Below are 121896 nucleotides of genomic sequence, written 5' to 3'. Positions count from 1 at the left end.
GTAGTAATGCTTTATAATTGGGGTTTTGGTACGAGTGATTGCATAGGTGAAGTAGGGCAGAGGTGACCCTATACAATACTGCAAATTGCATTTCCCAAAACACGAGTCAGCCTCCCTGGATAATAAAGTGCCTTTTATGATTTTTTGGTGTTTTCCTTCTGAATCTGTGGCAAAGGTGCATCACCATTTTCAAATCTTTCTTTACAATGTCAAGACCTCAAAGCTTTTCCTTTGGAAAAAATCAAAGCAGAGATTCTCAGGAAATCCCTGGATTTCAGTCTCTGAGGTTAAAAGAAGACCACAATATATAGTAAGTCTCATAATAAAATTACAGGATGCTGTAATACATCTGGGCTACTTTTCCATCTTGCAGCCTCTCCAGTGCTGAGGCAGAATGTCAAAGGCGGGTACTGAAACACACACACTGCTACCAGCCTGTTCATATGTGTATGCCAGACAAATAATTCCATGCTCCAGGGCTGTCAGTCATGATGAGCAAAATATGTGTGTGTGTGTGTGTGTGCATACTTATAAATATAAAATTTGAATCTGAATTCATGTGAATGTGAAAGGAGAATCAAACCTTTTGAGTACTTGTCTACACAAGGAATGGTCAAAACAGAAGAGGAAATAAGTAGAGTCAGCACATAACCTAATTTACCCCCTGAATCACCTGGGTAAAGCCCCAGCTAGAGAGAAAGAGACATTTGGTTCCTGCTTGTAAACCTGCACTGGAGAGCAGCCTTTTTATCATCATTGCCTTGTTCCCAGCGTGTTCTTGTGATCAGAGCGGAGATGCCTGGATGCCCCTTGGTTTCTTTTCGCCACTTGTGGCTGCAAAATGGCACTGGCCAGCATCCGTGTCTTCACACACCACAACTTTCCTTCTCTCCATAATTCCTGTAAATACCAACAGCATTGTCTAGGAGCTGATGTGTCAGCTAGCATAACACCTGGCATATCTCCTTGTTAGGCTTCCATTCCCCCTTCATACGGAGCATTTTTTCCTGGTATCTGAGCTTTGAGACTTAAAAACTCCGCTGTCTGGGGTTTGTGCACTCTTTCTTTTCTAAGGAAGAGTCCTTTAAAACAGTGAGCATTCTGGATCCCTTTTTTTATCTGGGTGAATACCAAATCCTTGGTTAATGTAACACCTCAAAATCCTTCTTAAAATGGACATCATGATCTTGATTCAGTCAGTCTTGAGTTTATTGTTTCTGAATCCCTCTATAAGTCCTTCTCTGTTTACAAGTGGCCCAGTGATTATAAAACTTTTGTTAGAGACTGCTCATCCACTCCTCCAGCATACATTCTAGTTAGGATTGATGACAAGTGTCTGAGAGAAATATTGCTGGTTGGTGAGCACGAGTTATGAAAAATTCCACCAAACATGTTTACATGAAGGAAAAGCCCGAAACAACGAGTGCCAGAAAGGTGCTGTGTACCAAGTGACAGCATCGAGTGTCTTGCTGGAGTTTCGTGTGCAAAAGTTATTCTGTGTTGAGTTATGCCAAACCTCGAGACAGCTTTTCTTGCAAAATAGGAAAGTCCATGCAGAGGGCAGGTATTAAATAGTTGTTAAACTCTAATTGTGTCTCATACCTACTGCACAAGACTTTCCGCATGGAGACAAGCTTGAAGAAAAGGTCACAGGAGGGTGGATGAGGCATTTGGCCCCTGGCACTTCTGTCACACAGCATATGAGGCCACACCTCCATTTACAGTCTTGTGAGCCCACATAATTTAATTAACCTCCTCTCTTGCCATAGAGCAGCATGGCTGACTGAAAGACTAGGTGTCTGCGCAAAGTAATTGTGGGAGAGCCATAATAGCAGCCAGCTCCCTCATGCTTGGGCAGTGGGAATATGCGGAATCCATCCATCAAATTATGAGCACTCTCACAGCAAGGAAGAGACAAAATAATCCCTGCTGGGTCAGCAGACAGTTTGGTTATGAAAGCAGTACATCTGTCAGCAAATATTCCTAGGCGTAAAAGTGATTTAGCAGGCAGACTACCCCATTCTTTTATCATACCGTGAATAAAAGACCAGACACTCATTTGTACGCTGTGATTTAAGGGAGTAGGGTTATCGGTCAATAAACCTTTGTAGGGGGCAGGAACAGCTGTTGTGTAATCATCTCCTCAAACAGACAGGCCAAAATCTAGAGTTCCTTCCAAACCTACTTACATTTTTTTGCTTGACTAAATCGTTATTTGTAAATATATTAAAATCTCCTTCGTTCCTCAGATGCGTGGGAAAGTCAGACAAGGTGCTGACAGAGGGATCATAATTGCTGCAGTCTAGCCAAGACAAGATCGGCACCTGGGTTTTGACAATATTGTCTGTTGGTGCCTCATGAATAGTGGCTTTCCTTCTGGATTTGACAGCCCACGAAAAAAGAATACTGCATCTCCACCTTTACCTCTGCCCACTATGAAAGTCTACCCAATTTTTTTCCACACTCTAATTAAATCCTTGAAGGTCTTCATTCAGCAGTGAGTAATCTACTACCCATTTGGATCTCAGTTCGGTTCTTAAAGGTCTAAAATGCTTTTATTGAATCCAGGCCAATGCCTTGTTAATTATGGCTATGTCTGAGAAGATCATCTTGGCTGTTACTGTATCAGCAAGACAAAATGAAGAAATACAATACGTGATGAAAGACACACACCCTTTATAATTTTCCATCTCAATGAAGTGTTTCTCAGGCCTCACCCTAAATTCTTACCATAGGTGGTTACACAATGTCATTTGAATGAAGTGATCCACTTACTGATTTTCTCCCTTGAGCTTATTTCAGAGAAGAGAGAAGCCAGGTTGCATACTCCCTGGATTTAGAAAGTATTAGCCTTTTACTTGCAAAGAACTTTGAAACTTCCTTAAGAGTGCTTGTAGTAATCACCAAAACACCGGTGAGTCATCAAATTTCAGTTCGAAGTCTATATAATCACATTTTAAATTATATTAGGATTTGTTCCAACATAGCACAATTAGATCCCATCTTCTGCTCGTATCAGGCAAGGGTTTATTCTCTTAGGCTGAAACTGCTGATGGGGCTTTTTTACATGTGTCGTTACTTTTGATCACTATGAAATAGCCACCTGATGATCAGTCCAGGTTTCCATTAAGCACTTTCCGTGACAGAAGACATTAGACAAAATGACTTTTAAACTGTGGGGTTTTTTGCTGGAGCAGTACCCTGACCTCTTTAGCTGGCCTCCCAGCACCTCCTTACTTTAGCTCACAGATAATGGTTGTGTGTACTGTGGTTGAGTATGTGCACGTAGGCAGAATATTTATTGGCGAGCAATCCCCAAGAAAAGCTACTTACCTGCACATGATTTGGAGGGTCTTGCTGTGTGTTGCCTACACACACACACTCAGAAGGTCCTATAACATTTGGATCTTGCAAACGGAAGACGCTTTTTGCACCTCTGTTGTACCTTGTGTGGAACATGAGGGTACTCAGGATACAGGACATCCAAGCTAGACAGTGCAGCTCAGAAAACCCTTTAGCAGCATAAACTTACAGAAAAAGAGACTCTACGGATACAACATACAAGGCAACCAGAATTCTTCAAGATAATTCAGCAATGCTTCTTTTACTATTTTTCTCTCTCTCATTTTCTCTTTCATTTTTTCTTCCCCCCTTTTTAAGTCAACGTTCCACCGTGAACAGACCACCTGGGCTCCATCCCATTGGTGTTACCTTTCTCGTCAATCCCCCTTGCCACCTCTCCTCCTCAGAGCTTTTTATGGATTCCTCCTCCGCCAGTAGCAGGTTTAAGACCTGCCAAGTTGCATAACCCCAAGCGTGCCTCTGTTTTTTCCCCGTCTCTTGCTCCACCCCATGCTAATTCCGCACATTCCACCCAGCCTTCCCCTCCGACCGCTCCCTTCCTCTCTCGTTTTGTTCTCGCCTTAGTATCTTCTTTCATGCCATCGCCATCCACGCAGAGCAAAGGCGGCCTCCCACCCGATGTTAGCTATGCATCCTCCCTCTCCCCTCTCAAAAACAAAGCGGGAGCACAGCAGAGCCCATCTGTTCCCTGAATCATCCCGGCTGTGACGGGCACTTTCCATCTGCCCTAGTTCACTGCTGTACCGATTGCGGTTTGGAAGTTTAAAGTGCACCCATCTGAGCCAAACCCCGCTGAAAACACAACAGGACTCTCGCTGTTGGATTCAGGACAGTGACCTTCAGATGAAAACAGTTTACCTACAAGTAAGCAAAATTTCTGGGGTTTGTATGACATTGAAATGCAGCCTAGGATACAAAGGCTTAATTTTTGCCCCCAAATGTACATGTTGCCAGCAAGGTCACTGATGTTGAATTCGGCTTGCAAGCTGCTTCTCCTGTATATACAAACATATCAGCTCTCACTCATATTGACTGCATAATATATTCAAATCATTTGTTATTGAGACCCCAACCATACTATTGTGGAAGGACTAACGGCACTGATATCCAGAATCAAAGCCACAGGAAAATGGCTGAAAATACTTTCTTCTCAATATACATTCACATATAAAATTATTCAACAGTAGTGTCCTGTCCAGTATTCGTGAATTAAACCAATATTTGTCCTAATACTTTTTTGTCACCTAACATGATTTGTGTTGTAAATATATACTTACTAGTATATTTACTCAGAGACAAAATATCTACTTAAGGAACAAATGCTGCAGCAAATGCATGTCTTGTATGTGCAAAGGAGCTTACTTTGCCCATTTATTTTTCTCCTACTTGAAAAGCTTGCTAAGTTAGGTTACAGTAGGGACAAAACAATAAACTTGAGTTGTAGTGCCAGCTTATTTAGCATTCCATCATTATTTCTTGACTTAAGTCCCCAAAATGGCCTTAACGCAACCTTTAGTGCAACTGCCAGATGAGTATATGAGCAGGTAAGACATTGCTGGACTCCAGCCGCCCGGCGCGGCCAGTTGCCCATGCCCCCAGCGGTGTCTGTGGCAAGAGTTCCAGCATGTGTGTGTAATAATAGAAAAGATTAATGTTGTGGTTTTACACACCCCCTCAAATAAGGCCTTCCAGTTCCGCCTCTCCTGAAGAATTCCTGCTTGCTGTCTCATTTCCCCCGGGCGCACGTGCATTTGCTGGAGAGGAGCCGCCAAGTTGCTTGTGAGCATGGAGCTCAGGGTGGTCAGGCAGGCTGAAGGCAGTGCACGAAGAGCCCCTGGAAGCTTCACATTCCAGGCATTTTGGGGTTTACTTCGAAAATTATGATGGCACGCAATGTCGGTGCTTGTTTCTCTGGTTTAACACCCAAGTCAAGTCTGTCCTGGGAGCTCAGTGGAAAACTGCCTTTGCCGTTGTGCCGGCTGACCAGAAAATGGCACTGTCCCACCTCCTGGGTGAGGGGAGGAAGAGCCCAAAATGGCAGCTGAGTGCAGGTCTAGAATATCATCTTCGTGCCAGGAAAGATTTCTTTGCCACAGGTGCTGCTTTCTGCTACAACTGGCTCAGCAAACACAGATCTTTGTAGTGCCCCCAACCCCAATTTATAGACCACTCCAGGTATTTAAAAAAAATATTTAAGTATATTAAATTGCATTCACGAGAAAGACAAGAAATACTTCCTATGTGCAGAGAAGGCCGACAAAGAAACAGTAAGAATGCTGGCTTTTGCATTTAATTAGTTTTATATTTCCATTTTAGATTAGACCTAATCCTCCGTTTTAGAAATCTCCCTAGCATAACGGTGCTTGTAGCAGCAAACAGAAAATGGCCCACGCTGGAAAAAGTATAGCATAAGCTCAAGAGTAATTATAATAAGCCATTATTTTTTGTGTTTCTAAAACCTCCACTGTATTTAAATGTCATTTAGCAATACACGGATTTTTTTTTTTTACAATAGTTCCTCTTTCTGACTATGAAGACCATTTCAGTTTTCTGATGGCAATTTAAAGGCCACAGATGGGAAAAATTTTACACTTTTGTATGATATAGATTTTTGGCACCTAACTTTACCATTACTAACATTTTTAGAGGAAATAAGAAAGCCCGGGTATGCTTATTTCCTGGAGGTGTACACACTTTTATTGCAAATATCACACAAGTACATTTCTGGGGTGAACATCCTTCAACATTTTGCAAGTTATTCCAAGGGATCATTGTATTTCAATAAAATCATATGAACACAAGCATCTTCCAGTATGGCTAATTAGAGTTAGGGGGAAAAAAGATGAGACTATTCCTTCATGCTCAAATTTAAATAAATCAAATGCAAGTAAGATAATGACATTCAGGGAGAAGAACTGCTTGAAACTTTATCATCTTTTTAATCTCTTAGCAGTGTTATGCTACAGGCCTGATAACATCATAACATCATGATGTGGGTGGCCCCGTATTCCCTTAAACACAGATTTGCCTCTGAGTGTAAATACGGGCGTTTAATAACCTTTGCACTATGTGGAGATACACAGATAGGACTACAATACAGATGTGAAGCAAGAGGAGGAGGATATCTGAGAAATATGGATAGGTATTAGGGAGAAATAAAGTCCTTTGAATACCCCTATAATCTAAAATCTAATTTTCAGAATAGGCAATTTCAGCACAGCCATACCTGTATGGAACAATGCAACTCATTTTCTGCATCTTAAAGGCTTAAATCTTTTGCTGTCGCCAATAGTTATCTTGGGTAATTTAGCATATGCTCCAGATCACAGAGGCACTCTTTGACATAAATTCAATCTGAAATAGATGGCCAGTGTTTGATCTCTAGTATGCATAAAAGAGTAGAGATATGCAAGTAATTTGCATGATGCAATGCTATACATAATATTTTGCCCTCCTAACGGATTGCTTAATTGGGTCTTCTGAGCACTATGCTTAAATCTCATCATTTTACTGATGTTTCACAATTTACCTTGTAGTAAATTCATGCCCTTCAGATGAGCAATCTAAAATCCAGTGACAGCTGCTCAGCCAAGGACAGCTGAACCAGTGTATTTTTAATTCTCACAAGAATGAGGTCTCACCTAAGTCAAATGGAACATGAACACAGAACATTAAACATAAAAACTGAGATAAAATCAACAATTAAGAAACATGAGAATCAATTTGCCTATCTTAAACTTGTTTTCCTAATATGTTTGCATTAGGATCTAGTTCCTGGTTATGCTACCATATGTTCTTGTTTTTCACAGGATCCCAGGATTCACTGAAACAAATAGCCTGGCTCCTGTGACAGAGGATTTAAGGACAACAACTTGAAGGGAGCGTTTTACAAGTATTTAGAGACAAAGCTGCTGATCAGGTGCTTGGTGCTGCCCCTGAACGCAGAGATGCCCACACCTGGGTGCATGTGGTGTCAGTGCTTAAGATCACGTAGCTGACCATTAAAAGGGAAGCGATGCTTAAGACTTTCAGCATAAAATGGTCAGTGTGCATATTCAGCCCACAAAGATGCAACATGAAGAAGAAAGCAAGGTTGCCTCCACAGGTCCAGGCAAGCGCTTTTCTTCTTGTGCCTCCTCCATGCATTCTCTGCAAGACGTACGGCACCGTTGCTCTCCTCTCAGCCACATTTGAGCGACGTGGCATGAATCCAGGAGGTGGCAGATGCAGCGCATTTCTCGTGACTTGCTGGGACAACACAGAGGCTGTTGTTGGAAGGTGGTTAAGGCCGAGAGGGACCCGGTGATGAAGTAGGCATGAAAAGGCCCTGGCTGGGGATGGAGGTAAGCAGTGCAAAGAGCGGGAGCTTGCGGCTGCTGGTGGCCACCAGCTGGTGGCTTGGCTCAGCTCCAGCTGAGCCCATCCCTTAACACTGTGCTGTGATTGCCCCCCACTCTGGGGCTTTAGCTGAAAAACAAGATAGTGCTGTTTGAGTTGTGTTTGAGTTACGGAAGCAATAGTATTGTCGATGAGAGTATGTGCATCAACCCATATATTCGTATTACTAGACATTGATGTGGAGCTCAGGTTTAACATGGAGTTTAAAGTTTTGCAAAACATCACATTGAAATGGCTAGAACCATAACAAATGGAAAACTTTTGAGCACCCTTTACATTTTTTTATAATAGTGTGATGCAAAATCAATCAAAAAAACCCCAGAGAAAACCCAACACTCTTGCCATTTTTTCCATTAGATTGCCTTCCTTTGCACACTTTTTTAGAACCTACTTAAGAAACACCGCAAGGTTCCTCCTTTAGCCACTCCGTTGCTCCTCACATTAACTGTAAGCCTACCAGCTCTACATGGAAAGAATTAATCTAGAAAATGTTCTGTATCTTCTAGCTATAGCAAAAAAAAAGAAAAAAAAATTGTGTAATAAAGTGAACCCACTACAGTTTAAGAGGACAGCAGGTCTGCTGCAGTACAAGGCTTTATTCACTTCCGAGGGAGTGAGAGAAATTCTCTAATTTTGGAAAGGCATAGGACGAATCAGTCTGATTTCAGCCCGGTGAATCTCTGCCTTCTGCCCTTCCTCCTGTTCCCATGCAAGCTGCTATCAGGAAGCTGCGCTGCCACAGAAGTCTCCTCTGTAGGATATGTATGGTGCACAGCTCTCTTCTTTACAGTCCTTTCTAACTGAAGACAAGGGTTGGAAACAGTAGGGAGAAGTTATTGACATCATTAAGTTTAACCTCTTTTCAGGTATCTGCTAATATTTCAGGTAATTGTAATAACTGCAGGTGCTACTACGAATGCCATGGAAACCCCAGACGTCAAAGAGACGTAGACCACCTGCCATTGACCTGCAGACATTAACCTGCACTGACTTAAGACAGCAAATTCCTGAGCGAGGCGTTACGTTTCCAGCCTGTTTTACTCTGCTGCTGTCCTTCATTCTATATGGCAGGGAAGCATCTGACTGTTACGAGATTAATTAGTAATTAAAAGTTAGTTCAAAACCATCACAAGTTCGGAGAAGAAAGCAACCTAATCATGTTAGAAAATAGTTAGAAATACAAATTGCAGTCTCCTGGGATTTTCTTTTGAGCAGGAAATTTAACTATCTTATTTTGAACATAGCCAATTGACCCCACTAACTAGATGTAATAAACAAATGGAGACATTTAAGCTGGCATTTGAGCAGTGTCAAAGCCTTCTAAGCTTGTTCTGAGTAGATTAGTAGATAAGTGCTAGCCTTCCTATTCTGGGATATGTTCCAAGGCAAGCATGAGGACTGATGATTTCATTTAACTCTAAAGTGGACAACACTGTATATTTAAATAATGCAAATAATTTGCATAATTCTTATGACAAGCTACCAGTTGACACTGACGGTGTTGGGATAAAAAAAACCTCTCTGCATAGCACTGTACCTAAGGGCAAAAACTACATTTCCTCTACCGTTCAATCAGTGTGTGAAACTATAATTATTACCATGGGGTACGTAGTTTTCTCAAAAACGCATAGTGGATCTCATCTGATCTAATCCCAGAAAAACAGACTTCATAAATCCTTTTTGAAGGAAGGGATGTTTCACAGACACTGTAATATATTTGTAGACTTAAATAAGACAGTGGCAAATAAATTCAGAGCCAGCTCCCTGTATCCCAGCAGTATTGATAAATCTGCAAGTATTGCCAACTATTGCAACTCATCCGGTTTTGCTGTATCTGTCAATGATAAGTCCACAGAACTGCTTTCAAAATAGTTCTGAAATATTTGCCCAAATGCATCTTTATTCAGCAAAATACATGCATAAGTCTCTAGTATGTTCAATGATTCTGACTCAAGTCCAATTCCAGTGCTCAATGTTACAGAGAAGAATCCCTCTAATATGACTACCTTGTAGGACATCAATCTAGGCAAATCTTCAAAACTGAGCTTATAAAACAGAAGAACACTAGTTCATGGCTATCACGACTGTAAACCTCTAAATTAATGATTGTTTTGTCACTCCATTCTGTGTGACTGTGAAAAGAAATAAAAGCAAGCTTTATCTTCAGCACTAAAACAGCAATCCTAAGCCTATTACACAGGCAATGCTGGAAAAGTTTGCAGGTTTTATCCTCACCCATATGAAAGCCAGATCCACAAAAAGGCTTAACTGCTTTAAGTGGAGGTTAGTCAAAAAAGTCCAAAACGGTGATTAATTAATCCATGAGTACCTCATTATATCCCTAAAGCTTCAGGAGGCACCCAAGCTTTTCCCAATAAGGTTTCACACTGGAACTATTACAAGCTTTGCAGGCTTTGCACGTCATTATTTACCTTCCTCCTCCTTAGAAATGAGGGTTGCCCGTGACTTACCTAGGGTTATGCGCATCCAGCAGCATACTGGCAAGACAGAGTTTGCATATGTAACGTACAGCAGCCAGAGCCATTTGCATTTGAAAGAAAGAAGGAGAATTTCTGTAGCAAATCACTTCTTCCAGCTACGCTTTAACAGCAAAGAGTAAGGCAGTTGTATGTAGCCAAAGACACAGCGTACATGATGGTTTTCGTGCTGTGAATCCAATTTAGGTTCTTTGCTGAGGAAAGAACCTCAGCCTGGGAGAGAGTCTGGATTTCCAATGCTCTCTTTGGTTCTTCCTTCTGGCTGGTTTAGAGATACCTCCTGCTCTGTGAGCTGACTGTCAATCCCATTCCTACCTGCCTGACTGCGGGCCCTGTACAGAGGAGACAAGTGAGTGGCAGAAATCTGAAATTAGTGCTGGGAGCTGGACATTTTAGAATTACATACTGATATGCTGAACTTTTCTTAAGTCTTTGTGGACCCAAGCATAAGGTCGTTTTATGTCCCCTTGGCAGTGTTAAGAGATGTTATTTACAAAGATTCAGGATCTTCACGTTTACAGGTGCTATTTAATACTTGCATTTGAACGTAAACATTAAAAGGCATTTGAATGTAAACCTTAAAAGGCATTTTAGTTTTTTGTGGTATATAAAAAGTTACGGAATATAACAAATTTATGACTATTTTATGGAATATAACAAACTTATTTTCACTATTGGTTGCCTGTTTAAAAATTGTTACCTAGCTGACAAGTCACATTTTCCAGTTCCAGAGTGACATTTGCTCTCCGCATTGTACTGCGGTAAGCTAAATGTGACTTCGAGGCCCTGAGTTCTGTCAAGTGCACAAACACAACGGCGCACAAACCTCGCCGGTTTCTTCCTGACATTCGCATCTGTGAGGCAGAGCAGGGCATCGTCACCTTTTAAATGCTTGGCACGACTTATTTCAGTAAACTCGGATTTCTACATGGACTTGAAAACGTCACTGATATCTGGTGCCCGAATAATTTCAGCTTTATTATGCCACATCGGTATGAAATCGGGAATTTGGCTCACCTTGTATTAGGTGTCTACCATGTTGGTGTCTAATGTACCATTAGAGCTAGCGGTGATCAGTTCAACACAGCTGGTGGAGCCCAGGGAGCAATTAATTACACCCTGAAGTCGACGGCTTCATATGATCATCTGAAAAGCTCTCCAGGCTCCACTGAACGTGTTGACTACGTCCCCGTTAGCTGTAATGAGGGCTTACCCACGGCTCCTATGTAGGCGCTTACCTTGTGGACGCCCAAAGTCAGGGCGAGCCTCAGGCCTCGCGGTTTTCCGAAGCGCGAGGAGTCAGGCTTCCCCCCAAGCCAGCTACAGCTTTCAAATTTAAATCACCTTTATAGAGGCAGAGGTAATTATGTATAATATCTGTAGGCTAACTTAGGTTTCACCCCTGCCCGGCTACGCCCGAGCTTTGAAGCGCCCTTCCCTCTGCCTCAGGGCCTGGCGAACGCCCTCTGACAGCAACAAGCCACCTTGCGGCGGGTTAAATTACGAGAACGGATTCCGCCTATCCGGGCTCCTAGAGGCTTCGCCGTGTAGGGCTGGGGGTCAGATGGTGGCGAGCCCGATCTCTGGCAGCGACCCCGGCGGGCGAGCGGGGCGGGGGGGGTGGGCGAGGGGGGGCGGCGGGGCCCAGGCCCCGCCGCCCCCCCCCCGCCCACCCCCCCCCCCGCTCGCCCGCCGGGCCCAGCAGGGGGCGCCCGCCTCTCGCCTGACGGCGGCGTTTGGCCCATCGCGGCCGCCTTAGCCCCGCCGTCCCCGGCCCGCCGCGGTTCCTCAGGGTCTACCCGGCCTCTGGGGGTTCCGCCAGCGGCGCCCGCCGCCCTTAGGCCGGGCCGGCGCCATGTTTACCAGCACCGGTTCCAACGGGCTCTGTGAGTACCGGCTCCGCCACAGCCCGGGGAGGAAGGAGCCCGCGGGGAGGGCGGCGGAGAGGGGTGTGTCGGCGTCTCCCCCCGCCGCCGCCGGTGGCCCGGCCCCCTCCGACGGGGGCCGGGGCCGCGCTGCCGGGGCCGGGGGGGGCCGGCGTGACCTCTGAGAGCGCCGCTGAGGCGGCGGGGGTGGGGGGGGGGGGAAGGCGGGGACGGGGCCGCTGCCGCCGCCCGGCCTGGGCGCGCCGCCGCCTCCCCGGGGGGAGCCGCTGGCCTCGCTCCCCCTTCCCCGCGGATCCAGCCCGGCCTCGGCTGGACTTTTAAACTCGGGCTTTATCGCGTCTCCCTCTGCGTGATTGCGGGCGAGGAGCCGTGCCCGGCGGTACCGGAGCGGGAGGAGCCGTGGCGGCGGTGCCGGGTTTCACGGGCTTTCCTGCCTTGGTCCGGCCGGCGGCGAGGGGTTGTGGCAGGGCGGAGCGGTCCACTCCCGGCACGGCTGTCCCGGGGCCGTCTCCCCATCTATGTGTGTATATATGTTTCTAACTAGATAGCTATCTATCAGCGAACTGAAAGAACTCCTTTTTTTTTAACGTGAAAAGAAGGTTACTGTTTAAACCCCTTCACTGGTAAGACAGGTTTGAGGACAAATACGTTTCCAGCTCTGTTTATTTTCACGTACAGCATTTGTCAACCATTTCACATCCCAGTGCTACCTGGACAGACTTCACAGGCGTTGAGGGTTGCTTCTGAGCTTGTTTACCGGACAAAGAATCTGCTGCGTTTAGAAACGGCGGCGAAGAACTGGCTGCGGTGTGGACTGTGGGCACTACGGTCCTCAGAGCAGGCTGGGACAAAGTCAAAACTTTGCTAACTCGTGCTTCACAATCCAAATCTGAGTGTGAAAGCACCCTCCAACTGGGGAGGAATAATTCTGGCATTTAAGAAAGGGTATTAGTTGTAGCTGTATTCTGTTTGAGGCATCTAAAGGAAGGGGGAGTATTTTTGCAGATGGATCTGGTAACGCTGTACTTGATTCGCAGCTCCTGACTTTTTTCCCCCCCGGTAATAGATACTGTAGAAGAACAACCTTTTGGTGGCACGTGTCTGCGTATAATTCTATGAGAAAGAAGCTGGGGTGAAAAGTATCCTTGCTTGGCTGAATGGGTGGAAAGTCATGATCAGTATTTAAAAGTTTCTCCAAGATAGGTCCATCAGAAGGATGAGTGGAGAATCATAGTCATAAGAAACATATTTGTGCTAGGAGAAAAACCTAGACAAGATGCCATTCTGCAAAAAGTAAATTTTTTACCTTTTTTTTAAAATTTTTTTCTTCTGGAAGACTGGTACAATGTATGCATTTACTGAACTCACCTGTTGACCTAAAGTGATTTTTCACAGTAAGACTTGGCTGGTACAGGTGCACTGACAAACTCTAGTAGAGGCATGGATTTAGGTGGCAGTGACATATGCTCACCTGGGGCACAACTGTGACAGTTCAAGATGTCCCTGTGCCCTCAGACTTTTTGTTTCTGCCTTTGTAGCAGAAGTGTCTGCTGCAGTAGTGGCGCGTACGTAGGATTCAGTCGCTGATGTGCAGAACCTGATGGTTTAGGCAGTTAATGAATCAGTGCCTGATGTCGCATCAGGGAAGCGCACATGTGTGTCCATGTTCTGTTCTGCCACTGGGTCTTGGGACAAGTAATCTGTGGCGGAAGGGCAGTGACAAACAATTGTTGGGGCACATTTCGTGGATAAATGGACCTGTATCAGAGACCCTAGATAAAATAAGCAGACACCTGGTTCAACAGCGATAAGACGATCGTTCCAGGTCAGACTGAAGGCTCCTGTAGCCTGGTGGGCCATCTCTGACAGACTTCCTAACATCTGTAACGTTTGGTTAAAGCCATATCACAATACCATTTGGCAAAACTTGGTAATACTAAGCTGGTTTTAGCCATGTGTATCTTAGGTCATTTTAAAAAGTGACCTAGTTGTTGATTATATTTCTAGTAGATTAAGGACTTTAGTGTCTTCAGACATAGATGCGGTGGTAAAAATATCAGAGGTTACTGTATTTTTTTTGCCTTGTTTTCACGATTGCCTTGTTTTCCCTCCTGTCTGCAGAATTCCCTTCTTTAACAATAGGAAAACAAACCAACAACAAATGACCCAAGAGGTCTACTACATTTTGGTAATGTGATTCTTACTGGGCTGCTTAAGCAAAGTGTTTTAACAAGGGTGCCAGAGACACCCTTGTGCCTATTTTTCTGGAAGCAAGTCTGGGCTTGGTCTTCTCACCTTTCTCAAAACTTCTTTTTGATTTTGAAACCTCTTATCAGAACCTAAATAATTATTTAACTCATTTGAAGTATTTTGGTCCTTGTAAATTCTTCTAGTTAGTTAATTCTTGACATTGCATTTAATACTTTTCTGAAAGAGACGGGAGAGTAACCAGTGGCTCATAGGGGCAGCAGTTGCAGCTGGTTATAAATTTTTTGCTCCATCTGATACTAGTCTAGTGAAGATTGATAGAATCTTGGACGAGGATATTATTGTCCACGTTCTTTGAATTCTTTGTTTATTATTTCTTCTGCTAATTTTAGAATAAACCAAAATAAATAGTGGTGGACTATATCGTGTAATTCCAGCAGATTGTGGGAACAATATAAAGATGAATTTAATAGTCTGTGTTGTCATTAGAGGTCTGAATGAGAGCAATAACTCAAGAATCATAATGTTTTACTTGATGCCGTACATAGATCAAGTTCGTAATCAATGTCCTAGGAAGCCTATCTCCTTTTGTCTGACACTCCATTAGTCTTCCCCTTCTTGCATCCTGTCTTCTCGGTGTTTCTAGGCTGCCTCTCTCATCTCTTGAAGTTTTGATCAAAACAAAACTCTGCTTTTAAACTATAGGGAGATTGACATGATTAGGGCATTTTAAAGTTGCTTGCTAAAGATGAGGTTTTAAACTGGTCTTTGACCTCGTCATGCAGAATAATTTAATTAGAATATTAAGTTTTGGGTGGTTTTCGTCATACATTATTCCTCTTGCTGTAAAAATCTATGGAACTTCTACTGACCCTGTAGTCAACTCTGTCTTTCATTATGTCTCAGACATGGTAACTGTGTGTGCTTAAGAGAAGGTAGCTTCTAATTCAACTAAAAAGCCTGTGTGCTTGTTAAAATTAAGTTATTGTTTAATATTACAAATATTTAATATGATAACACATGGCAGAAGAGATGGCTGAATTTTGGTAGACTGATGCCACTTAGCAGTATACTAATGTACTGTTTCTAGGAAATGTGGGAGGAAGACACTGTAGCTGCCTTTTAGCACAATTTATAACATTTATTTGGGAAAATCTCTGCATGCATGAACAAAATCTTGAGTACTAGTGAGTCAATGAAAAACTTGAGTATTTTAATTTCATCAATAAAAGGATTTCAGCTATGTATCTGTTTGTACAGATTACTGAGTAGCTGCATTTCCAAATTTCTAGACCAACAATACTGTCGGGTTTGTTTAATCTGAATGCATTCTGGTTTTGTATTATAAGGCGGCCCTGACATACTACTACTGACTTAACAGAGTAAGTTTAGTTCAGCTAAGCTTTTCTGAAGTCCACTTATGTACTGTAGGTGTCCTGATTGTTACTGGTCTTCATACAGGGCAAGGTTGTTGTTGCATTGCTTGCAGTCAGTTGATAAAATGGTCCTAAAATACATCATCTAGATCTGGCCATAGATGGAGCCTTTGGCTCTGTTTCTTACATGGATCTTCACTTGGTTGATGGCCAAATTTTATTTCTGCTAATATTCCACTACTATGCTGAACAAAAAATAATATTTTTCAAAAGTAGTAGCAAGTACAAACTATTTTTGTATTACTTGCCTGGAGTTAACTTTATGGATCATCTCTGTACTATGGGTGCCACCAGATGCTACACTATAATATGTGGCTACACAGAAAAGTTCCAAGTCCTGAGTCTGTAGTTCAGTGAGGTGAATGATATTGTCTTCATTCAAGGGGTGTTCAAAATTTCTAAGCTCTTTACCACAGATTCAGCTTCAGGTATTCCACATAAGTTTGACCACCTCTGTTGAAGTTAGGCTTTCTCGTAAATAGTGCTTAAATAGCTGGGCCTGTGTAGTGAAGTCCTTGACCTTGTCTGTGTGCCTTTTAAGGTGTTGTCTCATGACTTTGAGCACTGCAGTTGAGTTCTTATGTAAAGTGTTTCTCTAGTATTTCGTACCCTAGTTTAAGGGGTTCCTGGTATAAATCCTCCCTCCCACTTCTCCTGTTCAATACTCTTTAAAATCATATGCACAGGCAGGGAGGTTCTTGAAAAGTGACATTATGAGACAGATATATAAAAGCAAACCCCTCCAACAAACAGACGGTCCAAAGCCAGGTGCACATGAGCCAGTTCAGACAAGTAGGTCCTTTGCTCGCAGTGATATGCTGAATTCCTAACAGGCAGTATCGGGTGTAGCAGACGATGACTGTGTTGGGAGCTGGTAACGCACCTACTCAGTGCATGACACACACAATTTTGGATGAGGACATGTAAAATCAACATACCTGGTACAGGTTACAACTATGAGATATGGAGGTCAGGAAATAAGGAAGAACACCATTTAAAAGGACAGACAGTTTACCCTTGTTAAGGGAAAGTGATTCTGTTATCTGGAATATTGGAGGAGCTGGTATGCCCTGGGGAAAAAAAAAAAAATTACTCTAGATAGTAGGAAGCACAGCATGGGCTTACTCAAATGACGTAGCAAAATGCTGACCCACTTGAGTTGACTTGTAAAACAACATTGCAGTGTGTTCAGGAAACACACTGCACCACCTGGCTTTCAGGAGAAGCTTGAGAGGTGGGCTGTGGTGCTTCACCCAGACTGGTTTCTCATGTTGCAGTCTGCCAGCAACTCCAGTCCCATGACGGATGCTGCTGAACACTTCAGTGGCTCTGCAAAGGCTAGCAGCTCTGCAAAGGCTAGCATGAGTGCATGAAGACTGACACTGGGCTGGCTGTTTGATTTACTGTACTGCTGCTTAGCTTCATTTGCTGGTTGTTCTCCAGCACACTGCGTCCCAAGAGCAAAGTATGATAGGCAGGAGGCTTTTCATTATAAGACATCAAGGCCTTTCCAACAACTTGAACCTCTAAGACCAACACCAAACTTGTCTGCAGACATTGTAATATCCCCTCCCAATATTCCTCATGCTATGTGCAATACTGCACAAGTATAGTAGGAAAACCTGTTAGAGCTAGTCTTTATTAAGGTAAAATCTGAGTCCATGTTTTAAAGCCTACCCAGTTACCCATAATATTTGACTGCTTTGTTTACTACACACAAGCTACTTCATGTAGTGTTAGGGAGTAGAGTCCTTCTTTGAACTTGCGTGCAAGCATTTCTGCTAATGCAACTTAGGCTTTTACCTCTCTGTGAACCTTGTAGTGCAGTGCTAGCAATTGTTAAATGTTCCCACGGCAAGAAGGGAACGCTTACATGACCTGCAAGATTGAACTGTGTTGTGTGCGGCGTCAGAAAAATCATAAGGGTACGTAAGTTGATGCTTTCTGGTATGACTGAAGGAACAATGAAGTCTGTATTGAATATATGAGACTTCTGTGCATAACACTATTGTGCAGTACAGTACTATATGGGAAAAAAAATTAGCTTGTACATCAGCATGCCACAGCGCAGCCTGGTTCAAAATAATAGCTTGAGTCCTGGGAGCAGCATAGCCATATCAGTTCAATTAGCCATGCATTGAACACCACAAAAATGTGGCTATGCTGCTGCTGCTGCTGCTGCTGCAGAGCTAGCTCATTTCAAGCCAGCGGGGGGATCTCCGCGTGGTGTTGTGGTGTAGCCCTACCTGTTATTTCTGACAGTGTATACTAACAGTAGTATGGTAATAAGTTCTGTGGTTGGGAGGAAGAAGAGGCTGCTCAATAAGGTGAGCGTTTTTGTTAACTTCAACCTGTTTAATTTTCTATTTCTTTTCATATGTTCCTTTTAGAAACAAAGGTTTCCCTCTTTCCGCCCCCCCCCCCCCCCCCCCCCCATTTGTAGCTCCTAATTCTTTTATAGTTTGTGACCTAGGCTAAAACCAGCAGTTTTCTAAACAGTAAATGTGTAGGTAACTGTTTTGATTACAGTCTTACCAGTGCCTTTTAAAAATAGGTTTAAAACATGATCACAGTTGGTTTCTTTATTGACTTTCTTAATGTATATACTAACGTTATTCACCTCTCAGCTGCCACATTAAGTTTATAAGCATTTGATGAAAAACTGTTCCTGCAGTGATACTCTTGTTACTGTGTTCACTTACAGGCATCACGATGATTAACCACCAGAGTACGCTGTGAAGTAACAGCCTGAATGCAGAATCCCCTTCCTGTGTCTCTGCTCTGTGCATAGACCAGGGGCAAGAGCTGCTTTCCTGACCCAGAATACTTCATTCAGTCATGTAATACTTTCAGGTAGCAGTAGCTTCACTGCTTTTGAAGGGTCCTCTGGTATTGCATGTTTTTTTCTCAAAGGATGACATATTAGAAAAATACTTACACTGGATTTAGCCAACTCTAAAAAATAATCATGTAGTTAAATTCCATCCTACCAGCCAGCATGCAGTGTCCTGGTGTCTTCCAGATTCCTCAAGCAGTATTACACGTGTCTGTATCTCTTGTCATTCTCCCTCCATGGCACACTCTCATTTGCTCTTGGCTACTGTTCAGGACTCAGTGTGTGGTTATAATAAAGACAAGGTTTTACTCCTCAGATCTAGTAACATTGCTTCAGTCTTCCAAAAGCACACATTGGTGTCTAGGAAGCACTTAAAAATTGCTTTTCAGATTTGAATATCTGACAGTGAGTTTCATCAACCATTACAATAAAGGATAAGCGCGGTGTCCAAGCATTCAGGAGGAGGTATTCATGCTGCTGTTTGACGCGTATCAAACTTGCATCTGAAGCGAAAATAGTAGGCAAGAGTCCTTGAAAACTGACCATTTTGAAACGTCGCTATAGGCTGGTGAACCTGCTGCAGGTTCTTGGACAGGTTTTGGAATACAATAGGTGAATATCTGCATGGTGGCTTAATGCAGGAAAAACAACCACCCAAAATACAGATTCCATCAGTGCATTTGGGAGGTACTGTGCATTCAGATCTGCATCAGTTACGGTTAGAGGACTCGCAGATCTTGTGTATCAGCATTAAAAAATGGTTTGTGCGTATTTCGTGCCTTTATAGTAGCCCCCAGCAGTTAATTGTCTGTGTGAAAGCAGTGTGTCTGCCTCATAGCAGCTGGGTTTGGGAAGTTTGCAGGCGATAGTGGAAAAAAAAGCTGTTACACAGCATGTTTTGTCTGCAGCTGTGGTGTAAACTCGGTAGGGATCCCCACAAAAATGTCCTCAGCTAATTTGAGCTTCTGCAGCCACTGCTCATCAGCTGGAGTCAGCAATGAGGTCCTCCCCAAAATCAGTCCTTGAGTCTCGGGCCCAGAATAGCAGTCCAGGGGGGTGAAGTTGTTCCCCAAAAAGCCCTTCTGAAACAGTAGCTTGGTCTGGCTGCCTGTTTTGACATGCTCATCTGCTACCTCCCTTCACCTGTGAGTGGAGAACAGGCAGGGAACAGGAAATCATTTAAAAAACTGTAGCTGTTGCTGCTACCACAACTTTCGTGTTCTTCTCATTAGTGTGATGGTGGCTTTTTCTTCAGCTGCAACTACCTGAGCAGTTGTGCTATAAACCTCCCCCTCTGTTTGTGACAGACGGACACATCTATTCCTTAACTCTCTGTACTTTGAAAGTGTTACTGGCAGCCAGAAAAGCAGTAGGTTGTGGAAGAGGAGGATTTGTTGGCTTTGTAATGAGTGCAGGGGTGGAATGTGGAGACTTAGAGGTGGTTTTCTCATTCATGTCGCATTTTAGGATCAGCTTCACATTGCACAGTGGTAGCACAAAGGTTGGGACACTTGCCTGTGAGATTTTGAGGGCAATTTGGGGGAGAACTTCTCCATTGCAGCAGGAGGAAGAAAAGATCTGTAGTGAAAGCTAGTTCTTTGCTCTTTATCATAGCATGAGCATGTTCTGCTGGTTATTACAAAATTTCTCTGTTCACTTCGCTGGAAGCTAAGTATGCATGTTGCAGCACCAATGCTATTACTGCCTGTTGTTTGAAAGAAGTGCCACTTACGGAGTACTTTGGGGTTGGAAATTTATTCTGAGGTCTTTGAAGATAGTATTTGATGTATTTTAAATCTTCAGGGTCAAGATGAGAGTTTATCCTTTCGTTCTACTTTCTTTATGTGGTATGGAGGCACTGTGTCTTTCTCTTCCCTGTGCACATTTACAATGGTGCTGACAGTAGGCACTGGTACCCCAGTAGGTTTGTAGTTACATGTTTCCATCCTGTACGCGGTTGTAAATCCATCGGACTAGAACTTTGCTTTCTAAAGTTTACCTTTACGTTCTAAGTAAGGAATTTGACTTGGATGTTGGAATGCCCAGTTGTGCAGTATCTGGTATTGCTAGTCATTTTTGGTCTTACTGGTTGAGACATTCCGCAGCAGTGGGAGGGTTGCTCCTTCACTGGTGACCTCATAGCAGTCCTTGATAAGGATCTATATGCTGTTGAGGGGTAAAGCAAACTGAAGCACTTGGAAAAAACATTTCAGGAGATGAGTTATTTATCTGGAAGAGTTTATGTTTCTGAAGTTTGCTGGACAAGAATAAACTTATCAACCATGATGACATTTTGAGAGAAGTTTCCGTTACTCATGTGATGTTCCCTGTGGGTGACTGTCACATTAACGGGTTAGTTACTTCTGTGGTTTTTCACTTGGTGAGGTGCTTAAAAATAAGTACTTTTCCTCTATAACAAGGTTTAAAGTGTCTAAGCTGAAAGCTAAAAGGAGGCTCATAATAAAAATGTGTGTTCACACTTTTGGAGAAAACAGATAAGGTTCTGTTGGTTGGTTATTTTTGAATGCATTCGGATTAGGAATGAACTTGATAGGACAAAGTATTTGAAGTGTGTATTACCTGTAATGTAAAAATGATCTAATGATATGAAAATCACAGTAAAATATAAATATAAATCTTAAACCTGTATAGAAATATATAGTCACAGTGGGAAATGTAGAGATTTGCTTGTCATGTTTTTTTGTGGTAATGTGATCCTTACATGAAAAGTATTAGAGGATTAATGAGTTCTTGTAAAACTTTATTTAAACTCATAAAATAACGTAAATGTGTTTGATAGTAAAATAACAAGTCTTATCAAACTTTTGTTCAGAAATGTCTACTGTTGTGACTATACTACTATTGTTCCGATTTAGGCTGTACTTTCAAATATCTGTTGTATCCTGGTTATAAAACTGACCTTTTCACATTAAGAAATGTTAATTTAACTAAGTTGTTAACTAAGGGAGCATTGCCTGAGGTTTCAAGTGAATATGTGTGTGCATTGTGTGCACAGTAACTTTCAGGCAGCTCCAGCTTCTTTTTTCCCTCAGTGTTCTACAGTGCTCTGATGGCTTCAAACTTTTTTGAAGCATCCAACTAGATCAGAGGAATGAATAATTTAAAAAATGGATGTCTAAAGATTATAGACTTTATTTTTGGAGAGCAAAAAAATCCAAAGAAAGATATTAAATTCAAAGGTGGATCGTTCTCTTGCATTTAAAAAAAAAATTCAACCAGGCTTTCTGCCCGTCTGATGTGTCTCACACAAAAAAATCTAATCATAAAAGTAGAGCTTATGGTTAGCAGAGTAACGTCAACCTGTGTCAGTCCAAGTCGCTGCCTAGTTTCTGTAAAAGGAATAGTTCTTAAAGGCATTAATAGCTTAAATGGAGTAAGGAAAGAGAGTCTGTAAATAATGAACTCAAAGGCATGGTTATGGACTGAAAGAAGAGTTTTCAGTACAAGTTTACATTATGGTACACATAGGAAGAGATGCTTTCTTCACATGGTGAACATCAGAAGACTGCAGACTAAAAGGTGGTGTGAGCTGAGAACAGCTAGCAGTGTGCATCAAAGTTGTTCTTGATGTCATCAGTTAGTACTTGGATGAGGATCATGCTTAAATTCTGTAGGAAGAACCGTATTTTCAATGGCATTGGGATTGTGCCATGATTAAAATCTTGGCTTTAGTGCCTATTACCATCTTCTTCTAGCAGTTCACTCTCCTAGTGTGCAGCAGATGCTGATGGAATCGTTCATGGTATTCAGTTTATCTGGATATGTACTAAATGTTTCCTGCATTATGCTTTTTTAATGCAGTTTTGTTCTTCCTGTGCTCCTGCTCTTTACTTCCCATTAGTACTTTTAAAGTAGTCTTATTGTTCCTTTTGTTACCTAAGAACAATGACAACAGAGGATTTTGTGATACCCTGCAAAAAAGCAGTTGTCTGAAAATCAGTAGATTCTGTGCTATAACTGGGATGTTTGGTAAGGAAGTAGATGTTAAATTAAAGTTGCATGTGTGAAAAGGGGAAAAATCATAGAAGAAATAATATTTCAGAGTTTCTGCATTAGCTTGAATTGTTGGGCAAGGGTTTGTGTTTTGTTGCATCAACTACACTAACAGCTTAGGATGAACTGCTGGGTATACTCCTGCTGGATGTTCCACTTGATGGTTTTTAGTAAATGTATATTGCAGATATTCTCTGCTTGCTTTCCTCTGAGCATCCTTTCTGAAAGTCATGCTACTAGGGGGAAAGAAGTTCTGATTTCACAAAAGTCCTGATTTTATTAATTTCTTTATTAATAATTGTAATGACTGAGTGGAAGGAAGATGAATAACTAATAATGTAAATTAACTTATATACATTTCTTTCAATGGAGGATCCAAGTGTGGTGAAGAGAAAGTCAATTTATTCTTGACATTTATTCAGGTGGTTCCTGCTTCATAGCCTTTAGAATAAAAGCTAATTTTAATCCCTAATGCAAAGGAAACAAAGGTATTTGACTAGATTTTCATGTCTATTTTGCTGACCAAAGAAGTGAATGTTTTATTTACTGAAACATGGTTGAGCCTTAGGAGGGCTGTGTAGGAGGGCATTACTGCCATAGGTGCAGAGTGCTTTGGTTTAATTATAGCCAAACAATTTCATGACAGAATGTTGAAAACAAAATATTTGATTAATATTTAACTGTCTGTAATATCTCCAAAGGCTTCCTTTGGTTGATGTGTTTTTCCTATCTAGTTGCAAGTTGTTGAGAAATTGGGAAGTTGTTGAGATAAAAAGTCAAGGTAGTGCCACTGATATTATGTTTCCCAATCACCTGTTTAAATATGTCACTTTTTAAATGTGAGAGATTTTTGTCTAAAATAGCCTTTTGTTTGTTTGGTTTTTGTCTTTAAGATAAAGCACCTTTGTCAAAGAGTCTGTTGTTAGTCCCAAGTGCCATCTCAATTCTGTTGACTCTGCTCTTCCAACATTATCAGAAGTTCTTTGCATATAACCTCCAAGCTATTAAAGAGGATTTTCAGGTAAGAGCCAGTTATTTTGTGTGGAAAGAGAATGCAAACTATGCTCTTCTGTGTGATTTTTCCCAGTCTGTTTCTCCTCTGATACTTTCCCATTGTTCACTGTTGTAGACCAGCTCGCTCTTACCTTTTTTTATGTCATCCCAGTAGGCCACTTTATGGTAAAAGTGAGAAAAACTGATCTGAAACTATCAACACAGCTTTTCACTTCTTTCTTTCGTCTGGGAAATTATTTGGTTTGTATCATTTTTCCTTCATCCAGTGGCATTTGGAAGCTTGCTGTGAAGGAAGTGTGATTTAACCCATGTAATAATCTAAGTATTTTGATATGAACGTCAATATCTCATTGTGCTTAGTTTTTGAGGCTGAAGAGAGCTATTGTGATCAGCTACTCTGATTATATATGATACATTTTAACAACAGAGGCCGTAACTTTCACTCTGTAACTTCTGCTGTAGTTGTCAGAAACTAAAATTTGCCTGTTGAATAGAACTGCTGCTTCTAATTTGAAGATTCCAAGTGATGGGGGAGTTTGTCATGCTCCTCAGTAATCTGTTAAATTGGTTAATTATCTTACTAGACATTTGTTGCTTATTCCGAGTTCAAACTGAGATACTTTTAGGTATTGTATCTTGTAAGGTTTTGTTCTCAGCTTAGTTAAGAATCCTCTAGTATCAGCTGTAATTGTCGAATAATGCACTTAGAAGTGATTAATGAGTTTTGTGGGGATTTGGGTTTTTTCTTTTTCATTTTTGGAAATGGCGAACTACTGCTCAACAGAGGAGGGTCAGCAAATACCTGTATTGTCTTACCCCACATGTTACACAGTTAGATCAAAAAAAAAGTGTGTAGTCAACTTAATGTCTTCAAGGATGCCAACTGTAGTCTATAAACCTTAAAAAATTATTAGACCTTGCTAGTGATACTCTGTGCTGTTGCACTCTCCATTCTTTCTTGTCAAGAACAAGAGCTTTATTGTAATGGTGTAGATTACAACTCTGCAAGAGCACTGCTCATATTTTCCAAGTGTCTTGCTAATGCTGTGCAGCAAAAATACATAAATTAATGTCTGCCTTTTAAAAATGTTAGTCAAGTGTTTGGGGAGGGGGAGGAGAAAGTCTGAGAAACTACTCAAGTTTTAAATGGAAATTTTGTGGCTTTGGGGTTTGTTTGCTTGTTTCTTTGTTTTGCAGTTTGTCTTTAGAGGAGTCCTCCCTTTCCATTTGTTTGATCTGCTGAAAAACAGTAGTAGCTGTGTTTTATTCAAAGAAACCATCTTTACGGTATCTTAAGCATAAACATTTGCACGTATCTATAGAAGCTGTGATACTTTTATTGTGGTGCCTTAGGGAATTTGTGGGTTTGGGCTTTTTTTCTTTCCTGAAATTTTCATTTATTGTCATACCCTTTGGAGTAAGCTATATGTTGTATAATTGTGTACCTCTGAGATCAGGGAGAGCAGATCATTTAAATCCTGTCTGATGCTAATATTCAAATGAGAACACTTAAAATTTGTTTAGAATTAATTCATCTGGGGGGATGAGTTTAATGGAATGGAATTTTTTCTAGGGGCTGAACAGACATTTTTGGATATTAGCACTTGTTAAAGCTGGTAGAGAGCATAGGAAATAAAATGTGCAGTTGCAGAAGAGTGCTTTTGATTTGGAAGGCAAAATATGTACTGTCCAAAACTAAAAGATCTTTGTCTCCATAAAGGGGACCCTCAAGAGCAGTGAAGAAACTGTGTGTAAAATTAAGATCTTGATTACATTAGACCTATATATTTTTTAGGCTGGCTAAAGTCAAGCACAATTAGACTTGGAAGCCTTCCATAGTCTATGCGAGGGCTGTTCAGTTTATGTGTATCACGAAATGTTCAGCTGCAGGGTTGCAGCCCTGCCAGTTTGGACTTCAGGAGATGTGGTACTCAAGCTACTGGCTAGATTTTAACATTGGGCATGTTGACATGGGACAGCTAAAATGGTGAGGTCCTGCTTCTGTCTTCTTGTTCAGTCCTTTGGTATCCTGGGGAAGTTAGAGGCAGAAGCATCAGTTGAGACCTAAAGACCTTGAGAAACATAAGGCTCAGGGAGTGTGTTGACACTTTGACTTCCATGGAGGGGAGAATGCCTAGCAGGCTGTGGCTTAGGAAAGGGAGCTGGGAGAGCTAAAGCTGAGCTGGAAACTAGTGAGGGGGATGAAGGGCAGCAAGAAAGGTTTCGGTAGGTACATCTGCAGCAAAAGAAAGGCTTAAGAAGAGTGTGGGCCCAGTCTTCATTGTGACAGAGGACCTAGGTGACAAGGAGTATACAAAAGGTTGAGGTATTCAGGCAGATATATTTATTAATTTGTACTAGCACATTTTGCCTTCAGGCCTGCAAGGTCCCTAAGCCTCCTAGCAGAGTCTGTGAGAGTGAAGCAGTATCCACCGTTGAGAAAAATAGAGTTAGGGATCACTTAACCCAGCTGTACACACACAAGTTAATAGGACCAGATGGGTTGCCTCTGAGGGTGCCAAAGGAGCTGGAAGTGTAATTGTGAGTCCATTCTCTAGCATCTTTGAAAGGTCATGGCAATTGGTGGAGGTACCCAATGACTGGAGAAAGGCAAACATCACACGCATCTTCAGGAAGGAGGATCCAGGTAACATCAGGCCACTCAGCCTTACCTTGGTCGCTAGGAAGGTCATGGAACAAGTCTTTTTAGAAGCCATTTCTCAACACATGCATGACACAGGTGACTGGGAGCAGCCCAACCAAGGTGAAGTGGACAGATCCTGTGGGTCACAATTGATTGCACAGCTGGTGTCAGCAACAGGGTTTTGGGTTTTGTGCCCATGGGACCTTCTCTGAGGATTGAGGACTACTTGGAAGAGATGGGATCCACCTGACCAAGTGGGACAAAAGCATCTTTGCTAGCAGGTAGGCCAGTCTGGTGAGGAGAACTTTAAGACAGGAACAACACAGGAGGGAGACGACAACCCACAGTCAAGTGACGAGTCAGTGGACTGGATTAACCAGCAAAAGGTACAGGGTGATGTGAAGAGAAGGGCTCTTGTAATCAACAAAACAGGACTGTAAAGGACCTACTTCAAGTGCATGCAGATAAATAAGGAAGTGCTTACGGGACAGCATTATGTGGAACGCTCTCATATGTTTTCTGGGAAAGCAGTGTGACTAGGTGCCTCTCTGAAGTGTCTGTACACTAGTGCGTGCTACATGGGGAACAAATAAGAAGAATTAAAGGTCATATGCCATTAGAGGGCTACGATCTCATTGGGGTCACGGAGATGTGGTGGGTTAGCTCATGTGATAGGAGTGCTGCAACAGGCAGATACAAGCTCTTTGGGAAGGACAGGCAAGGAGGGGAATTGCTCCTTATGTGAAAGAGTAGCAGGCCTGCACAGAGCTTTGTCTTAGGACATGAGGAAGTTGAGAGTTTATGGGTAAGGATTGGAAGGCAGATCAGCACAGCCAGCTTTGGTGGTGGTGTTTGCTACAGGCCACCTGATCATGAAGAGGTAGATGAGGCCTTCTTCAGACACTTGGAAGAAGCCTCACGATTTCAGGCCCTGGGACTCATGGAAGGCTTTAACCATCCTCATATGTGCTGGGAAGGCAACACAGCAGGGCACAAACAGTCCAGGAGGTTTCTGGAGTGCATTGATAGTAACTTCCTAACACAGATGATTGAGGAGCTGATGAGGGGAGATGTTGTGTCTGGACCTCATACTTACAAACAAGGAAGAAGAACTGGTTGGGCACGTGAAGATCAGGGGCAGCCTTGGTTGCAGTGACCATGAGATGATGAAGTTCAGGGTCCTGAGAGGAGGGGACCAGGCAAATTGCAGGATTACAACCCTGGACTTTAGGAGAGCAGAGTGGTGCATCCAGTGTGCAGGAAGTTAAGCAAAGGTGTCAAGAGGCCTGCATGGATGAACGAGGAGCTCCTGTCTAAACCCAAACATAAAAATGAAGCACACAAGAGGTGGAAGCAGATCAGGTGACCTGGGAGGAATATGGAGACACTGTCTGAGCATGCAGGTATGGATTAGGAAAGACAAGCCCACCTAGAGTTCAATCTGACAAAGGATGTGAAGGGGAACAAGAAGGGCTTCTACAGGAATATCAGCAAAAGGAAGACTAAGGAAAATGTGGGCCTGCTGCTGCATGGGAATGGGGACCTGGAGACAGAATGGAAAAGGCGGAGGTGTCCAGTGCTTACACTGCCTCAATTCTTTACCATTAAGACTTGTTTTCAGCAGTCCCAGGCCCCTGAGATCAGTGCGAAAGTCTGGAGCAACAAAGGCTTAAACTCAGTGAAGGACGGTCAGGGTAGGGAACATTTAAACTAACTGGACATACACAAGTTCATGGGACCTGATGGTATACACCCACAAGTTTTGAAGGAGTTGGCTCATGTCATTGTGAGGCCACTCTGGATTATCTCTGAAAGCTCGTTGCCATCAAGGAAGGTTCCTGAGGACTGGAATCATAGAATCATAGAATTGTCTAGGTTGGAAAAGACCTTTAAGATCATCCAGTCCAACCATTAACCTACACTACCAAGCCCACCTAAACCAATCAAGGGTAGACTAGACTAAACCATATCCCGAAGTGCCACATCTACCTGTTTTTTGAACACTTCCAGGGATGGGGACTCCACCACCTCTCTGGGCAGCCTCTTCCAATGCTTGACCACCCTTTCTGTAAAGAAATTTTTCCTAATTTCCAACCTAAACCTCCCCTGGCGCAGCTTGAGCCCATTTCCTCTCGTCCTATCGCTAGCTACTTGGGAGAAGAGACCAACACCCACCTCACTACTACCTCCTTTCAGGTAGTGGTAGAGAGCGATAAGGTCTCCCCTCAGCCTCCTCTTCTCCAGGCTAAACAACCCCAGTTCCCTCAGCCGCTCCTCGTAAGACTTGTTCTCCAGACCTTCACCAGCCTTGTTGCCCGTCTCTGAACACGCTCCAGCACCTCAATGTCTTTCTTGTATTGAGGGGCCCAAAACTGGACACAGTATTCCAGGTGCGGCCTCACCAGCGCCGAGTACAGGGAAACAATCACCTCCCTGCTCCTGCTGGCCACACCATTCCTGATACAGGCCAGGATGCTGTTGGCCTTCTTGGCCACCTGGGCACACTGCTGGCTCATGTTCAGCCGGCTGTCTACCAACACCCCCAGATCCTTTTTGGCCAGGCAGCTTTCCAGCCACTCTTCCCCAAGCCTGTAGCGTTGCATGGGGTTGTTGTGACCCAAGTGCAGGACCCGGCACTTGGCCTTGTTGAACCTCATACAGTTGGACACTGCCCATCGGTCCAGCCTGTCCAGATCCCTCTGCAGGGCCATCCTACCCTCCAGCAGATCGACACTCCCACCCAGTTTGGTGTCGTCTGCAAACTTACTGAGGGCACACTCGATCCCCTCATCCAGATCATTGATAAAGATATTGAACAAGGCTGGCCCTAAAACAGAGCCCTGGGGAACACCGCTCGTGACCGGCCGCCAACTGGACTTAACACCATTTACCACTACTCTCTGGGCTCGGCCACCCAACCAGTTCTTTACCCATCGAAGAGTATGCCCGTCCAAGCCGTGAGCTGCCAGCTTCCCGAGGAGGATATTATGCGAGACGGTGTCAAAAGCTTTGCTAAAGTCCAGGTAAATGACATCCACAGCCTTTCCATCATCTACCAGGCGGGTCACCAGGTCATAGAAGGAGATCAGGTTGGTCAAGCAGGACCTGCCTTTTGTGAACCCATGCTGGCTGGGCCTGATCCCCTGGTTGACCTGCACTTGCCTGTTGAGTTCACTCAAGATGAACCTCTCCATAATCTTTCCCGGCACCGAGGTCAGGCTGACAGGCCTGTAGTTCCCCGGGTCCTCCTTCCGGCCCTTCTTGTAGATGGGCGTCACGTTGGCAAGCCTCCAGTCATCAGGGACCTCCCCTGTTAACCAGGACTGCTGATAGATGATGGAGAGTGGCTTGGTGAGCTCCTCTGCCAGCTCCCTCAGTACTTTTGGGTGGATCCCACCTGGCCCCATAGACTTGTGAGCATCCAGGTGGCATAGCAGGTCATTAACTGCTTCCTCCTGGACTATGAGGGCTCCATTCTGGTCCCCATCCCTATCCTCTAGCTCAGGGGCCTGAGTACCCTGGGGATGACCGGTCTGGCTGTTAAACACAGAGGCAAAGAAGGTGTTAAGTACCTCAGCCTTTTCCTTGTCCTCGGTGACAATGTTCCCCCCCACATCCAGCAAAGGATGGAGATCCTCCTTGGCTCTCCTTTTATTGCTGATGTACTTATAAAAGCATTTTTTCTTGTCTTTTACAGCATTGGCCAGATTGAGTTCTAGCTGGGCTTTTGCTTTTCTAATTTCCTCCCTGCAGGACCTAACAAGATCCCTGTACACCTCCTGAGTTGCCCACCCCTTCTTCCAAAGGCGGTAGACTCTCCTTTTTTCCCTGAGTCCCCGCAAAAGCTCCCTATTCAGCCAGGCCGGTCGATTTCCCCGCCGGTTGGTCTTACGACACACGGGGACAGCCCGCTCCTGCGCCCTTAAGACTTCCTTCTTGAAGAAGGCCCAGCCTTCCTGGACCCCTTTGCCCTTCAGGACCGCCTTCCAAGGGACTTTCCCAACCAGGGTCCTGAAGAGGCCAAAGTCTGCCCTCCGGAAGTCCATGGTAATAGTTTTGCTGCCCCTCCACTTAGCATCACCCAAAATTGAGAACTCATCATATCGTGGTCGCTAAGCCCGAGACGGCCTCTGACCTCGACATTTCCCACAAGCCCTTCTCTGTTGGTAAACAGCAGGTCAAGCGGGGCACCTCCCCTGGTAGGCTTGCTTACCAGCTGCATTAGAAAGTTATCCCCCACATACTCTAGGAACTTCCAAGACTGTTGCCTCTCTGCTCTCTGTGTGGTATTTCCAGCAGATGTCCGGCAAGTTGAAGTCCCCCACAAGAACAAGGGCTAGCGATTGTGGGACTTCTGCCAGCCGTTTATAGAATACCTCATCTACCTCTACATCCTGGTTGGGTGGTCTATAGCAGACTCCCAACAGGACATCCGCCTTTCTGGCCTTCCCCCTCATCCTTACCCATAAGCATTCCACCTTGTCATCACCACTGTCAAGCTCTATGCAGTTGAAACACTCCCTAACATACAGAGCCACCCCACCGCCTTTCCTTCTGTGCCTATCCCTTCTGAAGAGCTTATAGCCCTCCAGTGCAGCACTCCAGTCATGAGAGTCGTCCCACCACGTTTCCGTGATGGCGACTATGTCATAGCCATCCTGCTGCACAAGGGCCTCCAGCTCCTCCTGTTTGTTGCCCATGCTACGTGCATTGGTGTAGATGCACTTAAGCTGGGCTATCGATTTCAAGAAAGCAGAAGAAAGCAAAAAGAAGAAAAAAGAAAGCAAAAAGAAGAAAGCAGATGTCATTCCTATCTTCAGGAAAGGAAAGAAATGAGATTGGGGAACTACAGGCCAGTCAACATCACCTGGATCTCTGGGAAGGTGATGAAACAAGTTCTAGAAATCATCTTCAGGCACACAAAGAACAATAAAGTGACTGGGGGTAGTCAGCACAGATTTATGAAATGGAAATTTTGTTTGACTAACCTGATAGCCTTCTGTGATGAGGTAGATGACTGTCTTGGTGGGTGGGGGGAGAGAAATGGATGTTGTTTATTTTGACCTTAGTATAGCTTTTTACGCTGTCTCCCATAACATCCTCAAACTGATGAAGTACAGATTAGATAAGTGAGCAGTGATGTGGATTGAAATCTGGTTGAACTGACAGGCTCACAGGGTTGTGATCAGTGGCACAAAGTCAAGCTGGAGGCTTGTCGTTAGTGGTGTACACTAGGGATGAATATGGGGCCAATATTGTTTAGTGTCTTCATTCATAACGTGGACAGCAGGAGGGTGTGCTCTCAACAAGCCTGAGGATGATGTAAAATTTGGATGAGTAGTTGATACACCAGTTAGTTCTGCTGCTATTCAGAGGGGAGAAAAGTGTCAACAGGAACCTCATGAAGTTCAGCAAGGGCAAATACAAAGTCTTTCCCTTGGAGAGGAGTAACCCTATGCACCTGTACAAGCTTGGGGCTGACCAGCTGGAAATCAGCTTTACAGAAAAGGACCTGGGGGTCCTAGTGGTGACCAAGTTGAGCATGAGCCAGCAATGCAGCATTGTAGCTAAAAAGGCCAACAGCATTCAGGGCTTCATTAAGAAGAGCCTCAGAAGGAGGCCTGGTAGGGCAATCCTTCCTCTCTACTCAGGCCCGGTGAGACCACATCTGGAGTGCTGTCCCTTGTGCTGGGCTCCTGAGTACAAGATAGACCTTGACATACTGCAGAGAGTCCAGTGGAGGGCCACCAGTATGGTCAGGGGCTGGAGCATTTGGCATACGAGGAGAGGCTGAGAGAGCTGGGATTGTTCAGCCTGGACAAGAGAAGACTCAGGGTGGGTCTTAGCAGTGTGTGTAAGTACCTGATGGAAGGGAGCAAAGAAGAGGGAGCCAGGCCCAGTGAAAGAACAAGGCATTGGGCACGAATTGAAATACGAATTGCAATTGAATAAATTCCATTTAAAGAAAAAGCTTTTTTACTGTAAGACTGATCAAACAGAGGAACAGGTTCCCCAGAGAAGTTGTGTAGTCTCCATGCTTCAAGATTTTGAAAACCAGGCTGGACATGGTCATTTAACATCCTGCTCTAGTTGACTTTGTTTTGAGTGAAGATGTCGGACTAGATGATCTCCAGAGGTCCCTTCCTACCTCAACCATTCTGTGATTCAATGAAAGCATGCCTGACTAACTGGTTGCTTTCTTCCATGAGGCAAGTGGTACTGTGGGCAAGGGGGAGTCAGTGGATTTTGCATACCTTGACTTTAGCAGGGCCTTGAACCCAGTCTGCCATTGTATCCTTGAAGCCGGATTGGTGAAGTATGTACTGAATAACTGGACAAGAAGATGGGCAGAAAATTGGCTGGAGTCTTAACAGAGTTACGGTCATTGGTGCAAAGTCCACCTGGCAGGTATTAATTAGGAGAGGGCCCCTGAGGGATCAGTACTGGGACCAGTGCTATTTAATGTCTTCTTTAGTGACCTGGATGGTGGGATGGAGTGCACTCTAAGCATGTTTGTGGATGATCTGAAATTGTTGGGAATGGTCAATATGTTGGAAGGCGCTGCTATTCAGAGAGGCCTTGGCAAGCCCAAGAAACAGGCTGATGGGAACTTTGGGAAGTTGAAAGTCCTCCTTATGGGATAGAATAACCCCAGGCTGCAACAGTGCAGACCTGAAGGGGGCAAGTGTTTGGGAAGCATCTCTGCAGTGAAGGACCTGTGGATCTTGGTGGACAACAGAAGTTAACAGTGCGCTCTTGCAGCCAAGAAAGCCAGCCATCTCCTGGACTGTATTAGTGAGAGTGTGGCCAGTAGGTCGAGGCAAGTGACCCTACTCTTCTAGTTGACACTGTAGTGTCCTCTCGTGCTCTAGATGTGGTCTCACAAGTGCCCAGTTCTGGGATCCTTATTACAAGAAAGATATGAACACACTGGAACAGGTCCACCAAGGCAGTCAGAGGGTTGGAGCATGTGACATACAGAGGGTCTGCCCAGCCTCAAGAAGAGAAGGCAAAGAGGAGACACCTTATTGCTGTCTACAAGTACCTGATCAGAAGCTGGAGCCGGGCTCTGCTTGGAGGTGCACTGAGGTAGTGCAAGAAGTAGTGGACACAAGGTGGAACATGGGAAGTTCTGCCTAGATGTAAGGATTTGATTTAGTTTTTTAAACCATGGGGGTGGCCAAACACCAGCACAGGTTGCCCAGAGAAGTTGCCCATCCTTGGAGGTGTTCAAGACTTGACTTCAGATGGCCCCGAGCAAGCTGATCTGATTAGACCTGCTTAGAGCAGTGCACTGGACTAGTTGGTATCTGGAGGTCACTTCAATTTTTTTTTTTCCCCTGTAATTCTACAATTTACTAGGGTTGTGATTTCCATTTTTATTTGAAAATGTGAACTAGGGACATAAAAATGTATTTGACTTCATTTCAATTGTAGATTTATTTTAACAGGTAGACCTCTTCCTTGAAACCCTCCGTAACATTCTAGTCTCTTTATTTCCCTCCTTGAATGTACTTCATTTCTGTTACCTGACTTCGGTATTATATTCACTCTGAGCACAAATTCTGTAAAGAATTTCCTTGAAGGAAGAGAGGCTTAACATGATGATCTTTAACCTTCTAGCTTTGGAGACTTGTATGCGGGAGAACAATATGTCTTGATTTGAAAGACACATTCTGCAGCAGTCTGCTCATTTACAACTTCAGAATTTTTGAAAGAAGATATGGCAGCAGAAAATTTTCAGTAAGTTCCAGTTACATTTTTTTTTTTAACAGAAACAGTTTTCTACACTGTTTAGAATCTTGTATTTTTGGATTAGTATTGCAGTTTTATTACTAACATTTTGTATAGAAATATATGTTAAAGGGTTTTAAAGAGAATTTTGTTTCCATAAATCTAAATTTATATTGATAATATCTTGCAGTCAGTGGATTATTCTAATTAAAGTTTGCAGCTGTATAAGTTGAAAGTTATCAGACCCATAGAATTTAATTTTGGTAACAAATCTAACTCTTCCTTCTTCAGTATCTAGACATGTAGATCTGGAATTATGTTGTGCTAAAGATTTTATTTGTCTTAATTGAACTAGTATAATGGTTTTCTTGTTTTTTCTTTTATTTAGACATACATTTAAACCTGATTTTTAAACTTTTTCTTTCCAGTCCTTTTTACTGGGTGCTTGGATGCTCTCAGCTTTGTTTGATCTTCTCCTTGTAGAAATCGCTCAGTATATATTTGGCATCACCATCAACAGCTTGCCTTCTGGTTTGTAAGTAGCTCCTAATGGGTTGGTTATTTTAGATACAGTTTCAAGGGATTATTTTGTGCAGATTTTAATTTTAAAAAAACTTTCTTCATGTAACCCTTCAAATTAGATTTAATTCTCTTTTGAACTACAGTGTAGTTCTTGGCACAACTATTATATCTTCAAACATTCATTTCCTAGTTGTGATCTGTGGTTAATAAACTTATAATTTATCCATATAATGATTACTTTCCATTCTGTTAGTTCCATTTCCACTGTCAGCATGATTGAAACACAGCTTGCAGTGCACAAGTTATTGCTGTATTTGGCTTTGTTCAATTCGGTAAATCTGAAAACTGAAATCAGGTTGGTGCTGATTTCGTTCTTAAATCACAAAGACAGCACAACTGTAATTCATACCTTTGTGTTCACTTTTAAATGCGTATGCAGTTATATGCATTTCATACTGGTATTTTGTATGCTTGTGTTTCAAAAATTGAGTGCTAGAGCATGTTATTCCATTTAGTGCTTGCATCTGCAGTTCTTAAAGCCTTAAGGTATTTAGTGGTTCAGTTTTGCATAACCTATATTTGAGATTTCTGCACTTAGTAAGTAATGTACATATTAACTGGAACTGTAGAGCTTGCAGAGCCTTTGTGGTTAAGCTTATGACAGGTGAGATCAGCCTCATACAGACTTGAGTTTCCATGTGTCGCACATTCTGAGGTAATAATAAATGTTCTTGGAGTGAGATTTTTAATACTAAACACCATATTAGGCTTTTTATATTTCTACTTTTTTAGTGTGTCTCTTGAAAGTAGCTAAAGGCTGATTTAATCGGTAAGAAAAAGCATGTGTTTGATGTTATAAAGATACTTTTTTGTAGCGTGTGAGGATTCAAAAGGAGTTGAAAGCTTGAGTAGTGCTGCAGTTGCTCATCATGTTTGCTACCTTGAAGGTTGTTGTTGGGGCATAGGCTGCTAGTGTGCTTGGACAAATCCAGTATTTTCATCTGTGTATAAAGGTGCTTTGTGCAAGAGTAAGGTGTAATAAATGTGCACATCTTACACACAGGGAACTTTTGAACAGTTTGACTATTATACCTTTTGATGGTATCTTTATCTATGACTGCAGAATGTTGTCAGTTACAAAGAAATCTGCATCAAAGAAGTTTTTAGTTGAATGAAATATAAATGTTATCCTACATATACTTTCTCTTTAAGTCATGCTGACATTGATCTTGAGAGAATGAAGCTGATTTTAGAAGTGTGGGATATACAGTAGTTTCAGGAGCATTTGGTTGTGCAGATACAAAAAATCAATATATACGTTACGTCATAATTTTTCAGTGTTGTCTGCTTTATTATACTAATAGTCACTTTTTCATGTCTGACAATATTCACAATCTTTTGAGATGACAAAAGCATTGGAAAGTTTAACACCGATACTAGGTTTTAGTTAATTTCAGATTTACAAAAGCTGTTGAGCAAATATGAAGAGGTGCGACTATTATTCTGCTTCTCTCATATTTACAGTGCAACAAATATGTCTGTTACTTCTGGCTATAGAACATTCTTCAGTGCGGTCAAAATGCTAGAACTTGGAAAAAGAATCACTTGTTTACATTATAAGTCCCCTGACATTTTCTTCTCTTTTTATATCATTTCACTGTTCATATTACTGAGTGATCTCACACTTCCAGTTCGAAAACTTTTCCTGCGCACGCTTCGAAGGTAATTACGATAAAGGATTACACTGATGACTCTCGCCTGAAATTGTTTAGAAACAATATAGTACAGTATAACGTCCAAGCATGTACTGAGATTCATGAGAAAGGTGGTAAAGGCTGCCCAGGGGTTGTAAGTTGTACCTTTATCTTGCAACATCAGGAAGGCAAAGCAAATGTGGAAGGGTACAAAGCAGATGAGTACTTGAGCAATCAGAGTAACTATAATTCTTATGGATCTCTCCTTGGCCTTAGGCTTCAGTTTGGAAGTCTTGCCGTGGATAAAATTGTAAATAATGACTAAGTAACACCCCATCATGATAAACAAGGGAATCAAAAAGAAAAAAATCAAGCGAGAAAAGTTCAATGTATTTATTTCCTTTAAATGGATGATATCAAGCATTTTCATGCAGGTGGTGAAATTTGAGGCTTTGTCTGGATCAGATTGTAAAAACAGCAGTGGGGACGTTGTTGCGAGGGTCATTACCCAGATTCCAGTGCAAGCCAGCACAGCTTTTTTTGTATTTTTTAGTTCTTTGACATGTTTGGGCTGGACAATAGCCATAAATCTGTCTACGCTTATAAAAGTGAGCAACCAGAGAGCAATGGCTGGATAAAATATAGTGAAAGCACTGATAATCCGGCAGAATGTATCTCCGAAAGGCCACATTTCTTTTCCGTGGTAGATTATCCGAAAAGGCAAGGAAAATATAAAAATTATGTCAAGTAATGCCACATTCATCATATATACGGTTATAGTTGTTCTCTTCTTGGTAGTGCAGCTGAAGACCCATAATGCAGTGGCATTCACCAACAATCCCACTGTGAATACAAAACAGTAGAAGACCAGTGATGCAATCCTGTATTCTTCAGGGTGGTGATTTCCAGGCATCATATTTTAATTGAATTTAGGAATAGTTGTTGCACTCCATAAATACCCTAAAAGATAGATAAAGTATGAAAAGTTATTTTGAAAAATAAAAACTTTATTTAAAAACAATCAAGGTGATTGTTGTAGGATGGTGTTTAGTGATGAGATTGTGTTGTTCAGCTGTAAAAATGTGCTAGCTTTGTTGCTTTTTCCTGACTACAAATACATTATTGTGCTCTGAAGGAAGTACTTGTACTGTCAGATTTGTGACAAATAGTATTTATAAGCTAGTTTTAATTCAATATTTTTAATTACTAAAGAGTTTCTTATATAAGGAATCAAAGTCAAGATTGACCACCTATTTGGAGTGTGCTTCAGTAGCTGATAATTAGATTGAAACAGCTGTAATTGAGGCAAGAGAGCTATTTTCTGAAGGAAATATTTCTTCAAGTTGTCCCTGTTGAAAAATTAATGACTAAAACTAGTTATGAAAAGAAGTAAGTGAACGTGGCATGTATTGGCATTTGGATATGCAAAGTCATGTATTGACTTTGTATTTTATCTGTGTAGGAACTACTTAGCTCCCAAAAGAATAGGTGCATGCTGTTGCTCATAAAAGACATTAAAAAGCTATCTTAATAGCTATGTAGCTTTTAAGACACTATTTAATCTCAGGGTGTCAGAACCAACCACCTGATATATGAATGAGGTGAATAGGTTGATAGACTTCCTATTTAAAGAAAGTAAAAAGATGGGAAGCAGCACAGTCTCCGACTGGGGCCTGTGTGAATGGTATTTTGGGGGGGAAAAGTTGCTGGCTGGTAGCTAGCTGTTTCAGAGCACGGTTATGTTCCAGAGCTTCTCCCAGCTTCTTGGTCATAGGAGTTGGACATCTGAAATGTCATTACGCAGACTCAGGTGATGAGAGCTGATAGAGGTTATCCCCTGGTTTACTTGGGAGCTATCTGAGGGTGGTAGACCTTACCTGTTTGCATGGGCGCTTTGGTTAACCCACACTCCCACACTCCTGGCTCTTGCTGTGGTCACAGTTTCATGACTTTGCATGAGAGGGTTCCTCTTGTTTGGCCTTTTACCCAACGCTGTGGCAGCTTTGTGAAGAGGAAGAGGAGGAAAGAGTTAGTTGTTTGTCTGATCTTCCCACTTATGACAGGAAGCCAAATAACTACTTCAGTATCAGGCACCAAAACTATTCTCAAGACATAGTTCCTGTGTGTTTTATCTCCAGAAGTGGAAGACGCATTAAAAAAAAGTTTATTGTTACTGCTCATACTGTTTTATGCTTTCACTGTAATGTTACCAGGTACTATTTTCAGTGGTATAGGAATACACAGTGGATTGAACCAGTGTTTATTAATCTAGAACCCTGGTTCAACACTGGCAAATATCAGCTGCTTTTGAGAAGAGTATCCATGGAGTAACTAACTTAAGTATGACCGATTAAATCTTTCTTCAGGTTAGTTTCTACCTTGAAATATGAAGTTTGGACTTCTGATTTTCTTACAGTTCTCCAGTTTATAGATATAAAAAAAAATGCATACAAATGTCTAGCCCTAAACTTTTCTCTCAAAGATTTTTTTTTTTTCTGTACAAAACAAAAAGCTGTGTTTTCTGCTCAGATGAGGTCATTAGAACATGTAACAGAATTTGTTTTGTATGGGAAAAGATATGCATATAACACTTATAACACTGACAAAGAAGAGGTTTGGAGGGCATCTGTATGAACGTCTCTAAAATACCTCATTGTGAGAAGAACAGTAAAAAGAAAAAAAAAAGAGTGATAGCAGACCTTAGTGAAAGGTAGGTGACATGCTTAAAAGAAAACTTTTGTACCATATGCTTGTAGCACAGTTGAAATATTATCTGGCATACTGTCCCACTTTCATTACCATTGCATAAAATTGTCCAAATATTGCTTAACATATCCCCTGCCCCTCGCACATTTTAAGTGGTTTTTTTCTTTCTTGCTAGTGGTTGTGTATGACATAGTGCATGACTACCTATCTCAAGATCCTGACTGATTTAGCAGGTGAATTGAGTTTGTAATGTATAGGATAGAACAATTCACTTTTTGTAGATGAACGTTAAGAAACGGCATGGATTTTGGTTTTGGTTTTGCTCTTCTCTCCTTTGGACTTGCAGTGACTGTAATTGTTTCTGGTCAGGTCCTGTTTCTCAAATAACCAGCAGGCTGGTGTTGATGGGAAGAGGAGAAGCTGAATCTGGTGTGAGCTTCTATCAGGAAAACCTGTGGTTCTACACCTTGTTTGCTGGTTATTTCAAGTTTGTGTTAGTTTTGAGATATATCAAAGAATGGACCTACTGTAACAAAAAGGGTTTGGTTTTTTTTTTGTTTAGTTGTTGAAGACACTGTTTCCAACCTTTGTGGGTTTAAATGCATGTCAGTGTTATAATTAGGTATTTCTCCTACATTTAATTTTTAAGAATCTAAAATTTAACATTTATGGAGGTAAGAAATAACAAGGTTGTTTAAAAGTGTGTAGTTACCTATCTGCATTTATACACAAATGCAGATGTTCTGCTTTTTCATCAGTATATTTCTGCATGGAGTTCAGGCTGATATCTCCCAGGTCAGCCCAAGTAGATCTTTGGGTGCCTCTGGGTGGATGGTTTTGCCCTAGCTGCCATTTTTCATAATGGGAACACTTACTTACTGGTATTGATTAAAGCGCTTGCTGAAGAGCCCCTGGAGTCACTGGTTTCCAGATGTCTGTCTGTATTAATTCTGAATGATTACTCTGATGTTGGTCAGTATGTTTTATCAGTCTGTTTTAATTTTTTTAATGCTAGCTAAGGTCCTGAATGTCTAGTGTGAATTCTGAAGCCCATCTAAGTGCTGTGTAGAACAAACTTGCAGAACAAAACCAGAATTAAATCTTTTCCTCCAGATTTTTACTATGAGTTAGGCAACAGTGACTCCATTTAAAGGATTGTGTGTGTCTATCTCTCTACCCAATTCCTTTTTTTTCTTTGCCTGTCCCTTACATTTGCTCACACTTCCCTGAGGAGGACATGGCTTTCATTGAAGCACAGAGAGACCAAGCAACAAGATCTTCTCCTGGTTTTAGTTTAATGAAAACAAACATTTTTCCTTTAGTGATATCATACTTACCAATACTTTTAGTTATTGCATATTTTTAAATTTATTGTCAAAATCCTGAACAACGGTATTTACGGTACTATACTTTTACAAATGCAGTCGTTTTGCTTTGAATGCTATTTATAGAATGCTGCTGGTACTTTGAAAGTGCATTCAGAAATTAAATTACTTTTCATTAGTTCTAGAATAAATGCCCATGTTCAGCTTCTGAAGAAAGAAGTCTATCGTAGCAACGTCCATAAACATCCAAGTTACTTTGTTGGCATAGCATAATGGATTGTTACTCACCTTTTGTGCACTACAAGGTTTCTTCCGAGATGCTCTTTTCATAGCCCCAAATCTGTAGAAGCTTTAGACTTCCTCTTCTCTGCTCAGCTTCACTTAGCTAAAATAGCTCCTCTTCACAGGCAGGAAACGACAACGCAATCTAGCTCGTTCTGACGTTTTATTGGTCATACTTAAAAGTATCTTGCTAATATTTCACATTCGTGCGGTGTCTGTGAACTGATATTTCTAGTACCTTTGAACAGGCAAGCTTTTATACTATTTCCAGTGTGGTCAAACTGGGCTGTTGTACTATGTATCTTTTTCAAATACATTTTTAAATCCTTGTGGTATAATGAGAGCATATTTTTGGTTGAAGTTTACATGCAAAGGTATCTGCAAGAATATGCAACTTGGTTATGCAAAAGTTTCTAATAAGCACAATGTATTTTCTGTAGAGTGTAGTCTGCTTTTTGTGGAAATCCCCATTTTATCTATATTGCCTTGGATAGTAGTCAGTCTGAAAGTGGCAGAAACTTGCAACATTTGAAATGAGAAGTTTGATTCACTTGAATACACAACTTCCTTTATGCCTGTACTTACCATATTTTACTAACACAACAGCAATGTTTCTGTATTTTATTTGCTGTCTAAAATAATAACATGCCTATTTAAGAACTTTGCAGAAAGATGCTGTATGAAGAGAGGTTTTAGCCTTTATTAAAATGGACTAAAATCTCTGAACCATGTTGCTGCAACAGACATCTTTGGTGGGATGAGAGTATTCACCAAGGCTAATAGGTGAAGAAGACTCATTTCCTATGGTTTTTTCTTTGTCAACTTGAAAAAAGATCCAACCTTTGAAAGAGCCATTCAGAGAAGGAGTTCATTCCAAATTCTCTGTAGAGCATTCGCTAGCTCCAGGTTTCTGACTGTCAGTCTTTGGGACATAGTGAAGGACACTACAGAGAGTTTGTTACCTCGTGGCCTCTGCTTTTTCTCCCCAAATGAAGCAAAAAGAGATGTGTGTTGAGGAAGGGAACAGTAATATTTCAATCTCCTCCTGGCATGCAGTCAAGAATTTGCCAGGATGTGCATGTGGTGCCAGAAGCAAAAGTCCTGCAGTTCAGATGTAGCCAGAATCAGGTTTGTTTCTGGAGACACCTTTCTTCACTGACTGTAAAAGTAATGTAGGTGGGTGATTCTGACTTAGTGCTAAAGATAACAATGAAAAATACCCTCTCTGCTGCAGTCATGTAATTTATCTTAGCTGAATGGGTTTGTGGTAGTACATAGGTATTTGCATAGGTCAGTGTGATGGGTGAAGTAATCACAGGGAGGGGTCTGGGTATGGTTTTCAGTGTGTAGATTAATAGTATCTTTAAATATTTCATCTTTCCTGTTTATGTGAACTAATACCAAACTTAATTTTTGTGATCATTCCAAAGACCTCTTAAATGCAATGAGTTGCAAATCCTACCCAGACCATCCTACAGAAATATAAATCTATTTAAAAGTGCTTAATATTTTAGGATTAAGGAGTATCTTAAAAGGACTAACCAGTGTTGAAAACTCTTCAGTGGCTTTATCATTAGCAAAACAACTCTGTAGCATGCTCCAGCCGGATGAGTCACTTGTACTGTTTTAAAGTTTAGCGACAGCTGATTGAAATTCAGTGACATATGTATTTTTAAAAGGTTTAAAAAAAGAGCATGTGTGGCTCCTGGAAGAGAATAACTAGGCTTTTGAACTCTCCCAGGCAAGAGTACTTCATTTTTAGCAAAATAATGTACAGAAGTCCGTAGGTCCCTTCCAACCTGAATTGCGCTATGGATGTAGCGAAACAAGCAAGTGGATAGACAGTGCCCCGCATAGCTAAAGAGGGAGTACAACAGTAATTCTGAATTTGGATGGAAACTAGGTGGATGCTGAGGCTGAGATTGGAAAAGCTGTATGCAATGAACTGCCTCTTGGCTTGCTGTCTTCTTGGGGGAGGGTTGGAAGGGTGACATTTCATAGCTGTGTCTCATCGTGTCTGAAGAGGGTGGCTGACATCGTGACCCTGCAGGGGACGTCATGCCTTGTGGGGGCAGCTGGAATCAAGTCAACTTAGCAGTTTACGCAAGTGGATAACAGCAGCCCAGCTGAGTTTGTGGGCACGTTAGCCATCCAGCTGGTTTGCCGTAGCATATACATGTCGGTCTGTGTTCTGCTTTTGCTCAGGCTTTTCACAGCCTGCCTGGTGAAGAGGCAGCCAAGCCACTCGGCTGCTGACAGGCTGGAAGGCCTTCCCCCTGAGCATGGAGGGGCAGCTCTGTCTGGCAGCGGTGTGCTGAAAAAGAGATGTTTGAACTACGAGCGAGCACGTGCTCATTCTCATCTAGGTGCTCAGGCTGGCTGCAGCTGCAGGGTGATAAACATTCGGACGTGAACACCCCAGTGAAAAGTTGCACCAGCTGTGGTTTGTGAGAGGCAGTGGGCTGCTCTGCTGTGCCACGTTCCCCTGGCGCTTTGGTTTCTGTTGTAGGAAGCACCTGGCTCTATTTTTGGTTTCTTCTCCTTCTGTACTGTTTTATCAGCTAGAGAGGAGTGCCTTGCATTGGTTTCCCTCAGATGGGTGAGTACTTCCACCACTCCAGCTTTTACTGAAATAAATGCTTAGTTCCCTCCAGGGTCTTTTTTTGTTGTTCTGAAATTCGGGGAGTAAAGAAGATCGTTTTTGTTGCATTATGTTGGATTAAAGGTGGTTTTGAGTAGTTAAAAGCTAAGCCAAAGTACTTCATGTCTGAAGGTAAGGCAGAGTGCACATGTGGTCTATGATGGTGCCTGCACTAACTGGCAGTAAGCCTTTGAAGAAATGAGCTTGATCACTTGCAACAATGTGTAAGTGCAGCAGTGAAGGGGTTGTCTTCATGCTGTTGCTTTTGTAAGAGTAATGTACTTCTGGGTCTTTCTCTTTCAGTGGCTTAGTCATGGTACAGAAAAGTATGTTTTGCCTGTCCACTTACTGTGTAATGTAAGCTTTGTCCAGCTGATACAGAGAAGTTCTGCATGCAGAGGGGCAGAAGGATCACCCTCCACTTCAGTTTGATAGGGGTAGGCTTGAGCTTGTGTTCTCCTTCTCCTTCCGAACTTGCCATCATTTGGACCTACTGAAAAGAAAGCACTGGAGCTTCTTGCACAGCCAGTGCACCAGTGGTGCAGGAAGCAACTCTCCCATATGTCAGTTTGTTAACTTACCAGCTTGCTGTTGTGGGTGAGTTCACAAGCAGTTTGGGTTACTGTTCTTAGCCTTGGTGAAATTGTGTTTCATTTTTTATTCCCATATTGTGTTGTACCATAGCGAAGGTTTAAGAATAGACTACTGGTTAAAAGTTGTCATGGCACTGAATGCATAAACTTAATGCAATTGTTTCCATTTTTGCCATATGCATGTTACTCTGAGGCTGTATCACAGCATAGGTGTCTCTTCTCTGCCACTCCTCAATCAGTAAGTGAGTATAAATGCTCTGTGCAGCAGAGCTGAAGGAATGGGAAACAGCAGCTTAAGAGGACTGCAGCCTGGTTAGCTGTACCTGACACGTCCTAATTACTGGCACATTTTGCCTTCTCTTCTGTGTTTTGCTAGAATTCCATGTATGGTTTGTGGAAGGAGTTCCTGATTTTTTTCCTTTTAAAAAAAAAATCAGTAATGACATTGACATTCCATGTTTTTCCTGGTTTGTCCCCCCTGCCTCCTTCTCTTGTACAGCCAGGACACACACCCTGTGTCACTAAATACCCTAAAAATACACAGTGCCTCTGGCATAGTTCATCTGTTCAGCAGCATCAGCCTTTGAAAGAAGCAATACTTAAAAAATTAATTGAAATGAAAGATGCATCTCTAAGGTGTCTGAGAGTGGGGTAGTGAACTAGAGACAGTGGTTTGTTACACAGCAGCAATCTCAGAGTGTATGTAGTCTAATATTAACTCATGGCAAATACCAACACAGTTCCATGCTTGTTGATGAACCCACATGGCCTTTGGCAGGTTTCTTAAAATGCTGTGTCTGTGTTCTGCTTTCCACCTGTGTTCTGTTGTGTTGGGAAGCAGCTTTTTTTCCCAAAAAGTACAGATTACTCATGCTAATATTTCCTAGTTGTTTAAAACCTGCATGAATACTTGGCTTTTTTAATTTCTTTTTTAAATCTGTATGCATTGTCAGGAGCTATGCAATGAGTTAGTTGCTCCAGTTTGGAAATGTCTAGGAGAGCTTTTTCAAATACTTTTTCCATACTAAGTATGTGATATGTGATATTTTTACTATTAAACTGCTCTTAAAAGTTCCAGGTGTGTAGGAGTACTGTTCTGAAACTTGATATGCCTCCCAGGGATAGAGTTAATGTTTCAAGAGAAGTGTCTTTACTGGGAGCTGCTTATACTCAGATTCTTTTGATGAAGTCTAGTGCAGAAGTAGGGAAAATTATTTTGACTCCTCAGAGCTCAGGAGCTTGGACAACCTCTGCTCAGTTACTAGCCTGAGTATATGTAATTGGCAATTAAATAATTAAAAATTGCTACGTATGCTTTAGCTCACCAGTGAAGCGTTTAATCAAAAGTACCTGAAGAGAGAGTGAGCAGTGCAAGTATTTGAATTAGAATAAACAGTGTCCTTTAAATTCAAGGGCACCTTGCTGTGTGTTGCATTCCTGTGCGTGGTGCCCAGGCCTGGCAGGTAGCTTCTTTGATGAAGTGACATTCTAACGTTCTGCCCATGCCACCTGTCTCTGGCACAGGTTAACAAACACAATAATGTGTCAAGGTTGTGAAGCTTGATGTGCTGTGGGTAGAGTTGAACTGACATGAGAGGGAGCATTCAAGATGGTAAAGGGGCTGGCATAATTCAGACTGGGACAAAACAGCTCAATTCCTGCCACATAGCAGTAAATCTGGTTAGTTAGGATCTCTGCAGGGCAGGATTGCTTGGTGTGTAGGCTCAGCATTGTCCTTGGAGGGGAGGAGAAGTCGAGTGTGGGACAAGGCCAGCTGATGCTTTGAGCTGGCAAAGGAAGACAGCAGAGCTGGCTGCGAGCAGATGATTTCAGAGAAGTCACTGTGCACCTGACATACAGATGTGGCATTCTGTCATATCCCTGTGTGCTCTCTCTGATATGTGAAAAATTCCAAAGGAGGCTTACTACCCACCTGCTCCATGAAGGTTGATTATCAGTGTGTCATTCTTTTCTGCTCGTTGAAATGGACTTATCCTTTAGGCTTGGAAAGGCAAGAAATAAAGGACCTTAACACCTTTTTCATCATATCCTGAGTAGGTACAGTGCTGGGTCCTGTCACAGAACTCTATACTTTCTGACAAGCTATTTAACTACATATATATATATATATATATATTTTACACACATGGACAAAGGGAAGGGGCTGAAACTCCTGAACTTTATCTTGACAAGAAGCCTAGCAGAATAAGGCAGGACATAGATCCAAATTTCAATAATTTAAGCAGCAAGTTTCCTTATGTAGACACTGTCCTGGTAAAGATGGCTTTAAGAGACAATGAGCCAGTGAAGCTGAACTGGGACTTGTGTAGCTAGCATTCTCTGACACTTTCATCCTTTGCCTCCAAATCATACTGGCTGTCAGTGCATTTTTATTTTTGTCATAGAACATCTGGGACATTGCTTTAGTTTGCTTGTAACTGAGCTCTGTGCTGTGTGGTGATGTGCGCCACCGAATTCATAGCACTTTCCCAAACTGCAGAAAGGGAGGGAGTGCACAGCTTGTTTTGAATAAGGTGCAGTGGAGGAAGGAAGGCCCATAAAGGTAGAGGGATGTGGGACATCTCTGTATTCCTTCTTCTTTCCAATTTGACAGCATATGGAGGTAACCATAAGAAATATACCAGCAGCCCATGGCTCACAGTGCTCATTACTGTGTAGATGATGTAGTTTATTTCCAAGATGGTGGGGTCTAAAGTGTAACAGGTACTGGGTGGGTGCTTGGTGTAGTATCTTTTAGTATTGATGCTGGATCCGGCTTCTCTTTACTGCCAGACAGTTCCTGGCCTGATGCTTATACTGCCTGGTGCTAAGATCTCCGACATTTGAAAATGGGGCTTAGCCTCCAATAAGAAGCAGTTTTGTGAAATGGATTTTGACCTCTGCTGTGGTGAAGATTAATTATTGCATCAATGCTGCCATCTACGGATCTGTAGCTAGCATAGCAACAGATCTTCGGAACAGCAGAAAACAAATATAACAAGGTCATTCCTTTATACATCTGCACTACTTAGCCAGTTGTGCAGGAAAACTGATTATGAAGAGTGAAAACCACTTTGACTCCCCCATGGAAGGGAAGTACTACATGGCGTGGATGCTTTGATCGTTCTTGCAGTTGCAGAACTGCAAATTCTGTTGTTACTCAAAGAGTTACATTTCACACAGGTCTCCCCCTTGTGTTTCTTTTTGAATGATAAGATACAGTTCTGAGAAGTAGTTGTAAGCAAAGACTTCCTTACTGGGTATAGTCCGAATGTACCCTGAAAAAGTGAAAAATTGGAAGACACCTAGTGGGGAAGGAGGAGAAAGACTGGAGGCAACGTTTGCCATTCTTCTTCTGGCTTTATTATATAACACAAGGATAAAAACTAAAATTAAAAATTAAGCAAGCCTGTGTTTTTAAAGCTACCCACGTCCCAATTTTGTTGTGTTTTATTTGTCTGATATGTGTCTGTCAAAATAAGACACAATAGCAACAACTTTCTTACCACAGGACTTCATTTTTCGGAAGGAGTGTGTGTTAAGTTTTATGATTAAATTATGTCATGAAAATAAACGCCTTCTTTCCTATTTGGGAATAGGGGGCCTCCTTTTTAGCTTAATAGTTGACCCTTGAAGGTTATTTTCAGTCTACGTGGGGATGATCAACTCTGAGAAAATCAGCTTTTCTTTCTGTCTTTACTGGCACCTTATGGTTTTTTCTCATCTTCTCTTCCTCTTTCGGGAAGTAGGAACACCTTGTTTGTTCCTCATGTTCAACCATAGTAAAGGAAGACAGGGATGTGGAAGTCCCTTTGGAATTTAAAAGGAAATCCTGCATCTAATTGTAGATGTCTGTGCCAAACAATTCTGTACAAATGATAATTTCGGCTATTGTTTGCAAATTGGCTTACTGTCGGTGGTGCCCCATGTTACTTGATCTGAAGGAAAACAATCCCGAAGGAGTCATTACATCCCAGAAATATCAGTTGTCTCCTATCTGTAGAAGTTCTGCTATGATCATGGATTGCTACAACATTTTTGTTTTAAGCATGTGGTATCCTTTCATATAAGGGATAAAATATCCCCCTCCATCACAGAATGAACTCCCACCATTCCAACGATTGTCTATGTATGTGTCTTCCCTCTCCTCATATCTGTAGGGCAGCTAATTATTTGATTAAGGTGGAGGAAAAAGGAAGAAAAATGGATGAATCTTCAAAGTAGTTAGAGATGTTATTGGTATGAGGAGATACTGTGTCTGTCATGTCTTTTTGCAAAATAAAGAGTGTATGATCGCTCTCTTAGGACAAAGAGGGGGAGGGGAGCTGAGTAGCTTCACAAAGGAGGTCTTGCAGTGACTGATGCTATAAAGAAACTCCTCTTGATTTACCCAAGTAATAGACAGAAGTTGATTCAATAAGTTCAGTGGTTTTCTGAGAAGGCACAGTTGTATGATTGAGACTTTAAAAAACAAATAACGCATGAGACGGAAGAGAGTGTGTATAGTTAGTAAAAAGAACTAATGTGGTTGCTTCACTAAAGAATTAGGATATTAGAATGTCTCTTTTTCAGAGTTGAAGGACTTTGCAGACTTTCTGTATAAAAAACAGGATTTTTTTGGTATGACTTTCTTTTAAAATTTCCTGTTTGCTTTTATTTCATGCTTACCGAATACTCTCCTATTGTTTAGTCATCACTTTGCTTCGGACACCTTGGTCTGTAGTTGTGAAAAAGGGTTATATGGTGGTCTTAATGAGGAAGTATTTTTTGCAAAGAAATCACTTCTCTGCTACAGCTTTTCTATTTTGTTTCTGTTTTGTCATGAACAAGCTAAACAATTTCCTGCCAGCAATTTGAGCCTTAGAATACTTACAGAGCAGTCTTTGGAAAAAGAAAAGATGAGCTACAGCCACAAGTCAAAAGAAGGTGTGAATGGTGTCTTGACAAAAAAAAAAAAAAACCAGAACGGTGGGAAGCATTTTAATTTTCAAGTATTGTGAAGTAAGCCAAACTGTGCTTCTTTGCTTTTTGTCATTGCTTTCCAGCCTGGGGATAGCTTTTGGATTGGTAAAGCACGTCCACTAAACCCTGGTAAGAAACAGTCAATCAAGAAGTACTCATTCTCTTGCGGTTCTTAAATGGACTGATCTTCCCTGTGGTGTGTGACAGAATACCTTTCTGTGTTTTAAAAGTTGTGTTCAGTTTTTTACGTTTTTACTTATGTGTCTTGTAGAAAGAAGAAAGAAAATAAAGAATATTAAGAAAATAAAGTCAGTTCCATAAAGGAATTCTCAGCAGTAATCTGTGTGTTTTTCTGTGGAGAGCTTTTCTGTCACTTGTCACCATGAGTTTTATCAAGGGCTTGATGAGAGATGTGGTTTTGTTTGTTTGTTTTGCCTTTGTTTAATGATCCTTTTCCATAATGGGATGTTAATTTGGTGCTGTCTTTCCTCACATTACGGCTCTAGTCTGTGGTTATCAGCTCTTTTCACCTTTTGATGAAAATAGTGTTTTGGTAGCTGTGTGCTGTGCCCAAAGTGTGAAAGAAGATTCAAGCCCGTGTGGCTGAAGCAGTATAACATCCTGTGCTTTCCCTCTTTTCTTTCTAAGATTCTCTTCAGAATTCATCCCGGATCCCTACATCAGAAAATCAGCCTGCTGGTGTTTCATCTAAACCCTCATATTTCTAGAACTGGGGCATCTCTGTGCCTCCTGGACATCAAACACACTTTGTTTTTTTTATACTTATAAATATTCCATTTATATTCAGGAGGGTTTCTTGCTTCTTCAGTGCAATAACTGCCTCTGTACAGACTGTCCTAGTGAACAGCAGACTGTGAGATGACAGGGGAGCTAGGGGTAAACACCAGGCATGAGTCCCGATGTCCATGGTGGAAGCACTAAGGAATGTCTCCACTCCAGAAATAAAAATTGGAGTTTTATTAACACCTCAGTGAAAGTGGTGCTTTGGCTACAGGCCTGAGAGGGCGTTTGCAGTAGCTGTTGCGCAGTCTGATCTCTCTTACCAGAGGGTGCTACGTTCCTTCTTCAAGTAACTTCTTTCGGCTGTGGTTAAGAGGTGTGAGTGTTTGCAATAATCCCAGTGAATGTTCATACAAATATTCATTCAAAGGAAAAGGACTACTTGCTTATAACTGGAGACTGGGATGTGTTATCTGTATGCATACCTCCATCTTCTCGTCTACTTCTGGACCCCTTCTTTGTGTTGGAAGTGTCAGATGGGCAAACGGGAAAGACAGGGTGTGCTTCACTCCTTCCACACTATGTTCAAGCAACAAGGGGAGTAGACAGTCAGGAGTCCGCCTTACTGGTATTCTTAAGTGAAAAGTCTTTGCTCTTAAGTGCTTAAGTTATGGACTTCCAGACTATGAATGATTTATCCCATCCCAAAAAAATCTTAGGTCAAATATGTGCACCAATAAACTCCGTTAAAGTAATTTCTGCTTAATATAGAAGTGATTGTGAAAAGAGATCAAAGAGAAAGGGGACAGGATCAGAAAATGAGACCTAGTGTATTTAGACTCTTGAGGGAACTATGAAGATCTTAATAGGTGAGGCAGAAAAGACAGAATAATGGTAGACAAAAAATACTCTTAACAAATGCAAAGTGACACTTGATCAGTGTAAGGGAGCATGAGGCGCCCATACTCTGAACTGAGGGCTCTGGCTTGTGTTTAACTGATGGAAAGAGCTGTGCTAGTTCAAAACACAAATGTGGCTTCCCCAGCTGTATTCTCCACCCCCTACCAGAGCCTTGTAAAGGAGGCAGCAAGAACAAATGTGTGGCTTTGCTTCACCTGCTGAAGGTGCAGTTTTACAGCAGGGATGAGCTGGTTGAAGCGTAGGCTGCCGCTTATGAAGCAAGCGCTTGGCCGCAGCCTGTACTTTCGTATCTACCGCTTGCAGTGCAAGTCATCTGCCTTCCTACAGGCAGTGGTTATAGGGAGATAAAACGATGTTTAAGAATAAAACATGTATACATAGATTTTTTTTTTTTTTTTTTTTTTCGCAGGGATCATTTCCCGCTGGCTTAAGTTTCTAAACCTGCTCACTTGTGGGTGGATAAATGCCAGCACCAGAGCAAGGAAAGCAATGGGAACGTGTAGCTGGAAGGCGGAACAGGGATTTTCTCCTTCCATTACTCTGTACCACAAGATTCACAGTTGGTTGCTTCAGCCCAGGTCTGGGTGCTTGAGGTTAAAGGCATGCATTGCTTAGAGTCAGTAACCTCTGCCAGAGCGGGGGGGCGGGCAGATGGGGCAAAAGACCAAAACTTCTGAACTGGGGTTCTCCACAGTTTATCACACCACACCCTGATTTTAATAACTGTAAGAAGAGACCAAAAAGTCATTATCAGCCAAGAGCTCTGCCCTGTACAAAGGTGTGCCATCTGAGATATCAGACTATAATAACAAATGGATAATCGCCTGTTTCTTAACTGGTGTCGGGATTTGCTGAGCATTTTGAGGGTGTTTTTTGAAAGGGGGCAATGCTCCGTTTTCACAATAGTTAGGATACTTACCTCTGCATTGCAGTTGGGATGTGAAGTCTATTTGCTATCGCACCTCTCAGATAGGCACACATGCCTGCACACAAAATACAGAGTTGGGTTACATTACTTAACAGGAAGAAAGCAGTGGGAAGTAATTAGATAAGAAGTGTTACCAGTGGTTGAAAGTACCTGGAAGCCCTTTGAAAGGGCTTCCCTGAGATGAGCTGCCCCTTTCAAATTCAGAAAGTACTAAGTGGCATTTGTAATTGCAGGCTGTCACCACTTTCACACTTACCTTTTTTAATTGCTTTTATTAAGTGGAAAGTACCAAGCGTGTCATTATTAGAGATCTGTGAACTAAGTGTAATTATTCAGATTGGAAATGTGTTTTTATTTAAGGGGACAGAAGCTGGTCTGCCCTGCAGCAGGATTAATCTCTGCAGTCAGTATTCTGTAAGCAGCTTATGGAGGTAAACATTACATGTGTCTTTGCCAACTTGGCTAAATATTGCCGGCTGTCTTAACCCTTTTTAAAGATAAATAAGCTGTAATTGGATTTCTGTGCTGGATAATTTTAAACAAGGGCTACTAGAAGAAGCAGTAATTGTTATGAAGATACTGCACAATAGGCATATTATTATCAGACATTGCATCTCTCTGAGTGATTTAGTATTTGTCTACCAGAATCAGAGTAGCAGATTAGAGAGAAACGTGCTTTGATGTGCCAATTCCCATTATTCTTATTATGTGTGAGGAAACAGAAATGGTAATGAAGTTTGGGTTGAGTTGGCGGGGAGGCAGGGAATGATGCTACTGAGAGTTACTTTGTACCAACATTGTGAACTTTCAAACATTACATTGAAAGAAGAGGAAAGATAAATTGATTACTATCTTTTATATTTCTACAAAACTTTTTAAAATAAAACCAGACACTATTTTTGTCTGCAATAATATACTTTTAAAAAAATAAGATAATTTAAAATTTCAATCAGAAATTTTTTCTCCATAGAGCTACTTTCTCTAGGAGGGGGATACGTTACTAAGAGTGGAAAACTTGTTCATTTCAATAGAATTTTAACCACTCTGTTGGTAATCTTTGCTTCATGCCTGTTGCAAAATACTAAAAAGTTAAAACTGAAGCCAAATGGGAAGAGCAAATTGTGATGTTTATTGTTTATTTATTGTTCATTTTCTCTCGCAGATTTTAGGATAGCTCACTGTTATGTTCTCCATGACTAGTAATTTGCTTGCATTTTTTTTCTTTATTATTCTCCACAAAGCCTTATCATTAGTTTGTCCACTTCATTCTGCTCATAACAAAAAATCACTAATTTAAGTTTTTTGACTTAGTCACTTTGATCTTTTTGATTTGAAAGAATACTTTTTCTTTTTGGAGAAAAAGGATTACGACTCATCTTTTATCCTACTGGTGCTGGTGGTTGGAAAAGTGATAAATAAAATGCTAAGTGTTTTGCACCAAGGAGAGGACAGTTCTTTCTGGATCCCAATAAGAAAGGCACGAACACTTGCAAGGCAGATAACTATTCATTAATAGCCCAGAAAAGCTGATAGCAAGTTATGAAATCTTACGCCTCTTCTGATGCTGGGAACCCTGAGATGTTACAGCGTTGTTGTCCCTGACCAGAGGTCCAGCCATACGGTGCAGATCCCATCTGTGGTGAGGTTCACCAGCTCTGAGGTCACTAGTGCACTAGTGTTCCTCCAAGGTCTTGCTCACAGTACAGATTCGTCAGTCACTGACAGAATCAAGCCAGGAGTGAGGACTTAGCTTTTAAGACTCCCTTGGACAATATACTCTCTTACTCTTATCTCATTAATAAAGCTGCAGTCCCAGAACTGTTGCATGTAATAATTTACATGAATGAGACCATACACTGTACACATGCTTAAGACTAAATGTGCATTGACCACACAGTGAGTAATTATGTATTGACTGTGTACACATTGATTAATTATACTATTTATTAGATACACCTTGATTAACTAGCGGGCCCACGGTATCCATGATACAGAGGCATACACCTCGATTAGTGGTTATGTGGATCACTAACTTTTCACAGAATAGTCATCCACTGCTGGCTACTACAGTAGATAAACAAATCATTGTTGGTAAGGTTACTTCTGCATTTGCGAACATTTTGATTCAGAGCACTGCTGATTTTTCTGTCCTGGTTTTGGCTGGGATAGAGTTAAATTTCTTCCTAGTAGCTGGCATAGTGCTGCGTTTTGGATTTAGGATGAGAAGAATGTTGATAACACACTGATGTTTTAGTTGTTGCTAAGTACTGCTTATGCTAGTCAAGGACTTTTCAGCTTCCCATGCTCTGCCAGGTGCACAAGAAGCTGGGAGGGGGCACAGCCAGGACAGCTGACCCAAACTGACCAAAGGGCTATTCCATACCATACGACATCATGCTCAGTATAGAAACTGGGGGGGGGTTGGCTGGGGGGTAGTGGCTGCTGCTCAGGAACTGGCTGGGCATTGTTTGGTGGGTGGTGAGGAATTGCATTGTGCATCACTTATTCTGTATATTTTTTTAATTATTATTTTCCCTTCCTTTTCTGTAATATTAAACTGTCTTTATCTCAACCCACAAATTTCACTTCCCCCCCCCCCCCCCCCCCCCCCCCGATTCTCTCCCCCGTCCCACGGGGCTGGGGGGAGAGCAAACAGCTTTGTGTTGTTTAGCTGCCTACCAGGTTAAACCACAACATTTTCTGATTTCTTATGGATCGTAGAGGTATTGCTGTTCTAAGCAAAGGTCACTTAACTAAAGTTTCCTTTATAGTTCTGAGGTTCTCTGCAGTTCTTGGTGCATCTTCTTGGTACGCCCTGACATTCTTCCCCTCCCACTTGGCTACTGCTGTCATCGTCCTGTGTGTGGAAGAGTCCTGTTGTGAGCAGTTGGGTAATACTGTCAGATTAGATGGAGTGTAAATCATAGTTCTTACTTGCTTAGACCTTTTTTTTTTTTTTTGAGATGCTGCCAATGTTGGATAAAATTGTGAAAAGAGAGTAGCACAAACTTCTTCTACCAATGTGTCTGTGGCCAGTGAGGTGCACTTGTTTCCTGTTTCTGTTTGTGACTAGGAAGTGGCACCTCATGAAAGAGTATTAGAAACAGATATCTGAGAAGTAATTTCAGAATTCAAGCTCCATCTTTGTGCCTTGCTAATTGTAGCTATTTTGACAGAGGATATAAATTAACTAGTAGATTGCTCAGTCTTAGAAAAACTGATTAAAACATTAAAGACAAATACTACTCTTTTTTTTTTCTTTTTTCTTTTTTTTTTTTTAGGTTGTGAAGACCTTATCTAGACCATATGACAATGAGACTTCACCTGTAGTTAACATACATTATGATACCAACTCTTGATTGATATTTGTTCCAAAATTCTTTTTTATGGACATTTTTTAATTACAATTCTGATTATTAATTATTTAATTTCAGCAGGAATTTGCAAGTTGCAACACAGGAAGCACTGCAAAAGGATATATGATGGCAGTGGTACTTGACTGCTTGCATACAGTTGCTGAGCTGTACAGTAAGTGCCTCCACAGCACCAGCAACCACACCAGTGGGAAGGCAAGGCCCTAGCCAGCGGAATTAATTTTTCCAAGTTCAGCTTCCACATGCAGTGGAGGAAATCTAAAGAGACCTTTTATGGAGGCAGTAAAATCAGTTCAGAGAACAGGAGGCATTTCCCTGACCCTAGGCTCTCCATGTAGGTGTCCTCAGCTAGTTGCTCTCAGCCATGAGCTTGACTTCTGTAGGTTTGCCTAGCTGTGGACAGCTCTCCCTGCACTTCTGGGTGTGCAGGGACTCATGGCCAAGGGCATGGGATGTGGGTGATAGCTGAATGGCTGCAACAGTGCAGCAGAAAAGCAAGGAGGGGTGAAGAGATGGCCTGGCTGTGCCCAGAACTGGAAGCTGCTCGTTTTGCAGTCATCCCTGGTGTCTGTGGTCACTAGTTCTGCTTGCTAGTGGTGATATCCAAGCATGCTTGTTTTAGAACTTCTGCTCTAGCTTGTGGGTTAAGAGGAGTTAAAGATGAAAGATCCTTCATTTAATGAAATTAAGCTGTGTTGCCAGTAATCTCTTATGCCAGTAAATTTGGATGGCTTGATTTTTCCCTTTTTTTTCCTCCTCTCGACAGAACTGAGATACTTTCTTCCAGGTCACATTTTTAATAGTGACATACATTGTTATCTTCTTGCAGGCCTCTTTCTAGATGTCCTGTCTGATCATTTATGTCATTTTTTGTCTAGAACAAAGCCACTAGAAGAGATCATGAGATGTTGTTAAGTATCGGGGACATGAATGTGAAGCTTTGCCCTCTATCCCTCTTTTAGCATGAATAACATTATTATGTATCTGTCCTAATAGCTAGCCCTGATACATTTGAAATGTTTTGCACTCATCTAAGTGAAGGAGTAAGATTCTGATGGGTGGGGTGTTTGGCTGTTTTGAAAGGCTGGCATTGTGGATACACCGTATTTATTTTTTAAAGGCCAAAAAAAAAAAAGAATTGTCCTGGAGTTGCCTTTATAGTCTGGTAACTTGTCAAGAGTCTTCGGTTGTCTCTTTTCGTCAAAATTGCCTCACACATGCAGCTGGTGGGGGTGCTTCATCTCTTCCTGTCCAACTGGGGACAATGATCTGTCATTGTTACTTCTAGACAGAACTACTGGAAGTTTCCATACTTAGAAGTTGTGATATTAAGGTTTCATCAAGTTCTTAGCCCCTTAGTATCAGCAGCTGCTGATAAAACACTATCTGGCTGCTTTGTAGGCTAGTAAGTTGAGAATAGTCAGTTTTCAGCATCTCTATATTTAAAGTAGGCTGCCTCAGAATGCATTCTCCAAACTAACCACAACTTCCCTCGAAAGTTACATGTCACAGGAAGGATGAAACTGCTAAGTCTAGCTTATTAGAGGGAGGAACATAGCTCTCCTCATGCATGGTATAAGACAATGTATACTTTTCTGGAGTGGATAGGATAACCACAAATGTTGCTGCTTTCAGAACAGGTGCAAAATTTGCTTTTTTAGTTTAGCCCTTGGTACAACATCTGCCACAACGAAGGAAAAGAAAAGAGGAAGAGGAGAAACTCATATTTTTACACTGAGGAAGAATGAATGCAGCTTTTTGGAAAGAAATCTAGGCCATATCTTGACCTTTCTTTATTTTAGGAGGATGCTAATGACAGCGTTTTGATAAAGGTTTAAATAGAGAACAACACTAGAAGATTTTAAATTATTACCATTTGCTAGTTTTACTGCAAGGCCATTGAGTTTCATGTTACTTTCCTGACTAACTTAATCAAAGTTTTGACCAAATTTGTTAGTCATAGAAGGATGCAGGTTGAAAGGAGCCTCTGGACATCGTCTTGTAGTGCCAATTTAATCAGGGCTCTGCCCAGTCAAGATTTGAGTATCTCTAAGGATAGAGGTTTCAAAGCCTTTCTGTGCAACCTTTCCCAATGTCTGACTAACCTCATGGTGAAAGAATGCTTCCTAATGTTTAATTGTTCCTTCCTACAATTTGTGCTCATTACTGTGTGTTGCCATCTTTTCTGTACCCCTCCCTATTAGGCAGTTGAAGACAGTGATAACATCTCCTCTCAGTCTTCCCTCTCCAGGCTGAGCTATCTCAGCTGTCTCAACCTCTTCTCCAGTAGCATGTGCTGCAGCCACTTCATCGTTTTTGGCGACCTTCTGCTGGACTTTTTCCAGTATGTCAGTATCTTTCTTGTACTGGGAAGCCCAAAACTGGGAACAGGACTCCAGGTATGATCTCGCAAGTACTGAATGGAGGAGAAAGATTGTTTCCCTTGATGTTCTTTCTAACACAGTCCCGTAAACGTTTGGCCATGAGGTCAGGTCGCACTACTGACTCCTTTTGTACTTGTTGTCCACCAGGAGCCCAGACCTTTTTTGCAAAGCTGCTTTCTAACCAGGCAATGCCCAACCTGCACTGTTATGTGGCGTTATTCCATCTCAAGTGCAGGACTTTGCATTTGACTTTGCTGAACTTCATTAGGTTCCTGTCAGCCCATTTTTCCAGCCCATTGAGGTGCTGTTCTTCTTTATTTAATGTATCTGAGCAAGGTTATCCAAAATTGGCAGTCATGGGGCAAGATCCCAGTTTTGAGACTTCTCTCTATGCTACTGTGGTAGGAAAAGTAGATCAGTATGCTGTTCATCTCCCTGTTCTCTTCTGCCACCCAGCTTGAACACAGTTGGATTTCCATTCTTTCTTTGCACTTGCTTCTTTCATTCCTCTATAAATCAGAGGAAGTGGTAAACAGCTTTGATCTAACTGTTCATAGGAGAAGAGACTAGATGACTTGAAGGAAGGGGATTTGATGCAGGTCTGTAAAATCACAACTAATGTGGACAGGGTAAATAGGGAGTTCACTCATTTCTAGTACAAGAAGCAGGGGACTTCAAATGAAACTAGCAGATGTCACAAGCTCCACATGCCATGGTTGGTTAGACTGTGGAACTTCTTGCTGCAAGATGCTGCAGGCACAGACATTTTATTTGAGTTCAAAAAGGGGCCAGACAGGCTGATGGAAGAAAAATTGATTGAGGACTGTCATGTGCAAAGATGAGACATCTGCCTCAGGAAGTCCAAAGTTAGACATTGCAGGAAGCCAAGAGAGTATTCTGAGGGGGGAAAAAAATTGAGGAAATATGCCTGAGCATTTACTACACACACAGCAATTCCCCTGTTTTTCTTCAGAAAAGGGTTGCAGCTTGGCTGAGTTCATTTTGTACCATAGCCTTAGTCTGCAAGCTGCAGCTTAGCCGAGACTGTAATAGGAAATATTTCACTCAGATGAATTTGATGTTTTTCTAGTGATTCTTGGCGTCTGTTGACCTTGTCTGTATTGAGCCAGCACAGTGGGCTACTGCTAAGCTACAAACCTTAGTTTGTCTTGAGGTGTTCACCTGCTCTGTACCACAGATGTGGGGACAAAAGAGACAGAGTACGTTGCTGCTTTTCAGTTCCTCCAAAACTGGTCGTGTAAGGCAAAGCTTCTCCTCTTCAGCCACACCCTATTTATTTTTCTTATGTTGCAGGCTGTCTCATTGTTTTCTTGGAGTCTATTAATTCCTTGCTTACCTGAAAGCTTTTGAGTTTCAGAACAGTGTTAGTCTTTAATGCAACATATGTTTAAAAAAACAAAACAAAACACAAAACCCTCCTTTTTTTTCTTTAGACTAATGAGCTTGCTGGTTTAAGAGGAGTCATTAATCACCGTCAGGAATCGTGTTATTTGTGGTAGCATGTTTACCACTTCAGGCAGTTGCTGTTACTGTCTTTTGCTAGGAGATGACCATGTTGCTTACAGGTTCCTCATTTGCATACCTTTCAGGGCCACAGCCAAAAGAGTCAGGCAGTGACGCCTTGGGGAATACCTGTCCTCTTCTGCTGGGACTGTAAGCCACAGGCGATTGTGTTCTTTATCTCCACATGTCCAGTTAGGCTTCAATATCTTCTAGCTAAGGTGGCTGAGGGAACCCAACTGAGCACTTGCAGTAATAATCCTTAGTTTTGCATTGCCAGCAAAAGAAAAGGTGAAGGCACTAAATTCTCTTTTGCTGAAAATGTGCATCTGTTTTGAGATTTTTCACATGATGCACCTTCACTTGGTCACATGTTCAACAACAGGTTTCTATGCAACTTTCTTTTCTGGACTTGGACAGAGACAGCCAAAACATACCATTTGACCCCCATCATCATTTTTATTTCTATGTGCTCTGTCACATTCCCTACCAGATAAGATTTGAGAGAGATGTAGTCTAGTTGGAGTCCTCTTAGCAACTGCCCTAGCCCTACACGCCAAAGTGTAGAGTTAAAAGATATTCTATCATTTTGTCATGAACATGGGTTTTAAGATCCTGACTGGACTTCACCCTCCAAACACAGACCCAGTTTCTCCAAAGAACTTCAGTCAGATCTTCATAATGAGCAAGCCATCTGAACCTGCTGCTACTTGTCAGCTGCTTTATTTATATGTGAAAAGGGTGAGTGAGCTCCAGATCTGTATGGCCATTTCCCAGCCTTTCACAGAGAAGAGGGCATTTCCTAGAATGTATCAAAAGCTTTTGCCAAAGCAAAAGCTCATTTTCTTTTGCAAAGCTCATACCGCTTCAGCCACATGTTGCATGGCGTGGCATGCTCATGTCTTAAAAGACAGACACGTTTGTTATATACTCAGTGTTGGAGAGGAAAAGACATACCAGGTATGGCTTTACCCCCTTTATTTCATGTCTGTGCGGCATGCAGGAGGAGAGGGACCTGAGGTGTGCCACTACAGGTAACCGGTACCAGCAGGATGAATGGGTAAGGGCATCTTGAAGAAAAGCAGTTGTTTGAGAACAGCTGCAGGTTTTCAATATTACTGCTTTCCCTTGCTCCCATGCAGCAGCTTGTTACCATCACTCTGGTGATGGCTACCAGCCCCACAGCACAGCTGGCAGAAGAAATAGGACAGGTGCTCTCTAAATGACTTCAAGGCAGTGTCCTAGGCCAACTGAAACCACCACTGCTACTTTTGGCAGTTTCAGATAAGCACACAGAAAAGAGGCTCCTCATTGATACAAGTGTGCGTGAGCTGTGAGTGCGTGCTGACAAGTAGTGAGGGGAAGCAGTGGCACCAGCTGCCACAGCTGTAAATTGTCACTGTCTGTGTGTCTGTGCCTTTAGGACTCTTGTCAGGAAGCTGCGCTTGTCTTAGCTTTTAAAGTTGTTTATTTTATTGGTTGTTTCAGCATTTGAGAAATATTAAAATAAGGAGGAAAAAATAGCCTTTCTCAAACCCTTATCTAACTGGACCAACACTCTGAGGCGTATTAGAGCAAAAGCGGTATTTTGATGTAAAGTTAGCTGTTTGAGAATGTTGATGTGATTTAGAAACAAAGTCTAAATTTGAAAGTAACAGAATTGCTAACATGAGAAAATGGGGATAGAGAAAGATTTTCAATACAGATCTTCACTTTGTTTCCGCTTAGAAGAGGATATCTGCATTATGTGGTGCTGTAATACGTACGTTTGAGTTGGTTTACAGACAAATATAAAAAAGACTTCTTGCCTTTAAGATTTTATAATCACAGTCAGGATGCAACACATATCGAAAATAAAAAAAGCAGAGATTAGTAGAATCAAATGAGCTTGTACTGGTGTGATGTTAATCATACGTATTATTTCATTTCTACAGCGTCTAGATATTCATGAGTGGTCTGTCTGTGGTTTTATCAAGTTATCATTTGCTTACTCCAATAGGAACAAATTCGTAAATAAAATTTTAAAATAGTTTATTAAAAAAGCTGACGAGAACAGAACTGCTATAGCATACAGAATTAAGTAGATCTTCTCCTGTTAAAAATTATTTTTTTTACTCTGTTTTCCTGTAGTTGCATAGTGTCTTTTGTAATTAGGAACTCAATTTTGACAATCTAAATGGTATGAAATATAGGGTCTTTTGCATTTTCTTTCCCATAAGAAAGTAATTGTTAATTTAATGTTTCCGTACTGCTGTTCAGATATGACCTTTCCATGTTTGCAGGTAGGTGGAGGTCAACACATGAGGAAGGAAGGAATTGCAAAGATGACAAATGTAACTATGTTTGTTTGACTTCCAGTACAACCTCAATGCCGAAGAGATACAGCTACAATAAATAACATTTATTCTGACATCTGGCATAGCTTTTACCAGTAATTGTCAGGCACTTTTTAATTTTCCTTTTCCATCACAACCTCATGGTGCAATTACCAAGTTGTGTTGGCAGGTGAAGGCATATTAATAAGATAGACGACAGAAAAAAAGACATGAGGGCCAGGAATAAAGTAGGGAAGGAAACTGACACATGACGGAAGGGCACAACAGCAGGAACCCAGGGCTTGCATCCTGGATGTTCCAACTGGTATTGAACTGATTCCAGCAGGATGTGTTTAAGTCATTTGGTCTCTTTGCTGGCCCAATTTCAGTGTGCCCAAAGGGATCCCAGATACACTGTGTGAAGGCATGATGGGAAAGCTTGTTCTTTCCCAGCCAATCCTACTGTTCTCATTTATTGATCTCTCGGGTAAACAGCACTTGAAAAGAGGTGGCCATCTCACACCATCAGAATTAACACATTAAATTACTTTTTGGTGACTTCAACTGTGAACACTTATTCCTGTGTCTAAAATGTTTGTCTTGTGTCCATGTCTGACTTCAGCAGAAGTTCTGAAGAACCCTGTATCACCGCTCTTTTGAGTGAAACAGTGTAGTTTTCATAGTACAGTCTCTTGCTTCAACTTATTTTTTGTGTTTATAAATAATTTATATACAACGAGAGTAGAGACTTTTTACAATACACGCAAGAAAGAAAAGTTTTCCTTTAGGAAAAGGAGTAAAGAGATACTACACCTTGCAAAGATGAGTGATTTAACATATGGGAGGTATTCAGTGTCGGGGAGAACTAAACAGTTCATTAACTTTTAATCTATTACACGTGACAATGTTATCTATGTGAATTGTCCAATAGGACGTTCGTGTTCCAAATGCTATAAAAGGCAGTTTCACCTCTAAAGGGCTATAAACGAAGCACTTGTGATAGTCAAATGTGCACAGAAATTGTCCATTTTATCTCAAAGTCTGATTCCTTTGCTTGTGTGACTTGGCTAACAAAACTATTGCTGTAATTGGAGCTCAGCGAGAGGCCTTGCAATTTTCAGATGTTCTCATTGTTGTCAGTCTGAACTGTAAGCTCTTCGTGTTTGATCCTTTCTCAGACACCCAAACTGTGAATTGAGTCTTTGCTTAATAACATCCAGGCATACATATGTGCCGTTTGGAATTTGAACATTCACAGTGGTGCCTGTTTCCTGGAAAAAATAATGAGATCAGTCAAAATGATACAGTTAGGTATTTATAACGCCAAGTTTTGCTGCTTTCCTGTGACAATTCTTTTTCAGTCCAACATCACTCCTTGATTTCCTGACATCCTGAGAAACAGAATCTTACTTAAGCTGCTGTACAGGGAGCACTAAGAGTTTTTGCTGTGGACCCTGGATTTTTAAGCTTGTTGCGCTGTGGTGTACTACTACAGACTTTATTTTTCAGGTAGATTTCCATTGGAAGATTTTGTGAGTACCATCATTTGCGTTTCTCCCACATCGCGTGAGCTTTCTTCATGATGTGACCTGACAGCGCTTGAAATTGATACGCTCACTTGTTGCCTCAGTATTTTCATGACAGTTCTCTTGTATCCTTTGCATGCAAAGAAATAGATGAAAGGATCTAGGCAGCAGTTAAAATTCATCAGAAACACAGTATAATGGAGTGACTTCTGGAAAATTTTCTTTTCAGTGCACGAGGGTTCATTCTGAAGCTTCTTAATCATGTGTTGTATGATTGCAACATGATAAGGGGTAAAGCAGATGATGAACACTATAATTACAAATATGATTGTATTGATGGCTTTTTTGTTTATCCCTGATTTTTCAGCCAGTGGATTTTCCTTGGCTGTTTGAAAAAGTTTGTAGCTAATTTGAGAGTAACAAAATAGTATAATCCCCAGGGGAACAAGGTACCCTATTAAACAGGCAGCAAGAAGTATTAATGGTAGATGTGCTATTTTTTCAAAGTTTGGATATTCCATACATGTAGTCCTTTCTTTTTCTTCCTGTGACATGGGCTGTATAAGTAATGGGAAAGTTTGACTAAATACAAGAAACCAGATACAGACACAAATGCCCTTGGCATATGTAATCCTTCTGATCTTGTATCGGAAGGGGTGGACAACAGCGAAAAACCTGTCAATGCTCAAACATGTCATGAAGTTTACACCTGCATAGGTGTTGATATAGAACAAGAGAGCGGTTATTCGACATAAGGCTTCTCCAAATGGCCAGTGAAATCCCAGGGCGTAGTAGGTTATCCTTGTAGGCAAGGCGATACAGAACAGGAGATCGGAGAAGACAAGATTTGTTGAGTAGAGGGTAGTGGAGTTGATCTTCTTCCTGTGTTTAAAAATGACGGTGAGGGCAATGGTGTTTCCAAGCACCCCAAGAATTAAGATGAAGCTGTAGAAGACAGACAGTAGTATCCGTGCTGTATCTTTGTGCTCATACAAGTCGCAGGTGGAACTGTTTGTCTGAGAAGTTGTCAAAGCGTCCATTTCTGTAACCACTGTTGCAGGAAGCTTGGTAGACCTAGCATGGAAAAAAAAACACAAAAGGGAACATTTTGTAATAAATGTAGATAAACTTCTTCTGCATAACAACGACCAACCTCTGTTGCAAAAAGCAAGATTGTAAAAAACTGAAATGAAACTTCATTATGGTGAAATACTTTTCAAGCCTCCTTCTGAAAACAAACAAACAAAAAGGTGGCTCTTTTTGGCTTTTCTGTTTTGGTCCCAATTCCTTCTCACCTGAAAAAAATCAGATGGGGCAAAATAATAAACCAGGGACGTGATGTATTTGGAAAGTGAAGTTTATAGATGGTCAGGAGGTAGGAGACTGTTTAAAGCAATCTGAGGGGAAAAAGGAGTCTGAAGAAACCACATGATAAAGGATCATATGCAGTTCCCAAGGGTTAGACAAACAGACAAAATCTTTTAATGTGTTTCAGTTAATTTTTAGGGAGTTTTTGTTTCTAACAATTCACGTTATCATGGTTTAACTTGTTTAGAGAAACTAAATTTTTTAAGCATCCTTATCACATTGGCATAATAATTCAGCTTGCTTAATACTGGTTTTAAGAATTGGCTTTTGGAATCTAATTCAAATATTGTTGCATACATAAATTCTTAAGACTGCTACTTTAGCCACTCTTTAGGGGTGCTGCAAGAGAGAGGTAACCCGGCTGAAATATTTTATGTGTTGTCAATTTAGTAATTTGAGAAATTGCTTAACCTGCACAGTCAGAAGTTGCATGGAAGAGCTGCAAAGTGGCAGTGACTCGGGGGACTTAAAAATACTAAAAATAATCCAGCGGAATTTCAGAAGCAGAAAGGACCCCATCCTGTTGGTATTGCTTCCGGTGCAAAATATTTCTTAGGTGTGTTGTTACCTGACAGTTGCATAGCGTAAGCATAGATGTCGGAAAGGATGGGGCATCTCACGTTACTCCTGGAGCAGCTGTTCTGCCTCTTAGAGGCACCATTTATGGATTCCAACAGCAGTCAAAGCAAGATTGCTTCTGCTGTAATGCAGAACACTCTCTGGAGATAAAAGCTGTTGTAACCTGAGTTTTAAGTCCGTCTGGTACCTTTAAAATGTCTAGGCTATTTCTGAGGATCTGCCTTTCAACGCACAGTATTTACAAACAATTGTAGCCTCTTATACCTTAAAAAAGTCTTTCTGGAAAATACCTCAGTTTCAAGGGTTTTAAGCAATATGTTTTAGAAAGTATTCATCATCCTTTTATTAACTTGGGAAAGCATTAAAAGGTTAGTATCTTCTTTCATGTTTTGAGGAGATTGTCGTACTTATTTCAGGTTGTTCACAATTAATGTACCTGCAATACATACTGTATTATAAGCCGGTCTGGTCAGACTTCTGGCTAGGTTAGAAGGGGTGCATAAGGTTCTCTGTGAACAGTAAACCTGCGGATAGTGGATGATGTGTATCAAAATACATAAATGAGTTATATTACGTATGTTTAAGGAAGAAATTTAGCATCCAGGTAGTATATTAAGTCTATATTTGCTGTGTTGCACAGGCAGTAGGAAAGACAGATGAGTGATTTCTGACTGATAGATGTATAGTGTTCTGATTCTTAGATACCTGTGAAGTATGTACCATGTGTCAGGAGGTGGGAATACTGCATTCAGGGTTGGAAGTCGAATCTGAAGTGGGATTTTTGTGGTTTGAATAAGGGAATTAAACTGGTAAATAGCAGCTCCAGCTGTAGTGCAGATTTAAGAGTGTCTGTAATTTTATATTAATTCTGCATCATTCACACTGATTAATACAGTAGTTATTACCCTAAGGATAGTTCTGGTGTGCTTTCCTCCTGTTTCATCTTTTCCCTTATAGAAACACGTAGGATGGCTCTTGTTTTATGTACGTGTAATAGACTGCTTTTTGCAGAAAATGGTGTGGGTTTGTGTGGGCACTTGGTTTAAAGTCAGCGAGGTATTTTGTTTTGTTTCTCTTATTTAAATTTCTTCTGATTACTTACTCACACTCCCAGCATGACATTTATCTTCTGCTCATCCCTTCCTTGAAATTTAGGTGAAGAATAATCTAAGATTTATGATAAACAGCATATTAACTGCATAATTTTTTTTTCACTGTAAAGTTGTAATAGTTTTGGGTTATACGTAATGAGCATAATTGTCACGTCCATTCATCTTTCTATAAATGCTTGTAAAATGTAGAATATCTGTTAATACAAACATGTTTAACTATGGTTTAGGAAAAATTCTGTAATTTCAATGAAATTTGGGATTTTTACATCAAGAGTAGAATTTCATAAAATGCACATTACCTAATTTTGTACTATGAAGTCAGATCTTTAATGTAATAAATTAATCTAGAACTACTTGTTGCTCAAAATAGGGTGTTTATCCTCACATAAAACCATGGCTATATTGAGAAGGAGTCCCAGCTGAGAGAGAGTTTGTGTCTATCCGTGGTGCTAGGATGGATATACATGGGGAGCAGTTCCATGGCAGGACAAACTGACCACAAACAAATGAGAAGAAAGCTGGAGGACCACAGCTCATGGGCCTTCTAGGGTAGTGTGCACGTCAGCTAAGCTGTGCTCCTTGACAGAGGATGTCAGCAGGTTCTTCTGCCTGCTGTGGGAGTAAGCCCTGAGTGAGGAAAGTGTTCTCTTTGATCCTTTGTTATCCCCAAAATATTTTGACTGTTACTGTAGGGTGCACATTTTATAGTACGTTAGATAAGTATTAGTATTTTCTCTATATGTAGGTATTTATGGGCATTTTTGAGCAGTCAGCATGTTGTCTAGGTGCTATATTACCTGAATATATTTCATTTTTTAAAAAAAACCTCTCGAGATACTGTATCTGGTGTGGGGACCAAACAGATGAGAAAGTTGCTACCAGCTGGCAACTTCATGCACGTCACCTGAGCTATGGTAACTTCTTTGTACATCTGAGCTCTTATTGTTGTTGGATGAACTCCGTTTACCTCGGCAGGTATTTCACCTTTTCTTTTCAATCTTGAACAGGGCTGCATTTAAAAAAATACTTTCTTCCTAAAAGGTGTCTAGACTATTAAGTGAAACAAGGCTGGTTGTGAGTCCTATTTCTTGTGTCAGGTTGCTGTTTATTTCTTGGCAGCAATCCTTAGTGAGCAGCTTATACTTACAGAGCATATGCCATCCTCCACAGAATGTATCTGAAAAAACAACAGCAGGCCCATTTTGTGTAGTTTTTGTGTGTGTTGCATTCTTGCAGCAAAAATGGAGAATGTTACCTCCTTACTGCTGCAAACCTCAGACTAACTGGACTTGATTCTTACTGATTTTAATGAGCTGTGTGCCTGAATACCTTATGAGAACATGGCCATTTAATGTCATGAATCCAGATGCACCATTGAAGCTGCCGTCTAGAATCACTACCAGAATGCTTGCTCTACTAGGTTGTTGGATTGAATACCCCTCCCCAGTGGCCTTCTGAGTTTATTAACAATATTATTTTGAAGTATATATATATGGAAAAAAATGATGACATTAATTTACCAATTTAATAATTTTAGAAAACATTGCCACAATTTTTTGGCATAGGGGTACGTGCAAACTTTTAAGGCATAAAGTATGTAAAATTCCTGTCTTTTATATTGGTATTGTAAAGAAGGTTGTTCAGGTTTTTACTTTTTCCTGAGTCTGCAGGCACACAATGCTCAGTAACACAGACCTGTAAAGTTGTAGTGTAAAGAGACCACTTATTTAATGTGACCACCTGTATAATCCAGGTTATGTTATTATTTTAGTTATTTGTGAATGGATTCCACTAACTTTTCATTTAAAGCGTATTTTCCAAACTGCTGTTTGGTGTTGATTTGGAGAACTGAAGAGAAAGTGAATTTGTACTGTAGTTTTTGGTCAGTCAACTTCCCTGTTAAAAAATGTGGGGGTGTCATATAAATTTCTCTAAAATTAATTTGCTGTTGCTGTTTTTGTTGAGCCTTTCCCCTTTATACAATCTCATGGTTTTGGCAATTCAAGGTGAACTTCTTAAATGTCTCACAAGGCAAAATAGTTCTGTGATGTCTGTTCTGACCCCATCTTAGTCCCGCACAGGTGGTGGGGTTCCAGATGCCTCTCAGTATCGGTGTACCTGGAATCATACTCACCACTACCTCCCAGCTTTTTCTGCTCAGTTGATTAGGTATCCGAGATAGAGTTGTGTAGCACTGCAGTGAGAGCTTGTGAAGTTAGTTCACTGTGACCCCAGAGTACTTCCCAGATTCACTGTGTCCTAGGATATCTCCAGTCCAGGGGCATGGCCATTGCTCTCTGCTTCTACCTGGGAGGACCTTATGCCTGGGTGAGTTTAAACTTAATTTTAGTATTACGCCCAGGCTTGCAACCAGGGTAGGTTGTTCTTCATTGTTCTCTCACTTGCCATTTTCAAGTCTTAGCATTGTATTTGCTTTCTGACCACCAATGGAAAAAAAGGTTTTCTTTAGGCAATTACTTTATGAGATTTGTTAGCTGGCCAGCTTTTAGTCTATTCTGTGTGCTTTCTTGATGTTTGATAGCAATAGTATCCACTCAGGGGAAAAAAATCACAGTACCATGTCAAGCTGCTTACAAAATCTAGCAAGTCTGAAATCTGTGCAATGGCCTTTCTAAAGCCAATTCTGTAATCTCATCAAAGAAGGAAAATAACTTGTTTTAGGAGACTGGTTTTCTGTGAAAACGTTCAATTGGCATTATTCATTTGTTTTACATTTATACTGCAGTACACAAGAGCCCAGCTCAGAGTAGAGTCCCTGCTGCAAAAGGTGTTTGATGAACAGAATGGTTGCTCCAGCCTGGAAGTGCTACATAATCCAAAGCCCTGGTTCATAGAGAAGGTCATGTATGATGAGCTTTATATGTAGTATCGCAATGTTACATACATTTAACTATTAACAAGCATAGACTTAAGCTATGAGCGAATGATTGCAGTGTTGCAGCCTTAGATTACATGGGTGTGGGTTATGTGCAAGCAGTGATACAAAGTGCTCTCTGTATGCTAAATGAGTTTTCTTCTTTTTCTCATCTCCTGCTTTTGCTGAAGGAGCACCATCTGTCTTTTCAGCAGAACAGGGAACATGTAGAAGACTTTAACTGTGTTTTGTAATCTAATGTGTGATTTGTCTGTCTCTCTTCATAATTTTCATTCTTTGGAGATGAATCCCTGGTCCCTCTGTCCAGTAGCTAATTTCAGAGGGATACTAACTAAATTCTTAGAAAGGCACGGGAGATCATTAGAAAGATCTCTCCTGACTCTGTAGATAGTATGGTTTAGTCACTTTGAGATGGACAATATTTATTTAACAAACAGTATTGGGGAATAATGTTGTTTATGTATGCATAAAGAGTATAAATGATTTAAAAGGAATGGTTGGGAAAGAGACTTCTCTTTCCCTGCAAAGCCTGACCTGAGGATTTACTGAGCTTACAGTCCTCTATAGGTGTAAGCTGTGTAAGTCTTACAGAGTTTAAAAACAGTAGAGGATGGGAAGTATGCAGTGCTGTGGTTATGTAGGTTTAATTTTTTACTTAATTCTAAAATTAATTGTTTTCTGTTGACCAGTCATTTTCATTGTTTGAATTTCTAATTTACCATACAAGTGATTTTCATTGTAGAGTGTTTTCTCTGTTTGAGAAAAAGACTTGATTCAACTAAGTTATGCATATTAAAAAAGTGTGCATGCTAAGCTGCACAGCAGAACACTTTGTTAATATAGAAAGAACATATGCCTAAGGTACCTGTATCTAGGTGTATGTATTGGCAGCTTGGGAGCTGCATGTAGTTTAATAAAAGCTGAGGCAAGAGACAGGCATGTCCTAAAGCTTCCTGTTTCTTTCTAATACTTTAATACTCATACGCTTCTAGTGCATTACATTAATTTAGCTTTTTTCAAAAGCTGTTGAATTTTGTGTCCTAAATGACAATGAGTAGGCCTAATGACCTGAAGACTGAATCCTCAGGTCGCAACTCACAGCTAATTTTGGTGAGATAGTTTCCAGGCTACTGCTTTTATTCTTTCTTTGTACAGACCAAAATTTGGTGGAGTAATAAAGCCAAATTTGTAAGCCACACGTCAGAGAATCCCAAGTATGCATTTCATGAATGAAATTGTCTTAATGATGGCTATGAAGAATTATAATATTCTTTAAGTGCTTAACAGAATTTGCAGATGCACACACTGTGGGTTCTCTACGGTCTCTATGTTTTTATCTATTACTGTAGCTTTTGCAAAGTTGTATGACAGTTATATTTGGCACTTAAAAATAATAGAAGCTACAGTAAGCAAAATGGAAATGAAGTTGAGTTGAAATGCTGCATAACTTGTTAAGCAAAAAGTGGAAGTCATTTGAAGTGTACATGTCTTGCTCTTATCTGTTTGGTCTCTCTTTCCAAATGTGATCTGTCCTATGAAAAGTGTGAGAACTGTCTAACATAAATCATCTCTCCCAAAGATGCATGTTAATGTGAAGAGCCGTGCTGATGCTGGGGTGATTAACCTCCCTTCGGTTTATTTGTCTAAGTACACTAAATGTAAAAAGGAGAGAGCCTAAAATATAGCAAATAAACAAAATTAAAACCTGAGCCACTGACAATTACATTCCTGCAAGCAGAAGAAAAAAGGGGAAAATAACAATTTGTATTTTAGTACTAGAAAATATGCACACCTTTTATATGGTTTTTTTTTTTTTTTGTTGGTTGTTTTTTTTTTTTCCCCCGGGAGATATTGAACATGTACAGGTATAAGTCTTTAATTTTAGGGATTACAACTTCAGAACTCTAGCTTAAATTTATTATTTGTTACATGTATACATACTCCTCAGCCTTTCAAACAGAAAGGGATGAGGTTTGAGCTCTTAAAGGTAAGTTTTCAGTTCCCTCGTCTCTTCAGGAGGAGCCATGGAAACGTTAGACCTCATGTATTCTGTGCTCAAAGGCATGCATACCATCTCTATTTTTTAAGATAAATGATAGTTGAGTTATTGTCTGTTGGAACAGTCTATCTTGTTTTGCCAGTATAACAGGAAAAATGGATCCTTTTTAATTGGGAAGATGTATAAAAATCATATCACTTGTAATATTTCTTTAGCTTTGTGACATGAAGATCAGTAATAAGGAGAAAGATATTTGGTGATTGCAATTCAGAAAAAGAATTCCTGCTAAAAACATTGAAAGAAATGCATGTCAGAAGGTAAAAGAGGAATTAGCTCATAAAACTTTGAATTCTTAAAATATTCTGTTGCAATATTTAGATGTGAGAAGAGTGACTGAGGAGTTCTTGAGCTGATAATAAAGGCTGTTTCGTAGACAAGGAGAGTGTGTGATAGAGCAAGCTGTGCATTCACGACCATCGTATGGATTTGTTTTAAGGCTCTCTGCTACTATTAAAGTATTCTGCGAGGTTCAGTGAATGACTTAAGAACTGCAATGCTTCCCTTAGTATTTGTACAGTAGTTATTTCTGCATTAGTGTAATTTAAATTACTATTGCTAAAAAAATTGTCTAAGCTAATGCAGTATCAAATGTTTCTGTGTAATTGTTGAAAGGCTGTATTGTAAGAAAGGACTTGAAATAACTTGTTATTAAACAAGGATGTTGTTAAATGTCCTTTAAATGAGAATTAACTGGCTGTGTATTAATATGTGAACATAAAATATCACAGAATTTCTTCCACGAGCCTTGTCTCTTCCATCCAAAGATCATTTATCCTTCCTACCACATGAAAATATTCAGTATAATGCAAAAAAGAAATAATCTTTCTGGAATTGTTTGCTGTTGTTCACTGAAAAAAAAAAAATTAAAAGTTGATTCTTTGCTGTACTTACATATCTGTAGCTTCTTGGATCCTCTGAGCAGTTAAGGGCATTAGCAGGATGGCTTGACTGCGAAAGTTTACCCTTGCACATTGTTTTCAAGAGTGATTACGTGCGTCTGTGGGAGGGTTAGGGTTTTTTCAAGTGCTTAAAAAAAACCTTGTTTGTATGCTGGTCTTGATTTGCTGCCTACTCTTTTATGGGATGTGAAAGCATCTATTTTTAATCCTTTTACAATTAGTCTGTTCAAAGAGAGTAATTACAAAAAACCCTCCCGCCACCCCTCTGAAGTTTTGCATTACTGACTTTCATAGAAGGGACTTTACCCAGAGGTTTACTTGACTAATTGTTGACCAACTAAAATCCTGGGGAAAAAAAGTTAAAAACTTTGTATACCATTTGCATTTAAAAATAACTTAAATTTAGTTTGTAGCAAAGAGCTGTGTGATCAGTACATGCTTTAAGACTGCTTCTTACTGATCAGATCTGACACAGCACAAGAAAACCTCAGAACTGAGGCACACTGAGATGCTGCGTAAAAACAGACATCTCGACAGCCCATGTACATTCCCAACACTGTTTTAGTATCGTAATGACAAGTCTTTACAGAAATGCCCTTCGAAAATATATGAGGGAGTTGAACTCTCGTGGTTTGAGAGAGTAATGAGGATGTGTGCCTTTGTAAGCTGTTTATTGCATTTTGAGCAAGGATGATGGTAATAATAACAATAATAATTAATACATGTATAAGGTAAATACATTAAAGATAAAAAGCTTTTAAAACACAAATTTGATTCCCCTAAAATGTTATTGATAAGAATGGGTGGCTAGGCAATAGGAAAGGAATGGGATGTCAAATTGTGAGGTAACCCATTGTTACCTGGAATAGCCTTGTTTCTGGGTAAAAAACATTGATGTGAGTTAAATTGTGTGTGAGAGGATTTTGGAGATCAGAGATAGATGGAAAATCCTGTCATTTGCTGTTAGAAGCTGTGGTTGAGAGTTACCTGGGATTTTCCCCAAAAACTCATACTGATCATTCATGACTGCAAAGGACTATTTATCTTTAAAGTGGCCTCATTTAGTGGCCTGATTTTAAAGAACCAGCAAGTAGGCACGATGATGCTATTTTTGGCGGGTCCAACCCATGCAGAGAGTGGAATGCCTCTTTGGAAACGTTAGGGCCCTGTTCACGGCACAAGGGTTTGCTGACGTTGCAGTGTTGGAGGTGTGCAGAGATATGATCTTGACTAACATGTCCATCTCATCAGAAAGCCTAAAGTAAATGCAGATCTAACGACAAAGTTAAAATTTACTAAAGGTACCTTGTCTTAAGGGAAACATTTTTCCTCTATCAGAATGAAGTAGAGCCTTGTGAGCTACTTTTGTATCTATTTGGAGTGTTTAGTTGGCACTATACACTGATTTTTTCTGGTGCTGAACTCCCAGTGCAGGCGTGGCTTGATTCCCCTTAGATGCCAGGGAGCTGAAGGGCTCACTAGGGCTTTCAGCTCCTCAGTTTTTATGGGGCATTTATCTTCTAACACCAGATTCAGAAAGTCTTTGAGAGAACTTACTGGTCCTTTTTTTACTGGATTTTTTTTCCTTTCTTGTTTTTGAATTATTTTTTAATTATTCAGCTTCATCACAGAATAGAATCTCTTTAAATGAAGTAATGTGAATTAAAGACTGTTTAAAGGGAAATTGCACAGGGAACTTGCTTCATATGTACACAAAGTAATATTGCAATGTGGTTCCCTGTCCAGCAGCAAAAATATGTAGTAGAAACAGGAAATTTTGAGATACACAGGCATGTAGTAGTCTTTGCTCAAGGGCTGGCATTAGTACCACAGCTTCATATGTTTATTTCAACATAGTCTTACCATTATAAAATAATGCCAATATGTGTTTCCTGCTCTGATCTGATAAAATATTGCCTTCCTTTGATTAAGATACATTGCTAGATTGTACCCTTCGAGTCACAGTGATGTATTAGCTACCAATCCAGCCTAGCATGATGTGATGTTAATTACTTGAGCTAAATGATGCAGATTGTGTTCTTTCACTAACTATGTATCCTTCTAGCTGTTTGTTTTCTATGCTTACACAGCTGCTGTTTCTCCAGTATCTGTTTGACTGTCCCAGGATTTGAACATTTAAACCAAGAAATGGCATGTATCAAAAAGTGTGATACATGTTTGGTTTTACCATTTGTGTGCAAAACCTTACTGTTTTGCTTTTGGCACGCAAGGAGAGTAAATTAATATACTAATTTGTTACTTTCGGAGATGGTGACATCAAAGCAGTGCAGTTAATATTTTGACCAGTATGTTATAATGCCTATGATGATCTATTTTCTGTCTGCTTATTTAGTCACTACTCTATTTGAGCAGTTTACAAATGGTACTGGATTTAGCTTTACAATTCCATATCCTTAGCTACTATCCAAGGTAAGAAATGACTTCTGAATTACACAGGGTGTTTATGGATCAACCAGAAAATTAATCCAGCCAGCCTGTTTCTTAACTGCAAAACTGCCTTTCTTTCCAAAACTAACTCCTTTTGTTTTCTGGGAGACAGATGAATCTTTGTGGACAGACATGATTTCTCAAGTGACTTGAGTTAGAGGAACAGCAAATGATGACTCACCAGTGAGTCGTGGTAGCTCCGCGGCCAAATAAAATGTGTTAGGTTAATCTAGATGAAGAAGAAATTAAGCACCCACGCTTAGATGAGCTTGGGACACTAAAATTTCAATACAGCTGTTGAACTGTACCTCCTCAACAAAATACTCTGCCGTCTAAATGCCTTCAATGTTTCCATGTACCTTCATATGCCTTCTGCCTAGCTCTAGTGTATGTGCCAGACTTAGCCGAATATGGGATTCACTGGGAGACCCTGCCTTTTAGAAAGGTGCATGCTCCTCCCTCTTGCTGAACTCACACTCTCGTTTGGTTAATATGATCAGCCATGAAAGCAAAGCTACCTGGTACGCTGTCACCATCAGTCACTTGCTGCAGACATCTGATGCAGAGCTGCAACTGTCAGTGAGTAAGCATGGGTAACTAACTCTGTAACACCTAGCTGACATTTATCCTTAACTGATAAGTTATTAATAGTTGCCCCTGTGATACTCTACTCAATTGCGGCACAGGATTTGGCCAGCCATTCCTATACCGCTGCATTGGTTTCACCTGCGTCTCCGTACTTTGGCCTTCACATGAATGGCAGCATGCTAATCATATATTAAATAAAGGACAGGGGTCTTGATATAAAAAAAAAATTATCTTCATAGTGCTGTAAGCTGAATAATTCTTTGATGATCTGCAGTAATTGCTTGCCTGAGGGCAGTATATTGTGAATGCCTAACTGAAGAAATTTTATGTTGTATATTGCAGCAGGCTGGTAGAATAGAAATGGTCAGGTACCGTAAGTCAGCTTTCCACAACAAAGGTGGAGGGGGAGATAGGATTAACTGATCTTTTTAGAAAAAGCTAAAGAATAATGATTACATATGTTAGCATCTTATTAGTGGTGAATAAATTAAAATCGAAATTGGAAGAAAGATTCTAGCCAGCAGAAGAGGAAAGGTCTGGATTAGCTCACAAATGGGAAGGGAAAGGAACTTGAAACTGGTTTACAATGGAGCTGAGCAGTTTACAGAATGTACTGTTGGATAGTCTTGTCATTAAAAAATGAAGCGTTTTTTAGGAGAGGTAGGTGTCTGACTTCTGTCTTCATGAGGGGATTATAAAGTGTTGGGTTGGTTGGTTGGTCTCATATTTTACTGAACCCAAAGTTGCAGTGATTCTGCTGAGATATCTGTGGACAGGAGGAACCTTTCTTTTCCCCTCAAGATGCACAACTTAAAGGTTTGTCTTGGGTTTTTTTTTTTTCACTTTCTTCCTGCATTCCTGTGAAATATCTGCAGTTAGATACATGAGTATTGGGTAAAGTACCCTAATGCTTTTGCTGCTGTTGAGAGGCCTCAGGCACTGGGGTGTCCTGCTCATGTGTAGCGAAAAGGTTGGGTGCAACAGATGGTTCCTTTGAGTCCTGAGCTCCATCAGGCAGAGGATCCCAACTATCAATGGTGGTCATATGCCAGGGAGTTACCTAATTTTAAGGAATATTATTGAGAATGTTTAACATTTTCAGAATAAAGGCTGGCACCTGAAGTGTAGTATGGCAGTGTCTGGACAGCCTGTAGGAATGCAGAGTACTGAAGTAACTTAGTAACTTGAATTACAAGCACACTGTTTACATGCTCTGTATTATCTGCAGCTGCTTTTATAACTGATATTTTTAGTCCCCCAAAAATAGTGGTTGTGAATTTGTCAGGTTAATGTTTTTATGAAGAACTTAAATGAGGAAAAATACAGCACCGCAGTTAGTAAGTGTAGTGAGTCATTCAGAATAAAATAACAGATTATTCCCACAAGTTTAATCCCACAGAACTTCCATTGACAACAGCAGATATTTTTGCAGAAGTAACATTTAGCTTTCCATCCATTTGTTCATACGTTTTAGAACCATTTTTTTCTGTAATTTGTGCATATATTTACTAATGTTAAAATGTTTTATTTTAATCTGCATTTAGTATTCACCCTTTTAAACTTTAAATAGTGTGCTTCTCTTATGAGAAGTACTTTCCCCTGATTCATTCTTCTCTGCCAGTAGTTTCTACATCTCTGGTTTATTTTTTTCAAGGTTATTATTTCTTCGAGTTGTTTTTTTCCTCTGTGCAAAACCAGTCTCACCACTTCATACAATGTAGAATGTTCCCATCTGGTCTGTTGTGTTTCTTTTTGACTGCAAATGTTGAATTTTAACATGCTTTTCAAAATTAGGATATAATTGTTGTAGAGCCTGCTATTGTAATACACCTTTGGCATGGACATGGTGTCCATATAGAGTGTTCAAACTCTAGAATTTAATCTTTCATGTTTTAGCGTTTTCTGTTTTGTTTGAAAATTTTATTTTCTAACCCACGTGACTGAAATTAACTTCCTAAACATGAAGTGGGCATAAACTCCATTTAGGATCAACATGTATTTGTGTCTATGGCCCTTCTTTGTACACAGATATCTCAAATTTCTAGTAGAAGTTAATCATGGCACTTGAAAGGATGTCCCTGATATAGTATAATGAACAAAGGGCAGGGACGAAGGTCTATGGAAAAGGAGAGAAAGTAGAGGAAAGGAGATTAAAATGGATGAGGGGAAAAGCAAGAATAAGAGAAAAAGAGAGAAGTGAAGGAAAAGAGAGAATTGAAGTAGTCCTTCAATAAGAGTATGTTTTCCGCTTGTAGGTGTTGAATCTGACTATATGTTACCAAACAATTAATTAACATAATTAAAAGAGTTAAGAACCAGTCCTTTTATTTACAGTACATGGAAGGGTGTTTGTGCCTGTCTAGTGAAATACAGGAACAGAAATCCTTCCAGTGATTATGCGCTTCAGGAACAAGGCTTTGATTATTCACAGAATAATAGAGTAGCTTAGGTTTGTCAGGACCTCTGTCAGTCATCTAGTTCAACTGTGGGTTCAAAGCATGTCCAACAAGAACAGGTTACTTAGGGCTGTGTGACCAGGCTGTACCTCTGAGGGTGGATATCCTAGCTCCAGGCAACCTGGTACAGTACTGGACCATCGTTAGCCCCAGCTGCACTTGCTCCAGTGTATCAATGCCTTTCTTGAAGCAAAGAGCCCAAAAGCAGACACAATGATTCAAGTTCAGGCTCAGGAGTCCTGAGCAATTGTTTCTCTTGGCCTGGTGACTATGCTTTTGATAATGCAGCCCTGTATGCGATTGACCTTTCCTGCAAAGGATGAACTTCTGATTAACATTCAAAGGATTCTCCAGCTCCTTGTCTTCAAATCTGTTTTCTAGCCAGTCTATACCACTGCACAGGGTTATTCCAACCCAGGTGGAAGACCTCGCACTTGCTTTTGTTGAACTCTGTATGGTTCCTGTCAGCCCATTTCTCCAGCCCATCAAGGACTACCTGAATGCAGCCCCGCTCTCCAAAGTATTGACTGCTCCCTCCAAGTTGATGTCATTCACCAACTTGCTGAAAGTGCACTCTGTCCCATCATCCAGGTCGTTAATAAAGACAATAAATAGTGTTGGCCCCAGTGTGGATCCCTGAGGGAAGTTCCTAGTAACTGGCTGCCACTTGGACTTCAGACTGCTGGTCAGAACCGTTTGAGTCCGGCGGTGCAGCCAGTTTCCCTCAGATCTGTTTATCCAGTCCATATCTCCCCAGTCTTTCTTCAAGGACACATGAGGAGACTGAGTCAAAGGCCATCCTAAAGTCAGAATGTACAACATTCACTGCCTTCCCCTTCCTTGTCCACAGCACCAGAGTCATCCTTGGTAAATCCATATGGGATATTAGCAATCACCTTGTCCGTCATGTGGCTGGCAATGGCTTCTAGGAGATTTGCTCTATAACTTTCCCTGAGACAGAGGTGAGGCTTGTAGGTGTCCGAATCCTCTTCTTGCCCTCCTTGAAGATGGGTGTGACATTTTCATTTTTCCAGTCATCAGGAACCTGCCGGGATCACCAGTGTTTCAGTGATAGTAACATCGGCCATCTCCCCCAGCTCCTTGAGCTACATCCCATCTGGTCCTGTTGACTCCTGTATGGCCAGTTGGGCTCAAGAGCTTCCTTTCTTCTTTTACAGCAGGTGTTGCTCCAGTCCCGCAGGAGGCTGAGGGGCCTGGGAGGCCTGAGGACAAAACTAACCAGTGAAAACTGAGGCAAAAAAGGCATCAAGTACCTTGGCTTTTTTCATGTCTTTTGTCACTAGGTCCCATTTTCCACCAGGCAGTGGGTCCACATTTTCCTTACTATGTCCTTACTATGTCAGTCATATTCTAGTATTGTTATGTAGATAACTTCTCTGATGGACCTGCTGTAGACAAGCAGCATCTCCATTCTAAAACAAGGCATGAGTAATGTATAGAAAATTCTGAAGGCAACAGAAAAGATTAATTGAAGTTTTCAATGTAAAAGTACAGAATTATATAATGAAAGTTGAGGGTGAAGGTTCAAAATTAATTGGAATAAATTTTCACACAGTGGAGTCACCTGTACAAATGAGTTTCACAAAATATTTTGAAGGGCACTAGTTTTGACATTTTAAAAAAAGATACCTGACTGGGTATTTGTGTAATAGCTGTTTATACTAGATGCAAACTCCATCTAAAAAAACAAAAACTGATGTCTTTGGAGGTATATGTCTGTGGTGTCTATGAACTTACTGTTTTAGGAAAAAAGGTCCATCACTAGGTATCCTCTAGCTCCTCTAGATTGTCAGGTACTGAGCAGTGTCAGACACTGGACTTTGAATTACGTGGATCACTACCCTGGACTGGGGTGGTGCTTTCTCTGGTCTCTGTGACATTAATGGTGAATATTAACATTTAAGGAACCTTTTAACATCCTCTAATCTCTTTTTAAATTGCACTTGCAGTCATGGGAAATTCCTTTTTGTACTTTCCCATCTTATGATTGAGTGCACTCTTGCATGTGAAATCCCTGTGTCTGAGTCACTATTTATCACAGGAGGAATAAAACCTGAAAAGCATGCCACAGCTGTGGTACTCCCTCAGGTCATTTGGTAAGAGTAGAAAGAAATAATTCAAAATTACTTCTCTAAGAAGGGAAAAGATCTTTTTTCTTTGTTTTTCTTCTCTCTTATAAAAAACGATTTATTTCAGTGTATATTGTCTACAATGGAAGCATGTTTGATGAAGAACTATTTTTGTATGTGGCACTCTTAGAGCTGTGCCTATCAACTCCTGCAACTTAAATAATTTGAATTTATTTTAAGAATGTGGTGTGTGTGTTTATACAGGTGGTTTTTGTTTATGTAAGAAGGATTATACACAAAATTAAATGTTCGTCAGTAGTTCCTGAGTTAGCATTCTCTGTACATTCAAGTGCATCTGACTGTGTATTAAATGGATGGTATTAAAAATGTTTCTATAACTAAACTGTATTTAAGTCCTCAGAGAGGAAGCTTTTCAGCAAGCTGAACTTCAAATATAACAAACAGAATGATAACAAAATGCTCTTAAGCCACAGCCCGTTAAACGAGTAAAAATAATATTTGAAGGTGTTTTTTTCGTAGCTGTGGGTGTTGCATGTGGCAGTTATTCAGGAAATGCTAAGTTTTAATAGTCAGACCATCATTTCACATAGTATTACTCTTATTAGTAGTTCGTCTGGAAGGGAAATATATTTCTGAGTGAACACTTCCAAGTTACTTAGGTCCTGTTTTGTGCTGTTTGCAGAATTCCTGCTGAGTATAGTAAGATCCCTTTCATGTAAAGGCCTGTGGAAGCTGCAACTCTTGAAAGTTTTGGTAAGCTGGTGAGCAGGGAAAAACTACCCCATGCAGCATCCCACGCCTGTTGGACACAAGGCAGCACAGAACCACAGGCGAGGATTCAGCCGGGGGAGACGTGTGCTTTGCTGAACGCCCCCCCGGCCTGCTGCCTGCAGCTTGCTGCCTAGAGGTCACAGCCAGTGGAGCACGTCATGTCTACCTGACGTGCCCTTTTTTCCTTCCCCTTCTCCATCCTAGGAAGTATTTTTCTTCTAGAATCTCCCATATCCATGCCTTTGGCATCGGCTCTGCTGTGGCTTCTCCTGTTGTCTTTAATACATGGTTTAGTTTTCTGGGTGTTTTATCATGAGGAACACAGGCTTGGTATCTGGGTATATGGATGAAATGCACTAGTTTATTTTCACAAGTTCAATCTAGGTATCTGGTCATTGTAAAAGGTGCTTGCGTCTTAAATTCTATGAAACTGCTTCCAGTGAGGGTTTAGAAACTTAATAAAACATCTTGTGCTGTGATTAAGGTGAGGACCCTAAAGAAAGTTAGTTATTTGTAGGGCCATGGAAGTCACTGGCAAAAGGAAGTTAAATCAAACAGTCAACATTCCCATCGTAGATACTGCAGTCTATTGGCAATCCTCTAACACCTTACGCCTGGGTGAATAATAGGAGCTTAACTTCATAAGTGAAGGGGTTTCTATAACCATTTGGGAAAGCTATAGTCCTTACTATTTGTCCATTTGAACCAAAGAGGTTTTGTTCTGATGCAGGAGACTACTGCTGTTGTTTTTGTGTGCTGTATTTTATAGAAACAGTCTGCTATTAGACTAAATATGTTGCCTTCTCTGCTGCCTCCAGTCCTAAACATTCGGAAATAAGATACTTTTTGTCACCTGTTGTTCTTTGCTAATGAATCTATTACCCTGAATGCCACAAGTTATCTAATCGTTGGTTCCCAAGGAAGATCTGTGTTTGCAAAGTCTGCAACATTTTGATTGTTATATACTTAGGATTAATTACGTTTGATTCTTTTACACTACTGTTTCTAGTATCATTCTTACTGACCATCTTTATCTTTCTTTTTGCAGCTTGGGTCCTGTGTTTGCGCTGTTTGTACCATTTTATTCCTCCATTCCAAGAGTGCAGGTGACACAAGTATTAGGCCACTTTTCTATCACAAACAAGACACTGGTCTACATATTGGGTTTACAGGTATGGTATGTACTTGCTTGTTCATCTTTTAATGAATTATTAATGTAGTAGTTAGTATTTCTGTATGTTCATCTATGAATTTTGATGCTTCCACATGTATGATTCCACATATGTTTAGCTAGTGACTGTCCCATCAACTAAAATATTGAAAAATGTGTGTTGCTAGTATGCATTTCTACATGCTGAAGTGGTGGTCAAGTGACCTGTTCTTCCATTGTCTTCTGTCTTGATTGTCTTGCACAGGAAAATGTAATAGACAATTCTACAATTTGGGGGTTTTGGTGGGGTTTTTTTTGGTCAACAAAATTAACTAGAAGAAAAGAGATGAAAACAGAACCTGATGCTAAGGCACATGTATCTTCTACCTTTCTAATTTGCTTATATTCTTGACTTTGTTTATTTTCCCCTTGTCTGTTAGAGCTCAAAGCAAGCTACAGAATACAGTATTTTTCTATGGTAAGACTGTGGTAAATAATCAAGGTTTTGGCTGAATTCCACTTTTATATAAATTAATATTATTTGTATATCAAGCATTACCATGTGACAGGTAATTTAAAGTAGTGTAATTTAAAGCACAACAATATCATGTAGTATTATGTTAAATATGAGTGGAAAAATATAGGTACTTGGTACAGAAAGGCAGTAGTTGTTCAGAACAACAACAACAAAAAAAAAACCCAGCAGCTTAGAAATGAATGGACACTCTTGTCACAACCTGAATTATGAAACAGGAGATGTGCAAACTTATGAGAAATTATACTCATTTTTATATATTCCAGGGACTCAAAAATAGCTCTAACACTAGCAACGGAAAGCACCATAGTTACGTGAAGTGTGGTCGAGAGTATTTTAGAATGAATGGTCAGTTTCAGAATATTGACTCGTACTCCACATGAACGTTTCATTCATCCCTTTTGCTCTTGAGCCTTTGGATTCGTTCAGTTTCTGCTCTAGTACCTTATTTTCTTGATCTTCTAGAAATCTTGTTTCCTCTCTTCTGAACCCACCAATTATTCCAGTCTTTGGGAAAGCCATGATATTTTCTGAGCTCTTTTTCATAGTGTCCTTTGCCTTTTGCTTTCATACACACACCACCTCTGATACATACCACTGCTGTTACTAATCACTGTATCATCGCTAGATCTTTCCCTGCTGCGTACAGAACTGTTGCTGCCGTCACACAGAGGCTGAGGGAAAAATCATTTGCCTTCTCCTCATTTGTAAGCTCTGCCCTTATCTCAAGTCATTCTTTCCGTAGTCAGAAGTCTAGAGGGAAGGTGTTCTCATGATTCAGTTGACATTGTGCAGAACTATTTTAGTAACCAGTATCAGTCTAATATTCAGCCCATTTTTCCAATTGGTAATAACCTTCTCCAGGTGATTAATCACATACTTCACTAGAAACAATGGGCTGCCCTGTTGGTTTATCAGGATTTTTTTTTAAATTCACTCCGACCTATTTCTGTGATTTCGTGTCGACGTGTGCCACTGGGTGAGATCTTTATTGCTTTAATTTTGATGCTCATGCTTAGTGTCTCCGTGAATGCGTGTCTGAGAGCTTCATTTGCCCTGCATGCCCAGCTTGGAACTCTTCTCCTGTTGCTGCTGAGTCATTTCCTTTGCTTCAGTCTATCTTTCAGACTTGTTTTTCTGTGCAGCCTATAACTGACATCCTGTTATACTTGGTATGCTATATGAAAATAAAATGTATTGTTCTGTAGAAGGAGAACAATTGTGGACCCCTGTGTTTTTTGCACTTCTGCTACTTCTGGAATACATCTTTTTTTAATGTTGAACTGAATTTTCACAGCAATAAATGTCTGACTTCTCCCATTGTCATGATAAGTACATAGCCTATATAATATTGCAACATAGTAGTTCAGACAGCAACAGCTTTGTAAAATTAAAATTTTAAATCACTGCTCTTGTCTTCTAGCTCTTAACCTCTGGTTCCTACATCTGGATTTTAGCCTTAAGTGGATTGGTAAGTCTTACTGTTTTAAAAATCATGTGTTGCTTAAAACACTCTATTATGTATACAATCGGTGCAGTATATTTGGACTCAAAAAGAACAGAAATTAGTAAGTAATGTTTTTATTTGTGACAGTAAGTAGAAATTTTTCATCTTTAGCTTCCAAAGGTGTAAAGCATTGGCTGGCTGGTGATAAACTGACAGACAACAAAAGAGCTGGTTAATATTTGCAGGGTGCCACTGCTCTCTGACTCCTAAAATTAATTTTACTGCCATGGATATAGCTTTAGACCCACAATTATAAATTAAACTATTGAGGAAATGGTAGCAATGTTTACTGTATTGGTTATTTTTTTTTTTTCAGTTTTCAGCAAGCCTCAAGCTTTTCTTCCAAAAAGCAGCTTTTAACAACTTTGCTGTGAGGATTTTTCATCCTTTGCTGTTCTCCTAGGACATCCGTAGTATAGCCATTTCTCACTGTGATAACGGTAGTAAAGAGTGCAAAATCACTTTCTTCACGCCAGTGAGATAAAGTTGGTGTGGTCTGTCTTTTTCCTTGCCGACTCTGTTCTTAGTACTAAGGCGCTTAGTGCTAAAAGAGATTGTACTAAGTCTTCTGCATTGTTAGATACTGATAAGCTGCTTTTAAAATTTTACAGACTTAGGAAATAGGAGCTCAGACTCTGATTTCTTAGCCCAAAATACTGTCTGCTTTTCAAACAATGAAAGTGCCACCTCTTCCAAAGAAGCTCATTATTAAGTTGATGCAATCTTAAGAAGAACTTAAATTGTGCCCTTGCTATTTAGAATTTGAATTTGCGGTGAGCTCAGAGCAAAATGCCTGTGGGACACTTCACATATTGATGCTATAACTCAGTAGTTTGGTCTCTTACCATTTGCATTGACTGTTCCAAAATAGTCTGTGAGCTCGCAGTATAACTAACAGGAGTGATGGAGCAGTAAATAGTGAAGTCCGCTCAGCAATTTGGTCTGACCATAAATATCAATGAAAACAGTGTAACTAACAAACCAGAATTTCTCTGTCCTGGAGATTAGCCCAAGCCTCTGTGCCCGCCGAAGGATCTGTGACTTCCTCCAAACATACTAGCCTTCCTGTTACTCTTCTGGCTCTTTTAATAGCCCTTCCTTTTGAACAGGTGTTCATTAGAGAGGGAAGGGAAGAAAGGAAAGAAAAGGAAAGGCGTTTTAACTCCCTCTTTCCTGGTGGCAGGAACTGTATTTATACTTGGTTATACAGACTTACAAAGAATGGCTCAAATATTTTTTTTTTCATAATATATTGTGCAGTTCTTATTTTAATTCCCTTTTAATGCATAGTTTTATTCAGCTGAATAAAATAACTTTCTTAGGATTCTTTTTCATAAATTACCTTTTTTTTAATTGCAGGTTGACAGTGTGTTTTACACAGGTATAAGTTCATAGGAATAAATTGAACTTTCTCTTTCACGGAAGGCTTAAAAAAATCATTTGAAGTTTTCATATTGCTTCAGTCAGCATGAATTAAGTCATCATCTGTGATGATGTGTTTTCAGTCTTAATTTCTTCTGCAGCAAGCAGAGAGCTGCACTGTACTGTTTTGTAAAAAGTGCTACAATCCGGAAAGAAGCTCATGTTATGAATTTCAGCCATTTTTTGCACAGCATATCTGTCACACTTATGTCAATAAGAAGTCTCTTTTTCTCCTCTGTTAGAAATTATAATTTGGCATCTTTTGCGAAAACTTGATAAAGGAGTAAAGTTTCACAGTGTATTAAATAATCTGAAGAGGGATATGAAACACTGTCAACGCACCTTTTAGCACTACAAGTGTAAATAATTGATAACATGTATATGTACAATTACAGAAATATGTAGGTTGTCAAATGAGTATTAAGTCATTCCAACAACTTATGTATTTTGTAATTCTTGACATTTTCTAACATACTATATCTTTGTTGAATCAAGTTTTCATGTATTTGTACAAAAAGGCTGAGTAAAATGCATGAACACCAAGTCAGCTAGGTGTGATATTTAGTCACTAGTTCATTGCCTGTTGGACACTTCACTGTCTGTATTTTTAGCTCTAAAGAGCACTTAGACACTCATATGACTGTATATGTTGCTGTTCTGCAATTTAGCTTTTGTTGCACTTCTGCTTACGCGGAGTTATAAAACAGATGGTGCCAGCACGATTTCTGAATTGTTGTCAGTTTCCACTTTCTCTTCACCATGTTCCCGGTTTAGGTTTACTTAAATTCTCACAATTTATATTTTAACATGTAATGAACACTCTTAGTCTAAACAGGATCTGACTTTCCAGGTACAAGATGTGGCACTGGAGATTGATTTCTGTGTTGATCCTTGCTAATGCTGTTAGACTTCCCTGTGAATGCCAGGCAGGGTGTAGAGCAACTGGGAATTGTACCACCTTGAGTTCTTGCTTTCAGTAGTTTTGAGTGATGCCGTCATTACAGAAATGTGTTTGCATGTGTGTATGAGTCTGTGTACGCAGATAGGCATTGATGTAATGTGCCTGGTGACAGGGAATTTTAGAATTTGTAGTTTGACACTGGATTGTTCTCAGTTACGGAGATTACAGCACATGTTTTGTTATTGGAATACAAAAGGTCTACTCTTTGTGTCTTTCCCATAAGGTATATCTCCTTAGATCTCTAATTTTGAATCAACACAGGAATGCACTCTTAAAGGCAGCTTCTTTACTCTCCAGGTGAAACTGGAGTATCCCTCAATTACCATTCTTTTGGTATGTCATTATGGGCCTGGTAATTTCAGTTGCTGGTATGTTGTGTAAAACATGCTGTTTAAATACATGGGGCTTATTTACAAGAAAGGGAGAATTTAAGAAGTAGACTGTAAACAAATTCGCAAATCTGATGTTGTTATTCTTATACTTCATGAGACTAATTTAGTTTCTTGTGATTGTTTTTTTGCCAGGAATATACCATACTTGGTGCATACAGTCCAGATTTGTTTCTTATGATGGGGAGGGGTTTATGTCATAAAATTAGGAAACTTCGTATTAGAGGTGCAGGTGCATCATGAAAGTCATACAACCTATTTCCATTTAAGCCAGAAATTCTTTCAGTAGTTGTTTACAGAAGTGCTTCCATATAATGCATATCCCTCAGTTTAGTGAAGGCCAGAAACAATTTCCCTACTACTTTTTTTTCTTTAAACAGTCAAAACACCTTAGAAAATGGTATCCACTTGAATGTGTCATTGGACGCATACATATCAACCCATCTTCTCTCCCTTTTTTTCCCTCCCTTTAAAATCTCTTAGGTGTTTGGCTTACTTTTCTTATTGCTATACTCTTGCAGAGTTGAAATTTGAGGGGCATGTCAAGGCTCACTCAATCATAGCTACAGCATACCTGCTTCAAGAAGTAAGCTCAGGTTGGTACCAGCAGATGAGATATGCCCACTGGGACATGCTATTCCCTCCACTCATTAGTATAATGTTGTCATCATATAGATCATATGCCAGGGTTCTGCTAACTACGTAGCTAGGGCTATATTTCATAGAGGAAGGGTATCTTTCAGGCCCTTTCTGCAATTTTAGTGTTGTAGCCTCTTTCTTCTTATCTAGTGTCATTTGTTTATTTGTTTGCAAGGTGACCTGCATTTTAGTCTAGTCTACCCTTGATTGGCCTAGAGTAGACTTGGTAGTGTAGGTTAATGGTTGGACTAGACGATCTTAAAGGTCTTTTCCAACCTAAACGATTCTATGATTCTATGATTCTATGATTGCATAAAGTTCAAAATTTGGAATACCCCAAGTCTTCTGTGAGCTGCCTTGCATTTGTGTAGAGTTCAGTTCAAACATTAGGAAATTGAAATTGTCTTAACCTTACAAATGCTGAAGTTTGTAAAACCCTGTTTACTTTGCAGATTTCACTAAACCAAATGCAACGGCCTTCTGCATTGTTTCTGTGCTACACTGTGATTTACTTTTCTCAGGTTTTACGAAAAGTTGCGCTTTCTGTACTTGAGATATTGGAAAACTGTAGAGAATCTGTAATTTAGAGCATGTACTTTAAAGGCTTAAGGTTGAGATAGAAAGTTCAGGCAGTGAGTGCTTGGTTTTAATTTCGGTTCTGATTTTTGAGTGCTTTAGTTCTTATTCATAATTTTGAAGTTGCTAACTTGGCTTTACATAGACTACAGATATCTGTTGTTAAATGCTCCTGAGCGTGCTTTGGATTGTTTTGAGTTCTGTTTCTTAAGAACTTTATTCATCCTTTCTGTTTGTTACTCGTTCAGCTGAGGTATTTTTCTATAGTGAGTTCCTGTCCTTTAGAATCAGCATTTATAGGATAAGATGTGATTGGGCTGGGGAGCAAAACATTTAAACCAGACTTTCATTTTTTAGTTCTTGTCTTAAAAATAACAGTATGTAGTTATATCTGATCAGGCCTAAGAATCATTTATTTTCTTGTTGTTATTCCTCTTCCACATCTTTCTTAAGTGATTTTGAACAATCCTTACTGAATTCTTTTTCTTTTTTTAAAAAATGTTTTGCAGAGAATGCAGAAGCATTTGTATTACCCCACAGTGCAGTATTCATGTTTAAAATATTATCCCTTCTACATACTTAAAATTAAAATTAAGTATGTGCTGACTTTCTTGAAGACAATCTTTGATCAGAGCCTGATAATGTAGTATGCAGTTACCTCCACATTCACGTCCTGCCATATGTCATCCTTCATCCTCCAGTTAGTCTGGACATCCTCCAGTTATCCACGCTGAGTCTTACGTAGATCTTTAGTCAACATCAAAGTGTGATATTCCTTGAATTCTTTGTAATTGTTTAATTATAAATGGTGATTCAGGTAAGTCTACTTACATCTAGTTAAATGTCTTCTGGTAGTGCTTTGGTGATGCAGAAGAGAGTCAGTCTAATAGGACTGAGTTGGATAATTTAAAAAAATATATGAAAGCTATGCATTAATTGTTTTTTATGCTGTTGATTTATAGCCAAGCAATATTTGAATCGGAGTTCAGGGTAGATAAAAGTTAATTATTTGCAATAACTGAAATAACATTTTTAATTCATTCTTTTAAATTTGGAATTATGAAAAGCTATAGCAAAGGCAAAACTTACTAGAAGGAAGAAATTAAAACAAAATCATATTAAGAAACAATTAAATGATGTATTACTTTTTAAAATATTGTTATTGTATAAAGTAAAATTTAGTGCACTCAGAATAACATTAATAGCACTTTAAAAAAACTCTCATTGCTATTTTTTCATCTTGAGCTTGTTTTCACCCAAATGATTCATAACAGACTCCTTCACGGTACATTTCTGACTTGAAAAATTGACAAAAACAGGGGGTATCCCTAACAGTATCTTTTAAAATTTAAATAGTTTTGTAAGTATATTGTAGCCTTCTCATTGATTTTTTTTAAATTTGTTTTTTAAATGTATTTATTTAAGTCTTTAGTTTTGTGGAAACACTGGGTGATCACAGAGGAACATATTTTTATCATTTTCAGTAGCAAGAAACATAATTTTTAGAAGAAATAACTAAGAAAATTTAAATAAATCAGAGAACATAGATTATTTAAAGGTTTCCTGCTGGTGTCTTGTCTTTAATTGCAACTGGTATTTGAGCCTTTATGTTTGAAATCAACATGCCTGGTTGGAGCTGGAACTGCCATTGGCTGTTCAGCTAAGGCTGAGTGTGTGTGCCAGTGGTGCAGTGGGCCAAAATGTCATTTTCAGCTGATTACCCAATGTCATTGACCACACCATCAAGAAATCCCATTAAACACCCCATGGATGTTGCACTGGAGCTATATTGGGCTGCTCTGTATAGAGCTGTGTTTGCTCTGCCTACTTCATGAGCTGGGCTTTCTAGCTCAGGCTTGACTACCACACTAGGACACCTGCATGGGTTCTGTTTTGCCTGTCAGCAAAGGTCCTATATACACACCTACCCATGTAACAAAGTGCTATAGAGGTCTTTATTCTACAGCTATATCATATTGCCCGTTACTGAGGATTATGTTCTAAAAACTGCAGCAAAAGGTTTTACTGTATAAAAGATGTGGAAAAAAAATATTGACCAGGATAAAATTTCAAGACCTGATATTCAGAATTAAAGCACCAGTACTACAGGGTCTTTTTTGGATTATATGGATAACTCAAGCTCTTTTTCAGGAAAGTCTGTAAAGATGCAGAAAGTGTTACCAACACTTTTGATTTCTTTTTTTCTCAAGGAGTCAAGACATTGCTTGGGAATGTCAGCTTTCGTAGTAGTAAAATAAGCTTTTAATCCTTGTGCAAACTACCTCTTCAAAATCCAAAGGAATGTCCCAAAGGCTTAGAAATCATGACAGAAAGTTTTGTGGGTTTGTTGTTCTTTTGTTTGTTTGTTTTGGGTTTGGGTTTGGGTTTGGGTTTCCCCCCCCACCCCCAAAAAAATCCTTAGGATTTTAAGACAATCTTGCTAGTGACTTTTTGGAACTTGAGTTGTGATTTCTGAATATTTGACATTGGTTTTACAATATATGTATCAGTCGTATTGCTAATATCAGTGAAACTACTCGCTTATTAAAAATTCTACCTATCTTTAAGTACTTTCCTAAATAAAAACATATATTTTATGTGTAACTGATGTGATTCTCCTTTGCTGATAGAACTGCCCACCAAAGACCAAGTACTAAGTTCACAGAATCACTGAGGTTGACATCTGGTCCAAGCCCCCTGCTCAGGCAGGGCCACCCAGAGCCGGTTGCCCAGGACCATGTCCAGATGGCTTTTGAATATCTCCAAGGATGGAGACTTTACCGTCTCCCTCGGCAACCTGTGCCAGCGCTCAATGACCTTCACAGTGAAAAAGTGTTTCCTTATGTTCTGAGGGAACCTCCTGTGTTTCAGATTGTGCCCGTTGCCTCTGGTTTTGTCACTGGACGCCACTGAGAAGAGCCTGGCTCTGTCCTCTTTGCACCCTCCCTCAGGCATTTATATAGTTTGATAAAATCCCCCTGAATCTTCTCTTCTTCAGGCCAAACAGTCCCACTTCTCTCAGCATCTCCTCATGTGAAAGATGCTCCAGTCCCTTGATCACCATTGTGGCTCTGCACTGGACTTGATCCAGCAAGTCCATGTCTTTCCTGTGCCAGGGAGTGCAGAACTGGACACAATACTCCAGGTGCAGCCTTGCCCATGCTGAGACAAGAGGAAGGATCATTTCCCTCGACCTGCTGGCAACGCAGTTCAGGAAGCTCAGCACACAGGTTGTGAAGTGCATAGCCTGAAATAAGAAATGGAAAAGCAATAGAATAACAGAGATTAGTGCATGAAAAAGAAGCATTGTCTGTTTGTCTGTCTCCTAACTTTAGGACAGGTGCAGATATCCATAAGTAAGCTAACAGATGTGCTGAATCCCACCCAAAACTAACGTGAGGTATGTGCATGTGAGCAATGGTCAATATTCAGTTGAGTGACTGTAAGTGACTTAATTTGAGATGAGTGTCTCTATGTTCTACTGACTGTGTTGACTTAATCTCCTCTGTGGTGGGAGCTTAGACACCTTGCTCATGTCTAGATGGCTACATGTAAACGCATGACAACTGACTAAGCTGACAGCACTTACTCCTGCATCAGTTAAAGCATCAGAGAAGAAAAGTAGTTGATTCATCTGGCATACGGGGGTTGTTAGTGTGGAAGTGAGGTAATTGTTTGGGGAGGAGGGAGATGCAGATATTTCCAGTTCTGGAAGAAGGAGAAAGTAGTGGGAAAGGAGGGGAGAAGGTAATAATGTGTCATAAGATACTTTCTCTTTTATATGCATGGCTTCTGAAATCCTGTAGAAAAATGGATTTTAGTTTTCAGTTTGTATTTCACTCCTAAGTTTTCTGTTTCTCTCTCAGACCTGAGGAAGAGTTTGTGTGCCCAAAATCCGGTCTACTTGGTCAACTGTGCCAACTGGTTCAGTAAGAGGTAGATTGCTTCTATGAAGCTTTTCTAGCCTGTACATGTACACCATCATGGTTGCAACGTTACCGTTGTTTAGAGAGGGAATCTGTGAGAGTAATTCAGCTGTGTGTGTACTTTGGAGACGTGCCACAGGATGAGTCACATCTTAACAGTGCCCGTTTCTCTCTGTCAACTATGAAACCAGCTTTAAAACAAACAGCTCATAAGTAGGCTTTTAAATTACAGGTGTCTACATTGGGGCAGATAAATCCAATCATGATCTTTTACGTAAAGAGGTTTGGTTAACAATATGATAATTGCCTGCAGAACTGTAGCAGAGCCCCGAGGGAACCTATCCTTAGGTCACAAGTGCAAGTTAAGAATAGATGTACTGTGCTGAAATGGCAGTACAGTCATGCTTGCACATACCCAAAGAAAGATTGAGATCTGATAATGATTGCACCTGACCAATGAAGACAGCATCAATGGACTCTGAAGAAAAAAATTCAAGGTATCTGGGAAATTTACGAGCCCAGTCAACTGGGAAAGAAATTGAAGAGAATTAGTTCATTATTATTATTATAATCTTATTTTTCTGCCAAGCTAACTATTGCAAAAGGCTCTTTATACTCTTAGTAACTATTTCTGCAAAGAACACCCAAACAAATCTGTTGTGTTACAGTTACGTTGCAGGTTATAACTACAAGTTGAAAATACATGTGTAGTGGTTTTATTTGTTGGGTGGTTTTCACATGATCTCTCTTGGCTTGATAAATGTGTTTCTCTAATCAAGGTAAATACAGAATCACGACACAAACTTTAACCCCTTGTTTTGATTCAAGTTGTATAGAATTCAGAACATACTAAGGATAAAGCAGATGAAATAGGTATAAAAATGTCACTTCACCTTAAGGATACTGCTGTTTGCTTTCAATTTGTTGTTATCTGAAAAGAGCAAAGTCTTGAATACATATGATGAATATATTTAAATTATTCAGAACAAAATAATTGGGTATTTGCTGTCAAGTTCTAACCATTAGGCAAAATAATTTTCAACATCATTTTCTATACCAATCTGCTTACTGTTTTTTCCATTTTATTTCCTTTTTTAGTGTTAATCAAGTATAGTGATTTTAAATATCTCAGGTAGTAGTGGAGCATATGTGTCTTTGTCATGTAAAATATTGGAGAGCTTCCATGTTTGGTTTACCTAATGTAACAGAGAAACTACAGCCACTTCCTTTTTCTAAAAAGTGTGCAACTTCGGAGGGACATGAGGGAAGGCGAGGGGAAGTTGGACTTTATACAGGGGCAGGAAGAGGTTAGGAGACTTAATGTGAAGGACCAGTAGTAAGCCATGATGTTAAGAAACTGAACAAATATAAGCACACTTTTTTCTGCAGTGTGCCAGACAATTTCCAGCATACTCCATTTCCTCTGCTTAGCATTGCGCCTTATACGATGTGGTGGATGAGGTTGTAGGTTATGGTGGTGTGACTAACAGAAAACAACTAAGATGCATTTTATGTTGCCAGCCAAAATTTCTCCATTCTAACAATGTGAACTTAGCTGCAGTGTCTTTCTGTGGTGACTTTTTAGAGCCTAAAATACTCTGGAGGCTCATCTTTGGGGGAAGTAGCCCTTTAATCTGATGTACAGTGCTGAAGTTGAGATAGAATGAGATCATCTTATCTTCATTGAATAAAAAAAGTTGGTTTACTTTCTTAAACACTAGAAATTCACTACAAGTCTATAACAAAAATGGTATGAAAAGTTACTTTATACTTTGTCAAAGCTTGGGTTTTTTCTTTAAATGATATATATCAAGTTCTGCATATGAACCAGCTAAAGAGGAAGTTCTTTGGAAATACTTGACATTAAGATGAGTGTATGACACTAAACCAGACTGAATCACAAGACCTATTTTAACTACAGATTCCTCCATTCTGGGTTTATTGGAAATATGCATACAGGTATCTCTTCCTCACTAGATGAAACTTCTTGAAAATTTGTTAAAACTGAGCACAGCATTTGAAGTGTCTTGTACTTCCACCTAATAGCTTTATAATCAGAGTAGTAAATCAAGGGAGAGAGGAAGGGGAGTGGCACTGAAATCCTAACAGCTGTGGAGGTAACAAGGTGGATTGCCAGTGTGCACTTGGTGCTCTTCACCACTGAGTCTGTCCTTCCATCTGTTTATACTTGTGAAGAATTGCAAGTCTCACACGATTGCCCTGAACAATTACCGGTCCACAGTAAGTTTCTTGGCAACTGTATGTAGAAGATACACTTCTCTTCTGCTAGTCCCACACGGTTTTGTCTTGTTCCTTCACCAGGTGCTTTTTATGTTAGATTTTACTGTGAACTTCATATTGTCAGACTTCTCAACTTCCTGCTCTGTGAACACAGAAGTCCACATGTTTGGGTTATGCAATGAGGTTCTGTCTAAGGCAGGACAAGGAGGGGCCAAGACACTAGTCTGCTGTTGAGGAGCAGCAAGGAGAAAGAAGACAGCCCACTGCAACTGGTGCATTGGCTATAGACCAGGCATGCTACTCCAATGAGTTCAGTAAAGCTAGGAAGGCAGGTAGGAACCATGTGTATGAGTCTCACATGCAGTGCTAAGTGCCATTCTCCATTTTAGCAACTACCTAAAAGGAGGCTGTAATGAGGTGGATGTTGGTCTCTTCTCCCAAACACGACAAGAGGAAATGGCCTCAAGTTGCGCCAGCAGAGCTTTAGATGTGGTATTAGGAAAAATTTCTTCACCAAAAGGGTTATCAAGCACTGGAACAGGCTGCCCAGGGAACAGGTTGAGTCACCATCCCTGGAGGTATTTAAAAGATGTGTAGATGTGGCACTTAGGGACATGGTTTAGTGGTGGACTTGGCAATGTTAGGTTAGCGGTTGGATTCGATGATCTTAAGAATCTTTTCCAACCTGAATGATTCTATGATTCTATGACTAGCCGTCTCTACTTAGAAAAATACGAGAATGCTTTTATTGATGCAGCTACTAGTTGGTGCTTGCAGTACACTTTCCCTTCTGAGACAAACAAGTCCCAAAGTACTGACACTAAAGACATGCTGCTGCTATCTCTTTGCTCTATTTTCTATCTTGAGTTGATAAGAGAGTGACTCTGTGGTTAATGTGTTCAGACACGTGTAGATTTTCCTACCACTTCTTTGTCTTGTTCTTGTGACTTTTTGAACCCGTTTTAAGATTTAGGGTGCCGTGAAAACATTAGATCTTAACACAGGACTGCAGGTGATAAGAGTGATCAGAGATCCGTAGCTGGCAGGGACATTTGGAAGAAGTGAGGGAATGCTCGTGTCATGTTGGACAACGTATTTTGAGTGGGAGCGCTTTCCCTGCCTGGTTACACCTGTGCAACCAGGAATGCAGAATCCCTGGGGCCAATGAGAGGGCCTGGCTCCATAGCCTAACAATACGAGGTGGGAGGAAGGAAGATAATTTGTAGGTTCTGGTGCTGCTTGTGCATTTTGCATCTAAGAAATCATCAGATTAAATGTACATGTAATATTTGCAACCTGGTTCAGTAATTCTTCCTCCCAAAAAAGTGGACGTTCCTGGTAGCCCTACAGTCTAGATTTTCTTGAGTGGGGAGTCTATCTACATAACTCTCTTGGGAATAAGTGGTTAGCTTCTGAGAGACTTTCTTGCCAGATAGATACCTCAAGTACTGCATACCAAAAGTAGATGAATTGCAGAAGTGATACAAATTTTCCTCCACTTACTCTTTGGCGATTATAGTTATTAGTTTCCAGTTGATGTGTGCAACCTCGGTCATGGGCTTACAGTCATCTGGAACAGTTTCACTAGAGGTGAGGAAAGAATTTCTGAGGTCATGAAGAAGCTTCTGTTCCAGCCTGTCATTCCTGGAGTCCAGTCAGGACCTTTCTTTGAATACATAAAATTTTTGTTAAAGGCAGCCTTCACTATGATGCCAGAGTTTATGGCCTTCCTCTTATCCCATCCCATTTACCTCCTTCCTCATAGCACAAAAAGATTGAAGGGGTTAAGAGTAGTTTGAAACTGTTCTTTCTCATTTTAGAATGGTAGCCCATGTTTAGTGTCACATCCAACCCTGAGAGCAGTCATAAAATGAAAGCAGAATAAAACGAAAATCACTGTTTCCCAAAGCAGAATGTACTTTTGTTAAAAGTTTCATTATCTCACTGGATAATTAACAATAACCTTGTAAATAATCTGAAAAATATCCCCCTCCCAAAGAATGTTGCATTTTCCTATACTGTCTCCCTTTGTATATGCAGCAATGCATTTGGTATATTAATACAAATGTCAGTGAGATAAAATAAATATCCCCAAATAACTGGCCCAGATGTGGAGTTTCTACATTGCTTCTAGCATAACTGCATTGTTTGGGTATGTTTACAGATTGGTTTGGGTTTATATGTCTTCCTGTTCATTTCACTCTGTGCTCATAGCATAATTCTTACGGCATACCAGACAATAAATAGTCACAAATACTGAAATGTGGCATAAAGCAGAATGCAGCCTCAGATTTTGTGCAAGAACTTTGGCCTTCCTGCTGGACCACTTTGGGCTCAAGTGCTAGGGCTTCGTAATGGGATTTAAAATGATGACTGTAGATCATTTATGGGGCACATGGATTTCTGTTGCTCCTCCTGAATCTGAAATGAAATCAAGCCCCAAGGCAAGCACAAGTTTGAACACAGGGAAAGGGTGTTTTTCTTATAGGTGGGAGAAGGGCATCACAAAAACTGGCTTTTTCAATATCACAGTTTTTAGTGAACTGGTTTTTGAACCTTTCTTTTTCTCCTAGAAGGTAGATGGGATCCTTTTGGAATAAGTCGGTGTGTACTCTTAGATTTAACTTCAAATCATCTGGTTTGCTTTTGTTTTTACTAGAAGGAGAGACTTTGGTGGTGGGGGCAGAAGCCGTAAGGAGGTTGGTTTTTTAAGGCGTGTTTACAATGTTTCAGCATCCTGAAGGGCAGCCTTAATCTTCTCAGGTCAGCATGCAGCACACCCTGACCAGTTCCTTTACTAGAAATGAAAATTTTGTTTTAATTTTGACCTGTTTGAGAAGGGGTTGCTTGGTTTGGGCTCAAATTCTGAAACAAACAAAAAACCCCAAGCAGCTTTCTGAGTCACAGGCAATGCAGTACACAGATTTTAAAAAGTAATCATCTGTAGTTGTGAGGAAGCTGGAGGTAAAGAAATCCCCTATTCTTCCTCTGATTCTTGACTGAGAACTCTGGGTAAATACAATAAAAAGTTCTTTAAAAAACAGAAAGACCAACTGCTATCTGCAGCTAACTACAAAGTAAATTTGGTGTATTTAAGTTTTTGTTGGGTGTTTTTTTTTTTAACATTTCATTTTTTGTTTTAGGTTTCTGGGATTTGCTACAATAGCAGTATATTAAAAGTTCATCGAATTCTTTGTGTACCCAGCTGGGTAGCAAAGATATTTTCTTGGACTCTTGAACCAATCTTCTCATCTGCGGAACCAACAAATGAAGTTCGAGTGGGAATGGGAGCAACAGTTGACATCCAGAGGCAACAGAGAATGGAGTTACTGGATCGTCAAATCATGATGTCTCAGGTTGCCCAAATGAGGCGGCAAAGGCAGCAGCAGGTATTGATATATGTTCTGTAAGGATTATATTAAGTTATGGGAAAAATACATTTTTGGTTCATATATCTTTTGTGGTTCCTGTTTCTTAAAAATAACATATGTCTTTATTCTTCTCCATCAGGCTTTCATACACTGTTGTACTGCTAATAGCCATTTAAGTGTTTTATGTAGCTTTGTATGTTAAAACTGCTTCACAAGGTCTAAGCAGAATGTCAGACAATCATGTAAGGCTATCAGTGCTTCTGGCATTCTTTCACCAAAACTGAGGCTGAAAGGTAAAGTGACTACCTCTTGGTGGTCTTTAGTAAGAGCCATTGTAGAAAGTTAGGAAGTCAAAATGCTACTGACTCTTCTGAGTATTGGTATTGTTAGCATCCTTTTCAGAGAGCTTGAAAATTGTCTACGTAACTCCTTTGTTTGCAGATGTACTTTGAATAAGGCTTGTTTCTTTTGAGAAAGTGCAGAAATTAAACTCTATAACTTTCTTACGGAGGTCAAGCACAGGGACTTTCTGTTTGCCACGTTTAATGCTCTTACTTCCTTATTGAATAGAATAGCAGAGCCTTTTTATTTTCTGTTTTGGTCAAACCAGCAAATGCAGATAACTCGCATACTTTGCGTTGTAGGGCAATAGAACAAGGCAGATGGTGTCTCAATTCACTTTTTCCTGTATCTTAGATGTATGTGTTACTACTATCAAACCTAGTGGACAACATAGGTCTTGCATTGCTCTATGTGAAGATATGTTGCTCGTAATTTAATTACAGCCTAGCAATTGGAAGCCTTTACTGAGTTTCTTCTGCCTGAAACACAACTCTGTACTGATACACAAGTTCTCGTCATGTCCGAGGTAGTGTAGTGCAAGTAGGTATAGCTATGTTACTGCTGATAGGTTGCCAGAATTAGAGGTGAGATGGCATAAAGCTTTGGCCAACAACTGGAGTATGAATCTTTGTTTCCAGTCCCTGATAACATAGTTCTGTTTTCCATGATTTCTTAACATTTCAATCCAATGAAATTGTTCCTTAAATGGAAAGATCCTAATCTGCTTTTCTCTATTCCCATCAGAATGTTAAGTTTTAACATAAAAACTGAACTAGAAATTACTCAATTCTTGAATGTTGCCGTTGTAATAGAAAATGAATTGAAAGTGTCTCTTGGCCTACAAGCTGCTGGCAGGAGTGCAGCCAAGTTTCTTCAGAAAGGCGGAAGAAGCCATTTCCAGTTAGGAAGGACAATCTTTATAATATATCTTTAATTGCAAGAAGTGGTAAATAAGTTCAGAACAGTAAATGATAAAAGAAGAATTGATAACATTTTCTTCTCAGCTTCTCCGTTCCTTAGGCTATGAACAATGAAAGTGGAAAAATGTCTTTTCATGTTTGACTTCACGTAGAGTTCTTTAAAAAGGTGGAGGGCTTTAAGTAAGATAAATGAACGTTGTTTGAACATCAGTAAGACACTTCCCTTTACAAGTTGCCAAAACACTTTCAAGTTACCTTCATGTTTGACCTTTAACTTGAGCACAGCATTTAGTTAACTGACAGTGCTAATCTGTGAAACCAGTGATCGGAAGGCAATGGGATCAATGTATGAATGTTTTAAGAGGTTCTTCAGAAACGCTATGTCATGAAAGCTTTTGACCAGCCTTTTTTTATATTACTCGCTCACCGAATTTGCTGGCCATCAACTAAATCACAAAAAGCATGATTCACAAATGTTGAGATGTGGTGGTTAAAAATGAAATGCAGGCTAATTTCAATCTCAAAATAATATTTAAAAAATTGAAAACCATTTTCTGGATTGCTGTACTTGGGCAATTCTTTTACCTTTAGGGGCTTGGAAAGGTATAATTTGAAGACAGTGGAGTTGAACAGATCACATTACAGATGGAATTTAGATGATATTTTTACCTGTGGGAGTGAAGCTGATAACTCTTAGGGAGGTTTTTTTGTGAAACTGAAAATAATAAAAAGTACAAAGTATATATCAGGCATCAAATACGGCTTTGAATGATGTTCTGGGAGAATGTTGTACAGATTTATGAGGTCCCAATATGCTGTCTGTAGGTAGTGTGGCATAGGTGAGATAAATTTAGCGTTTTCTTTCCTGCTTTCCATTTTGTTTGGCTAGGGAAGTGAACTTTAACTTTCCTCTGTATGCCGTAGTGCAACAGTTTTGTTTAGCTGCCCCTTGAGAAGCTGCTCTGCTCATTCCTCCTACTCCTTTACTCTTCAGTTCTTCTGTTTGAGAAAAGAGACAGTGCAATTTCCCTGTATATTGGTAGTATTATGGAAGGAGAACATAAGAACACGATAGGTGGTTTTAATGGTGCTCCATTGTCCGCACAATGTGGCAAACTCTGTTCTGGCTATAAGGAGGCCCTTTTCTTAGATAGAAGCCTTTTGTGGTAAGCTTATTCTTCAGGTCTTTGCAAGAAATTCTGAAGAATATGAGCCTGACAAGTTACACAAGCCAACACGAAAAGAGTAAAAGGTTTTTTTTTTTAAAAAAAAAGGGGAAAGAAATAATTTTATCTTTTTTTTTTCCCCCTGCTATTCACTGAGCTCTTTTATCCAAAGCAGAATTCACTTTGGATGCTTTCTACCCAAAAAAAAAAAACCAAACCCCAAAACCCCACCAAACCAGAAAAAACAAAACAAAACAAACAAAAAACCACCAAACCAGCCACCCCAGAATTTCTTTGCTGGCAACTCTTTAAGCTTTACCTTTCTCAGTCTTTCTCTAGCTGAAATGTTCTGGTCTGGAGGAGCCTGAAGCATGGAGCTGTGCCTGTGAGTGCTGGGTTGTCAGACACCCATAACTTCGAGGAGCAGATTAAGTATGTGGTAGAATTTGAACATAAACCACCAGCTTCATTACTTGATGTACCTCATTTTAGCCCTTAAATGTTCAGTGATACTGTGTCTGAATATGTTGTTAGAAACTGAAAAAATTCTCTTACGTTGCTAGTTTCTCAGGGGAGTGTGGTTACATGGTGACTGATTTTTATCTTGGTTTCTAGTTGCTGTGGATACAGCCCTTAAACAGATGGTAGCGTGCATACTGAAAACTTTCTGTTCTTTTTTTTCTTCCACGGATAATCCTGAGAAATGATGAACTTGTCACAAGTGGAGAATTACTGACCATCACCTCCATGCATCTTTTGAGACGGTAGAATAAAATGTGTGCCATATGTATTCATTCCCTCAAAAAATACCAGCTTGCTATTTTGTTACTGCTGTTAAAGCTTTAGTTTCTTTTTTCTTTTCTTTCCCACTCTTTTGTATGTCTTCTTTTGTAATTTAAATAATTTATCCTGTTTTTCTTTTTTTCCCGTTATCTGATCTCTTTTTCCCCTTAATACCATTTTCACATTTTCATTCCCCACTACGCCATTTTCCTCCCACATTTTCATCATCTCTTCCCCTTCATCTCCACTCTTTCCCATACTTTGTGTTTGCTCCTGCACAAAATCCTTCTTCGCTTTGGGGGAAGTCCTCTGCCGTCATGTCTCACCACTTGTAGTCATTTGCTGATGCATCGTGAAGCTTATAGGATTTTAGGGATGGATGCCTCTTGCATTTCTCATGTTCGGACAAGGTGTAGTTGAGGTCTTTGGGCAATATTTTATCCTTTCGATACTGTAATATCAATGAACATTTTGGTCTTCTTCTCCTGACTTTTCTAGTTCTTGATCTCTTTCATTTCCCAGCATTTATCTGAAGCTTATCTTTCTCTTACCCAAATGAAAGCCCTGGTGGGAAAAGGGAAGCAACTGCTGCATCTGTGCACCAGTGTGGTAGCAGGGAGTCAACTTGACTTTCACTTCCTATTGAGAAACTTTGAGGAAGGCTGGCAGATAACCAAATTGCAAACAGATAAGGGAGGAGTCTGTGTCTAGGTATTACTGACAACACTGTTGTCACTAAAGATGGATATGTGGAAGGTGGTAGAAAGTTGCGGGAAAGGTGGTCGGTGCCTTCTGTTGGCCACTAAGTACCGCTTCTCCTTTGAGTGCTCATCGCTGTGCCCATTGGGGAGGGGTGGTGTATGAACCTCAGTCCCTTCATCTTGAAAAAATGCTTTCTGTATCCACAGAGCATTTACTCCTTCATTCATACTGCATGAGCATGTTAAAGACACCATATTACCTGCTTCTTGGTTTCTTTTAAGTTTCTTGGCTCAGAATAGAGCTTCACCAGGTTGCTCCAGACTGTGTGATAAGCCTACAGCCACGTATGGAAATCTTCATTTCACTGCCTCTTTTCTGCCCTATCCTCCACTTTAAGCTTATTTTGTCTTCTCCCTCCTGTCTTTTTGTTCTTCTATTCCAGCTGCCATTACTTTTCAGTGAGGCCAGACTCTCCTTTGATTCATATCACACAGTGTCTCTATATGCAATTCTAGTGCTTGCAAAGACTTCTATAACAATGTGACTTCCTCTAGTTGTTCATTTGTTAGATGGAGGGATGCTCTGTGTGTAGGCACACTGAGCATTTTCATTGTTATGGGGAGTCTCATATCCTGAGAAATGTGCAATTTTCACATTTTGTCCACTAAGGACTGTGAGACTAGATTGTTGATTTACCTTCTAGTTATATCTAAGTGGTAAACTCCTGACCTTGGAAAAAAATACATTAATGGAGCTAAGACTTTCCTGGCACAAGAATTCCTCCTCAGGAATGTTATCCTCATAGATGATGGTAGAAGAAAATCCCTCAGTGAATGTAGTGCCAGACAGTCCATTTCTGCTTTCTCAAAGTGTAAGAACCAGACCTGAGCATATTCTTTAACTCTCCCACTGACACTGAGAGATACCACTTTGACAAAGTCGTCCTGAACAACTTCACAAGTTTGAGTACAAACAACAAGTCCTTCAGACAGACATTTTGAACCCTGAAAAACTTCTGCAACCTTTATACATTGCCAGGTCCATATAAACTCTTGCTCTCACAGCCAGGACTTTGGATGGAAGCAGCTTGTTCATATTGTTCCACAGATGTATGTGTCATTGTCAGGAGGGAATCTACCAGACTGCTTTACCTGAATAAAGGGGTGAGATTTTTCAGCCAAGTGTTACGCAGTCTTTTTCTCTAATTAGGTTTCCATTCCAACTAGTCTGTGTTACCTAAGGCTACTTTGGGATTTTGTGACATAATTGCATAGAAACTGCCTTTACCAACCTTGCCATAAACTTCAAAGACAACTATATGTAGGGTACTGATAGGATAAAAAAGTTACTTGACCTCAGACTCCCGAGATGTGTCTGTACAAGATTTTACATCATATTTTTAAAGAATTCTGTTAACTAATAAGTGATTTATGGGTTTATTTCTGCCCAGGAATGAAACATGTATGCTGCAGCAGTAATCATTGTGGCTAAATTTAAACTTGATATTCCTTCATTCTTCCCTTCCTCTGCATGCCAATGTACGTGTGTGGACACACCCCAAGCCCTTTTTGAAATCACACACAGCTTCCATTTCTGTAGAGAAAACAGTATCTTCTCCTTCAGAACTCAGTGAATCTTTAACTCATCCTTTGCTTTTTGGCACTATTCTGGCATCTTCAAATCTTGATTATTCTCTGTAACCATTTAATCATGTTTTCTTTGTGTTGAGAATAAGCCTGTTTTTATTTCAAAAGGGAGTTTTACTCTGAGAGGTTGTTGAGTATAAAAACTGCATACGCTGCTGATGTTGGCAGGTGTGAACTCTGTTATTTTACTGTTTCATTTCAGTAACATATTTGCAGCAGTTGGTAACCCACTGCTATTCATATATTTCTGTTTTCTTTTTCCGAGTAAGTTTTTTTGTGGATTCTAGGTGTGAAATTAAAAATGTTGAATTTCCAGGGTGCTGATCCAGGTAACAAACAGTTTATGACTATTTCGTCTACAGACTAACACTTTATTTTTCTGTCTTTTTCATGGAAATTGGCAATTCCACAAGCTGACAAGCATTAGTAGTACTACTAGAATAAGCTGAATGTGTCTCATTAACAGCCAGTTGTCACAGGCACAAGGCTGTCTCTGACTCCTTGAGAGCGCCCTGCTTGCACATTGAGCTATCTTTTTTTTTCTTGGACTGGAATTATGACATTCTCTTTGTACCTGACTAGGCTTTTGAGCTATAGCCTTTGAATTTGGTTTAATATTTGTAATCAATTTCCCTAGAGAAGCAGTGGTTGATACAGTGGTTGGACAACTTCCTAAAGCAAAATACTGTTCTATTTCAAAGCAAATAATTTTTTTTGTGAAACAGAGTGTGTTTATTCTCCTATGTGATTGTTCTATATTCTCTTCCTCTGACAATTTAACTTGAGGCAGTTCCCCACAAAAAAGCTCCTGGCATAGAAATCTCCCCAAGCATTTCCAGAGTATTTAATTCTCTGTTGCCTGATCAATTCCTGTTTGCAGAAGGCAAGTTTCCTTTTAGCTGTACCTGTCCCTTCATTTCTAGCTTTGAATATGGGGCAAATAAGGCATCCCGTTTGGGGGGTGATTGGTTATTGGATTCCAGGGCTGCTTCTGTTGTCCTTCCAGTCTGCACTGAGAGAGTCTTGATGGACCATTTCTGCTTCCTAGTGTCATCTTCCACAGCATGTAGTAAACAAGAAGCATGTAGTTCAGATAGGATGTGATCCATCTTAGTAGACAGGTTTTCTGATTAGAACTCTGATATTAGCACATAACAACTTCCGGCTGGTTTCACCTATTGTTCCTTAATGCACAACCTTAAGAGGCACAGTTTCGCCAAACAGTGTTGCAAGTATGACACCTTGTATGTTGACTTTGAGATGTCAACAAATGGAAGCCCCTCCTATTTGCAACCTAAGAAAGAACTCGAATCTTTACATCCCAAAATGGGATTCTAATCTGTTCTTCTCCCTACATCATCATAGACTAGCCCTTTATATACTCAAGTATGTATTTACACTAGTATGTTGGAGAATTGGGGTTTGAGTTTTCTTTGTGCCCAGTGTTCATTATCTCAGCTTGTCAAATCAAAACAATTTTGGAACTCTGATTTCTCACTTTTATTTTGGCCTCTACTTACTCCTTATTACTCTTTGAAAAGGTTTGCGCACAGGAGGTGTGTGAAGGATTATCTGTCTAATCATCATGCTGTAATAACAGCCATGTAAGCCATGTAGTAAGGATTGGAACTGTCTCTATTTTGTGTAGAATGTCTAAAACGGAGCTAACATTATTTCCTCAAGTACAGACTCCGTGTTCATTCTGGACCTGCCTTCAGCATTTGGCACACTGGACCCACACACACCCAATTATCTCACTCAGCAACTGTTGAATGCCAAACGTAAGAACAGCTCCAAATCATGTCATTCCTTTAAAATTCAGTTGGTGATTATGATCGACAGCTTCACCTCTCACAAGGCACTCCCTTATAAAGATTAATTTTTAATAATGGGAACTTACTTTGCAATATATACCTGAGATTTCTGTGGGAAAAAGTGACAAGGCCCACTGCCAATAGTGTGACATGGATGCGTGTTTTCAACTGACGTAGCCATGACCATATCTGTGATGTCACAGCGCCAGCAAGAGCCCAGTTTGGATGAAGGACAGCTGACACAAGCAAGGGAAGCCAGAAAGTTTGGAAAAGGAAGTGCTTTGAAAAGATGGATGAAGACCTGTCTATACTGTCTAGAGAAGATCCAAATCCCCGTTTATTATTGCAAACAAAGTTTGAGAGTCCTGCTTAACGCGTCCTTAATGTTGGACAAATTAATAGCATCAGTTCTCAAAAATGCCATCTTTCAACTTCTGCTTGATATGAAATATCTTTCTTTCTTCTTGGCATAGTGATCCGTCACTTTCTGACTGAATTACTGCATCACAGCAGTAATGAAAAGTAAATGTTACTGCGATGCACAGTTTGGTACAGAATAGGTATTTACCCTTACCGTAACACGTTAAATGCAGAGTAGTCTGACTCGGTGTTCTGAGCTAACCACCAGTTTTTGAGAGTGCCTATGCAGCTGTTTGCTTACTGCCAGCCAGTCGTCTGTCTGAGTCAAATAACAGCACCCCTTCCTGTTGTGTGTGACAGCCAGTGGTCTACAAGGCCAAGTGCTTGGGCATGTGTGAGTATGTGAGGAAGGGAAGCATTCACAGCTCTCTGCACCTCCCTTGAATGCAGTAGCAGAAGCAGCCATTCCCACCTCACCTCCAAGGAGCAGATGTGCCTGCCTGTTGGCCTTCTGGCTTCTGCTACTATGAAGGCATCGTGCCTGTGCTGTAATCCCTTCCATTGTCTCTCAGGCAGCTTCAGAGGCCAGATTAAGGTGTTCCTCCTAGATTTCAAAGGAAATAGCTGATCAGGCTTCAGAAAAGACCACATGTGGATTTCTGAACTTCTGTGACACATGAGCTCCTCTGGGACAATGCAGGCATCAAAGTTCAGGATGCAGCAACTAAGAGTTGGAGACAGAGCCTCTTGGCTAAAGAGACTTGTCTGTAGGATAAATTTCCAGAGGAAATTGGAATATCATTAGAAATTGCTGGAGTGCTTTCCTTGGTGAAAAATTCTTTCCATCATTAAGAACGATGCTCAGAACACTGATACTGATACATTTCTACCCCCTTTCAAAAGAAGGAAGTTTTTAAAGTGGAAAAAAAACCAAAACAAACAAACAAAGAAAACAGAAGAGTTTTGTCCTCACAAAAAGAGGCAGGGTAGACAGTTGAATAAGTCTACTGGAAATTTCACCATTGCCATTGATCTTTCTTACGCAGCATTGAGGGCCGCAGGTATCATTGTGTCATTCATGGCTATGCTTTTTCTTTGTTTCTATCATCAGGATGTGTACTTTGGAGTCATAATTTGTAGAAAAATTTATGTCTGAAAAGCAAATAAGTGTTTCTTGCTTTCAGTACATTTTTTTTAAAATGAAGCTTTATATGAAAGAAGTAAGACGATATTTATGTCTGTACCAAGTAATGGCACCTATGCAGAGTAACAGACTTCAAAAATGTTACTTTAAAAGGTGAAATGCAAAGCAATTTCCTTTTTTTTTTTTTTTTTCCTCTGCGGTTGTTATGTTAAGAAAAGGTGAACAGGACAGATATCAGGAGGTGCTTCCTGTTTGTGCAAACAGATGGCGAGTTGGCATTAACCATATACATGAGATAACATTATCAAAATATCTTAACCACATGCATCACTTTCAAGACAACTTTTATATGGCATTTTCTTTCATTTCTTTTGAAATTAATCTCATTAAGATATGTGCAGATGTGACAGCCACTTAACTGGAAATTTGTTAATTGTCCATAATACAATATTTTTACTTGTCAAACTTTGGATAAGAAGTGCTTTTACAGAATATGCCATGGCAGGTATGTAGATGGGAAACAGGTAGAGCTGCTTTTCAAAAAGAGAAGACTGAGATTATGTGAAAAGAAATAGCATAACTGCGGTTTTAGCAGGCTGTACAATCAGAGACATTTGCTAACTCTAGATATCTCTTCCTTATTCTGTAGGAAAGGAGGGTACTCCTTTCCTTGTAAACAGTATTGTCCCAGACACCATAAAAAAAAAAAAAAAAAGGCAAAAAAACCCCAGCCCAAAACACAAAAAGACATAAGGATGTGACCTCATAAGGCACAACTTCAGTAGGTAAAGCCCTGGCAGCTCTCCAAGAATAAGTCATCAATATGGCATTTCCTTACGACCTTTTCTGTGATGAAGAGCTGCTGTTTTCCCATTCCCTTAGTCCAGTCTGTTCTTAAATCTCATTCTCTGGTCATCTAAACTTGTGACCAGTTTTTTTGCTTCCTGTAACAGAAGTTCCAACATCACCAGTGTTCTCCTAAGCCACTTCTAGTAGTGATTTATCAGAGACCAATAAAATGGTCTCCTTGGTATGTTTGTCTCCTATCAGACAGTAACAAAGAATTTACAATTAACTGATTCACCCAGTCTTTGCCCTGGTAAACCAAAGGAAACTGAATTTTTCTTTAATTAAAAAATTACAACCTAGGAGTAAGGGAGGGGGAAAGGCTTACAGGCCTTTCTTACGTGTTTCCGTCATCCTTCTAGTCAAATAATCGATGAAGCAGTCTTTTGTGTCAAGTGTTTTCCCTGATGACATGTGGAAGACTGTTGCAGACAGAAATAAGGGCCCAATCACCAATTTGTACAAAGTATTTTTATAAATGATAGTCTGTAGACTGAATTTTTCTGTGCTTGTCTCTCTCTCTAGTAGCACAGCAGTCAGGACTTCCAAAACAGAGTTTCTGTTTAACGCCATGAAAACAAGTATGACAGCTGGCAATGGAGACTAGAAGTTCTTCATAGCATCCCACTGCAGGGACTGGGACCAGTGCATGCAAGTTGATGGGAACCTTCAGCCTCTTGACTACAGTGAGCTTGGTGCTGTTTTCAGGCCATAAGCAGAGAAGTCCTCCTCGAGCCTCTCATCCTGCAGTACAAACAAAGCAATGGAGGAATTAAATATGAAAAAAAAAATGTCCTTTCGCTAGAGTAAATCTTGCAGCATTCACACAATTGGACATGCAAAAATTGGACTAAGGAAGCAGACATGAACAAGAAATCTTACCTTTGCATAGATAATATGACAAGTGGCTACCGCCCAGAGCACTGAATGGGGGAAGGGGTTGGTTTATGTCATATCCCTGAGTGCGCCAAAAGGCCCTCTGTGCTGAGGTCCAGCTCCGGTACAGTACAGCCTTGGAGCAGACTTGTGTGAGAAAGAGCTGTGGTTAGAAATACCTGTGAGAAGCCTTGCTGGGGCCTCACCAACTTTGACTGGGAGTTGCTTTTAAGTTCAGGTCCTTGCCCTTGGTCCTTGCCGAGCTTTGTGGATATTCATGTGCCAACTGATGTATCTCCCTCCCTGCTCCTGACCCACTGACTTGACTTCTAGGCTTGAGCTTAAACCTGCCTGGTGATCTGGACTTTTGGCTGACCGTGTTTACTGTCACTGGACCTGCTTTCCTCTTCTCACTTGGATCCTGTGGGAACACAGTACATTTCAGTGACGCCACTGCCTCTGCTTGCCTTGGTGTCACCCTTGGCTCTCAGCTTGCCCTTTGCTCTTGGAGCAGCACCTACACTTGCTGCTCCCCGACACCTAAGATTCAGGACAAAGAAAAATGTCACCTGAGATAATCTCAGTGGAAGATAGCCGGAGTCTGTCAGTTGTGGAAACTGGCTCTCGATGTAAGAGGTTTAGTGCGTCCTCCTTACCTAGTCCTGAGTCATGCTGAGTCCCAGCCCCCAAACCATTTAGTATTAAACTTAGGGGGTTTTATAACAAACCAACAAAGCAGAATCACAGAACAACTGCCTGGATTTTATTAAATGGATTAGACTGGCAGACACTTGTCACCGAAGGTGCTGCTCAGGAAAGGAGCTTACATACTGGGCCCTTGATCATCCTCACTGCTTAATTATTAGCTCCTTTTCTGCCTCTGTTTTGGACCTCCAGAGAGCTCTGTTATCTCAGACAAGGCTCCTGTGAAGGGTAAGGAGGTGGATGTGAGCTCATCTGTGCCGTTGGGTGCTTGTGCCAGGGTTCAAGTATATTGTGAAATGTGTAAATACTGTTTGCTGATTCCCCAGTAGGGACTCTGAGATGGTTTGGAAGCATCACTTAAATAAATTCATCAGATTGGATATCTTCAGGTGAAATCTTCCAGACTTCTTGCAGAGTAAGTGTGTTAGCACAGTCAAAAACCACTGTAATACAGAAATCATCACAATATTATGAAGGGAAGGTCTGCAAAATAATTTTTGTGAGGCAAGGCAGAGTATTGGTCTGGAAATCCCCTTCTGTGCATTTTTTAACTGGAATTTGCAATATTTACTTAGTTTAAGACATTTTTTGCTGTTTGCTTTGGGTCAAAATTAAAATTCACAGATCTTCATGTATTTCTGCTGTGATAGTTAAGGTTGCCTGAAAGTCTTTACATGGTCACCATCCATGCTGGAAATCCATAGCCTTGATCTCCATCTTCTGTGGCTCTAAGACATTAGCTGCACTTCCTAATTTTTCCTTACCTTTACTCTATGGGATTGGCCACAGTGCTAGTCCCAGAGTTCTTGCTGCAGCTCCCTGAATCTCTGCTCTTTTGAGCCTGACTTTGTGCATGTCCATCGTCATTAGAGGCAAGTCTGTGAGGGGAAACAATTCTCTTGCCGTTAAGATGAAGAAGCCTAATGTGCCTGGTTTTGGTGCAGCTTGTAAATTAATACACAGATGAGAAGTGGACCATGATGTTGTGATTAATCCTAAACATCAGTGTTCACATACCATTAAGAGTTTCAGCCTTTAATACTTATTGTTGTCGTATGTTGGATATTCTTACATCGTTAATATAGTTAAGAACTGATGGGTTATGTTTGTCACTATTTCCAGAGGTAGTTGAAATATTCTGAGGGCAAGTGAAAAAGGTCTTTTTACAACTATTTTGATCTCATTTGTCTAGTCTGTTATTTCTGGGAAAGGGTTAGCCGTCTTCACACAGAACTCTTTGGAATCCATCAGTCCACACCGGTAGTTTATCAAGGTATCTGCTGTAAACCTTAAAAACTAAGTAGTTACCTTTGTAAGGTGTCTGCATTTTTTAATTGAAAGTAATGAATTCTGTGTATGTTAATTTAAAATCTATTGTAAGTTTAGGGCGAGGAAGTAGACAAGTCTCTTTTGTAGTGTTAGGTGACAGCACACAGGACAGGGAGGATGCAAAACCAAACTGGAATAAGCAGCTCAGTGTTGAAGCTGAGGGCACAGCTGGAAAGGTACGTTTATTTCAGTCTTCAGGTACACTGGAATACTGCTAAATTAATACATTTATTGTAGATCTTATATCTTACAGACATTATTCTGTATGACTTCTGATGCTTCAAAGGAATGTGTCATAGTCCTGGTGTCACTTTTCAGTTCACCTATTTAATGTGAATGACCCATGGAAGCATTATTTTCTCCTCCTCAGGTCTTTTCAAAAGAACAAAAACAGGCAAAGCAGCACTAGTGCAGTGTTCTTGCTGAACTATGGAGTTTAGTAGACTTTCAGAAATTCAAAGGTAGTGAATTAAAACTCAGCATAATTCTGAGTTAGGGGAAATCATAGAAGGGGAAGTAAGGGACGTGATTTTCCAAGACCACGGAGTAGTGCAGTGGTGTCAGTCGAACATCTGAGATCCCTCTCTGGATTTAAACTACAAACGAATTCTCCTTTTTACTACGCTACACTGTTTGGATAACGTAAGGCTTATACAGAATCCTTGGGTTAAAACCTCATGACTTTTAAGCAAATGTTTTACGCAGTACGCAAAATAGAAACGTAGATACGTAATCATCCTTTAAATTCAAAATCACTAACGGTGGAAACTATGTCTTGAAAACCACTGATGACTCCTAGCTATTGCTCATCTTTACCAGGACAAATGTGCTCTAGTATATAAGGGACTGGAACACTGCACAAGCTAGCGTTTCAAATCTCGTGACTGCCCAGATGCTTTTTTAAGTGTGCTATTGCACTGCCCCCTGTGGTGTCTGGGCTGGTTGGGTCTCTGGAGAGAAAGGAAGAAAACAAAGGAAAGGCCAGGAAAATTATATAAATGGGTTTTTTGGGTTTGGTGGGGGGTTTTTTGTTGGGTTTTTTGGGGTTTGGTTTTTTTTTTGGTTAAGGTGTAGGTTTAGTTGCTGCTGATCTGATTGAGGAGAGACGGGTACATAAAGGCAGGAAAAGCCCTCACTGAGAGAGAAAAGAAAAAACTCTCATAAGAGGAAGGTCTTCTGAGAAACGACAGTATAGAACTAAAATAGAGCAACTAGAGGAAGGAAGTCCATGTCCTATATATACAGAAAGGGAGGGGGATCTTCTCCATAGTAACGGAGGGAGCAGGGGAGGAGGAAAAGGGCAACACAAACTGCAAAAGACGTTTTAACAAATTGTATAGAAAAGAGAGATTTGAGGTTTGCTCTTCTTCCCCGCTTGCAGGGCCTGTGGCTTTGGTGTTATAGAAAATCCCTTAAAAAATGTTTGTTTAATCTAATAAATGAGGATTAATTATTTCTGGACAAATAAAAAGCTTGTACTTTCGTATGTGCACTTTACATTCTAAACTACTTATTATTACAAGACTTGAAGCTTGGTTGTTAAAAGAAAGTTTCAGTTCTGTGATTTACACAATACATACATTACTGCTGTATTTGTATCAGTACTATGTAGTTACAAAATGTTTTGGCACTGGAATACAGCCAGATTTTGTAATGGTATTTAAGATGCGGAGGTTAGGTGAGGTGGTCTGTGCGTCTGTAACAGTCGCATTGGTGTCACAGAAGTAATCACTTGCATGGAAATCACAGGTATCCTGAAGGTTGGACTTGTTCCAAGTTTCCTGATGCACTAAGAATCCATTTTTGCCATTTCCCCCGACTTAATTTCTTGCACGCTTTTTCCCTGGCTAGCTCCAGCAGCAGTCTTGCAAAGCACTTGCAGAACCTGCTGTTGCTATGTCTTGCCAGGCAATTCCCTATCAGTAAAGAGGGTGGTCCTTCAGCCTCAGAAATTTAGCACTGTAGTAAACCAAATCTTTCACAATGGATGTGAAGCATCCTTTCCTCCTTCTGTTCGCACTCTTCCTTAATTTACAGTGATTACTGCTAATAAATAGTAAAGCAGTCCCAGTTTTGACTTCATAAGAGACAGCAGCAGTATTTGTTGTTTAAAGTCAAGTATTTTGCTTAAATGTTTGCCTTTTGTATTATGTAGGATGGATGATCTTTTTGTTCAAAAATATCTGTAGTTCTTTTTACAAAGAGTAACAACAGTGTCTGGTTTCAGGGTGGGATGATTAACTGGAATAGACTGTTTCCTCCTTTACGTCATAGACATAATGCGAATTATCAAGATCATCGCCCGTCTGAACAAGACACACCTCCACCTACCGAGGTTTCTGAAGAGCAGGTAAAGATTTTTCTATTTTAAAATGGCGCTAAAAAACTGGTTAGGAATTACCTCTCCTAATTTTTTATCATCTGTTGACACAGTTTCCTAAACATCCTCTACAGCAGCACAAATTAGAATATCAGATAACAGTCACAATACAGAGACAGCGAGTTGTCGTTATCATCCAAAACAGAGTTACATATCAACTTGGGCATTTCTGCTTTTATATGTAACTGTCTTTTCTATTGAAAGATGAGATCGTTTCACTACTGGGGGCTATTCAAATCTGATAAAATAAGTGTTTCAAAGAAGGGAGAATGACAAATAGATTTCATTATTTGTCTTGTAGACATGCAAGTTTTCCTTCACCAAAGCTTAAGTTTCCAATTCACTCATGTAGTTTTTTGGAAATAAGAACGTTATGCCAGCTGTGGACTGCAAAACACACTTGGTCTAAAGCTTGGATGTTTCCTTCAATAACATGGTTGACTGATTTCGCATACTAATACCACAGAGAAGTTTGTGTCTTTTTTGTCAAGTATAGGTTTAGACTTACTGCATAGATTTAGACTTTTAGACTTCTGTTGATAGCTTTATTCTCAAAAAGGAGGACAATTTACTAGGAAATTTAAGAATTTAAGATTAGTCTTATTTTTGTATTCAGGATTTATTGCATGCAGTCAAGTTCTCCAGGTTGTAGCCTGTCTGCAGTTAGCTGCAGGTCTCTGGTCTCTGCTGCCCTTGAACAAGAGTAGGATTCAAGGGTGAGTTTTTCTTTCTCTTTTTCAGGGAGATAAATCAACACTTGCTAGCACCACACTGTCATTTCTAGTTAATTTAAAATAAGCTTGTCCGAAACAAAAATCTTTGCTATGATCTGATTTCTAGTTTTGATTCAATGTTAGATTATGTTCAAAATGTTCAAAATCTTAACTGCACTGCTGGTTTTGACTGCAAACCTGCTGGAGTACATCCAAAAAGGCAAAAAAAACCCCAACCAAACACCCCGTCGTCGTCGTCCGTCCCCCCCCCCCCCCAAAAAAAAAAAAAAACAACCAAGAAAAATTAAAACCCACAGCAAAGAACACCTTCTGAGACAAAACGCAGAAACTTAGTTTTGGTTGGCCTGAAAGCCTACTCAGCACCAGGTATGGGGTGGACCAAAAGATTTCCCTGCTGGGTTGGTGGGTTGGTTTATTTATTTGTTTTACTGACAAATTCTGCTTATGGGAACTTTTATTGTTGGGCTGGAACTAATGAAAGCATTATTAGTGTGACTGATGCTGGATTCTTACCCAAGGCCTTTAGGCCCAGATTTATGAAAGCAAGATACACTTACATTTTCTCATGCATTGAAGTTGGAGAGCTCACCTGATTGCTGTCATTTGCAATGCTGTCTGTTTACCCTGCAAAGAAAAAAAGTAATCTAAGCACCTTTGGTTTCTCAGGACTGGACTAGTAACTGCACAAGTTGTCTTAGAATGGCAGAAATGCAAGGTTTTCTTCTGTTCTTCATATTAAAATTGGGAAGCATTTGCAATGATCTTGGTACAAAAATCTCTGCATTTCTTGTGGGTTTTTTAGCACCTTAAATTACCGTTACCAGTATACATCTCTGTTTCCTGGAGCTGGATTCAGTTCCTGTGGTTAAAATATACTCAGATGAAAAAAGCTTTTTGTTGTTGCAATCTATTCCCCGTGATGCTCGCTGGATATTTCTGTAAATGGGAACATCGCAATTCCATCCACCGCTTCTTAAGTTTAGAATTCATGGCAACTATGGTAAAAACCTTTCTTCTGAAATTTATTTCTGTGGTTAGCTTTTATTCCACTGCCTGCCCTTTTTCTCATAAACAACAGAATCTTAGATGAAAAATCAGACAGAGGAAACTTTCTAAAGTTGTGGGTTATGAAATCCAGTTTGAAGTTATGCTATTGTTGCAGAGGTGTCGAAAGTAGCAATTCATTTCTCTCTCTACAAGAAGGTGAGAAACTGACATTAGGTTGTAAGGGGGGAAAAGAGGGAAATGCACAGAAATGATTGGTACCGTATTTGTTATTGTGACAGCCACAGCAGCCATCTTCAAACGTTTTGTAACGGTGTATTTATATTAAGAAAAGGAGGACCTCCACCTCTGGCCATACTTGGCAGTAGTATATTTCTCAGTAAGCCACCAAAGCAGAGCAGATTAAAACTACTGAAAGTTCTGGAGGTGTCTTAGATGAAAGGGAGGTTGTTTTTAATGGCGCATTTCTTTTAAAAGGCATTTAAAGTACTTTCAATACTAGCACACATTTCTCTTGCACCCTGGGAAAAGTCCTCCTGAGATGTAAACAGCCTCTGCTGCATTCCTGCTCAGCTTCATTCTGCTGCTGCAGACTCCGTACAAGCAGAGGAGGAGCAGCGGTAGCTCCCAGGCAGCTCCTGTAGCCCAAAACTTCCAGGCTGAGGAGTTGTGGTGTCTGGTCGCAGGCCGCTTGGAGCAGGATGGGGAGCGCTTTATGCTGTCAGTGGCCACAGCTCATTTTACATGCTGCTCCCAGCGCCAACCCCCCCCGCCCTGCCTTGTTTTTTCCCCTGTCTGGAAGATTAACTATAAAAGTGAATGAGTTATATGGTGACTTTCAGTTATATGTAATTGAGAATTGTAGATGTTAAGTGTACTTTAGATTGGAATTTAACCGTAAATTAAATTTCGTTATACCTACATTACTTTTTACATGTGGTAACTTGAATAGATATTCAAGTTTTGCACAGAGCAAAAAGGTTAGATGCCGAGTACACGATACTGTAAAGAGGGATGGTCAAGTGGTTATTGATTACCAAAATCACTGTCTTAATATGCCCTTTTCCAGGTAATTCTTCCATCAAATGTCATTGACTTAGGCTGTTTTGAGAATATTTAGATTGTAGTTGTCATGTGTGGTGCCATACTTTCTATTTTACTCTTTTTTCAAAACTGGACCAGCTAGGAAAATACAGGTGTGGCATTTTCAGAAAAAAAAAAAAAAAACTATCAGAAAGCAGTCATCTCTGTCTGTGGCAGTGTTTTCAAGCATGGTGTCCCAGGTCTTTGTGACAGTGCATAGCCATGCTTGCTTACTCTCTGGAAAGGTAAGCTTTTGAACAGCCTGATCAGTGGAAAAGTGATCTCTGGCACTGTTAACATGACTAATGTGCACACAGTGTGAATGAAACTCTGGTTTTAAAGCGGTGTTGTGTTATTTCTTTTCCAGGTTGCACGACTTATGGAAATGGGATTTTCCAGGGGAGACGCTCTAGAAGCTCTGAGGGCTTCAAATAATGACTTAAATGTAGCCACTAATTTTCTACTGCAGCACTGATGGTTTTCTGTGTGAAGGAACTTCACTTGATGGGTTTGTACACGTCTGAAAGAGGATCAAAGCCACCTGCTGGACAGACTCACGAAAAGTCGTCCCTGCAAGAGCGTCAGAAAGGAGAAACTGGCTCCGCGTGACTGGTGATTCAAAGTGATGTTAATGAATGACATGAACTGTTCCCAAGCCTTCAGATCACGTGGTGGTTTCTAGTCTGGTTATCCTTTTCAAAGTAACTTTAGATTCTACTTATTACTGGATATCACCTAAATTTATTTTTAAAATAAAGTAGGTGGGTTTTTTTCTTGTAAATCCTTGTTAGACATGTTATCAGACTTAATGACTAGAAAAAAAAGCTCCAGCAACCACGACAACTACATTCACCTGTCAAGAAAAATTGCATTTTCTTCATTTACCAGTCTAATTTCTCTAGCTTACATGTTATTTTACAGTACTTGATTTTTGATTACAGTAATAAGAGGTTTGACGATCGCTCATTTTCAACTCAGTAAAGGGTTGTGGGACTATTATGTCATTCTTCAGGAAGTTTTATTAATTCCTGTAATATTTTATTTCTTGAATTCCTTTTTAAATAAAAGTTGTCACTCAGCACATAATACACAGATAGGATGTGAGAAAATTCACGTGCATATTGCAAGCTATGGTAAGTGACCACTGGAAATTTAAACTTTTACAAACTGAGTGAATTGCAATTCAGATACAGGTCATGAAGATATTGGTGATACAGGTGAATCGAATGATACAGTAAGATCAGAACTGAAAAGGTTTGAATGACTTCCATGTCTAATTCAGACAGGCTTCTGTAACGATGGATGTGTGCTCAGTGTCCTATGTGCTGGTTTCATTTTTTGAGCTGGCTACATACTGTCTTAAAAGAAAATGATAAAAAGCTAACTTTTCTATATATATAGTTCTAGTTTTCTACTGTCAAAGATGTGGATGACCCTGCATTTGCTGAATCCTCACTGTCTGAAGCAACTTACTGTTGATCACAGACTGGAATATTAACCTTAAGGGTGAGTCAGGCTAACACAGGAGGTAACAGGACGCTAATGCCAAGGTAGTACAATATTGGTTTTGAAGTTCAGATTGATAAATAAACTTACCTGGCTTGACTCTTAGAAGTGCTCAGTATTAGCACCTTAGGAGTTTCAGGAGGTGGGGTGAAGTGAACATCTCTATAAAACCAAGCTGAAGTAACACAAGATTCCAAACTGTGACTCCATGAAACCAATCTACTCATGTATCTCAAGCATTTAATGTATGTTTCTGTATGTACTTTTGTTTGTACATTGTGTGTGTGTATCTGTCTATTTATATACACACAGGCATATTTAATACATACATACATTTAGAATAAGATATAGGTCATCAGAAGCATAACAAAGGCAATAGAAGGTGCAAAGGGGAGGAGGTGAAAGAATACAGGTGAGAGAAGGTTGTTTTGAATATCCAAATGAACATGTGCGTACCAAAGTACAGACCTGCACAGTCTCACTTGGCCTGGAAAATATACTGGGAAATTATAGGACAAGATTTAGGGATTTAGGGAGAGGGAGGTACCTTTCTTTTTTTTTTTTTTTTCTTTTGTTTTTAATTGACTGATAAAACTGAAAAAAGTCCTTCATGCATATAAGTCCTTATCCCGAAATGACATCAAATTTGTGCAGCATTCAGCACATGACATAATTTTTAATAAAGTCAATGTCCTGTATGTATGTAGTAGTATTTTCCAGTGGCTGAAATAAGGGGTTTTTGGAGTGACTCTGTTTTCCTGGGCTTTGATCAACCTCCTTCAGGGTTTGGCTTGCTGCTATGATCGTGTTATTTAGGTAGGGTCTGCTTTTTAATTGAAAGGTTTTGTATGTATGGAGCTTGAGTGGCTCTCTGTGTAGGCTGGGGATGCTCCTGTACCCAGAGAACTCTGGAAACCTGCTCTCTTACAAAGGAAAGGGCAAATGTAAGAAAAAAAGCCCTACAATAATTTGTATATGTAAACTAGTTAAATGTTTTGAAACAAGTACAGGTTTTAATTTTGAAACATACAGATTCTTCCTTCACAAATATTTTCTCAAAAGTAGCAATAAAGACTAGTGAATTACTTCAGAAGTCAAATTTTGTCTATAGGAAGTAAAGGTCCACCTAGCCCAGGGTAAATTAACTGTGACATGTGCCCTTTCCAACATTGCCCTGCTCTAGGGACAAGCACAAAAAGCATTTATTCCTTGGAATTTTAAAACATGTCGAGTGGCACGTGGGACACATGTAAGTGGATATTCTGCAAGTCTAAATCCTTTCTTACTGTTATCTATATAAGGGGTATCCAAATGTCACAGTGGTTTGGAAAACCCCGTTTTGCTGGGCATTTCCCAAACATGGTAAAACATAAGGGGTAAAATTATCTTGGTGATGTCACTTGAAAACTCACCTTGACATCTGTGAGAACAGTTTGTGCTCAAAATGCTTCCAGGGTTGTGATTTCCAATTAAAAAAAAAAAAGAAGTGGTAAAAGGAGGGGTCTTGGATGCCACTGAACACAGTTCCTGTTTTGTACAAGAACCATAGAAGAAAGACTAACACATTAGAGCTGGAAACAACTTGGTTTCCATTTGATGGTGAAACTTCCATGGACCATTTCTGGCAATGCAAGGAGCGTGTTCTTCACAGCCTACGCAGTGTTTGTCCAATACAGTTTTGAATATCTTATCGCACAGTTTCTGTTTTGTGTGTGACCCAACGATATTTTTTTAGGCAGTGAGAGAATGCAGAATACTTTTCTACGGAGAGGATTTTAAGTCCCTAGGAAATTCACGCTGGTTTTAGTATTGCCAAGGCTTGGTATTTTGAAATAAAAGTAGTTGCTTCTGTTAAAATTTCTTTACTAGGCTGGGAATGTTGTCTTTTGAGACAACATCAGAGTAGTTTACTGGGGACTTTCCTAGACGGTTATGTGATACTTTGAAATACACCCACAGCGAGGTCTGCATTTGTGGAAATCTGCCTGATAAGCTGCCAGGTTCTCAAGCCTTAACTTTTTGCTAAGGTGCAGAATGTTTGGGCTCCGTACCTACCAAAACCATTTTCCTCTCCCAAAACAAGTGTCAAAGGTTGCCTGCTACTTACGTCAGCAAATGGACTGTCACAGTTGGTTCGTGTACCGACCTGTGCTGCCTAGCGCTTGTCGGTGCCTTTGAGAATATGTGATGGAGAAAAGGTCTCGTTACTTTTGCCTGAAACGAAAGAAGCAGCAAGCAAAACATACTGCAACTTCTGTTCATGTGTGCATGTGTGTATATATATGTATGTATGTATATATATGTGTGTGTGTATACACACCCATATGTGTGTATACATACATGTATGTGTATATATATACACCCCCATATATGTGTATATGCATATATATGTGTGTATACTTGCGTATATATACAGAGAGTGAGACTATTTATGTATTGATTTGATGAATTTAACTGGAGCTCAGAGTTTGTTCAAGAAAATTAAAAGACTCCCATCTCTCAAACACGTGCGTATTTGGAATATATACGCAGTTGCGAAGGCAACCGAATTTGAAAACACTCAGAACTACAGCTCTCCTGTTGTAGGGGAGCTGCATCTGTTTGAGGATAAATAAATGCACAGTATTCCTTTGAACTAATAGAGCTTTTTATGCATAAGTGCAATTAATTTCTTGTGTGTGTTTCTCTCCCACAAGAAAAACTTGAATGAGATTAGCTTTAACTCGGTAGCCATAGTAATAAGTATTTTATATAAATGAGTATAAACACTATTTTATTAGGAGAGTCACATGAACACACAAACACTGTATGTGTTTATATATATGCACACATATATGCTTTTTTTTAATTTTTATATATATATGTGCTTACTTAAAATGTACTGGGTTTGGTTTAATTTTAGTAGGACTACATTCCTCCTGTTTCCATATATAAAGGTATGCTTTGACTATAGGAATTCCACTCTTAATTGAAAATCAAATCAAAACCAATAATTTTCAGTCCAAATACAAGACGAGAAACAGATGATGGGAGCAGAGGAACAGTCCAACCTGATGGATGGGTGCGACTGGTGAGAATCTCAACAAATTGGTAATTCGATTGTTGTTGTTTGTTTTTTTCCGAAGGAGAGTTGTAAGAGGAAATGAGAAATTAGCTGGCCTCACACATGTTTGTAGGGGACTGTTTCCAGAGCTGAACGGTAGCGTTGGAGAAAACAGGTATATACCTACTTCAAAAGTGGGTGAAAAATTCCGGGATCATGGCTGGACAGAAAGCAGGATTTGGCCTTTTGACTGGACATACATGTCGTTTAAGATTAGCAAAGGAGAGGACGTGAGGGAGGTGGAACTGAGCAAAACCGGAGAGTTTAGAGAAAAGGAGCACAGTAGAAGATAGACTGCAGAGGACAGAAAGGAAAGACCTGCTGAGAGACGGATGTCACATTGCACTTAGTTCAGTTTTGAAAGAATTCACAGAGATTCTGCGTGGAAAATGTAAATACACACAACTGTGGCTAATCTTGTACTGAAAATCCACTGCTTTTTCAGGTGTGTCCGATAGGGGCATCCTTCTATTTTATTTGGTCGGTTTTGCATGAGATGGTAGATGTAAGCAAGAGAGAAAACAGTGTGATCCCAGCAACTGAGCTGTGAAGCAAACCCAGGAGTCACCGCAGCGTGTGGTGAGAAAGCAGATGTTTCTGGTTTTCCAAGCACAGTTAGTCCTGCCAGCCTGACTCTTCTCCCGGCACCCCATCCCGACTGCGGAGAGACCTGCTGCAGGAAGGACGCGGCTGCCCGCGGGTCCCACCGCTCTTCCCACGCGAGGTTATTTATAAATCCCCGTGCCGTGAGAGCGCACGACCTTCCCGGGGCAGCAGGCGTGAAGGAGGCGGATGGAGAGCTGGCGCTTGTCCCTCGCCGCTTCGGAGCCCGCTTTGCTTGCGGGGGGGGGGAGAGGCGTGCGTGCACCTCTGAGGAGCCAACAGTTGCCCACCTCACCCGGCCCAAACAATCACACCGGGCCTTGTTACTTGGCGGGGAGAAGCTTTTATTTTAAGGAGATACGTGCATTTTTACATGACTATATTTTACCAGCTTAAACAAAGATGGGTGTCGTGACAGGCGATAGCTTTGCACGTGGTGCAGTAATAATTCTCTACGTGGCGAACCATCCCGGACCCCGGCGTGCTTGCCATAGGCTTCATCGCATCCTCTTCATCACATGCACCGCCTTGGGCAGCAGCCGGGGGGAGCTCCGGAGGCGATTTGCAGCCGGGGATGGGGGGGCCGGCGGTAGGGAAAGGGGTGGCGGTGGTTCTGGGTGGGTTCGCCCGTGGGGGGAAGGCGAGGAGCAGGAAACACGCGCGGTGCTCGGCTGGCGTGGCGGCGGGGGACGGCAAGCGTTGTGCGAGGAGCTCGGGTGAATGAAGCGTAGAAAAAGCATTACTGTGCCTCTAGACGAAACGCTCTGTACGGTTTCGCTTCAGTTTTAGTGAAATGCTCCGATTTCAAGCAGCCAGGCAACACCCCCATGTGGGTGTTCTGATTTGGGCAATACGGGATTCCTTAGGCAGTTCTCCTTTGCCCAGGCTCCTTCTGACCCGTTCTGCCCAAATCCTTTCCCTCTCCATCCCTTGGGTGTCCCCTCGGCTCCAGCTAATTGCCTGCCGTCCCCAGGTGGGTATTTTCAAAAGCAAAGGGCCCCAGGCTGGCGTCAGTGCAGAGGAGGGAGGCTGGATCCCTCCTGCCTGCTGCTGTTTTTCAGCACTACACGCAGCTATTCGCCTGCTGCCTTCTCCAAAGGCTCTTTCTGCTGGCAAGAGGAGGAAAGGTTGGGAATATCTTTACTAGTAAAATACTTTGGAGAAAAATAGAGCCCAATGAAGAACAAACGAAGCTATGTTTATACTCCGCCTTTTCCTGAGAAAACTCCGACACAGATTTGCCTCTGCCATAGGCTTCAGCCTGGCAAAACATCTCTACGCCTCGGTCTTGAGAAGGAGGGTTGGCCACCGCTGCAGACCTGTGCTCCGGTGTTCATGTGGAGTCCCGCTGAGACCCACAGCTACGTACCACTGCTCTCCTGGCAGCCCCCGCCACAGTCATACGGGAATCTGAGTTACAGAGATGACAGAGCCAAGCTCTTCCTAGCACGAGCAGGTGATGTTAGAGGTGACAGCCACCAGCCGTGGATGAGGACGTTCAGACCGGACAGTGGGGAAAATGTTTTCAGCCGGAGGGTGCTGCAGCAGCACGGGAACCATCACCTCGGCAGGAGGAACCTCCTTGCCTGGAGTTTCCAAGCTGCAGCTAGATGAAACCGTGGCCAGCCTGACAACATGCCAGCCATGGTCCTGCTTTGAGTAGGCTGGCAGACGAGGTGATGCGGAGAGGTCCCTTCCAGCCAACGCTTCTTGGGCACGTGAACGGTGCGGCAGAACTGTACAGCAACTACCAGCCTAGCCAGGATCCTTTAGGCTGTTTGGACCATTGATATCCTTATATTTCTGCATACCAGCTCTTCCTTGTCCATTGTAACACGCTTTTTAGGACACAGGCTCTCTTCAGGCCAGCACTGAGGTTAGACCTGCTTTGAGGAGGGCTCAGATAACCTCCTGAAAGGACCTCCTTTCCTTCAGAAAGTCTCTTCCTTCAGAAGTCTCTTTCCCATCTCAATTATTTTAGGCATCCCTCTTAGTCAGCCCTCAGGGTGCTGCAGTTACCCATACCATAAGTAAAACCATCATCATCCAAAAGGTCGTTCATGCACATTTAAACAATAAAGGGCTGCACGTGACGCTGTTACTAACCTTCTAGCCATGAAGAAAGATGGTTACCTTAAAGAATGATTTGTAAGAGTCAAAGGTGTCTGTTCACGAAACTTCTTCAGTTTTACTTTTCAGCAAAATAAAGTTGCTTTTTTCAACTCTTCATGTCTCTGTGCGTGTCTCTGTCCCTTCCAACCTCAAACATATGACCAGCCATCCCAGGAGCTGTGAAATCCCACCTGTGTTTTTTTTCTTGTAGTCCAGCGACTTCAGAAAAGAGCCGAGGAGGTCCTTGCTCCTGCCGACTCTCTCCTC

At 40.5% G+C, this 121896-nt stretch overlaps 3 protein-coding genes across 3 annotated transcripts; 1 reads left to right on the top strand and 2 right to left on the bottom strand.

The window, feature by feature from the left end:
• Nucleotides 1-4857: 4857 nt before the first annotated feature.
• Nucleotides 4858-114787, top strand: UBAC2 (UBA domain containing 2). The gene is given in 10 exon segments (XM_075717652.1): nt 4858-4907; nt 22721-22809; nt 23533-23660; nt 33921-34040; nt 34460-34566; nt 80802-80925; nt 82862-82909; nt 96243-96488; nt 111331-111453; nt 114673-114787. Coding segments are annotated over 10 exon segments (1143 nt in total). The 3' UTR covers nt 114781-114787.
• Nucleotides 36071-37174, bottom strand: GPR18 (G protein-coupled receptor 18). The gene has a single exon (XM_009477873.2). The coding sequence runs from the start codon at nt 37161-37163 to the stop codon at nt 36198-36200; it is 966 nt and encodes a 321-aa protein (XP_009476148.1). The 5' UTR covers nt 37164-37174; the 3' UTR covers nt 36071-36197.
• On the bottom strand, nt 60656-71412 carry LOC104028789 (G-protein coupled receptor 183). Its single transcript, XM_009479917.2, has 2 exons — nt 71372-71412; nt 60656-63540 (listed from the first exon to the last, which is right to left on the bottom strand). Exons 1-2 carry the CDS (start codon nt 71410-71412, stop codon nt 62439-62441), a joined length of 1143 nt encoding a protein of 380 aa, XP_009478192.1. The 3' UTR covers nt 60656-62438.
• Nucleotides 114788-121896: the final 7109 nt, after the last annotated feature.

The sequence above is a fragment of the Pelecanus crispus genome, chromosome 1, assembly GCF_030463565.1.
Source record: "Pelecanus crispus isolate bPelCri1 chromosome 1, bPelCri1.pri, whole genome shotgun sequence".
Classification (NCBI taxonomy): domain Eukaryota; kingdom Metazoa; phylum Chordata; class Aves; order Pelecaniformes; family Pelecanidae; genus Pelecanus; species Pelecanus crispus.
Note: the sequence above shows the minus strand (reverse complement) of the source record. Positions and strands in the feature narration are given on the sequence as shown.

Coding starts and splice junctions, on each gene's coding strand:
- GPR18 (XM_009477873.2), bottom strand. CDS start 37,163: ATGATGCCTGGAAATCACCACCCTGAAGAATACAGGATTGCATCACTG.
- LOC104028789 (XM_009479917.2), bottom strand. CDS start 71,412: ATGCCCTTAACTGCTCAGAGGATCCAAGAAGCTACAGATAT. Junction 63,541..71,371: donor ATCCAAGAAGCTACAGATAT/GTAAGTACAGCA, acceptor TTTCCATGCTAG/GTCTACCAAGCTTCCTGCAA.